Source organism: Artibeus jamaicensis, unplaced genomic scaffold, assembly GCF_021234435.1.
Source record: "Artibeus jamaicensis isolate MK-2021 breed Jamaican fruit bat unplaced genomic scaffold, CSHL_Jam_final contig_76, whole genome shotgun sequence".
Taxonomy (NCBI): Eukaryota; Metazoa; Chordata; class Mammalia; order Chiroptera; family Phyllostomidae; genus Artibeus; species Artibeus jamaicensis.
In genome coordinates, this window is record NW_026521954.1 from 3,693,153 (window position 1) to 3,803,182 (window position 110,030).

At 38.9% G+C, this 110,030-nt stretch overlaps 2 protein-coding genes across 14 annotated transcripts; both read left to right on the forward strand.

The window, feature by feature from the left end:
* Nucleotides 1–1,563: 1,563 nt before the first annotated feature.
* Nucleotides 1,564–67,724, forward strand: SMIM14 (small integral membrane protein 14). Of its 13 annotated transcripts, XM_053672331.1 has the most exons (10): nucleotides 1,571–1,827; nucleotides 2,381–2,515; nucleotides 9,021–9,172; nucleotides 11,034–11,091; nucleotides 26,754–26,844; nucleotides 30,191–30,311; nucleotides 30,803–30,912; nucleotides 56,415–56,463; nucleotides 61,775–61,917; nucleotides 64,574–67,724. In XM_053672331.1, the coding sequence occupies exons 7-10, from the start codon at nucleotides 30,838–30,840 to the stop codon at nucleotides 64,604–64,606; spliced, it is 300 nt and encodes a 99-aa protein (XP_053528306.1). In that variant the 5' UTR covers nucleotides 1,571–1,827; nucleotides 2,381–2,515; nucleotides 9,021–9,172; nucleotides 11,034–11,091; nucleotides 26,754–26,844; nucleotides 30,191–30,311; nucleotides 30,803–30,837; the 3' UTR covers nucleotides 64,607–67,724. The 13 variants fall into 13 exon arrangements, with proteins under 13 accessions (XP_036993919.2, XP_053528306.1, XP_053528307.1 ...); XM_053672332.1 differs by lacking the exon at nucleotides 30,191–30,311; XM_053672333.1 differs by lacking the exon at nucleotides 26,754–26,844.
* A 6,461-nt stretch (nucleotides 67,725–74,185) lies between these two features.
* Nucleotides 74,186–108,349, forward strand: UGDH (UDP-glucose 6-dehydrogenase). The gene is made up of 12 exons (XM_037138019.2): nucleotides 74,186–74,367; nucleotides 82,109–82,277; nucleotides 94,543–94,644; nucleotides 97,197–97,397; nucleotides 97,510–97,707; nucleotides 98,600–98,747; nucleotides 100,659–100,753; nucleotides 102,462–102,592; nucleotides 103,054–103,187; nucleotides 103,587–103,678; nucleotides 103,792–103,902; nucleotides 107,045–108,349. The coding sequence occupies exons 2-12, from the start codon at nucleotides 82,116–82,118 to the stop codon at nucleotides 107,153–107,155; spliced, it is 1,485 nt and encodes a 494-aa protein (XP_036993914.2). The 5' UTR covers nucleotides 74,186–74,367; nucleotides 82,109–82,115; the 3' UTR covers nucleotides 107,156–108,349.
* Nucleotides 108,350–110,030: the final 1,681 nt, after the last annotated feature.

Below are 110,030 nucleotides of genomic sequence, written 5' to 3' on the forward strand. Positions count from 1 at the left end.
AGCTGAGCTACCAGAGATCCTAACATTATAATTTCCCAGTAATCTACATTATAAAGCAAGTACTGCTAACTTTGCAATAACCTATACTAGTCTAGTCTTTTAAAAAATTTTTTAAATTTATTTTAGAGAGAGGGGAAGAAAGAGAGAGGGAACATTGATGTGTGAGAGAATCCACAACTGGTTGCCTCTGAAACAACTGGTTGCAGGGACCTGGCCTGCAACCCAGGCAGTGCCCTGACAAGGAATCAAACACAGTGACCCATCAGCTCACAGCTGGCAATCAATCCACTGAGCCACACCAGCCAGGGTCAAGTCTACTTAGGTACCATAGTGTTCTCTTAGACACAGCTGTGTTTTCAAACACATGGGTGCACCCAAGCATACCAGACTTTCTGTTCCACAGATTAAAGACCCTTTACCACTGGGTCAGCCCACCAACTTCATTAGGGCACTAGATTGCACCACCTCAAGCTCTTGCACCTCAAGAGCTCTGAATCTGAGTAAATAGAGCTCAAGATTGCAGATTAAAGGCCAAGAAGCTTGACTTTTAATTAACTAGAACACTTTGAATTTTACCAGAAACCTTTAATTTTTCTAGAAATCCTTACCTGTGTTCAACAGCCACTTAAAAAAACTCTTGCAGATACCAATTTTGTGAAAGTGACTCAGCTAGTTGGGATGATTAATAACATAGCTGAGGGAGAAGTCTGGGTAGGTGAAAAGTCTGGAGTCAGGGTAAGAAAGGCCGCTAACTTTCACTTCTCCTGCAGGGTAGATAAAGAGACATGTTTTGAAATCTTTGGAACTCCAATTTTACCACTGACCCTATTTTACTTAGTTTGCTAATTCATGTACCTTAACAGTAGAGTGGCCCTAAATTTTGCCAAATTGGGAAATTTCCTCTCCCCCAAACGTTTAACAGCAAGACTAAGGAGGCCAGAGTAGTAAGCACCAACTTGGTCTATAGAGAAGTGAGGTTCTTACCCCACAACCAGTATCCTTATTCCAGCACCTTAGTATTTAATCTAATGCTAAGATTAAAGTACTAAAATGCTTAGGTTGATTGCCTAACCACAGCTTTTTCTCTTTTACTCCCCCACTGTCTCCAGACCAGAAAGACATTTTTAATGACATCTTCCCCTTAATTTTGAGCTTAATTCTAGCCAGCTTCCTGGGTGTAAATATGTTAGGGTTAAGGGGATCGGTAAATGCCACTTTCGACGTAGTTTTGTACCTAAAACAAAATCCTCTATGCCCAATTTCACCTGGCCACGAGTGATCACAAACAATCCCAGCAATTGCAGCCCGTTTTAGCAGACGTCAACCTGTGCCCACCTCCACCTACTGCTATTCTAAAGATCCCAGTCGAGGACAGCCATTAGCTTAGGCAAGAGGGGACGCACACTACAGGAAACTGTTCAGCGCGGAGAAACAGTGGCTACGTGGAACCAAAGAACATCCGCGAGGCCTCGCCCCATTCAACCGGAACTGTAACCCCGCCCGGCCTCCGCCGCACAAATTCAGAGACGCCCGCCACCGTCCCCGCCTCCTCAGACGCACTGGGCAGGCGCGGAGTGTGCGCATGCGCGGCCGACAGACTGCTGGGGTCTCGAGTCTCTGCAATCTGTTGCGCCGCCGCCCGCGGAAGCGGGTAGATCCGGGTCTCGTGGTTTATAGTGACGTGGTCAGTCGCACCAAAACAGAAGAGGGGAGGAAGCCAGAGGCCAAGAGCAGCACCCGCAGCGTCCGGAAACTCCAGGCGGTCTTTCTGCCGACCCTGGGTCCCGGCCCACATCCTCCCCGCCCCGTTGGTTGTTGTCTGGGCGGGTGAGTGTCTCCCCTTCGGCCCACCTTCCCCTCACCCGGTTTTTCCTGGGGGGGTCCTTAGGCTCTCACGGACTGCGGTGACTGCGGCAGAGGGGCTGCTTCTTGGGCTCGGTGTTTTCCCGGGTCGGGCTGGCAATTCCGCACCGGGAGAAACTCGCTGCTGCCGAACCCGCGTCCCCTTGCGATAAGCGAGGAAGAAAAGCCTGCAATTTGGCTTTCTCTGCAGGAGAAACCAGAGTCGGGGCTTGGCAGGAAAGTGGACGGTGGCCCCGGGTGGTTTTATTTTTAGGGCAAGACAGTCAATTCGGGTGGAGGCGTATAATGGAGTAAAAGAAGAGTTACGTACTTTCCAGTACGTAACTGGAAAGAGAAATCCACCAATTCACACTATATCATATATCTCTGTTTTTTAGCCTTTGCCGGGTTTGAGGAAGACGCTGGGATGAGCCCTTGTTGAGATTTGATGAGAGAAAAGCCACCTGAAAGCGGGAGCTTTTCATTCTTTATTGTGTTTGCAAATTTAAAGGATTCCCTTTTTTTTCTTTTTGTTCAGTAAGTGGAACCGGAGCTGACAGTAAAGAGGCAGCACCCTTTATTGGAACAGATTATGTGCGATTAACTGGTTACCGGAGTAGCTGAAGTCCCATGTTGCCGTTTAAAGTCAAAGTTTTCCAAAGCGGCTCTTTCTGTGCGTGTAAGATTTTAGCCTAAATGATGTTTGTTAGGTGTAAAGAGTCAGTAGGATGTTTTCAGTTGTCCTAGTTTGCAAAATCGAAGATGTGGCCTCAGTAAGAGAAGATACTGGGTTTGCACCAAGAGAGTTAGATTTACGCACCCAAGAGTTAGATTGACGCACCCAATACCTGTGTTTGTTGAAGAGAGACCTTCCAGTTTTTATGCTGTGAGAAATCGTTGGCAGTTGTGCCTACGGTAACTTGGACGGCAGTAAAGTGCCTCAGCTGTTTCAGTCTCCAGAACCTTGGGAAGAGTACTCGCTGCCCAGTTTTGTGCAGGTGGCAGAAAACTTATGTTCACTTCAGGTGACTGGCCAAGCAGTGTAGTGTAGCCTGCTGCCAAGCCCCGCCACCCTCTGCACCCCTCGAGGGCTCGAGGGAGACCTAAACACCAGCTGTCCTTTTTGTCCTGACTTAGTTTTTAAAAAGAACATCCCCCGCTCCCCGCAGAACTCATAAATTGAGGTATTTCTTTGGTAAACTTTGAGAAGGAAAAACAGAAGTATGTGCTAATCGATTGCCCCTTATTAAATCCAGGAACAGTTCTTACGAGTTTAGATTACTACCTTAAAGGGTGTGTTCTGGTGAGGTAGGTATAACGTGAACCTCTTCTTAACAAATTTCTTCCTCCTGTGTGGGCAGTTGAGATCTTTTTCTTAATTCCACAGTTGGAATTCTGTTGATTGAGACAAATGAAATTGTTTTCTTGCAGTTCTTTTTTAAAACCTTTTATGCTAATGTTAACTGATTTTTTTGCTTATACAAAGTAATTTGTGATCATTGAAGCAGGCCACCACAAAAGAAGAAAAGTCATCCATATGCCTGCCATCCATAGATCACCAAAGTATTTGCAGTGGTTTATGTCCTTTCGGACTTCTTTTTTGGCATTTATATATTTTACACAAAAACACATGCTTTTCTGTAACCTGCTTTCTTAGATAAAAGATTTCCTCCCAAATATTTATGATGATATAAGATTTAAGAAATTAATATGCATTGTGTGGCAAAGTGAGGCTTTTCTTGTTCAATTCTGGGGAGAGCAGGCACAGAATAGCCTGGGTTGACAATATGGAAGTTTCAAAAAGGTTTTGCTAATTTAGTGATTTGATTCAGGTAGAGATTTAGTTCTGTTCCATAGCTACAGTATGCTTTCCAGTGCTGACAGTGCTTGCAGCAGTAAGATCCTGAAAGATTTTACTTTACGAGTCCCACTCAGTATGCTTTATTGACATTGAGTTGTGCTGTGTGCCATTCAGTCCAGTGCTTTATGGGTGGTGCCAAAAGAGAAGGAAATATCCCCTTCGCCTCAACGTCAAAGGATAAGTACTTGGTATGAGGTATTCTAAGTATGCCGATAACACATTTGGGTTCCTATTAGCCAAAAACTTATTTAAAACCTTTTAATCGCTGAATAAAACCTTTTATCTGTTTCTTGGATAAAATCAGTCCCAGGTGACTAGTTGTGTGACTTAATTCTCTTTCTTTGATTTGCCTTAAGTTACAGTGTTCAGTAAATATTCTAGGTCTGTCACCTTCCCATCTCTACTGCTGCCACCTCTGCTAACCATCATCCTCTCTCACTACGCCTGCTGCAGTAACCTGCTGGTTTACCTGTTTCCACTTTGGCTTTTTGTGGTTCATTCCTCGTATCACATCCTGCAAGATCCTTTAAAATCAGATTACGTTGCACCTTTGTTGAAAGCCTCCCATCACATTTAGAGTAAAATCCAAAATCTTTTCCGAGGCTTGCTAGGCACTGCATGTTTTGGCACTGGATCATTGTGGCAGAACCTGGCTGTATCAGTTTCATCTTTGGTTCCAGCCCCACTAGCATTGTCCCTGCAACTTGCCAGGCTTGCACCTGCCTTAGGACATTTGCGCTTGCTGCACCCTAAGGCTTCACTGCCCTTATCCCAGTGATTCCACGCTACTGATTCCCTGATGTAATTCACGCCTTAGTTCAGGTGTTATGTCTTCAGGGGGATTGCCTTGCATTGACCTCTCCTTTCTCTTGTTTTCCACATAATATGTGTCACTATTTGGAATTTTCATTTTTATTTATTTAGTTATTTTGATTTGGAGAGTAGAGTATTAAAGCTGGGGACAGTGAAATAAAGAAGAGCTTAGAATAGAAGAAGAGACAGGAGAGCCTTGGACTGCTTTGGCTCGCTGGAAGACAGAGAAGAGGGGGCCTTGGAGACAGGTTCAGGGGTAAGCCTGGGACCAGCTGCTGCACCCTTGTTAGCAAATGTCGTGAGGACCCTTAGAGTTTAGGAGATGTAAGCCTGAGAAGGAAGAGAGGCATGGACATGCTCCCAGAAGGGAGAGTGGTGTCCTGGGTCCTTCCTCTGAGGGTTTTAAAAGCTGGAAGTTGAGGGGAGGATTTAAGAGAGAGGAATTTCCTTATTTTTTATATTCTGTCTCCCATAGTAGAAATTAAACTCTGCAGATGGGGACCTTGTCTTTCCTTTTTACTGCATATTAGGTACTCAATAATTGTTGGTTGAAGGAATGAACTTGGTGAATATGTTTGTATTCCTATTGAATGTACTGTCTATTTTAGGCCAGTTCTTTATGGAAGAACCTTACTTTTCAGCTCCTTTTATAAGACAGTGCCTTGATTCTCTTCAATAATTCCTGATGTTTGGCCCACATACTTCTGTAGACCCACAGAATTATTTCTTGAGAGGAATGGGTCACAGAAATCTGCATTTTCAACAAGCACTTCAGGAGATTTTAATACACATCAAAGTTTAAGAATGTCTTTTAATATTTTAATAGCTTTTGCCTGGAAGAATGCTTCTTTATAGTAGTGATAATGATAGCTACGATTTTGAGGAACTCTGTCAGGTACTGAGTTAAAAACTTCTGTGTTTTTTCATTTTACTGTAGAGCAACTCAGATGTAGATATGCCTACTCCCCTTGTATAAAGGAGGGGACTGATACATAGTGAGTGGCAGAAAGTTTGTTTAGAACAAGCCTTTTTTAAAAAAAATTTTATTGATTTGGGGGAGAGAGATTGTTGTTCCACTTATTTATGCATTCATTGTTTGATTCTTGTGTGTGCCTTGACCAGGGATTGCACCATGACCTTGGTGTTTTCGGGATGTCACTCTAACCAGTTGAGCTACCCAGCCGGGCCCCAAGCCTGATTTCTTAATCACTGTACCCTATTGTCTTTGAACTGTAGTGTTTAGAACTATACACAGTACTTTGGTTTTCACAGGCCATGTTTTTTTTGTTAAGGGCCAGATAATGTTTTCTGTCCCATTTCTAATCCTATCCTTAAGAAGTTCATTGTTTTTGTTGGTCTTTTTGCTTGAAGTTGTAGAACTGAGAGATGATCTCAAGAAACATTCTTCAAGAACTTCTAGGTCTTTTTGCTTTGTTCTCTTGAGTAATCATCTTATGAGGCTTAGAGTAAATTTGGAGTATTTTCTCCTCCCTATGTATTACCTTGCATTCCACACACCAAAAGCCCATCTAATGCCTTCTGCCTGCTCGTACAGTTATTTGGATTTTTCCTACATTTTCTCCTTTGATTTAGGTGTGTTACTATTTGGACTACCATTGGATCATCATAAACTGGATAAATTTCTCACTGCCAAATCCCTTTCCAAATGAGTTTTTTAAAATGTTAAATTTAATTGTTGCATTGATATTTTGTGGGGAACTGAATTCAGAGAAATACTGTGTTTTCCTCTCTTCCTAGTCTTTAAGCATGGCTAACTGTTTTTCTTTGAAGGTTCAGGTCTCATATGACCTTTACTAGAGGTCTATACTAACCCACCTTAGGCTTCTGTAAACAGCCATTGAGACATCACTTTATCTTCCATATTTAATTGTCTGTGGCTGTCTGGCCTCTTCCATTGGGAGGCCCCATGAGGTTGGGGAGAACTGATTAGGCAGTCAGTAGGCTTGTTGATGGAATAAATACATGAAGAAAAATCTCAATTTTATTCTGTACCTGTAAAAAATCAGTATGTTGCTAAAATTTTTTTTGTAGTAATCTTTTCCATATAATTTAATAGGACTTAGAGCAGAAGGCTCAATGTAAGACACTAAATTATCTAAATGGATGATGATAGTGATACATCAGATATGGGTTAAAAAGATTTTGCAGAAAATTAAGCTCTCCTCCCAATGGCTCTTCATTATATTGTGGTTTATGTTAGGGTTCTTTAGATTGTAAAACTTCTTAGACAATTACTGCTATAGGTTTATAAGTAAAGGTGTTCCTTTGGTATGTTCAAGTGCATTTTCATGCTGTGGTCTACACAGCACAGACCAATGATGTGAATGTTTGTTTTTGTAGTTGGGGACATATCAGTAGAAACTGCAGTTAGGTAAAGAACAGTTTGGGCCTTTCAAACCATTTTGAAAGAGGGCTGAAAATTATTTGAGTTTGAAATTTAAAAACAATTACCTGCCTGAACATCAATAATAATGACACTTACTATTTTTAATTGAATTTATTGGGGGTTCATTGGTTAATAAAATTATTATAGGTTTAAGGTTTACAGTTCTACAATATATCATTTGTGCATCGTATTGTGTGTTCACTACCCCAAGTAGTGTCTCCATTACCATTTATCCCCCCTTTATCCTCTTCTACCTCCTGCTACCCCAGTTTCCCTCTGGTGATGACCAGCATTTACTATTTATGGGATGTATATGCCAGTCCCTTGATTTCCTTTGTATTATGTTTGCCTGACACATCAACCCTCTAAGTCAGATACTGTTTTCTCTAATTTACACTGGAGGAAACAGGCTCTGGGTGGTTGGGTAAGTTGCCCAAAGTTATTCAAGACTAGTTTTCTCTTCACCTAGAATATAAAGTACATGACCCCAGGCTCATGTACTTTATATTACAATGGCGTTGACCAGTCTTTTTGGCTTACACAGTTATGGAAGATGGATTAAATAAACAAACGTACTTGTTTTAGATGTCAGAATATGTTAGTAGAACTACTTTCATGAATTGTTTTGTTCTATTTAAACTTAGCTTGGCTATGCATTTCTAATAGCCCTTCCTCTACCTTTTTAAACACAAAATGTTTGTTATTGTAAAACTGTGAAGGATAGTAATATATAAAGCCAGCAACAATAAAATATACTCATTCAGAAGTCATCTCTGTACGTATTTCCTTCGGGTATTTTATTATGTATTTATTTATTTAAAAAACTTAAAAAAAATCTTTTTAGAGAGAGGGGAATGGAGGGAGAAAGAGAGGGAGAGAAACATGAATGTGTGGTTGCCTCCCACTAGGGACCTGGCCTGCAACCCAGGCATATGCCCTGACTGGGAATCAAACTGGCGATCCTTTGATTTACAGCCCACTCTCAATCCACTGAGCTACACCAGCCAGGGCTGGTATTTTATTTTTTAAACATTTGTCTTTTGGTGTAAATGAGATATAAAGCCACATAGGCTTGTATTCCACTTTTTTGTTTAACTATGGCCTTAGAAGCTTTCTAACTTGATTTTTGAAAAAAAGATTTTATTTATTTATTTTATAGAAAGGGGAAGAGACGGAGAGAAACATCAGTGTGTGGTTGCTTCTCACGCACCCGCTCCAGGGGACCTGTTCCACATCTCTGGCAGGTGCCCTGACTGGAAATTGAACCAGCAACCGTTTGGTTTGCAGGCTGGAATTCAGTCCAAAGCGCCACACCAGCCAGGGCTTAAATTTAATTTTTAGCTGGCCATGTTTTTATAAGATATTTTAAATAATCTAACCTATTTAACTTTGGACATTAATGTAGTTTCCAGTTTTCATCATTATACATACTGTGATGAACCATGGCTTTAAATAGTTAACCCAGGCTCTGACTAATTAGAGCAACTAGTCTACAAAATAAGTCATATTTAAGACATTTTAATGATTCAAAATGTAGTGATTTTAATAGTAATTCAACCTAGTATATACAGTATACATCTACCTAAAATACCTAGAAAATTTACATGAATTTTATTAATAGAAGTTGCCTCTGAGGAGAGGGTAGTACATTTCACTTTTGTGGTTTTATTTGTTTTTTAACCTTTATTTGAATTTTAAAACTATAAATGTGTATTGCTTTTAAAATTAAATTCAGCTCTTGGCACCCTTGCTGGGTATGTCAGTGGATTAGTGTGTCCTCCCTACACTCCAGTTTGTGTGCTTGATCCTGGGTCAAAGCACATACAAGAATGAACCAATGAATGCATAAATTAAGTGGGACAGCAAATCCATGAATTCACATCTCTCTCTCAAATCGATCAATTAAAAGATAAGTAAAATAAATAAATTCAACTTTATGGAAAAGTGTATATTTTACTAAACTAAAATGATTTTTAGGTGTACAGTAGTGTTATATTTTATTTATATAACATTTTCAACTTCAGTGCATTTGTTTGGAGAAAGTGACCTCTTATTGGTTATTTCCGTATCGAATTTTCATTTCCTTTTTAAACTTAGGTCAAAGCACTGATGTGAGTCTCAGCTTTCTAAAAATACAGAATGGAGCTGGTTTTTGCTTGACTGCACTCATTGATTGACAAGTGTTACAGGTGCAGCGCTTTCAAGATTTAACAGCTAAGAAAGGTACTTCAAATCAAGTTAGGGATTCAGTAAGTATCTTCATAGTGTATGTGCACCATACTTAGAGATCAATGTTCTGGCTGCTGTCTTGTTTTACCGTACAATATACTTTTTTTTTTTACAGTATACTTTTTAAACAAGTTATTTTTTTGGACATAGTATATATTTTGTTGTTTTGTTACTCTTAGCAAAAATAATGTAGAAGAAACTGACTTGCTTGAAATCTGTGGTGTTTATTCAAGTTTCCTTTTTTAATGACATTGCTTTCTTTATCACGGTGAGCCTAAGCATTTTTCCTGTTATGAATGGCATTTGTGCATCTGTGTGCAGATATATCATCTAGGCTGTAGTATGGTTGAGAGAGACTCTGAGTTAAGTACTTTGGGAGAGCAGCGGCCATGATTCCTTCTGCTCAAAGAGTCAAAAGTCGTATAAGCAAGCAAGTGAATGAGAATGATCCTGAAAAAAAAGTTCAGATTCCACTCTGATTTATCTGAATGATGTAAATCATTCATAAACTTGTAACATCACTTGAGATGTGCCTCAGTTTCAGAAGACACTACTACTTTGTAATACAGCTGTTGAAAACTGCTTTCTTAACAATTACAAGCAACTTACATCCGTTGTAATTTAGGGTCACATAGTATGGATAGTATGGAATTTTTATTTCATCTTCTGTTGAATTTTTCTGTTTTAAACTTATGAAATACAGCTTTTTCCCCCTGGAGTTTAAATGTTTTAATTCAGAGTATGAGTACTAAGTACCTTTTTTTTAATGAAATGCATATGTAATTTTCTTTTTTGACTACTAAGTGCTCAAGTAGAAATTTAGAAAACATTTTGTGAATGTGAAAATTTGGGTTATGATATTGAATATAATCAAAGATAATTCAGTTGAAAGGTTTCCCTTTATTTGCTTATTTATAATAAACTTTACACCTGCACCTTGAGAGAATCAATCAGATTGTGCAGGAGTAAGGACTAGCCAGGGAAGGAGAGGACATTCTTAGGTGAGGGACCAAGATTCAGAACAGAAGACTTCTTTTTTCCCTTTCTCTTTTATGCCCAAGAGTGTTAGCTGAGCCCCAGGGGAATACAAACACTCCAAAGCAGTATACAGAGAACTTGGGCTGAGGGTTGAAGATACATTTCAGATCTAGGGGCTTAGAATTGAGTCGGCCCAGAGCATTTTTACAGTTTATAAAGCACTCTTACAAATTTTCACTTGATCCTCTTAACAACCTTTTTAAATGAATAGTTTCAGTTACCACTCCTGTTTTATAGATAGAGAAACTGAAGTCATGGAAAGGCTAAGTAATTTATCCATTCTCAGTAGCAGTGCCATAACTTGAGTCATTAAGACACATTCTTTCTGCTGTCCCATGGTGTTTTAGCAAGTATTGCCCAAGTCGATTCCTAGAATATGATCACATACTGAGAAGAAAAAAAAGTCATTGAGGGAAGAAGGTAATGTCCAAGACATAGGAAAATAGGGTCATAGTAACCAGGAGTTTCCAGAAAAATGGTGACAACCCCTGGGTGGACATTTAATAGAGTCCTGTGCTGCAGAGTCTTGGAGAATAATTAAAGAGCTAAGTAAATTCTTGATGGCCTTGAAGAGTTAAGCTTCTTTTCTTTGAATTTGAACTTTTACCACAAAGGTTATCGAAGAAGTTGATTTGTCTGTGACATTTATTTTGGTTAATGATATTGGTATTTAATTGTTCTCATTATCATACAATTAATAATGAACTTGATTGCCAGCTCTTGCTCTGCAAGAGCAAAAACCAAAGGGGGCTGTGCCTCTCAGTTTTTCTGTATCCTCTTCAGAACTCTTCTGCCAGTTACTTGGTTAGTCCCCTAAGGACTTATTAGTTGTATCCTTTTCAGGAAAGGAGAAGCGAGAAAAGACACGGGTTTGAATCCCACCTCTGCTGCGTGACTTCGGGTAAGCCACTGAAGCTCTCTGGGCCTCAGTTCTTTCCTCCTTAAATGAGAAGGTGAGAACTGATGCATCCCCAAAGTTTTAAGAGTACCACTTGTGAAGTTGTCATTTGTTGAAGATGAATAAATGAGGGCAGCATTTTCTAATCTATATGTGATCTGTACAGTGATATCTTGCACAGACTTTTCTGTTCTTCTGTACTGACCTTGTTTCCTTGATACATCCCCATTCCACCCTATAGAAAGTAAACACTTTGTCATTTTTTTTAGCTTGCTATAATCTCTTTTGAATAGTGTGCCCTCTGAAAGAGTCTAAGTTTTTTGTTATCCTATAAAAATATTTTAAGAATTTCAGAGGTGATTTTACTGTATTTTACTCTTGTAAATGGCTACTTCTAGGTGGAACAATATATGGTCTCCTAATTGGATCAGTGTAGGGAATATTATATGAAATTTGTAACTATAATGGCTTGGCTATTAATTTGAAATTTTAAAAATGTTATGATAGAATTCAAAGAATTTGTAATCACATATAATTGTGATTTAGGGTATATATGGGATTTATTTCAAAAAGTAAGAATTTAAAAAATCTTTAACTTCTTTCATGTGTAGCTTTAGTACAGTTTTTAGCAAATGATTGATTGATTTGAATCTGTATTCTTGCCCACTTTCCATCAGAGATGAAAATGTAGTTTAAAAGAAAAGTATGTCATGAGTAGTAATAGGAAGTGAGTTGATAGTTTTCTGATTTCTGTACTGCTTTAAAGTTTCTTTATAAGGGTGAAACATGTAACTAGCATGGTTTGTCATATGTGACTGATGCGGAATGAGTCCTGGTCAGGAATTGACACTGCGACTTCCTGTCCAAGGTCTGTCTCATACCAGACGTGTTACCATGGTAAAAATGCTGGCTTATTTAACTCTATTTTAGTCATTTTAAAACAGGGATGATTTTTCTGCTTAGACTTTTTCAGAAGGGTGGTTATTAGGATGTGAAAGTAGTAAAGCTGCAGGCAAATATAAACTATTATAAGGTATGGCTGTGTTTGGTTGAAATTCATTTCAGATAAAAGAAAAAAGCAAATGAGTATGTTGCAAATAATTATATATGAGTGAATTTGAACACCTTATTACATTGAGATGTTGGGTGATCTGATAAAAGTAATCCCAACTATAGACATTAGTGTATAGTAAGTGATAGACATTTTGTTCTCTCTGTTTAATATTAAAGGTAGCCAGAGTTTTGTAATGTCTCTGCTCATCTGGTTGATCAGTTTTCCAGATTGGCCACTGGGTAAAAACTTGGGGTCAGAAAGTTATTTCTAGAAAAACATTATTTTTATTTTATTTATTTTTTTTAAACTAAAACATAGCATTTAATAAACATGCAGGTCCTCACATGATCACACATCTGAATTTTTTTCTTTTTTTTTTTATTGATTATGCCATTACATTTGCTCTATTCCCCCCTCCCTTCCCCTCCACCCTGCATACCCCTCCCCCACCATTTCCCCCTTTAGTTCATGAACATGTGTCTCAATTTCTTTAGATTCTGTATTTCCCCTACTATTCTTACCCTCCCCCTATGTATTTTCTATCTACTGTCTATGCTACTTATTTTCTGTACCTTCTCCCCCCTTCCCCTCCTCCCACTCCCCTATTGCTAACCCTCCCTGAGATCTTCATTTCTATGGTTCTGCTCCTGATCTAGCTATCCTCTTAGTTTGCTTTTGTTTTAGGTGTGGTTCTTAATAACTGTGAGTTTGCTGTCCTTTCACTGTTCATCTTTTTTATCTTCTTTTTCTTAGGTAAGTCCCTTTAACATTTCATATAATAAGGGCTTGGTGATGATGAACTCCTTGAATTTGGTCTTATCTGAGAAGCACTTTATCTGTCCTTCCATTCTAAATGAAAGTTTTGCTGGGTAGAGCAATCTTGGTTGTAGATCTTTGGATTTCATGACTTGGAATACCTCTTTCCAGCCCCTTCTTGCCTGTAAGGTCTCTTTTGAGAAATCAGCTGACAGTCTGATGGGAACTCCTTTGTAGGTGACTGTCCCCTTAGCTCTTGCTGCTTCTAAGATTCTCTCCTTCATTTTAATCTTGGCTAATGTAATTATGATGTGCCTTGGTGTGTTCCTTCTTGAGTCCAACTTCTTTGGGACTCTCTGAGCTTCCTGGATTTCTCAGAAGTCTATTTCCTTTGCCATCTTGGGGAAATTCTCCTTTATTATTTGTTCAAATAAGTTTTCAACTGGTGGTTGTGCCTTTCCCCCTTCTGGTACCCCTATAATTCGGATGTTGGAACGTTTAAAGATGTCCTGGAGGTTCCTAATCTTCTCCTCATTTTTCTGAATTCTTATTTCTTCATTCCTTTCTGTTTGATCATTTTTTTCTTCCTTCTGGTTCTCTCCCTTGATTTGAGTCCCAATTTTCTTTCCATTACTATTGGAATCTTTTGTATCCCCATTCATTTCAATTAATTTAGCTTCCATATGTTTCTCTAATTTGTGGCTAATGTCAACCAGTTCTGTAAGGATCCTTATAACCAGTGTTTTGAACTGTGCATCTGAAAGACTGGCTATTTCTTCATCACTTAGGTCTATTGGTTCTGGGGCTCTGAGTTGTCCTAGAGCCATTTTTGGTCTGTTCGCGCTGTTAAGTGAGCGGAGCGAAGCCTTAGTTGTTTACCAGGACGGGGCGACCCAGGTCGCTGGTTTGTGACGCTGTGTGTGGGGGCGGGGTCAGAGAGGGAGCAATGGCGTTCCTCTCCGCTAGCCCAGCGTTTCCAGTCACTCCGCAGGCCTGGGGTTTATCCGATCGGAATTGCGCGAGCCTGCTGCCCCGCACCGGCTTCCCTTCTCACTGGCTTCTACCCACGTAAATGCGCGCGACCGACCGACCGCCGCACCTCTTCCCTGTGCGCTCCGGCAGCCAGCTGGCTGGCCATCAGTGCCCTCGGTTGCCTGCGCGCGCCGCGCACCGCCCCGGGAATTTTTTCTTGCTAACCTGCTCCGCTGCTGGCCTCGCTCCTCGTACCGGTCCAGCCGAGTATCTAGTTGTCCTTTGGACTCCGTATTGTCGATTTTCCGTGTGGCTTGGTTGTGACTGCTGTTAAAAATAGTTGTTCTTAGATTTGGTTGTGCACAGAGGCGAGGTGGATCCTCCATCTACGTCTCCATCTTGGCCTAGAAAAACATTATTTTTAAAGGTGAATAATTACCTCTGTGATATAATTGGAATAAGGCTGAAAAATAGAGTAGCAAGCAAACTCAAGTGTAGGCTCTGTGAATGTCCTGGGGGACAGTTCTAGCATATGATTCACTTCCTTGGTTTTATAACTTTGGAGCTCTAATTAATAGAATTGATGCTTTTTAGATAAATGCTTCTGAGTTTCCCAATTCATTGGCCAGCATCTCTATTTTCTGTCTTGCAAAGACAAATTACATACATTCTAAATTGTTACTGTATTTTGCTCTTGCTATGGGTTTCTATTTTTATTTTTTAAATGGAAGTAATTTTGACATTGTTCTTGATTAGTGTAAAGATTTTGCAGGCTACTTGCAAAGAAAATTTCATCATAAATCAACTTCTTAAAATCTTAGTAGAGAGATTTTCATCTTCTGACCTTGAATCAGCCTTGGTTATCCCTGCTTTCTCAAGAAGAGCCCTGGGTTTTTCATGTTTTTATGGGGGGGGAGCAGTGAGTTTTTGTTTTAAGAAAAAAATGTATTTTAAAAATAACAGATGTATTTGAAATTTTTTATGCTGAAAGAGTAGTAAAAGGAACTCCTATGTACCCATCAGCAGGCTTCAGCAGTTACTCAACTGGTGGATCTTTCACTGTGTCTGGATCTCCACTTTTGCAGCATTGTTTCCAGCTGGATCCCAGGCATTAGCTCTCTTTAATATTGAAAATACTTACTGGGATTTTTCAAAGTTAAGGACTCTTTAGTTGTGATAATTGACATTGTAGTTATCTTTTTTTTTTTTTTTTTTTTTTTTTTAATCTTTAGAGGGGAAGGGAGGAGAGAGGAAGAGAAACATCAATGTATGGTTGCCTTTTGCCTTTTGTGCATCCCCTGCTGGGAGCTGGCCTGCAGGGAACTGGCCTGCAACCCAGGCATGTGCCCTGACTGGGAATCGAACCGCGATTGTCTGGTTCGTAGGCCCAACATTGTAGTTATCTTTTAAAAAATAAGTCATTGCTAAAGGTAATTTAATCCAATCACTGTTCAGAGTTCTTGGTTGTTCTGTAAATTATTCAGAGGCTATCAACATTTTTTTACCTTCTGGATTTGTATTGTCACAAACATTATAGTTTGTAATCTCAAATTCAATGTCTAACTTATTTAAGACTGTTTGCATATGCTCTGTGTTATTAAGATGTCTTTGCTAACTGTATTAGTGGAATGTGTTTTTTCCTTTGGTCTTTTGCTCTTATTTTGGGATTATTTTTTGTTCACACAGATTTAGGATACAAATTTGTTGATATTTTCCACTGTCTATATCCATAAGAAATTCTTCCACAAAGGTCGAGTAAATATTCACCTAAATTGTCTTCTAGAATTGCTGCTGGATCTTTTTCCTTTTCAATTGCTAGCATGTTTTCCTGGGACCATTTATTGAAATACTGATCCTTTTCTTCCTTATTTGTGTATCAAGTTTTGATATACAAATATAAATACATTTTAGGGTTGGCATGCTCAGAAAATTTGAGAAAGAAGAATTCATTTCTTTTTTTTTTTTTTTTTTTTTAGATTTTTAAAACAATTTTTTATCTTTAGAGAGGAAGGGGAAGGAGAGAAACATCAATGTATGGTTGCCTCTCGTGAGTCCCCCACTGGGAACTGGCCTGCAACCCAGGCATGTGCCCTGACTGGGAATCAAACCACAATCCTGTGGTTCGCAGGCCCGTGCTCAATCCACTGAGCTACACCAGCCAGGGAGAAGAATTCATTTCTTATTTACTGGGTTGTAATATTGATTATCTTTTCCCTCTTCTCTCTCCACCTGTTTTTTCTACTTGCCATCTGAGCTATAGTATGTATCCCAGTGTCTTTGATTTGTGGGTGTGCCCTGGAAAAACACCAGAAACAAAACTTAAGTCCTTGTCTTTTATCTTTTTTCCTTCTGTTTTATGCGTGTTTTTAAAAGAATTTAGCCTTGGCTGGTGTGACTCAGTGGATTGGGTGCTGGCCTGCAAACCGAAAGGTCACTGGTTTGATTCCCAGTCAGGGCAGATGCCTGGGTTGCGGGCCAGGTCCTCAGTTGGAGGCCTGCTGGAGGCAACTGATTGATGTATCTGTAATACATCAGTGTTTCTCTCCCTCTCTTCCTCCCTTCCCCTATCTCTAAAAATCAATAAATAGATAAATATAATGGATTTAAATATGTATTATCATTTGCCTTTATTTTAAACTCAATTGGACAAAACATTATACCAACATTAATAGTTGGTGATATGTACACAGTTGTTTCTGTAATTTGATTCTCTTAACTGTTAAAGCTGCCAGCAGGGGGAGAATAGGTACAGCTGCCAGCAGGGGAAGAGAAAGGTACACTTTGATAATTGATTTTGCAAAGAATGATTACCTCAGATTTAGGGTGAAGGCTGACTTTAGAAGTATCTATTATATGATCTGTTTATATTTGGTTGTTTCTTGATGATGTGATTTGGTTCATTTTGTAACACATTTAATTGTAGAGTTTAGATTTTTTTTATCATATATTAACTTGATCCAACAAATTCAGTGAGGACAGAGGGACAGATAGAGGGCTAAGACAATTTAGGATATTCCGTTCAAGGGAAAATTGATAATGTAATTACTTGTCCCTTCTGGTAGGGGGAAGAACAAGAAGCTTACTTTAAATGATGGCGGTTGTTATAAAAAGTTAATATTTTGGCCCTGGTTGGGAAGCTTAGTTGGTTGGAGCATCAGCCCTATATGCCAAGGTTGTGGGTTCAATCCCCAGTCAGAGCACATAAAATAATGAACCAGTGAATGCATAAATAAGTGGAACAACAAATCGATGTTTCTCTGTATCTTTCCCTTCCTCTCTCTCTCTCAAAAAAGTTAATATTTTATGAATAGTTTAGACACAAATGGTGTACAATGAAATATTTTTTATTAGTTCTGTGCCCTAGCCCCTTTGCAGAGGCAACCAGTTCTAAATTATTTTTAAATACTTAAATCCTTAATGTTTTAGACCATTTAGAAGCATCTGTCCATAGATAAAAATTTATCTTTCGGTTATTCATGTGTGGAGGTTTTGGCATCAACCTTTAGTATTTACTTTGGGTAGAATCTTTTGTATCCATATGTATGTAAATGTTTACAAAGGTGACACATTTACATACCTAGTGTAAATACAGGTTAGGGCAACAGGGGATTTACAGTTAGTATGGAAATAATATAATAAAAAATAATAACACAAAACTGAACTTTTGTGTGCTCAGAACTGTAAACCTACTTTTGCCCAACCCTGTATATTAATTTGATTCATAAAGTAAAATGTAGTATAGGCAAGTAGGAAAACAATGAGGAAAAGTACATCTGATCACCTTTAACAGAACCAATATAATCATTTTAATGTAGAGTAATTCTTCCGTAGGTTTAAATTTTGGGCGTATAGTAATTCTACATAATTTTTCCTCTTAACCACAGGAATTTCACATTGAGCATACTGGATCTTTGACTCATTGCTTGTGAGTGAAATGAATTTCTTAGTAATATTGCTTTTGGAAGCAGGAGCAGGGAACTAACCTTTATTGAAGAAGAGAGGAAACTGGAGATTGGCAAGAAAGTAGGGAGGTTAAGTAAGAGTTCATATTTTCAGTATTCAAAATAAAGGAGGAATGAAGTTGACAAGTCATATTTTGGGTTTTTAGAACTGATTGCTTTTCTTTTTTTCTTAGTAAGGAATGGATCTGAGGTATGTAAAGGATAAGCTGATGTTTTGTTATATTTTGATGGGGTTCCAGGGAGGATTTGTTTAAAAAGAAAGGAAAGGTGCGGGGAGGGGAGTAGAAGGGAGCTAAATGGAAAAAACACAGTAAAACATTTTAAAAAAAGAAAAAACAAAGGAGAGGACTTTTCCAAGTCATGCGTTCGGTTTATGTTGAGTCCACAGTGGAGCTGGGGCAGCAGGGGCCAGAGACTCACCGGTCATAAAATATAAAGGGATGGAGTGCTTGCATGGGAAGACAGAATGCCTAGCTCTTCCTCAAATAAAAATTAATTACTAAGCCTCTTAGTAGAATTACAGGGAGGACAGTCTCCAAGTGTTTCTGGAGAACAGCGGATGATTGTGGAATTAATGGTACATTACCCAATATTGCTAACTTACGTAAAATGTCAGTAATAATCTACTTCTTTTTATCATTTACAGGGACATTCCTGGAAGTAGTGTCAGTGTGCTTTGTCTCCTCTGGTCTGTGATAGTTTTGTAGGCTTTCCTTGTTTTTGATGGCCTTGATAGTTTTGAGGCCTATTAGCCAGATGGTTTGTAGAATTCCCCTCAGTTTGGGTTTGATGACTTTTCTCATGATTTGACTTTGTGTTAAGGTTTTTGGGAAGAGTACCACAGAAGCGAAGCGCCCTTCTTATCCCATCATGTCAAAGGGCACATGATGTCGACACAACATCACTAACTGTGTTTACCTCATTCTTTTGGTTAAGGCAGTGCTTGCTAGGTTTCTCTACTATAAAGCTGCCTTCTTTTTCTGTACTCTATCCTTTAAAGTGAGTTACTAAGTCTAGTCTGCATTCAGGGTTGGGGAGGGTTGAGCTTCACCTCCTAGAGGGAGGTAAACCTACTCATATTTGGAATGCTGTAAGGAGGATTTGCCCCTTTTCTTACCATGGGAGTATTTTAGCAAGCCACAAATAACATGCATTGATACGATCATTTTTATAGTTCTTGATTAAAAACTACATTTCAGAAGGGTTGTAGCATTAACTATAGAAAAAGTTATGCATGATGAAACCTTCCATTGTATTTTTGTGTTTTGTTTTTAGGTGAAGGTTCACATTTTAATTTGCATATATTAGATGACTTAATGTGATCTTTAAAAAAATGTTTGTTAATTAGCTATAGTTCCTCTTTTGGGAATTATTTTTTTCTTGGGCTTTACCTATTTAAAAAAATTTATAGGCTCTCAGCTATTTTAACTCTTTGATCTCTTAAACACCTAGGAGATTTATTTATGTTTTCTTACTAGTCCTTAATTTTTAATTATCTTCAGGGTTTTGTCTTTTGTTTTAACTTCTTTTTATTATTATTATTATTATTTATTTATCTTAGAGGGGAAGGAAAGGAGAGAGGGAGAGAAATATCTGTTTATGGTTGCCTCTCTTGCGTCCCCCGCTGGGAACTGGCCTGCAACCCAGGCATGTGCCCTGACTGGGAATCGAACCGCAATCCTTTGGTTTGCAGGCCCGTGCTCAATCCACTGAGCTACACCAGCCAGGGCAGGGTTTTGTCTTATTCAGATCTTATGACCATATCATTCTTAGTCCTGTTGTATTTAAATTTTTTTTCTTCTGTTACATTTGCCTAATGGAAGGAAATTTGCTAGCTATTGGTAAAGCAAGAAATAAATAAGGCCATCTTAGGTAAAAGTCATGTAATGGTAGTTCCATTCCAAATTAATGTGAGAACTGTTGTGGGTCAATCTATTATATGATTGGATTATTTGCTTTAAAAATTCATGACTCATTCTCCCAAGAATTTTGTGTTAAAATATATTTTTAAAATATTTACTATTTTGAAATGTGTTAAAAATTTGAAAATTTTATAATCTTGAAATCTATGTTGACTTTTATTTTGGGAGTTTTTGTTACCTCTAGGTACTTACAAAATATGCCTTTTTTAGAAAAGACATTTAGAATACAGTAGCTTCCTACACTGGCTGGAGTGGCTCAGTGGATTGACTGTGGGCCTGTGAACCCAGGGGTCACTGGTTCCCAGTTAGGGCCCATGCCTGGTTTGGGAGCTAGGTCCCTGGGGGGGGGGCACGCCAGGGACAACCACCCATTGATGTCTCTCTCCCTGTCTTTTTTCTTCCCTTCCCCTCTCTCTAAAAAATAAGTAAAAATGTAATAAAAATAGTATAATAGCTTCTTTAAAAGCATATGTCCCAAATCAAATATTTTCTTCTGTAAAAGAAACCAAAGTGAACTTTCTCTCACACACATAGACATATAAACACTTTTCCCCCTAAGTCTTTAATGGCTTCAAAGACATTTTTCCCCTTTATGTGAGTCCTTAACTCCAGTGGCAACAAAAAATAGGTCCAGCCCTGGCTGGTGTAGCTCAGTGGATTGAGCATGAGCCTGCGACCCAAACAACCGCAGTTCGATTCCCAGTCAGGGCACATGCCTGGGTTGCAGGTCAGTTCCCAGCAGGGAATGCACAAGAGGTCCCATACATTGATATTTCTCTCCCTTTCTCCTTCCCTTCCCCCTAAAGATAAATTTTTTTTAAAAAGGGTCCAAAATAAGAGTAGAAGTAAAATTGTCAAAAGAAAATTCAGGGTTTATCAGTAACCTTCAGTTCCTACAGCATGTCCCTAGAAGAAATCTATTTGTTAAAAAAAATTAAAGAAAATGAAAACACTTTCCAAATAATATTTTGTATTATCATTGATTATTATTTTCACTTGCTGTATTAGGATTTAAATTTATATTTCTGTGGTTTGCAATTTTATTGCTAGTAGTCTGAGAAGATAAGTAGAAAAATGTGTGAAAATAGATCCCTTATTATTCTGGTTTTGGTACCACTTGGAAGGAAGGGAAGTAAACCTATAAAAAAGTTCTCAATATTATTATAATGTATCAGTGGATTAATACTCAATAATATAAAGAGCTCTGAAAAATCAATAAAACAAAAAGTTTGACAAATAAGTGTAAATGTTAATAAACTTGAAAAGCTGAATAGTCTCATTAGAATTAGGAAATAAAGCCAATGAAATATATATTTTTGGTACTGACATCCTGGCAAAAAATGTTTTAAATTGAGCATATCCATATGTAATTGCACTATTAGTGATAGTAATAGTAATAGTATGTAAATACTATGTTATACAATTTGCAGTTTGTACTATGTGCTGTTGATAAAATTGGTAAAGGCTTCAGTGAATGCCTTTAGACCTAGAGATTTAATTTTTTTGTACACTGTCCCACAGAAATATGGGCGCAAAGACTTTTTAAAAAAGATTTTATTATTTATTTTTAGAGAGAGAGGAAGGGAGGGAGAAAGAGAAGGAACCTTGATTGGTGGCCTCTTGCAGGCCCCCATCTGGGGCCCTGGCCCTCAACCCAGGCCTGTGCCCTGACTGGAATTGACCTGGCGACCTTTTGGTTTGTAGGAGGACACCCAACCCACAGAGCTACCCCAGTCAGGGCTGGGCACAAAGACTTTTCTTACAGTATTATGTTAACAAAAAATTTGAAAGGCGCTTAGTAATTTCTACTAAGGGGATACTAAAATCAAATGTTCATAATTTTGGAGTATTAAAAAGAATGAGGTAGAGCCTTATGTATTGAAGGTCTCTGAGGCTTTTTTTGTTAGGGAAAAACAAGTTACAGACACGAATAATATAATGTCATGAAACCCACCAAAGTGATGCATGTGTATGTGTATATTTCTGAGGATGTAATTATGTATAAAAACACCTGGAATTTTTCATACCAGACTGTTAACTATGGTACCTTTGGGGAAAGGGGGGAAAATTGGGGAGAGAAGAATGGGAAGGTTGACATTTCTCATTTTACTGTGTACTTTTGGAGGTTATCACTGATAACTTTGCTGTTTTACTATTTCTTGCTAAGAGTGTTTGGCCTCATTCAGAACCACTTTGAAGAAGTTTATTTCCCAAGGAATCAATTCTATATATAAGCGTGTAGTTCCATGTTATAATTTTAGAAAACATGCTGTAACAAAACTGCAGTATCTACTTTTTCACCTTTTCCACAGTTTTAACCAGGCAATTAAATTTGACTTCTCAGCGACGATATAAGGTAAACTAAACCCACCCAGCATGAGCTGGAGTGTTTAAGGTTGTTAACAGCAGATAATAAATTGATTAACAGCCCTGGAAAATTCTCTTAGTACATGTAGAAACAGGATGACTCAACTGACTTAATACAGCTGAACTGTACCAGGAAAGGTGTGTTTGTTGGTTATGGATGGAGAGAATGACCCGGATTTGTGGGATACGGGGAATTGTGTTTGCCCTCCCAGCATAACTCCCAGAGTGCATTATTTTCCTACTTTTCTGTATTTAGCGTTGTGTAGGAGTGGCTGGTTTGAGAGATTTAGATGTGTGCACTGGTTTTGCATACACATGTATTCAGCATTTGACTTTATGCCACCTTAAACATTACCTATAAACTGTTGCTTAATTTAGGCCCAGAGTCAGATTGCTATCACAAAATTATAATAGGAAAATCCTGATATATAAATTAAATTCTGCTTACAGAGATTTTCAAGAAGTAAAATTATGTAGGAACTCCCCAGTTCCTATCACCTAACTTCAATTTTCATGAATTTTTTCAATGCATGGTTCATATGTTTATGATTTAGGGCTTTTGTAACCAATAGCAATAACACTGGTTGTCTTCAAGGGTCAAGCCCATGCCCTAGATATTATTTAACATTGTTCTCACACTAGGGATATATGTTGGGGAGGCAGATAACTCCTCTGAAACATGAAAGGCAAAAGCATTGTTTTAAATTACTTTCTGTCCGGGTCCTCTTCTAGGCTGCTTTACCAGACTTCTGATTGAGTAATTCACTTCTGTCCTGCCCAGGATAGAGCAGCTTCTTGCGTCTCTGGACACCAAGGGATTTAAATGTGGAGTGGGGTTGGTTCAGTTTTCTGCTCTAATGCTTAGCTGCTGTTGTGCATTGACACTTGTTCTGAGGTCCAGCCAAAGGAAAACTGTTTCCACTCAATTTTTTTTAAAAAAATCAAGTATTGGGTTGGCCAAAAAGTCTATTACATTTTTTTGTATGATGGCTTCAGTAGTGCTTAGTTGTCTTAGCTTCATTCAGAGCAATTTTCTTAGATTGTATTGTGACAGCTGCCATATCAGCCTGCATTTTTAAAAAGTGTCAAAATGGATGAATTTTTTTAGCCTTGGCTGGGATGGCTCAGTGGGTTGAGTTTTGGCCTGTGAACCAAAGGGTCACTGGTTCATTTCCCAGTCAGAGCACATGCCTGGGTTGCAGACCGGGTCCCCAATAGAAGGCATGAAAAGCAACCACACGTTGATGTTTCCCTCTCTACCTCCCTTTCCCTCTTTCTAAATTAAATAAAATCTTTTAAAAAAATAGGTGAATTTTTGTGCAGCCATTTTAATATTGAAGATGGAAGAAAATATGCAACATTTTGGCATACTATTGCTTTAATTAATTCATTTACTTGATCTTACTTATTTAATTAATTTATTATTGTGTGCTTGCAACCCAGGCACGCTCACTGGCTGGGAATCAAATTGGTGACCCTTTGGTTCACAGCCCGAGCTCAATCCACTGAGCTACACCAGCCAGGGAATATTATGTTTTATTATTTCAGGAAAGGTAAAAATGTAGCTGCAATGTGAAAAAAGATTTGTGCAGTGTATGTAGAAGGTGCTGTGATGGAATATGTCAAAAGTCACATGGGAAGGTTCTTGGCACTGTTGACAATTTGGAGAAATAACACTTTACTCTGGGGCTGCCTTATCTGTTGGAAGATGTTTAGCAGCACCCCTGGCCTCTACCCACTAGAAGTCAATTGGGGAGATAGCCAACATACTTGAAATACCCAAATCGATAAAGTTATTGGTGAAGGTGAAAAATGTGTCTTTTACTTTACAGAAAAAGGCAATGGACTTTTTGGCCAACCCAATACTTTTAAGTGGAAACTATTAACTAAAAACTGAATAATACTTAAAACAGCTCAAGTTTACATGAAGAAAGTTCCATAGAAGCGTAGCACTGTTTTGAATGTCCTGTTATGGTATATTTTCTCATTTTACTGGAGAGGCTCATTAAAACTGATGTAATTTTTAAAATTCTAGTTGATTTATGTTTTTCTTGGCATATATAGATCCATAGAGCAAAACCTTTGTAAAGTTAAATATTTATTCGTTGCTGTGCCTTACTCAGTGAGGGAGCTGTTTGCAGTGTGATGATGAGTAAGATAGGTTCCTGCACTTAAGCTTTTTTTTCCTAATGAGTTATAAAAACAAGTCTCCCTTTCTGTATAAAAGTCAGTTTGCTAGTAGAGTAAGTCCTCACTTAATGTCTAATAGGTTCTTGGAAACTGTGACTTTAAGTGAAACAATGAATAAAGAAACCAGTTCTGATAAAAGTAAGAGTTAAATTCCTATGGTATATTTCTTGTCACAAAAACATCATCAAACTGCTACATGAGTATAAAGACCCAAAACACTTCTAACATTAAACATCGAAATGTGAGCTATACAGACATTTAAGAAAGAAGAATAAAAGCAAGATAATTTTGTTTTTCAACCCACTTATTCCACTTCAGCATAGCAGGTGGCCTGAGCCTCTCCCAGCAGCTCGGGGTGCAAGGTTGGAACCCACCTGGACAGGTCACCCTTCCATCTCAGGGACATACACACACGCACATGCACACGCACACGCACGGGAGGAAATCAGAGTTACCCAGAGGAAGCCCATGCAGACATGGGGAGAATGTGTAGACTCCACACAGATGGTAGTCCCTGCTGGGAATCAAAATTGTTTTCTTTTCATCAACATTAGAACAAAACAGTGTTGTTGGTGGACCTGCTGAACTTTTTTAGCATTTCTGTGTTTAGAGGCTCCAGAACTGGTTAGGCATTTTAGTTTTTGAGTTTTATTTTTTAAAATTTTAGTAAAATGTCTTAATTTCAACTGACATTTTGTTGGCCCTGGGAGGCAGAAATAAGGAAGGAAGGGAGGGAGGGAGGGAGGGAGGGAGGGAAGGAAGGGAGGGAGGGAGGGAGGGAGGGAGGAAGGAAGGAAGGAAGGAAGGAAGGAAGGAAGGAAGGAAGGAAGGAAGGAAGGACAGAAGGACAGTGTTTGTAGGCGGGCCACTTGCTTTTTTCCACATCAGCACAGCCTGAGCCTTTTTTTCCCTTAAGGACATTGTGCAAAGACAATTGAGAAATAGGCTTTCAAGGGTGAACTTTATCTACATACAAGGGTGGATTATATTTACTTTCAGGGTGTTCTGTGTTAGATATGTGTAGTCAGTTCTCTAACAAGAAGCCTAATCAATTTTCAAAGTAAGGTGTGGAGAGAGAGTGGCTTCAGCCAAAACCAGGAAGTAGGCTTTGTATTTGGTGTTTCCTATTCCCGGAGAGTTAGGCTTTTCAGCTTAGGTTACCCGCAACTCCACTTACCCTTTCAGTCCCCACATCCCCTTAGTTCAGGCAACAGACCTTGGAAGTTCTTAGATGGGAAGTAGGTTGCCCTGACTCTTCTACAACTTGATTACACCTCAGTATAAGTTGGTATTTCCCCTAATCATCATAGAAATCTGCCTCATTCTTTTCCAGAGCTGCAACATATGTACTTATACTACATTTATTAAATGAGAACCACGTGGACGGTAACTATTTTTGGTTGTTGGGGTTTTTTTTCCTCCTATAAGAAATGTTGCAGTGAGCTCTGCCTGGTGTGGCTCAGTGCACTGAGTGCCAGCCTGAGAACCAAAGGGTCACCAGTTCAATTCCCAGTCAAGGCACATGCCTGGGTTATGGGCCAGTAGGGAGTGCGTGAGAGGTAACCACACATTGATACCTCTCTCCCTCTCTTTCTCCTCTCTGCTTCTCTCTCTAAAAAGAAATAAATACAAATCTTTTTAAAAAAACGTTGCAGTGAACATTCTTACACAAAAATTTTGCACGTTTGGATATGGATCCCAAATTAACTGAATAAATTAATTTTTACCAGTCTTCTGATAGATGAGAGAGATATTTTGATTTGCACTACTTCTGTTTTATATTTGCTTATTGGCTGTAAATTTTCCTGTGAACATGATCTTTGCTCATTTTTCTATTAGGTTGCCATTTTCATATTAATTTTTAGAGTTCACTATAAATTAAGTCCCTGTTTGAGTTCTTGTGTTACAAGGGTTTCCCCTAATTCTCTTGTCTTTTTATATTACAGTGTATTGTTGGTTTATAATTTATTGTAAAGAAATTTATTATTTTTAGCTGCCAAAGGTATTGATCCTCCTCTTTATTATTTTTTGGATATGTATTTTCTACATGTATCCCATTGTCTTGTTACAGTTATACATTTGTGACTTTTTAAAGCTAATTTTTCCTCTTTGTTAAAAGTCTTAATACATGAATACATACTCACTAGAGGAAATGTTTAAAAATTAACAAAATTAAAGTCTGTTTCTAAAATTACATTCTCTTCCTCACAGTTAACCACTTACTAAGTTCCAGTCCTTTATGTGTATAGCATACTTCAACTTAAAAAATAATAGATCATTGCCCTGCCATTTATTAATTTGTAGTTTAAAATCATATCTTTATTATTTAAAATTTTTATTTATTGGTTTTAGAGAGAGGGCAGGGAGAGAGAGGAAAAAAAGACATCCCATCAATTTATTGTTCTTATGCATTCATTGGTTGCTTCTTGTATGTGCCCTCAGTGGGGATCGAACCTGCAACTTTGGCATACCGGGACAATGCTCTAACCAGCTGAACTACCCACCCAGGGCTTTATCATATTCTAAATTCCAGGTGGGTCAGTTTGTGGACATCATTCTAATTCATTGCTATAGTTGACTGTTTGTATGTGTGACTTCACTTTTACTTATTTTTAATTTTTAAAAAAGATTATTTATTTATTTATCTTTAGAGGGGAAGGGAAGGAGAGAGGGAGAGAAATATCAGTGTATGGTTGCCTCTTGTGCGTCCCCTGCTGGGAACTGGCCTGTGACCCAGGCATGTGCCCTGACTGGGAATCGAACCGCGATCCTTTGGTTTGCAGGCCCATGCTCAATCTACTGAACTACACCATCCAGGGCTGTGTGACTTCATTTTAAAAAGTTATATCATTTATGGATCTAGAATTTCTTTTGGTGTAAAGAATGAGGGTAGGGAACCATCTGTTCCCAATACCATTCATGGAACAATTTGTCTTCCCCCCAATGATTTTATACGCTGTCATCAAACCAATGTATTTCTGTAATGGTATTATCTCTGACCTACTGAAAGAGCATTTGACTGAGCTCCTTGTATCAACTCTAGCTTCTTTTCTTACAGTTTTTCATGGTGCATCTAGGCCACAGATTGCAAACACAAGGCCTGTGGGCTAAATCCAGCCCTCCACCTTGTTTTATCCGGCCCGGCACCTTGTTTCTACCCGGTGGCAGTGCTGAGCTCCTTGACCCTAGTTAAGAAGTAGTTACACTTATATAGTCCTAAAATTTGGCCCTTTGAAGGCAACCACAAGTCTGATGTGGCCCCCGGTGAAAAAGAGTTTGACACCCCTGATCTAAGTGGTCTTTTTAAAGCACACCAGCTTGAAACCGTTTATGGGATTCACACTGCTTTTTGGGTGAAGACCTAATCTTGAACGTGGCCTAGAAGACCCTGTGTGGCTGGCCCCTTGACCTGTCTGGTCTTATACATCAGACCATTCTTCTTGCTGTTTGGATTCCAGCAGTCTGTGGCTTTCTTTCAGTTCCTTTGTCACGCCACACTCTTACTCACTACACTGCGTTTCCCTTTATGTCTACAATGCCCTGCAGACGCTGATCCCCACCCCTGCTACTCCACCTTGCCCTGTTGTATTCCAGGGCATCCCTCCATTTTCAACTGTGAGTTACGGTGTTTTTCGGACTATAAGACACATCCCCCCAATTTGGGGGGAAAATGGCGTGTCTTATAGTCCGAATGTAGCTTGCCTGGCTTGCTGTGGGGAGGGGGTGTTGGTGGAGTGGGGTCACAGACTATTAAATATTTTACCACTTTTTTTTTGCTTCAAAAATTTTTTAAAATTTTCCCCCTCTAAAACCTAGGTGAGTCTTACGGTCCGGTGCTTCTTACAGTCCTAAAAATACGGTAACTTGGAGTAAATTCTTCCCTGATTCCCTAAATAAGTTTAGAACCTATATATGCTTTCTAGGCACCATTTATCTTAAAAACAAACAAACAGGTTTACTGAGATATAAATCATACAATGCACCATTTAAAGTGTACAATGCAGTGATTTTTATTATATTCATGGAGTTGTCTGACCATCACCACAATCAATTTTAGAACATTTTCTTCACCCAAAAAGCAAGCCTATATCAATTAGCAGTCATTCCCCATCTTTCCCCAAGGCCCCCAGTTCTGGACAACAAGAGTGATTTTTTAATTGTGGTAAACTCTAAAACAAATTTTGCCACTTTAAACTATTTTTTTAAGTATACACTTTAGTGGCATTAATTATATTTACAGTGGTGTGCAACTGTCACCACTGTCTATATCTAAAACTTTTATACCCCAAACAGGAAGTCTGTACTTACTGAATAGTAATTTCCCACTTCTTCCCCAGCCCCTGTTGGCAACCACCATTCTATTTTCTGTCTGTATGAATTTGCCTACTGTGTAGATATTTCTTTTTTTAAAAAATTGAGTGATTTTAGAGAGAGTAAGGAAGGGGGAGAGAGAGACATTGACTCATTCTACTTAGCATAATGTTTTCAAGGTGCATCGTGTATCAGAACCTCATTCCTTTTTATGGCTGAATAATGTGACATTGTATGTATATACTGTTTATCAAAATGGATTTTGTTTATCCATTCACCTGTTGATGGATGTGTGGGTTGTTGCCACCTTTTGGCCATTACGAACATTTAGCATACAAGTGTCTGAGTCCCTATTTTTAAATCTTTAGGGTATATACCTATAAATGAGTTTGCTGGGCTATTGATAATTAATACATTTAACTTCTTGAATAACCATCAAGCTTTCCAAAGAGGCTATACTGTTTTAACATTCCCATCAGCAATATAGAAGGGTTCTAGTTTCTCCACATCACTTGTTTCCATTTTTTAAATTGTAGTCATTCGGACAGGTGTGAAGTGGTGCTTGATTGTGGTTTTGATTTCTGTTTCTCTAATGATGAATAACATTGAGCACTTTTTTCATCTGCTTATTGGCCATTTGTGTATCTTTGGAGAAATGTCTATTCAAGTCCTTTGCACATTTCAGATTTGGGTTGTTAATTGAGTTGTTACTGGGTTTTTGTTATTGAGTTAGAGGGGTTCTTTATATATTTTGGATGTTAAATTTTTTATCAGATGTATCACTGCAAATATTTTCTCTCATTCTGTGGGTTGTCTTTGCAGCTTTTTGGTTCATTTGTATTTTACAGCATTCACAAAGTTTGTATTCACAAACTTCATTCACAAACTTCATAAAGTTTGTATTTATGATTTTAAAAATATTTAGATTACTATTTGTCTTCACTGTTAGAATGAGAATACTGTTAAGGTAAGGACTATTACCTTACAGTGTTTGCTCACTTTTATATTTCTGATGATGCCTAGCACAGGTGCAAAATATATTTTTTAAAGATTTTATTTATTTATTTTTAGAGAGAGGAAGACAATGAAAGAAACATCAGTGTGTGGTTGCTTCTCGTGTGCCCCCTAGTGGGACATGTGCCCTGACTGGGAATTGAATCAGCAGCCCTTTGGTTCACAGGCTGGCACTCACTCCACTGAGCCACACCAGCCAGGACAACTTTTTTAAATGCATGAGTGAATCAAATTCCTTTCAGTTAATTTATGAATCACTCCATTGAGCTGTCCTATTCTGTCTTACATATCAATAGTACTCCATCTTGGCCTCTCACTTGTTACTCATATATTTAAAAATCTTCCCAGCTGTTTTCTAGCCATTGTCAGGTTAATTAATATTAATTCGTCCCCCCCCAAAAAAAAAAACTGAATATCAACTTACGTCACTTATTTTTTTTTCTTTCAGAGGGCTTTCTTGGTAGGATAAAGGCTGCAAAGTTGTATTAGTCACTTGGGTTGCTATAGCAAAATATGATAGACTGGGTGACTTGAACAACATTTATCTCTCACAGTCCTGGAGTCTGGGAGGTTCGTGACCAAGGTGCCAGCAGATTTATGGTGTGGTGAAGGACCCTCTCTCTGGTTTGCAGACTGATGCCTTCTTGCTGTATCTTCACATAGCGAAGAAGAGAGGTCATTTCTCTCATATCTCTTTTTTAAAGGCACTAATCATGAGGGCTCCAGTCTCATGACTTGATTACCTCTGAAAAGCCTTAGCTCCAACTACTGTCACATCGGGGATTAAGGCTTCAACCTGTGAATTTTGTGTGTGTGGGGGGGCGGACAGTGAATTCATAACAGTACATGGAGCTAAGAAAGTTAAAGAATTAAGTAATTAGGCAGAGTTGGTCTCTAGTGTCATCAGCTTCACAGGTACAGGCCACCATGTGTCTGCAGACCTTGGCATTTATAGGAATGCAGTTTGATGGCAGAAGGGGTAGACAGTCATTTGTATAGATTCATAACACTTAAAAAATTAGTAACAAATTCATTGTTATAGGTCATTAACAAATAACTAAATTAAAAGAACTATTACGAATTAATTGTGCAATATACAAAATTTTTATACCTCAAGAGAAACTCTGAATGGTAGTCTTATAATAAATTTTTTTCCTTCCTCCTAGATTTAAACAGCGAAGTTAAATCAAGCTGGGTAATCATGGCAGAAGGCGGATTCGATCCCTGTGAATGTGTTTGCTCTCATGAGCATGCGATGAGGAGGCTGATCAATCTGGTGAGATGAACAGGACGGTCCTGTTCCGAACTGAACTGCACTACTTCTGTGCTGGGTTTTTTTTTCAATTGTTATTGGAAGATTTTCATCAGATGGTCACTAAAATTACTTTGTAATTGAAATTCCACAGTGGTTTGAGTCAGAAAAGTTAAAAATGCTTGCCAGCAATTATTTTGTTAGAGATAATAACAAATTTCTATTTTTATTTGTTATATTCATGTTGATTAAATTCCCCATCATGGGTGGGAACACATTTGTGTACAGTCTTTTCTGTTCTGTAGTAATGCATGTAGTCCTTAGGCATATGGGGCTTGTTTGCCTGAGAAATTGCTGTGAAGTCAGTTTCTGTTATGATGTGGCTCAAATTCCCCTCATCCAAATGGCATGACAGTAAAAATCTCTATACAAAGAATTTAAAAAATCCAGTTATTTAATGGAGGTAGATTTCTGAACAACAGACTTTGGATAGTAGTAAGATTTGAATTACACGATTTGTAAGACTCTCCTAATCTCTGCACTTAAATATGGGGCTGTCTGTGCATTATACTTCATACTTTTTATGTACAAAAGGAGAAATTTGACCATTATGAACAACAAAGTGCAATACTATTATCTCATATATTATAGCAACATTTTGTTGTTGTTTTAGAATACTTTTATATGGGGTATATTATTATTGGCCCTTTAATAAAGGCAAATGCAAACATTTGTTCAAATATTTAAATTGTTGGTAATTAATAAAAAAGCTTTCTGCTGACTTGGTGTCTGTATGTAGTGATCAGAAGTGTATTTCTTGTACATGGTATTTACTTTAGAATCAGCGTATACTAGGACTTAATGATCCTTAAGAATGCCTTAGAGGGAAAGCAGTAAACTAAGAATTTATAAATTAAATCAGACTCTTGCGGGTACAGAAACATAATGGGAATGTCATATCTCTGATAACTGGATGTAAAAATAGATGGGTCTGAGGAAAGAATATTTTAAAAAGTATTGTGAAACACTTTAAAATATTTAAACAACTATTTAAAAGATAGTTAATATTTTTAAATATTTTAAAAACTATTTTCTCCTGCTTATTTATGAAGTTAAAGAGCTGATATTTTTTATATCTTAATTCAGTCAAACATACAGCAAAATTTACTCAAATTACTGTGATATTAGAAACAAAAAACAGACATTTAAGTGTGGTAAATTTTCCCAGATCAGCCTTTAGTAAGGGTTACCAACTCTTTTATTAGTATGGTATGTTTTATTTTTAACGTAGTAACATGCTTTTTTTCTATGAGCTCTGCTGCTTTGTTAGAGATGATTAAAATTAAGCTGTACTTTTTATGATTTTCTGTACATTTCAGTTCTCTTTAGTAGATTGTCAAGAAAGCCATGTGTTAATGGGTGCAGTAATTCATGCTTGATGGGACATTGTCTATAGCAGTCCTTATTTGAAGTACTTGGTTGTTACGTGGAAATAAATTAAGAACCCTTTAAAAATCCACAGTTTTTTAATCTATGCCAGATATTTCACAATAAATTACTGATGGATAATTCACTTATATATAAATAAATATGTTGGTAGCAGTATTGAAGATTCCAGAAGGGAGAGAAATTCATTTGATTTATTAAGGAAACTTGCTGATTAGGTTTAATATTTGTTTGAATTAAATTGTGCTTTATAGTTTCTTATTTTTCAACTCAGTTGACATATAATATTATATTAATTTCAGTTGTACACACCAGTGATTAGACATTATATTAACTAAGTGATCATCCCGATAAATCTCATCCTATCTGATACTATACAGTTATTAGAATATTAACTACTATATTCCCTATGCTGTACTTTACACCTCTATGACTAATATACAATGTAGGTTGTTGCCTTTCATGACTTTGAATACTTCTTTCCAGCCCCTTCTTGCCTGTAAGGTTTTTTTGGTTTTTTTTTTGAGAAATCACCTGATAGTCTTGTGGGAACTTCTTTGTAGGTAACTATCTCCATTTCTCTTGGTGCTTTCAAGATTCTCTCCTTGTCTTTCCTCTTGGGTAATGGAATTATGATGTGCCTTGGTGTGCATTCTTGGGTCCAACTTCTTTGGGACTCTGAGCTCTTGGACTTCCTGGAAGTCTATTTTCTTCACCAGATTAGGGAAGTTCTCCTTCATTTCATTTTCAAATAAGTTTTCAGTTTCTTGCTCTTCCTCTTCTCCTTCAGGCACCCCTATGATTTGGATGTTGGAACATATAAAGTTGTCCCAGAGGTTTCTAAACCTCTCCTCCTTTTTTTGAATTCTTGTTTCTTCGTTCTCCATTATCTCCTTTTTTTTGGATTCTTTTTTTCTTCCTGTATTTCAAATCGCTAATTTGATTCTCAAATCAAAATCTATAGTTGATTCCCTTTAATGTATTTTGTATTTGTTAGTGTGTCCTTTATTTGTTTTTTTAAAAAATATTTTTTTAATTAATTTTTTGGAGAGGGGGAGGGAGGGAGAAAGGGAGAAAAACATCAATGTGTAGTTGCCTCTCACACGCCCCCTACTGGGGACCAGGCCCACAACCCAGATATGCTCTGAGTGGCGATCGAACCAACGACCCCTTAATTCATATGCCAGCATCAATCCCCTGAGCCACACCAACCAGGACTGTATGCTTCATTTCTGACTGGTTCTTTTTTATGATCTCTATGTCCTTTATCATGCTTAGAACTTCATGTTGAAGTTCTAAGCTCCTTGAGCATCCTTTTATGTATCTAATGCTCCTTGAGCATTGTTTCGAACTCAGTATCGGTAGTTTGCTTGCCTTCAATTTAGTTATTTTTTTCTGGAGTTTTGTTCTGTTCTTTCATTTGGGATCTGTTTCTTTGTCTCTGCATTTTGGTTGCTTCCCTATGTTTGTTTCTATGTATTAGGTAGAGTTGCTATCTTCTGGACTGGTAAAGTGCCTTTGTGTAGTAGGTGTCCTGTAGAGCCCGGTGGTACAGCCTTCCCAGTTACCCTAGCTGGGCGCTCCAGACATGCCCCTGTGTGGCCTGTGCGCACTGTACTATTGTAGTTGAGCCTTGATTGCTCTTGACGTCACTGGGAGGAACTGACCCCCAGGCCAATCAGCTTGGAGGACTGGCTGCAACTGGAGTAAAGGAGCTGCTGTACAGGAGGTGACCCTATGGAGCAGGACTTGCTCCAGTGGGGCGTTGGTGCTTTATAATTTCTATATCATGCATATTTTTCTTCAGTTAAATTCATAATCAAGCAGCTTAATTGGACCATATGTATTCTTGATATTTAAGCTATTTCTAAACATTTGTACTAAAAAAGTGTCTTTTGAAATAGTGTCTCTAAATTCAGAAATTTATTAAAGTTTTATGTATAATACTTTTTACTACAGCATTTATTCATGCTAGTAAAAATTTATAAACAACCTAAATGCCTACCAGCAGGGTAGCAATTATGTCATGGCATTCATATGATAGAATCTTATACAGATGTTTGAAATAATTGTCCTTTAAGACTATTTAATAACATGGGGAAATACATACATAATATGAAGTTAAAAAAGGAATATATAAAAATGGCACTTAGTATGTTCTTGCTTTTGTACTGTACACATACACACACATAACTCATATATATGTGCACAAGAGAAAAGACTAGAAGAAAATACCATATTTTGCCACTTTTTTGCCCAAATTTTTGAGGGAAAAATAAGGATGCGCATTTTACATGGGTAGTACCTGAAGTAACTTGTATCTGTTCCTGTGTTTTGTAATTGTTGCATAAAGTTTCTTGTACCATAATATGTTAAAAATAAATGGCAATATTCCTTTATAATACAAAAAACAAGTATCTATATATAAAGAAATAAAACATTAAATTAAAAAATTAAAATAGAAGATTTTTTTAAAGTTTGGGCCAAAAACATCAGTGTGCATTAAACACGGCAAAATATAGTATATCAAAATGTTAATAGTGGTTGTCTGGATTGTGGAATTTGGGGTGAGAATTCTCTTGTTGATCCCTATATTTAATGTGGTAATATATCTTATAATCAGAGAAAGGTTATTTAATAAAAAGTATCAATTTTTTATTTTAAATGTAATCAGTAGTTTTTTACAATATACAGGTTTTTCTACCTGTCATGCATCCATTTGTTTTTCCTCTTTATACTTCAGAGGACCTTTTTTATCTCTACCTGTTACGTTGTTACACTGTGAAACGCTAAACTCACTTCCTATCCTATACTTTAAAAACAGTTTATCTGAGGGTATAATTTTTCTCTGTTAGTCATAACTATCAGAATTTAGATACCTGTGTGCTCAGGAAACCCTTAGATGTGATAATGTCCACTTTATAGTCTGATGACAGAACAGAGGTTTATTCTCATTTTCCTAAAAGTGGACTTAATTCATCCTTGTAATAAAGAAACATCTCATTAATTTCAAGTACTAATTTGGAATTTTTGTTATTTTTCTCATGTAATTGGGTTTCCTTATAAGTTAGAATATTATTGATTCCTAAGGATTTAAAATACTAATAGCAAGTAGAAACTTGGGTCAACATGAGGAATTTAATGAATATTTATAGTTAGATCATTAGTTATATGCCGGGCTACAGTTTAGTTTTGCCTATTCTATGGAAGTATATGGGCTTTACCAAGACATATATTCAGCTTAGGAACAGTTAAGATTTTGCTATTAGTTCTTTTCATTTTAAAGAAGTCATTCACAATTTAAAACTAACTTGTTTCCTGCTTAGTAGTGATATTAGTTAAGGTTCTTCATTATAAGGAATAGAAGTTCCGGCTGATTTCAACAGAAAAGAACATAGTAAAAGGATATTTTGTGGCTCACATGCGAGAACCCGGCATGGACATTGAATGAGATCAAAGGGAGGGCAAGTGCCCAAACAAAAGTCCAGTCATGATGCCGATGCTCCTCAATTCCAGACTTTTGTGCACTTGATGGTGATGCGCCATCTCCATTTGGGTTACTAGTCGACATCTTACACTTGAGTTGTGCACAATTGAACTTCTTTTCTTGCCACCTAGCCAATACTGTTCTGTCTTTTCTATTCACTCTATTATTCTAGTTGTCCAGGTAACAAATTTTGGGTAATTTTTTCCTCTGTTCTTTCAATCCCATAGTTAATGCAGAAAAAAATCCTTTTAGCTCAAAACATATCCTTAAAAACATATCCACAGTCCAGCCATTTCTCATACCTCCAATGCAACATCCTGGTCTAATCTATAATTATCTTTTGCCTGGGTTGTTGAATTAGCCTTCTATAGGTCTCCTCTTGCCATGTTCCACACCCCTCAAGTTTAGTCTCACTACAGCAGCTGAAGTGATCTATTTTTGATTAGCTAAGTAATAATCCTTTTTTTACCCAAAATCCTACAGTAGCTACCCATAACACTCAAAATGAAAACAAAATTTGCATGGTCTTAGATAGTTTGTCCCCCGCTACCCCACTCTTTGCCTGTGCTTCTTTTACCCTAACAGTTCTGGCCTTCTTGCTGTTCCCGGAAAATACAGATCATATACAAAAGATCAAGAGTCTAAAGACTAGACTTTTCAACAGCAAAACTGGAAGGCATTGGCACAATGACTTTAAATTTGTAAGGGAAATTATTACCAAGCCAGCATTTTAGATCCATCCAATCAAATAGGAGGTCTTCAATAATTGCTCTTCAAAAATTTATTTCATGTATCCTTTCTTAAATAATTGCTAAACAATGAACTATTTTCATCAAAACGAAGGCATAAATCAAGAAAGAGGACTAAGATTTGGAGTATTAAAAAAAACAGATTCAGGCCACAAGAGAGGCAAGAGTAACTTCTAGGGCAACAGTGAAGGGAGGTCCTGTGGTGATCGCTTTGCACCAGGACTACAAGGTCAGGATAATGGTGAGGGGAGGTCCCAGGTGATCCCTGTGCACCAGGACTACAAGATAGCTGGATTAGTTGGGAGGGTGTCACTCGGCTGTAGGAGAGGCTTTTTCAGAAAGATGAATTGGTACAATACCTAATGACTCTAGGTATCTTGTGATCTAGATAACTGAAAACAAGTTGTGAAAAGTCATATAGAACCAAGTGTATGAAAAAAACAAAAGAAAATCATTAGCTTTAAGGAAACACAGACATAGTACAGAAAAGAAGAAGCCCCTGACCAGTGTGGCTCAGTTGGTTGGAGCATCATCCTGTAAACAAAGGGTTGCAGGCTTGATTCATAGTCAGAGCACATGCCTAGGTGGTGGGTTCAGTCCTGATTGGAAGGCAGGGGGCCTGTATGAGAAGCAACCTGATCGATGTTTCTGTCTCACATCAGTGTTTCTGTCCTTCTCTGCCCCCCTCCCTTCCACTCTCTAAAATCAAAAAAGCAAAGGAAAAAGAAGCATATTGTACTATACTACATGGCTCAACTGTGAGGAGCATTTACATGGTCATAATAATGTTAGAACTGACTATTGAACTAAATAAGTTAATACTAGTTATTACTTTAACAATTACTCTATTATTTAATTATTAAGAGGTGGGAAGAGGATACATGTGCTGTGGGGTCAGGAAAAAAGAGAACTTGATTTTGATATTCTATACTGGTGAATCAGTGGAAGTAGATTAATAACTTAACACTGAAAAATCAAGATGTAGCAATAATACATATATATGCGCATATGTATAAAATCACCGAAGTAAATACTAAAATAAGCAACTTAAAGTTGAAAGTAGTCACCTCTGTGGAGGGGGAAATAAGAAGGGGAGAACAACTGCTTTTGGGGGGAACAACCTTAGAGAAGTGTTTAAATTGTGTACATGAACAACTAATAAAAACTAAAGCAACAAAAAGCAAAAGCCTTCCAAGTTAGGCAGTACTAAAAGGGAGTGTGACTCTTTTGGATAGCTGGATCTGCTGCATATTTTTCCCCCTTTATGGAATACGAGATGACTGGCCGAGAGGCCTTTGCTATGCTAAAACCAGGATTACTGCTTTCTAAGAACAGCAAAATATTGATGGGGAGGGCTCTTTCCCCAAACCTCTGCAGTGGATGTAAAGTAGGAAGGAAAGAATGCTTGTTCCAGGAATGAAATGTACTACATATAAAGCCTTAGAATGAAGCCTTCCCTGCTTTGAACATTAAGACGTTCTCTAAGCTGCCCGCATGCTTCCTCAATAAGGGAAGCGTAGACCCTACTTGTTTACCGGCCTCGTCCTTTATTAATAAATACGAACAGAAAACCAGGCAAAGTAGTTGAAGAAAGTAACTGGACTACCATGTGATTTGGCACAGCTACATTAGAAGAGAACACGAAGTAGGTCCATGTTAGAAGAGACAGATTGGAGTTTTTAAATGCTTGTGTATGAGGAAGATAGACACTGAGAACAAAATATCTTAGATAAATGATAAAGCAGTTGGGAAAGGCTGTCCCCCAAAAATGTGATATTCTAAATTTCAGACAAAATATAATTCAAAGCCAAAACAATTAAACGGAACACAGGAATTATATGGACCCTCCCCCTCAAAAAAAGAAAGAAAATCCATCAACAAGATATAAACCTTTATTTCCTAAACAATGGAGAATTGAAAACCTACTAGAAATAAAAGAAGAGAAGTGCTAGCAAAAGCCATACAGATGCCTTTGAAGGTTAGAGAGAGGGGTGTGTAGGTCCGTATATGTTTGCAAATGCATAGAAGAGGTTCCAAGGGTTATACCTCAGACTCAGGACAATAACATTGGGGAGAGTTTGAAGGGAGTCAAGGCACTATTCTAAGCCCATAGAAAGCATCCGATGTAGCTTTTCCTTTCACACATGAGGGAACTGAGATGACAGGGCGAGTCACCGTTCCAGGTGTTGGAGCTGACTAGAGGGTGGCAAGGGACCTTCAGCCCTGACAGTTTAGCTCCAGGCTCCGCCCTGTTTCTTTATGCTGTGTTCTGCTCCACTGCCAGTTACCTCCTTCAGGCACCTTAAAAAGCCCTGTATTGGAAATCTAGGGGGCAGTAGAGGGATAGGAAAAGCAGCAGGAGAGATTCTTCACTATATTTTTACATTTTAAAACTATGTGGATGCATTGTCTATTAACTTAAAAACAATTTTACATTCAATTAATTTAAAACATAAGCATCTTCAAAGGTATTAAAAGCAGTATGGTTATCTACAAAAATTTATAATTACAGACTTTTCCACAGGAGAACAAAGTTTTTTAATGTAGTGTTGCATGATTCTAAAAGAAAGTACTGTATTCTATGATGTTTAGCTTTTCAGTAATTCTAATAAGGTGTTATTCTTTTTTTTTCACCTTCTTTGAGTTCTAAACTGGTAGAATTTTTCCTCATCAAAATGCAAAATATGTTACATGTATATAAAATACATATATATAAATATATAAATAAATTTGTATGTCTCCTAAGACTTAGTGATACAGTAGCAATTCAAATTTGTTCCTACTGCCTCATCTGTATTTATGTATGTTTTTGAAATATTTACTGCTAAGCTGCAGCAGTACAAAGAATATAAATCTGATTTTTATTGTCTATTCCCAATATGGACTTTAATGTAAATGATTCTGTCTCTGACTGTATTATTATAGAAGTGTTTTAAAATGATACATGATAAACAATGTTTAAGTTCAAGGTTGTTGACACTGTCGTACAAAGAATGCCCATTTTGGGGTTCTCATGACAGCACATCTCCTTCCTATGATTTAATTACATTATTGAGTTACACAAGTGTTAGACTGTTCTAAACGAATAGACTTGTGTTTTGCCAGGTGTATATCTGTTTTTGTTTGTCTTAGGAATGTTCATAAACATAAAAATGGAGATATTATCTGACTTTTTTACAGATTTTTTGGTATCTTAGTCTGATACTCTAATTAGAGCTTTAAATGCTGCCTAACAAGGCTGAGAGAGGTAGATAGGAAAATACAGTAAGTTTTTACAATTTTTATTAGGTATCTGTATCATGTTACATATAATTCTGTGTTTTATTAAGTAAATATAGTAATGTGCCCAGTGGTAAATGAGGATATTTAGTGATGTTGTAGACTACTACTACATACGCAGAAAGATGACAACACAAAGCATAATAAGTATAAATCCTTCTCTATGTTGTCTAGTATTTTTGTGCCCCCTATGAAGATAGTATTTTTTAAAAAAAGAAGTATCTAGTTTCATTTTGTTTTGTTTCAAAGAACTTATTTCCTTAAAACTGCCATAAAAACTGCCAGGAGAGGGGGACCTTGTTTTCATCCCCATTGCAGCCATTTGCAGAATTATTCTGGCTTCACCCTTTTCTGCGCCCTTGCCATTCCCTTCTTCTCCTCTTGTTTTTCTTGACTGGCTGTCTCTTGGTATATAGTTTCTTCTACAATTATAGGAGTTTCAGAAAGAGAACAGATGGATTTAGAAATCTGAACTTGAATTAGGCTCTGTTTTTTCTATTCTATGTTGTAACCTAAGATTTGGAATGCAGATAATCCTTTTTTGTTTGTTTTTTTGAGCTCTGTATTTCAGTTCTAATCTAAACAGTGTAATGGAAACTTCTACATCTTTAATTTACTTAAATTTGATTCCATATTGAAGTACTGTACACATGTGATCTGAGAGATCCACCGTCAGGTTCCTCTATATGGCCTGAAGGCCCTGCAAATTGTGACTAATGTTTACTGTACTTAGATAAGTCATGTGAAGACCTATTGACTTTTACCTGGAAGAAAATCGTGGGCCTGATAAGTTTTCTTTTTCTGTTTCGAATTAATTTAATGTTTTTTATTATATTTTTTCATGAAAAGTTCTTAAGAAATCTTTCTACCCAGCAAATACCTGATATAGCAAATATATCTATTACTAGTATATATGCTATTTACTTATTTTAGTTTTTGTAAAATATAAGTATTGATATAAATACATGAAGGTGTTCTTTAAAAAAAAACAATTGAGCGTGGGTCTGTGAACTAAGGGATGGCAGTTCGATTCCCAATTAGGGCACATACCTGAGTTGCAGGCCAGTTCCCAGTGGGGGACACATGAGAGGCAACCATACATTGATATTTCTCTCCCTCTCTCCTTACCTCCCCCCTAAAGATAAATAAATAAAATGTTAAAAAAGAAAAAGAGAGAGAGCTCTTTATAAAAAAACAACCTATACAGTAAAAGTAAGACTAAACTTCTGTGTCACTTCTCCAAATCTGGCTTATTCCTTACTTCTCTACATGAACTTGGTATACATCTTCCCAGATTTTTTAAACAAGTATATATTTAGATACTGTGGTGTGTGTGTGTATAATATACCATGTGTAATAACAATATGCAATAATAATATTTAGCATTTTCCATGTGCTACAAAGCTTTTATTTTAAGGATTTTTATTTATTTACTTTTAGAGAGAGGGGAGGGAGAGAGAAGAAGTGGGAGAGAAACATCAGTAGGTGGTGGAAACATCAATCACTTGCCCCTCACATGCGTCCTGACTGGGGATTGCACCCTCAGTCTAGACCTGTGCCCCAACTGGGAATGACCAGCGATCTCTCACTTTACAGGACGAAACCCACCAACTGAGCCACACCAGGCAGGGCACTACAAGGCCTATTTAATCATATGATCACCTTTTGGACTTTATTTCAGTCAATAAAGAAAATTGTATTGGACTTCTTTCAAATTTTAATTTTTTTTTTAGAGATATTTATTTTCAAAGAGAGGGAGATAGAGAGGAAGAGAAAACATCTATTGGAAGAGATAACATCAATCATTTGCCTCACACATGCCCCCAACCGGGGACCTGGCCCACAATCCAGGAATGTGTGCTGACAGGGAATCGAACTGGTAACCTTTTGGATCCCAGGCTAGCAATTAATCCACTGAGCCATACCAGCCAGGGTAAATCTTAATGTTTTTTTCTCACTATCATCCGGGCACTTGAAGACTTGATAGTCCTCCCTGTGGTTGACTTTGTTTTACTTAAAAGATAAAAAAAATAACTATTGCGCGTCCTCATAAAATTCAAGCAGTATTAAATATAGAAAGGGAAAAGCAAAATCTCTCTCTGTGTTCCCCAACTCCTTATTGCCACTTTACTCAATACAAACTATTAACAGTTTCTACTAACATTTGTTTCAGTTATTATGGATGTGTAAAAAATTAGCCCCAAACTAAATGACATGAAACTACCTTTTATTAAGCTGACAAACTATTTGTCTGTAGTTCATATGGAGCACAGTAGAGGTAGCCTGTCTGCTGTATAGTGTCCAGATTCTTAGCTGGAAGACTCAGGCTGGGAGCAGGAAACATCTGGAGGCTTTTGCTCACTGTCTGCCAGTTGATGCTGATGGGTGGCTGATACCCTATCTAGTACTGTCAGCAAGAACACTGACATATGGTTTTTAAGTGGCTGCTTGACTTCATTACAGCTTTGTGGCTTGGTTCCAAGGGGGAACATCCATCCCAAGAGAGGATGGGGGGGAGGAAGGAGAGAACCAGGCAACAGCTGGATACTTTTTATGATGTAGCCTAAGAAGTTGCATACATACCACACTTCTGCCAAACTCTTGGTTATAGCAGTCACAAGCCTGTTCTCAGGTTTAAGAGCATGGGGAAAGACTTCATTTCTTAATAGGGAATGGCAAGATTTTGGAAGACTGTGAATGGTAATAGTGCTCTGGCTCTTTTTTGAAGAGAGAGGGTAAGAGAATATCCTTTTATTTTATTTAATTTTAAAAGATTCTATTTATTTATTTATTTGTTTGTTTATTTATTTATTTTAGAGAGATGGGAATAGAGGGAGAAACTGAGGGAGAGAAACATTGATAAGAGATATATTAATTGGTTGGAGGGACTTGACCCACAACCCAGGCATGTGCCCTGACTGGGAATCTAACTGGAAACTTTTTGGTTTGTAGGCTGGTGCTCAATCCACTGAGCCACACCAGTCAGGGCTGGGTCATCTTTTAGAAAAGCATTAATCCCACTCCACCCCAGAAGTCCCCACTTCTTAATATCATCACATTGAGGGTAAGATTTCAACACACAGATTTTGAGGAGACCACACAGTCAGTCCAGGACAGCAAATAAAAGTCAGCCTGTATTTTGGAATTTGCCTCATGTGTCAGTCTTTTTTAAATCTTCTTTTAATAACACACATAATAAGTGGATATGTAAATTACAATCATATGAAGTAATAGAGAAATATAGGGCAAAATGTCAAAGTCCCTTTTCCTATTGCCTCCACTCCACTCACTCACCCATCCCCCTGCAGGACTAGTGCTATATGCACAGCCGGAGGTTTCATTAAGTTTGTGGACTTCGCAGTCACGTATCTGCACATTTATGTATCTTTATATATCATAAGGATAGATTGTACCATAAGGGCATAGCATATAAATTGTACTATTGTCTTAGCAATAGCCATAAGATTTGTGATGATATTTAGTTCAATAAATTAATTAAATTCTAATTCATATGGTATTTTTTAGGACTGCGGAATGTATATATTGTATGGGCAAATCAGCTTTTCAAATATTCAGACTTGCCTTTACCTGATATCTGAATTATTGAGGCTTAAATATGCATGGGTTATTTGGTCCTTCAAATTATTTTTGTTTATGTTGTAGGAAAATATGTAGAGATGCCACTTGGTCATGAAGGGCTCAGTGTAATCAGAAATACTACATTCCAGCTGGTCTTCCAGTTGAAAAACTGAACTTTTACAGGGATATGATTTTGCAGAAATACTTAAATTGAATGTACTTTGTTTATAATATGTCATTTCTTTAAAATTACCCTCCTGCAATTTGGGACTGTGTATCTAAATTTAAAATGTGCATACCTTTATTCTAGCAGTTTTTCTTTTCCTTATCCTAAATAGATTAATGAGAGTTCTGGCCAAGATTAAGGTGTACGTAGAAATGCTTTGCTTCCTTGCACAACCAAAAGAAGGAAAACAGCCATTTTAAAAACAATAAACAACCAGAACCTCTAGAAAAATCAAACTGCATGGAACTCTGATAACCAAGGAGTTAAACATTCATCCAGACCAGTAGGAGGGGCGGAGATGGGCAGCCAGATGGGGAGGACCTGTGGCAAGGCAGTGGACCCTGTAGGCTGGGCCGGGGGTGGCTGACTAGGAAACTAAAGACTCAAAACCTCTAGCTGTAAAATCCTGTGGGGGTTTCGAGGGTAGGAGAAACTCCCAGTCTCACAGGAAAGTTCCCACCACCTACCCACCTGGGAATCAGCACCTGAAAGGGCACAATCTGCTTGTGGGAAGTGACAGAAAGAAGGGGCTAGAGTGGAGAAAGTGAGCGCACTGTCCCCTCTGACCCCTCCTTCCCTCCTTCACAGATAGTACCACAAAGAGGGTTGCTCCACCCTGGTGTGAATACTTAAGGCTCTGCTTTTTACAGCATAACAGGTGTGCCAAGACAAAGAAATGTGGACCTAATGAAAGAACAGATCAAAATTCTAGAAAAAGAGCCAAGTGACAAGGAGATAGACAACCTATCATATGCAGAGTTCAAAGCACTGATAATCAGAATGCTCACAGAATTGATTGAGCTTGGTGGCAGAATGAAGGTAGAGATGAAGGCTATACAAAGTGATACAACAGAAAATGTATAGGGAACCAAAGCGAAGGGAAGGAAACCAGGACTTAGATCCAACAATTTGGAGCAGAAGGGAGAAATAAACATTCAACCAGAACAGAATGAAGAAGTAAGAATTCAAAAAAAAATGAGGAGAGGCTTAGGAACCTCCAGGCCAACTTTAAACATTCCAATATCTGAATCATAGGGGTTCCAGAAGGAGAAGAGGAAGAGCAAGAAATTGAAAACTGATTTGAACAAATGAAGGAGAACTTTCCCCATCTAGCAAAGGAGATAGATTTCCATGAGGTTCAAGAAGCTCAGAGAGTCCCAAATAAGTTGGACCCAAGGAAGCACACATGAAGGCACACCATAATTACATTACCCAAGATTAAAATGAAGAAGAGAATTCTAGAATCAACAAGAGATAAGGGGCAGGCACCTACAAAGGAGTTTCCATCATACTGTCAGCTGATTTCTCAAAACAGACCTTACAGGCAAGAAGGGGCATGAAAGGCAAGGACCTACATCCAAGATTACTCTATCCAGCAAAACTTTAATTTAGAATGGAAGAGCAGATAAAGCACTTCTCAGATAAGGTCAAGTTCAAGGAGTTCATCATCACCAAATCCTTATTATATGAAATATTAAAGGGACTAATCTAAGAAAAAGAAAATAAAAAATATGAAGAGTAAAAAGACAGCAAACACAATTATTAACAACCACACCCAAAACAAAAACAAACTAAGCAAACAACTAGAACAGGAACAGAACCACAGTAATGGAGATCAAAGGGAGGGTTAGCAACAGGGGAGTGGGAGGAGAGAGGGGGGAAAAGGTACAGAGAATAAGTAGCAAAGATGGTAGGTAGGAAATAGCCAGGAGGAGGGCAAGAATAGTGTGGAAAATGTAGAAGCTAAAGAATGTATGACACATGGACATGAAGTAAAGGGGGGAATGTGGGTGGGAGAGGGTGTGCAGGGTGGAGGGTAATGAAGGAGGAGAATGGGACAACTGTAATAGCATAATCAATAAAAATATTTAAAAATAATAAAACAAGCAATCATACCAGGAAAGAAAAAGATCGGAACTATGAACATTAAAATGACAACAAACACAACTATCAACAACTACACCTAAAAAAACCCAACTAAGCAAACTACTAGAGCAGAAATGGAGATCACGCGGAGGATAATTAGCAGGGAGGGGGAGGGTGGAGAATGGGGGCAAAGGTACAGGGAATAAGAAGCATAAATGGTAGGTACAAAATAAATAGGGGGATGTTAAGAATAGTATGGGGAATGGAGAATCCAAAGAACTTACATGTATGACCCATGGACATGAACTAAGGTGGGCAAATGATGGTGGGAGGGGCATACAGGGCAGAGTGGGATGAAGGGGAGAAAAAAATGGGACAACTGTAATAGCATAATCAATAAAATATATTAAAAAAACAAAAAGATTAGCCCTGGCTGGTGTAGCTCAGTGGATTGAGTTTGGCCTGCAAACCAAAGGATTGTGGTTCAGTTCCCAGTCAGGGCACATGCCTGGGTTGCAGGCCAGTGCCCTGACCATACATTGATATTTCTCTCCTCTTCTTCCCTTCCCCTCTAAAGATATATAAATAAAATCTTTAAAAAAAATAAACAGATTAAAGGCAAATATATCTTAAAAGCAAGAGAAAGGCAGTTACCTACAAGGGAGCTCCCATAAGACTGACAGATGATTTCTCATAAGTAACTTTGCAGGCCAGAAGGGAAAAATATATTCAAACTGATGAAAAGCGAGAACCTACCACCAGGATTAATGTACCCAGCAAAGCTATCATTTAGAATGGAAGGGCAGATAAAGAGCTTCACAGACAAGAAATAGCTGATGGATTTCATCACCACCAAACCAGTATGCTATGAAATATTAAAGGGTCTTCTTTAAGAAAAAGGAAAAGATAAAAAATATGAACAATAAAATGGCAGTACGTCCATATCAAGAATTGAATTCAAAAAAACAAAATAAACTACAGACCCATAGATACAGAGAACATTTTGATGGTTGCCAGCTGGGAGGATGGGTGGAAAAGGTGAAGGGATTAAGAAGTTCATATTGGTAGTGTCAGAATAGTTATGGGGGTGTAAAATAAGGCATAGGGAATACAGTTAATAATACTGCAGTAACTATGGTGTAAGATGGGTGTGAGAATTATTGGAATGATTACTTAGTAAGTTATATAATGTCTAATCACTGCAGCTAATACAATATTTTATGCCAAGTGTAATTGAAAAATTAAAAAATGATTAAAAATAAAAGTGAAGAGACAAATTGTATAAAAATCCATTGTTAACAGGAAAATCTGCTTGTTAATAGGAAAATAACTTAAACATATGAGTCTTAAAGGCAAAGAATAAAATTTTGAGATGCAAAATATTTGGAAGCCCTGGAAGCCAGGCATGTGCCCTGGCTGGTGTGGCTCAGTGGATTGAACAGCCTCCTGCGAACTGAAAGGTCACTGGTTGGATTCCCTGTTGGGGCACATGCCTGGCTTGCAGGCCAGATCCCTTGTTGGGGGCGTGCAAGAGACAACCACACACTGATGTTTCTCTCCCTTTCCTTCTCCTTCCCTTCTTTCTAAAAATCAATTAATTAATTAATTAAAAATATTCGGAAGCCATTGTATTAGAGAAAAATGCCACAATATAAATAATATTCAAGTCCAAAACAGAAAAGACTTTAAGGTTTTTCTTTTAAGTAGAAAGACCAAAGTAAAGATTAAGGCTTCAGGAGGGTATAAATCCTGCTCGTTTGGAAGTACTCAAGTTCTGCTGATGTACTTTCTTCTTTTTTTTAAAATATATTTTATTGATTATGCCATTACAGTTCTCCTATTCCCCTCCCTTCATTCCCCTCCACACCCCTCCCCCACCATTCACCCCCTTTCGTTTATGTCCATGTGTCACAAGTACTTTAAATTCTATATTTCCCATACTAGTCCTCCTACCTGTCTATTTTCTACCTACCGTCTATAGTACTCATTCTCTTACCTTCTCCCCCCTTCTTCTCCTCCCATTCCCCTGTTGCTAACCCTCCATGTGATCTCTATTTCTGTGGTTCCGCTCCTGATCTAGCTGTCCTCTTAGTTTGCTTTTGTTTTAGGTGTGGTTGTTAATAATTGTGAGTTTGCTGTCATTTTACTGTACATGTTTTTTATCTTCTTTTTCTTAGGTAAGCCCCTTTAACATTTCATAAAATAAGGGCTTGATGATGATAAACTTCTTGAACTTGACCTTATCTGAGAAGCACTTTATCTGCCCTTCCATTGTAAATGAAAGCTTTGCTGGATTGAGTAATCTTGGATGTAGGTCCTTGCCTTTCATGATTTGGAATACTTCTTTCCAGCCCCTTCTTGCCTGTAAGGTCTCTTTTGAGAAATCCACTGACAGTGTGATGGGAACTCCTTTGTAGGTGATTGCCCCTTATCTCTTGCTGTTCCTAGGATTCTCTCCTTCATTTTAATCTTGGCTAATGTAAATATGATGTGCCTTGGTGTGTTCCTCCTTGGGTCCAACTTCTTTGGGACTCTCTGAGCTTCCTGGATTTCCTGGAAGTCTATTGCCTTTGTCAGACTGGGGAAGTTCTCCTTTATTATTTGTTCAAATAAGTGTTCCACTTGTTGCTCTTCCTCTTCCCCTTCTGGTACCCCTATAATTCGGATGTTGGAATGTTTAAAGATGTCCTGGAGGTTCCTAAGCCTCTCCTCATTTTTTTGAATTCTTGTTTCTTCATCCTTTTCTGTTTGGTCATTTCTTTCTTTCTTCTGGTCCACTCCCTTGATTTGAGTCCCAGTTTCCTTTCCATCACTATTGGTTTCCTGTGCAGTTCCCTTCATTTCAATTAGTTTAGCCTTCATATGTTCCTCTAATTTGTGACTAAAATCAACCAGTTCTATGAGCATCCTGATCACCAGTGTTTTGAACTGTGCATCTGATAGGTTGCTTATCTCTTGGTCGCTTAGAAGTATTGGCTCTTGGGCTTTGAGCTGTTCTTGAGCCATAATGTTTTGGTCAAGTCACACCTGTTACATATGAGGGGCAGAACTTCAGGTGTTCACTAGGGCGGGGCAACCCAGGTTGCTGGATTGTGATGCTTGCTTGCTGTAAGTGCAGGCGGGGTCAGAGAGGGGCAATGGCCTTTGTTCAGCTCTCTCTCAGATTTCTGTCCCCTCTGCCGCTTCCCACAAGCACCCACAAGGGCCCAATTTGGCCCTTCTGATGCTGTTTCCCCGGGTGTGTGGGCTTGTGCACCCTCCAGGACTCTGTGGGTCTCTCCAATGAACTCTCTGGGAGCCTCTCCCAGCACCTCGGCCTCAAAAGTCTTTCCAGTTGGTGCTTTCAGGCTCTAATTCTTGTCACTGGGGCCCTAGCCTGAGCAGTCTGTCTCACTGTTTGCTTCTTCAGTTGGTTTATCTGCGTGGGAATGTGTGATCTTGGTCAGCCAGCCACCTTGTGCCATTACTGGGTCCGCATGTTGCCGCCCCACACCTGGGATCCGCCAACTGCTGCCTGCATTCCTGGGTCAGTCAGGCCACTTTGGCCTGCCTGACTCCACTCCACCAGCCGCTGACTCTGCCTCTCTTATTGGTCTGGCTCAATGTTTTGTTGTTGTCAGACTTCCATACAGTTCAATTTTCTGTGTTTTGGCTGCGTTTTTGTTACTAAAACTTTGTTGTCTTTAAACTTGGTTGTGCGAGGAGGCACAATGTTTCCACCCACGCCTCCATCTTGGCCGGAAGTCCTAATGCACTTTCTTAATTAAGCACGTAATAGTAGCTGTGATATTGCTGTGATCTGAAAACATCATATAAAGAACTCATCCTGAAAACTGAGTTCTTCTTTATATATCGTATATTTAATTTTATATATATTTAACTATGTTATTTAATCCACACAATGATCTTAAGGTTCATAATAGGTTGTATTTATCTTTTAGAGTTTGAGATTCTGCTTTATAGATAAAGAATTTGAACTCAGGTACTTCTTACTTTAAAGCTTCTCTGTTTAATGACTGTTCTCTACCACACTGTTTACCAGTCTATGGGCAGCTTGTATTCATGGGAAAGAAGGGTAGCTCCAGTATACGTGAGGTTCTTGAGTGGATATAGAAAAATAGTAAGTAGGTTCTGTTGAGGTACTGTCTGATTAGCTCAGGCTTCTATGGAAAAGTACCACAGAGTGGGTAGCTTAAATTGCAAACATTTATTTCTCCCAGTTCCCAAGGCTGGAAAGTCCACAGTCAAGGTGCCTGCAGATTTGGTGTTTGGTGATAGCTCTCTTCTTGACTTGCAGTCAGCTGCCTTTTTGCTGTATCCTCACAGGACACAGAGGGAAGAAGGTTACCTGTGGTCACTGTCACTTCAGTCTGAATTTGCTTCAGTTCAATTGTATAGTACATCAACTCACTGGAATATTCTTTAACCATAATTGTGGTTGAGAGAATGTTTCATGCTAGTGATATGTTACCCAAAATTATGATACAAAATTTGAACATTGTAAAGTAGATTGGAATTGTGTTAAGAATTTATACTTGAGAGTTAGTACTGGATATGTTAGTTGACCTCCCCCAAATTCAAGTTTCTTCATCTGTAAAATAGGAATAATAGCACCTGCCTCCTGCCAGTGGTTGTGAGGGTTAAATAAGGTAAGTTATTAAAGTTCTTAGTACAGGACCTACCACATACAAGTACCCAATAAATATTTGTTGTTATAATACTTGTACTTATGTGAAATTATGCATGTTTTAACCCTGGAATAGAATATATAATAATGATAATTGTATTAGGACAGTGAGTTAACCCACATTGATTTCTAAGTATTCTGTAGTGTTATTTTTATTATAATGTAATATAAACATTTAAGTTATAGTCACTTAAAATTAATATATGTAAATTTTAACATATTGCTAAAATGTATTTGTATTTAAATATGTCTCAAATACTATATAATGAGAATGTATTCCTGTTCCACATTGATAAAACATATAGATGTCTATTATATATTGGTATGTGTTTGAGTTGGAGTCAGTTAGAAGAGTGACATTAACAGCCAACTATGATGATTTGAACACATACTAAGATCATTTGGTTCTGAAGTTGACTAAATACAACAGCTGAATATTGGGTTGGCCAAAAAAGTTCATTTGATTTTATCTGTAGGTTAGCCCTAGCAGCACTTAGTTGTCTTTAACTTCATTCGAAACAATTTTGTTAGATTGTACTGTGGCAGCTGCCATATCATTGTGCATTTAAAAAAAAAACACATCAAAATTGGTAAATTTTTGTGCAGCCATTTTAAAATTGAAAGTGGAAAAAAGAGGCATCATTTTTGGTATGTTATGCTTTTTTATTTCAAGAAAGGTAAAAATCCTACTGAAATGCAAAAAAAAAAAAGATTTGTGCAGTGTATAGAGAAGGTACTGTGACTGATCAAACTTGTCAAAAGTGGTTTGCAGAGTTTTGTGCTGGAGATTTCTCTTTGGATAATGCTCCATGGTCAGTAGATCGGTTGAAGTTGCTATTGATGAAATCAAGACATTAATTGAGAACAATCAATGTTATAACACGTGGGAGTTAGCTGACATACTCAAAATACCCAAATCAATATTGTCTTGTTCATACCATATCTCTAGTACCTGGAAATACATAGTAGGCATTCAATATGTAAATATTTTAAATCAGTAAGTGAATAAACGACAATGAGTCTCTCCCATTTCTAACTGAACACTTTCATATAGCTACACAAAAATACTTGTTTTTTTCTCTTATACCTTCAGTATTTCCTTGGTGTCTTTAATGTGTGCCATTATTAGCAGTGATCAGTGATTGAAGGACCAGATAGAAAATACTTCGGGCTTGGAGTCTGTGTGGCAATGAACTACTCAACTCAACTGTTGTAGTGAAAGCAGCCATAGACAATATATAAATGCATAGGTATGGCTATATTTCAGTAAAACTATAAAAATTTGTCTGCAGCCTACAGATTGTAATTGGTGACCCCTGCTGTAGACCACAAACCCACTCCAAGGGTGTGGGGTGAAACCCAGACCCGGATAGCCATGGAGGAGGAAGAAAAAGCACAGTGAGCATCTGGTAGACTCATGCTGGCAAGGAGGATGGGACTGGCGGAGGCATCAGGAAGGAGCCTGGAGCTCCTCGGATGTAGATTGTGAGGAAATAGATGTCTAAAGATTTGGGGGCTTTTTAAATGCAGATCATGTTATTTATAGATATTTTTGAGCTACAAATAGCAAGTCAGATCTCAAGACAGGACAGCAGTTCTGATAGATCTATAGTCAAAAGCCAGGGCTGGCATTTGAATTACAAACATACAATGAACTGATAATTTGTTGGTCATTTAGGTCATAGGTACAGACTTGGGGATATGCTATGTCATTGCTAAAGATTTAAACCCTGCATAATCAATTCAGTAGAAAAGTTATTTTGACTCCTTATTTGATCTATCTAAGTAATTAGATAGATATTCAATCCAAGGACCTTTTTACCTAATCTTTTTCTTTTATATTCTCTACAATGCTACTTGGATGTGAAGGAGTAATTGGAAAAGATAATATATGCCTGCAAAAATACAAGGACGTCTCTGAAGGGATTGACACATATGGAACAACAACAAACCTGGGCAGAGGGGAGGCTGAAGGACAGCACAGGAGATGCACCTTGCACAGACTATCCTTTTGTACTTTTGAATTTTGGACTGTGTATACATATCACTTAGTGGGAAAAGGCAGATAAACTTTAACAAAATATATTCAAATTAAGAGGTGCATTTGGTCTGTTTTGTGACCAAGGGTCTGTAAGTCTTTTTCAACTTCTATAGAATGTGTATATTTTTACATATTATTAACTATAGTCAGCATGCTATGCATTACATCTCCATGACTTACTTCATTTTATAAATGAAAATTTGTACCTTTGTACCCCCTTCACCATTTTTCCCACTCTGCCCCTAACCCCCATACCCCCTACCTTCCCACCTCAGGCAAGCACCAATCTGTTCTCTTCCATGAGCTCAGGTTTTTGTATTTCGATTCTACATCTATAAGTCAGATTATGCAGCATGTGTGATTTGTTCATTTAGTATAATGCCTTCGAGGCCCATCTAATGTTGATGCTAATGGCAAGATTTCATTCTTTTTATGGCTGAGTAATATTCCATTATACACTTGTGTATGTATGATATCTTTATCCATTCATCTTTCATTGGACACCTAGGTTGTTTCCATATATTGGCTATTGTAAATAAGGCTGCAATGACATAACCCTGCAATGGGGTGCATGTGCTTTTTCGAATTAGTGTGTTTGTTTTCTTTGGATAAATACCCACAAGTGGAATTGCTGAATCATAGAATAGTTCTATTTTAATTATTTTAGTAACCTCCATTCTGTTTTCCATACTGGCTGCACCAGTTTACAGTCCCACCAACAGTGTGCAAAGCTTCCCTTTTTTCCATCTTAGCCAACACTTGTAATTTTTTGTTTTTTTTTTATAATACCCATAGAATATACAATTTTGAGAGTTTTGGGATTGATTCCTTTCATAGTTACAAGGCATTAAGATATATAGCATATTTTTATATTAATTAAAAGCTGTTTTCACATTCTGATTCAATAGGATTGTATTTAGTGGTATGCACCAAAACAAGGTAGATCATCTTAGAGAACAATTCACAAAATGATTTACTTAGCTGTTAATTTCAAAATTAGATGAGGTCATAATTAGTGTGGCACAGTAATAGTAGCTAACATTTCTCGAGTTGTTGCTACAGTTCACATGCATTACCTATTTTAATCCTCACAAGCACTCAGATACAGGTAATATTATCCTCATCCTACCAGATGAGGAAGCTAAAGCTTAGAGGTGTTAAAGAACTTGCCCAAGGTCTTGAAACTTTAGGAAGTTGCAGAACCAGACTTTAAAGCAAGATCTGTCTTCCCCCAGAGCCCATGCTTAACCAGCTAAAGCAAGATTGCTCTGTAGTTGCTTCCCCAAACAGCTACAAGTTAGGAGTTACTGCTTTAGTGGAGAGAGGGTGTCAGGATAAAGTAATGAGGCCAAAGTGAAAATTTGCATGCTTTTCATTCTCTGTATTGTGCAGTCATCTCTAAATTAAGACTTATGAAATTATCATTTCTAAACATCCAAAAAGGTCTCAGCATTGGCTGAACATACATAAAAGAGTGATGTATGTTTATCGATAGACAGTTTTTTAAAATTTTCTTTTTAAAATGATAATCACATGGTTCCAAAATTAGATTATATAAACAAATAGACATTGAAAACTTGAACTCCCAGTCTCTTCCAGAGCCTACTCTGCTTCTCCATTCCACCCTGAACCCCTATGTTATTTGTTTTTGTTTCTTGTTTATCCAACTACTGTTTACACAGAAGTGAACAAAAAGAAAAAATATGTTTCTCTCTTTCAAAGGTGTAGTTTCTACAAATAGAATCTTTTTATCTCTCTCTGCTTCAGTTTTTAAATATATTTTATTGATTATGCTATTACAGTTGTCCCATTTCTCCTCTTTCATTACCCTCCACCCTGCACACCCTCTCCCACCCACATTCCTCCCTTTACTTCATGTCCATGTGTCATAAGTTCTTTAGCTTCTACATTTCCCACACTATTTTTGGCCTCCCCCTTGTCTATTTTCTACCTACCATCTATGCTACTTATTCTTTATACCTTTTCCCCCCTCTCTCTCCACCCACTCCCCTTTTGCTAACTCTCCATGTCATCTCCATTTCTGTGGTTCTGTTCATGTTCTAGTTGTTTGCTTAGTTTGTTTTTGTTTGGGGTGTGGTTGTTAATAATTGTGAGTTTGCTGTCATTTTACTGTACATGTTTTTTATCTTCTTTTTCTTAGATAAGTCCCTTTAACATTTCATAAAATAAGGGCTTAGTGATGATGAACTCCTTGAACTTGACCTTATCTGAGAAGCACTTTATCTGCCCTTCCATTGTAAATGAAAGCTTTGCTGGATTGAGTAATCTTGGATGTAGGTCCTTGCCTTTCATGACTTGGAATACTTCTTTCCAGCCCCTTCTTGCCTGTAAGGTCTCTTTTGAGAAATCCACTGACAGTGTGATGGGAACTCCTTTGTAGGTGATTGCCCCTTATCTCTTGTTGCTTCTAGAATTCTCTCCTTCATTTTAATCTTGGCTAATGTAAATATGATGTGCCTTGGTGTGTTCCTCCTTGGGTCCAACTTCTTTGGGACTCTCTGAGCTTCCTGGATTTCCTGGAAGTTTACTCCCTTTGCCACACTGGGGAAGTTCTCCTTTATTATTTGTTCAAATAAGTGTTCCACTTGTTGCTCTTCCTCTTCCCCCTCTGGTACCCCTGTAATTCGGATGTTGGAATGTTTAAAGATGTCCTGGAGGTTCCTAAGCCTCTCCTCAGTTTTTTGAATTCTTGCTTCTTCATTCTTTTCTGTTTGGTCATTTCTTTCTTCCTTCTGGTCTACTCCACTGATTTGAGTCCCAGTTTTCCTTCTCATCACTATTTGTTCCCTTCACATTTTCCTTTATTTTATATAGGGTAGTTTTCATTTTTTCATCTAATTTGCAACCAAATTCAGCCAGTTCTGTGAGCATCCTGATCACCAGTGTTTTGAACTGTGCATCTGATAGATTGGCTATCTCTTCTTCGCTTAGTTGTATTTGCTGTGGAGCTTTGATCTGTTCTGTTTGGGCCATTTTTTTTTTGTCTTGCTGTGCCTGTTGTGTAGTGAGGGGTGGAGCCTTAGGTGTTCACAGGAGTGGGGCAACCCAGTTGCAAGATTGTGATGCTGTATGTGGGGGTGGGGTCTGAGAGGGAACAATGGCGCTTGCCCCACTCTCTGCTGAATTTCAGTCCTTTCCGCTGCTTCTTCCAAGCAAACTGGGCCTTTCTGTTGTTGATTCCTGGTGGGTGGTCTTGGGTACGTTCTAGGACCCTCTGGGTCTCTTCAATGAACTCTCCTGTGAGGCTGGGAGTCTTTCCCTGTGCCTCAACCCCCACCGGTGTTTTTAGTCAGTGTTTTGAGTCTTTATTTCCCGGTGCTGGGGCCTGGGTTGTGTGGTCTGTCTTGCTCCCCAGTTTTGCCTGGTTTGTCTGCACGTGAATGTGGGACCACCTGGTCAGCCAGTTGCCTTGCGTGCAGTGCCTTGCTTTACAATCGTCGCCTCACTGGGTCTACCTGTTGCCCCCCTGAGCCCAGGTTCGCCGGCTGCTGCCTGTGTGCCCAGGGTCTGCCGCTGCTGTCTTGTGCTCTCGGTGCCACTGCGCTTTGTGCTGCCACCTCTCTCCGCCAGGCTGCTGGACTCTGTCCCTCCTACTGGTCTGGATGATTGTGTCTTTTATCTCATTGGTTGTCCGACTTCCATACAGTTCAATTTTCTGTCAGTTCTGGTTGTTATTTTGTTTCTAAATTGTTGTTGTCCTTATTTTGGTTATATGAGGAGGCACAGTGTGTCTGCCTACGCTTCCATCTTGGCCGGAAGTCAGACGCTTCAGTTTTCAATGAGAAAAAAAAATTCTCATTACTCTCTTCCTAGTAGCTCTTCTGTATAGTTTAGTACTTTTCTTTTGGGAAGTCTAATAAAGTGGGAGCAGGAGTTTCTGTTAGAGGAAATTTTTAAAACAATTTTCTTAATTTAAATAGGTGAATTCCAGTAGATCACAGTATATTTGAAAATTATTTTAAGTAGGAAAAAATCCCCACAAAATAAACATTCCCTCAATGTTTTCTATGTTTTTATCTGATTTTGAAGGTTCGATATACACTGTGGTAGCATTCATTAAAAAACAAAACATGATCTTTCTGATGAATAGTATTCATTTTTGTAGAGTCCAATGGCTAACTTTCCTTTCTTCTTATTCATTGTAGTTGAGGCAGTCCCAGTCCTACTGCACAGACACAGAATGTCTTCAGGAATGTAAGTAACGATGGGAGGCTTGGCACTGAGGGCAGATTTAGAGGCTAGCCCTGACTGGAGTGGCTCAGTGGGTTCGGCGTCGTTACTGCAGGCCAAAAGGTTGCTGGTTTGAGCCCCAGTTAGGGCACATGCCTGGGTTGCTGGCCAGGTCCCTGGTTGGGGGCATGCGAAGTTTCTCTCCCTCCCTCTCTCCTTCTCTTCTCTTTAACAATAAATCAATTAAAATCTTAAAAGAATTATAGGCCAGATAACTGTGAATATTTCTCAGAAATCATTCTTAGAGTTTGCTGTTGAAGGAAATGGTCCTCAGTGATGCATTTCCTGCTTAGATATTTAATTATTAACTGAAAAAGTGGGGTTTTTTTTCTCTCAAAAACAAACTCTGTTTATTGAAGTTAATTATAAAAATCAGAGAGAAAAAAAAAAAAGAAAAGGAAAAACTTCCAGAATACTATAAGATAACCACTGTTGACTAACTTGGTATAATAAACACATCCAGAACTTTTTCTTGGCAAATATGCGCACTTTTGGCTGGTTGAGCTGGAACGTTGAGGCTGCCAGCACAAACCCCTTGCTCTTTACTTGGCATCTGTTTTCATCCATTGGCAGCTTTGAGAACTGAGTAAAGGAAGAAGGCATTCTTTCCCAAGGTTTGGAAGCTCTGGGAACCTGTGGAGTCATTCCTCTGGCTCTGACATTAGCATTCTCAAGAATGGGCAGTAGGGAGGTTGCTTTCTGTGTGGCTTTATGCTCAGTGGTGATAGTAAAGTGAGAATCAGAGCAGGAAGACTTGGCCATTATTTTAGGCATCTTTTTTCAGGATAGGAATAACTGGAGGGATACTTTGGAGGAACTAAATAGCATTGGAGCCATTCCAATGATATACTGTAACTCAGCTGTTAAAGAATGGAAGTTTGACATTCACAGGATATTATAGTGAGCCTGGCACAATCGAATTTCATAGACACACAAATTGGATCGCTTTGTGTGTTGTTTTTCACTTCAGCATGATGAATATATCAGTGTACATTTATCTTAAAATATTTACTCACTACATAATAATCTGTTATGGGGATGCACCAGTATTTAAATGATTCCCTTTTGTTGGACCCTTAGGTTCATGATACATTTTTTTGCTCTTAAAGCAATACTTAAATAAACATCCTTTGTATGTAAATTTTAGGGCCTTTGACATAATGCTGAATTGCACTTATTTATAGGCTAGGTGGCTTATATTTAACGTCTCTGAAGCTGAGCTCCACTTTAATATGAAACTAAAATCACAGTGAGGGACCATTACAAAAGGGCTTGTTATTGCATTATTAATTGTTATTGCAGTGTGAACTGGGTGTCCAGTAAAATTCTATAACAGAGAAATGGGAGCTGGTACTGTGCCTTGTCCAAAGTAGGCATTTTGTTGAAACATAGTCCGTTGGTACAACAGGGTAATTACGGATTATTTTATGCCTCTGGACAAGAAGGTGATGGCACTGTGCAGATGTTGTATGAAGCTGTCAGGATGATGGATGGTGGTTCCCCACTTTATGTTGCTTGTTCAGTAGCATTTATTAGTCTCTAATGTGTCCTCTGATAAGCAACTCAATTTTTTGAGTTGGCAGGTAAAGCTAAAATGTGTTCACGCAGTTGAAAATAATCTTAGTGAACTTACAGGAAAACTAGTATTTATTATATTGTGGTACTTGTGACCCTTTATCCAGCTCCACCTATAAACGGATATGCTTTTCATTTCTGAGTGAAATTTCACTTCCTTAATTTAAATATAAAGGTGAGCTTTAGATCTTGAATATTAATTTAGTCATGTTGTTACAGAACAATCCCACAGGGAGCGGGGATGAACGATGTACTATTATTACCAAATGGACCCCGGCTTCTCCTGGGGTTCCCCTGTGCTAGGTTCATCTTGCCCACCACCAGGGAATTACAGCTCTCAATGTCAGAGATTGGTGAAAAGGGAATTATTTATTCAAAAGTTATACAGACTTAAGAGTAATGACTTAATATGTTCATTACGATCCCAATATCCCTTGAAACACCCAGAAACACACACAGTCCTTCCTCCCTGCCTTTTCCCAGTAAGGGGTACTGTATCTTGGGAAAAAAAATAGAAGTCTGTGGCTCAGGTAGCCCCTGGTTCTTCCCAGTTATCTGTGCTGGGCTGGCAGGCCTCCCTTGGTTCCCAGCACCGTCAGTTGTGTCACTGCCAAGATTTGAAGTTAGTTACAAAACTGTTGCTATGCAGAACAACTCTCAATGGCCCTGCTCCATGCATCCCATCCTCCAGTTCAGACTTGTGGGGGTGAGGACATCATATATATATATATATTAATATTTCCTAAGAATATCATACACACACGCATGTGTATTTAATACTTCCTGGACCCAATTACAAATTCCTATTTGGGGGCCTCCTGGCTGCACCCTGTTACAATATTAGCCAGTTTTTCCCACCAGTTCTTCTAGGATTTGTTGGAAATGCTTTCTGAGAGCCATAGTTTTCAATGGTTTAAGCAGTTGTTTCCTCTGGATAATAGCATCACTTTTCTATATATTCTAAATTTTCTCTAGTGATTTCATGCCGTTTTCATAAAATATTAATCAGAGTTTCCCATGACTGCCTCTTCTGGTTCAGTAATTTGCTAAAATGGCTCACAGAATAGGGGAAGACAATGAACTCACTATCACTGGTTTATTATAATGGGTACAATTCAGGAGCAGCCATGCATAGGGCAAGGTAGTGGGAAGAGGGGTAGAGCTCCTCTGTTGTCTTTTGATGTGTCCTTCTCCCAGCACATTGATGTGTTCACCAGCTAGGAAACTCTCTGAATCCCCAGAGATTTAGACATTTTTTGGAGTTTCCATTATGTAGGCATGGATGATTAAATCATTGGCTGTAGGGGATTAACTAGATCTCCGGCCCTTCTCCTATCCCTGGAAGTCAGGAAATGGAGCTGAAAGTTACAACCCTTTAATCACATGGTCATACTCTGGCAACCAGCCCCAACTTAAAGCTCTGTAAGAGTCACCTGATTAGCATAAACTCAGGTTTGGTTGAAAGACATTTATTCTGAATAACAAAAGACCCTGTCACTCAGGGAATTCCAAGGGTTTTGGAGCTTTGTTCCAGGAACCAGGATGAAAACCAGGTATATATATATTTCTTATTCTGTCACAGCATCACAGTACCCATTGGGCTTGCCATGGTGTGTTGCCTATTTGAGATGAACAGGAATTTCATTACTTCATGTCATTGCAGAATCTAGTTGCAATCTGTTAACACACCTAGTTGCATCGTTCTTTATTTTGAGCTAAATTCCACTTCACTGTGATGTATACCCACAGTTTTGCTCTCTAGAAAAGTATAGAACAAGTGTGCTCACTCTTCTGAAAGACTGCCTTTTAGATAGAATTGTATGGAAACCAGCTCTATCACTAATGTCTTTTTAAGTAAATCAGCTTGCAGATGGGTAGGTGTACTGAGGATAATGTAATTACTGTACACCAGTGATTTCCAACCTTTTCATCTTATGGCACACATAAACTGATTACTAAAAATCTTCAGCACACCAAAATATGTATTTTTTTGCTGATCTGACAAAAAATTAGGTATGATTTTGATTCATTTACACTGAACAGCTGTTATTTTGGCTGTTGCCATTTTTTAATTTGACGCCTAAGAGAAAAGTGGTCAGTGTCCCAGACTAAATAGTCATGTATTGCATGTTTTTCTTTTATTATATTTTATTGATTATGCTATTACAGTTGTCCTGATTTTTACCCCTTTGCCTTCCTCCACTCAGCACCCTTGACTCCCTTAGGAAATCCCCCACCATTGTTCATGTCCATGGGTCATGTGTAGGTTCTTTAGCTACTCCATTTGCTGTACTGTACTTTACATCCCCATGGCTATTCTGTAACTACCTATTGTACTTAATCCCCTCAACTCTTCACCTGTTCTGCCCCTCCCCCTCCCACCCAGCAACCTTCCAGTAACTAACTACTTTTCTCTTGCTTCAAAGAATCTCTTTATCTTTAACCTTTGGCATTTTATTATGATACGTCTTGCAGTGGGCCTCTCTGTGTCCATTGTGTTTGGGACTCTTTGTGCTTCCTGGACTTGCATGTCTATTTTCTTTACCAAATTAGGGAAGTTTTCATTATTCTTTCAGATAGATTTCCAGTTTCTTGCTCTTTCTCTTCTCCTTCTGGTACCTCTATGGGGTGAATGTTGGACTACTTGATGTTGCCTCTTGAGCACCCCCTACTGGGGACTTGGCCCACAACCAAGGCATGTGCCCTGACTGGGAATCGAACCAGTGACCCTTTGGTTCAAAGGCATTCAATCAATCCACTGAGCCATACCAGCCAGGGCTTGATAGCCTATTTTAATAACCATCTAAAGATACTATGCTTAGAAAATCAATCTTCCGTAATTTTCATTTCTGACAATTGAGTTTTCTAATATAGTTTAGTTTAAAAATCTGTTTCATTTATTAGTTTTTTAAGCTCATGCCATGGGATAGGCACTGTGCTAGTTACTTGTTATTCTGAGTTAAATAAGATATGGCTGGCTCGAAGAGCAGGGAAAAACTGATACCTACCTACACATACCTGACTGACTTCTCTTAATAGATGCATAGACTTTGAAACATCTGGATCTGAATCCAACTTCCTTTTGCAAAAAAGATGGCCAAATTAATATCTCCTTGTTTGAGAATATCATTAAAGGGGTCTTTATCTGTATAGTGTACAACTCAGATGTTCCTTTTTTCTTAGGCTTTTTTTTTTCTTGCTGTTTCTATAATTAAATGGCAAAATTCTTTTTCCCTCCTAAAGTAGGTCGTTTTTACTGTATATCAGGTAATTTTAACCAGCGTTCTGTAGACCTCACTATTTCTGGATTGGTGGCTTTGTGGGTCCATGAATGTTCCACAATTATATCAAAATTGTTGAATGTATATACATGGATTCTTATGGTTAAGAGTCCCCTTAATTTTTATCAAATTCTCAAAGGATTCTGTTATCCCAAAATATTAAGAACAACACTATTAAAATCTTCATTTAATAGGCTTTGGCTTTTGATCATTTTATACCATTTACTATTTAGATTTTCTCACAGTGGGAAAGGGAAATTGAAAATGTTGTACTTCATAACTGTACATCTCTAGTAATACAACTTTTTCGCTTTAATAGTTTTTGAAGTTGAAATTTAAACCGAATTTTTTTACATTTATCTAACATATTAAAATCATGCTACAGTTTTTGTTGCAAATACATTTGCTTTTGCCTTTAGTACCGGGACCCTCTGGTGATAATGGCATCAGTATTACCATGATCATGATGGCCTGGATGGTTGTTGCAGTCATCTTGTTTCTACTGAGACCTCCTAATCTGAGAGGATCCAATCTAACTGGAAAGCCAACCAGTCCTCATAATGTAAGTGCTGTGGAATAGGAACCCTTTGTGGGGTGTGGCCTGGGAAGGGGAAGGAGTCTGTTTTTGGCAGAAATACCTGAATTAGAAAAAGGAAGATTTAATTCATGGAGTGAGTTTTTCCTTTGTCATGTCATCCTAGTAAATTTTGCAACCCCAAATGGCTTAGTGTTTGTGGCTTTTACATACAGAGATAAACATAGTAGCCCTCAAATAATTTTAAAATGAATTCCAGTCTCTACTCCCATGAGACATAAAAAATGATCCAGTTTATAATTTATAGCAACATTTCTCAAATCTCAGTCTGTATTCCCCAGTTCTGTCCACCTCTCAGTTGATCCCTTGCCTCTCATGCTTCCAGCTCCCTAAATTCTCTTACTAGCTACAGTTCAAATGTTTTTACTTGCATTTCATCTTCTTCCCTTGGTCCTAGCTATAAAATGTACTAGAGGCACTGAGCCTATCCGGCTAAATCCTGTTTTCCTATCAATTTCTCCCAAACTAATTTTCCCAGTTCTGCCATCACTGTCAATCAACTGAGTTGGCAAAAGCAGAGGTAGAAATCACCCGTTTTGGTAAATTTTGATAATCATTACAGCCATTATTAGCATCTTCTAAATGAAAACCATGAGGTGACTCAACATGGAGTTTTTGGTACTATCTTTAATAGAAACTCCATTAAAGGGTTCTTTTTCATCATTTTCAGAACCAGCATATATATATGTAATATGTATATGTATGTGTGTGTGTAATTTTAAAAATTTCATTTGGATATTGTCTCTTTAAAAGTATTTCTATAGCCCTGGCTGGTGTAGCTCAGTGGATTGAGCATGGGCTGCAAACCAAAGGGTCACCAGTTTGATTCCCAGTCAGGGCACATGCCTGGGTTGTGGGCCAGGTCCCCTGTGGGATCCATATGAGAGGCAACCACACATTGATGTTTCTCCCCTCCTTTCCCCTCTCCCTAAAAATAAACAAACAAACAAACAAATAAAAGACTTCCTTAAAAAAAAGTAATTCCATTGGATTCATTCATTGAACACCAGATTATCCCACTAATTCCCTTCTTCAGCCTTCACCATGTGGAATTCTTAAAACTGCTTTTCCCTCAATCTTGTGTTGTTAATATAAGAAAGAAGTTCAGTTAAACAATTCCTTTTTTTTTTTTGGAAAAGTACTTCATTCTTTTATTTTTTTAGCTTTATTGACATATGATTGCATAGAACATTGTGTAAGTTTAACGTGTATAAAGTGTTGATTTGATTCAGTTAAACAATTCTTATGTAAGAGAAAGCAAATGTGCAATGTGAATTTGTCCTTGCTTTGGTTTTTAGAACTTAGATATGCAGCATGCTGACTTTAAGAAAGAAGGCTTCATTAGCAGTATATTAAAAGGCCTTAAATTTATTTTTTTTAGATTTTTATTTTATTTTCAGAAAGAAGGGAAGGCAAGAGAGTAGGAGAGAAACATTGATGTGAGAGAAAAACCTCTATTGGTTACAAGCCTAACTGGTTTGATGTTTCAAAAAGAGAAACATCAGTTGGTTGCCTCTCGTATGCCCCCACCTGGGGACCTAGCCTGCAACCCAGGCATCTGCCCTGACTGGGATTCAAACTGGCCACCCTTTGATTCACAGGCCAGTGCACAGGCCACTGAGCCACACCAGCCAGGGCTATTTTTTTTCTTGGAGAAGAGATTATCCATTAAACAGCTTGTATATTGTCTAAATAAAGTGCTTTTTTCTTACTTTCTATATACAGTCTTATTTCCTATCAAAGAGCCATCTCCTTATGGTTTAGAGCTAAAGAAATCCAACTTAATTTAATAAGCTAATTTAGAAGCCATTAAAAGTGTCAAATGCAAGATTATAATCCCCTGAATCTTATTTCATTATTAGGAATAGTGGCTTCACTGCCCTAAGAATAAGCAAGAAACATATTGCCTAATTCCAAATAGAAACATTGATCACCTTCTACCAGGGCCTCATACACCATGTCAGAGTCAATAAATGGAACCTTCCTGAAGATTCTCCAAGTGCCGATCTCTCCTTTACAGTTTAGATGCTTTGTATTGAAAGTAACAAAATCAACTCAACCTGGTTTAAATAAGTGCCTTATTGGTTTACACATGAGAAAATCCAGAGCTAGGGTCACTGTTCAGAACGTTTCAGAGTCAACAAGGACACAGTTTCTTTCACCACACCATCAGCTTCATTCCATGATGGGCTCCCCTTGTAGCCACTAGATGGCCGCCAACAGCATCTGGAGCAACACGAGTCCTCATTGGCATCCCGCAGTGAGAAACAAGTCTCCAGCCTCACTTCGTACTGTTCCCAATCCATCACCTTAACAAGAGGGATGAGACTACCTTTATTGGTTTTAAATATCACCTCTGGAGCTGTTAGGGAGAGCTATTTTATCCAAAATATGTCACTGTTACTCAATTTTCCTTTCTTCCATACTGCAGGGAAGAATGAGACAAACACTGGTGAATCCACGTTAAGCTAGTGTTCCCTTGTGAAAAAAACATGAAAAGTTCAAATAAGGATATGATTTGGGACGAGAGGGTAGGGGTATTGCTACTCAGTTCTTACTATATGCGTTAGATTGGTTGCACTGGTGTTTAAGAATTCAACTCCATGATTTCTTTCTAATACAGGGACAAGATCCACCAGCCCCTCCTGTGGACTAATTTTGTGATATGTGAAGTGAAAATAGTTAACACCTTGCACGACCAAATGAACGAAGATGACCAGAGTACTCTTAACCCCATTAGAACTATTCTTTCTTTTCCATCTGCAATATAGGATGGTACTGTTTCCATGAGCTTTTAGAATTTTGACTTGCAAGCTTATTTTTTTGCTTCCTGTGTTATTACCATTCCCATTCACAGTATATTTGAGATAATGATTGTATTTTAAAAAGTTACATGGGTTATTTTGGTTATCATAAACTCAAACATTCCACTTATTTTATTTGTAATGGTGAGCACAGTTTTGGTGATGATTTCTGGCCTGATTGAAGGAATTTGTGATCTCTGCATTTAAATATTTGAAATAGTTTTGATAGGCTTTGAAGTTCATTTTTCCATAACGTATTTATAAAGTTATTTAGGGTTGTCTGAAATTGTATGAAAGAAAACTAGAACCAGACTATTTCTACTTACCTTGGTAGTTTATTTGTGCTCAGCAGTTCTTGGGACTGTGGCAACCTTTGGAATATTTTACAAGTTACACCCAAATCTGTATCATCCACTATAAGTGGCTTATGTGACCAGAAAAGGAGAAGAAATGAAATAATTGTTTACTAAGGTTTTTATTCCCATAAAATGTCTAATATTAAGAAAACTTTAAATAAAAATGATTTAAATATGGTGGATGACTTATAGTCCATTATGTAATATTTGAAACCATTGTATACTAAATAGCGTTATGAGATTCACGAAAGGAGTTCATTTTTCTTACCTTTGCTAGGTATAATCTATACAGTAATAATTTAATCAGTAATTTATTTTTAAAATGGGTGCCTCTCAGAAAGCTTCCTTTCTGTCTAAGTAATTCCCTGTTAAAACTTGTAAGGCTAGCTATGGATTGGGGGTCTGTTTGCTTACTGACCTTTGAATGCTACTTACTAATTTACTCTTTTTTTTTGAAGAAAAGTATTGGAGTATTTACTTCAAAGTAAATGCTTTGTATTGGAGTATTATTATTCTTCTGACTTTAAAAAATATTTAATGGATTCTTGGTTTACCCCAAAAGGAGGGAAATGAGAAATAATCAAGGATCTTTTTCTTACCCTATATGTTTCCTTCTTGTTTGGTAGCAGGTGGATTGGGTTGTGGAGGAGCATCAATGTAGGTGAAATTCTGAACTGTATAGAAAGTGAAATTTTGCATTGTTTTGGTCAGTTTGAAAGCAAATGAATACAAATGGCATTTTAAAAAGTCTACATAACCTATGTGGTATAGATTTTTTTCCTAGCAAGCAATTGCAGATGATTTATGAGGGCTAGAAGATATTTTTCTATCAGTATAAGAATTTTTTTCCCCTATCCCTGTCTAGCTTTTCACTGTATCCATCTGAGAAATTACCTGTACAAATTGAATAAACTTCCCTATATCATTATACTGCTTAATAGAGTCTCTGATACAGTTGTGTGATGCTCTTAGGATATTTTCCCCCTTTATCATCATTGTATTCTGGGTCATAAACCTTGTAAGAGTTTCATTTCATTATATAATCCCATATCGACTGCTTGCATTCCTCCTGTGCATCTTGGCTTTGTGCTCAACTTCTCGAAAAAAAAATAGAATCTATTCTTAATTATTTGTGCTAATCAGGGTATTATAACACAGGTAAATCAAATCCCAGATAAATAAATACCATAAGGTTTTTCCTCTTGCTGTGGCCTACTGGAAGCCTGCCCAGCTCTATAGCTTTTAAGATACTTACAGCAGAAAGGGTAGGAATGGCATAAGGTGGAGCTAAATGCCTGTAAACATTCCTATTTCTGCCCTTGCCCCCTGAACTTTAAATACTTGCGCATATATCCCGAAGTCTGTCCTCTAAACTGCTAGAAGGGCAGTCTCTGGCGGAGATCCTGATACATTCACTGAATCAGCCGCTCACAAGTAATTGAGATCTGGCTTTGGTGGAAGACGAGCCTGTGACAGGGAAACAGTGTGCAGTGTTAGAAAGATACCTGGAAATCCGGATTTCTGTTCCTGGTTCCTCATTTCTGTCACACACATTTAATTGACATTACATTTAGAAGATTAACCTTTTCCTATGTGGATCATCTATTTAACTAATAACAAGTTTTTAGTGGATTATTTAATACTGGGTTTGTTTGGATTATTTTTGCTTGTAAAATTTCTTTGCAGCCCTGAAAAGGATAGTGTACAGCTGCATATAAAATACTCCTGTTAACCTTATTGGTAATTTATATTCTTCTTAATTTCGTAAGCTTCTACCTGTGGCCTTTTTACTGAGTACACTCTTATTCATTACTTGTAAACATTAACCTGAACTATGGCTACAATCATTTTTAAGTAATGTGGGAAAAAAAGGAAGATAAATCTTCACACTTTAATCACCATGGGCTCTTAAACATTCCACAAATGCTATTAAGAATTTACTTTGTTTTACAGTCATTTAATGTTCTTTTATGCAAAATAGTGGTTTTTTTGCCTTTCATATGGAAAAGGTTAACATTGGAACTGTGTATAGTAAAAGATTTTACTATGTATCTATCTAGGCACTAGCCCATGATCAGCAAGTCATATTTTAAACAACTTGGAGATTTTCTGAAATAACTATTAAGTTCAGCAATTCTGTAGTTACTTTTAGTGTCTTTGTGGTATGTGATGTGATAGTGTTTATGGAATTACCAAATTCTTACATTTTCAAAGGAACCTTGGAAATATATCACTCTGAATGAAAGTCTGTCTAAAATTTGACCAGCTTGGTTTAAGATACAAAACAACAACTTGAAGGAGAAATAGGAGTTTACAGTTAATGGGTGAAATTTTTGTTGTTCAAATAGTAGGTTTAGTTTTAACATCATAATATTTCTGAATGAAAAAATCATGTATTTGTTATCATGTCTGATTACTTTGTTAAAAGGAAAAGTGGTCACGTGCTATACTAAATGTTAATTGCTGTTTTCAAATGGTTAATCATGCCAAACAAATCATGTCTGTGCCATCCAGGGTTTATTGTCATCTTTTACTGAGTACTTGGATTGGGATAAAGGGCTTGTACTATGCACTTTTTATTAATGAATAAATAGAAACTGTTAGTAACACTCAATGTTTTCTGTTTGGCTTTTCTGGGAAGAGAAGCAAGTATCTTGCTTAGTAAAATGTTAACATCTTTATCAAACAGCTTCTTTGTAAGACACTTTACCCTTCCCTGAAGATTTTCCTAAGAGAGAATATTTATAAGAAAAATATTTATATAATAGTTGTATGTGTCTTTACAATTAATCCAGCAAGTATAATTTTGTGGTTACAACATACAGAACAGATGTAACTCTACTGTCAGAGTCTATACCCCCCATAGACGGGTTAAGATTCTTAGCCTTCATTTTTATCTAACAACCTTAAAGACTACATTTTACTGTTTTGTCTCACGTTGCACTGTTACCATTTACTTTCCCAGTTTCACTAGCAACAGCCTATTTGAAACTGCAGTCTGAAGCTTCAAGCATGAGTCTGTTAGTCATTGCTGCATCAGAAAACACAAGGCTTAAGAAAATAAATCTTGGGCTAAGTAATGTTGAAAATTATAGACTGGGTGATGAACACACAACATAATATGTAGATGATGTATTACAGAATTGTACCCCTGAAACCTATATAATTTTATTAACCAATGTCCCCTAATAAATTCAATTAAAAAAAGAAAATTATAGTTTCTCCATTGAAGAATAGATTGGGCTGATAATTTTCTCCCTCCACAACATCCAAGGTATTTGCCACTGTCACAATACCTTAAGAACTTAAGTCACACAGTTGTAAACCGATAATGCTACAGAATGGACCTGGGGGCTATGGGGTCCCTCTGTCACTGTGGATTCTTAGTCCACCGCCATGGAATTGGAATTATTGTTTTCAATACCAGAGTTTGGTGAAAAGGAAAGGAACTATTTATTTAAAAGTTATATAGAGTAATGACAATGTCTTCTTTAAAATTACAACGTCCCTTTAAACACCCACAAACACACACAGTTTTTTCTTTCTCCTTTGCACTGGCAGGCTAGTTTTGGGTACCTTATCTCAGGAAAAAAAAATAGAAGTCTGCAGCTCATTTCTCCCAGTTCCTCTCAGTGATCCGTGCTTGGCTGGCAAGTCTCTTGCAGTTCCAGAGACACATCAGCTGTGTCTCTGGAATCTCCACTTCTTAATGCAAGACCAAGTGGCACCTTCTCAAGGCCCACCGGCAAGAGCCCTTTTACTCCTTTCCTTCCTGCACTGTCTCTTCTGCATTTTTCCAAGCTGCTAAGAGAGAGCTCTGCATGGATGCTATATCTTGCTTTCCATGCTTTCTGAGCTGTGTGGTTCCAACCCACATGGCTGCTGCACCTGTTACAGAACACAGGTGGCCAAGGACGGTATACTGTTAAAAAAGGACCCTTTACTGGGTTCGATTGTCCGTTGCCAATAGGAAAGACATCTTTCAATGCCAGAGATTTGTGGAAAGGAAAGGAAATGTTTATTTAATGCTATACAGACTTAATGTAGTGACCTAATGTCTTCATTTAAAATACCAAAGTCTTTAGGGTACTCACAGATGCACACAGTGCTTCGTTATCCCCCTGCCCTAATTGGAGGTACCGTAACTCAGGAAAAGAAGCAAACGTCCGTGTTTCAGGCTGCTGGCATTGTCAGCTGTGTCACTGTCCAGGCAGGATCTCTAATTAATCCAAAGCCATGTGGCACCTTCTCATGGTCTACTGGCAAGAGTTCTTTGTACCCATTTTCCAGGCAAAGTCTCTCCTGCTTTCCAGGCCACGTGGCCAAAGGGAGCACCCCAAAGTTGTGTAGTCCTCTTCTACCAAAGCAATTACCTCTGAATTGCTCTCCCCACATTAACTCTTTTTATTCCAAAACCACATGGTTCTTTCCTCCACCAGAGCTCCGGGGAAGGTGGGGTCACCACTTTGCCAAAGCCGAGTAGCAGTTCTCTGCTAAAGCCGCATGGTGGTTCCCCCTACTAAAACTGCAGGGGGCCCCACTCTGGTGACGCCTCGTGGCTCACCCTCCAATGGCTGCAATGTCTGGCTTTAAATCCCTGGCCAGTCTTCCTCTGTACCCCCATTTCTGACTCCTCCTTCGATCGGTTATACCTGCCAGCATTCTTGTATTATTCCAACTTTACCAGGCTGCCATCATGAGTCTGGGCAGGTAGGGCCCCATGTCATGGAGCCAATCTCCAAGCTCCCACGCAGGCACTGTAACTCGGGACCTGCCCCCCAGTTACATATTGTGGGGCAGTGACTTCCATCCCCATGGCTCCATGCATGGGCCACAGCTATTTAACGTATCTAAGCGACCAGCCAAAGGCTATAGGTATGTTAAATGACCATGCCATGGATTAGCTGCAAGGCTGTGGCTGTACAAAACAGCCCTGCATGTTCCTGCTCCATGTGTCCCTTCTCCCAACTCACACCTGTGGGGGAAGGGGTGAGGACATCTTATATGTCTCTCCAATATTTCCTAGACACCCTGAGTTCTGGACCCCATTCCAAATTTCTTTTGCCCTCCCCCCCCACTTGGCTGCACCCTGTATCATGCCTGAGTTTAAATCCCAGCATGAATCTTTCTCTGAAAACCCATTTCCGACTCTACCCACAATTGGCTATACCTACCTAGCAGAACTCCTATGTTTTTTCAGCCTTTGTGGGCTGCCATAGTTAGTACAGACAGGCGTGGCCCCATGGTGTGGAGTGGACCATCTCCAAGCTATCATGCAGGTGCTGTAACCAGGGGGAGGTGCCTCCCAGTTCCATTATGGGTCGAAATCACTCCTTGCTCCCTGGATTAAAGCATGGCTATAGCTACTTAACATCTATGAAGCTAGCCAGCAGTTATAGATGTAAAATAAACACTTTTGCATATCAAGTATGAAGCTGGCCAACTGTTGATATGCAAAACAACTCTCAGTGGCCCTGCTCCATGCTTCCCATCTCCCCCCACCACCCCATTCAAACTTGTGGGGGGGAGAATATCCTATATATTTCCTGGACACCCCGAGTTCTGGACCCCACTGCAAATCTCTCTTTTTGAGGGGGGATCCCTGGCTGCACCCTGTTACACTTTACTGAATAATCTTGTAAATGTTATCCAGTATCCCTTAAAAAATTGAGTAGTATTGCATAATACTCAAGTTGCTTTTAAAAGAATCAAGGTCATAATTTATCTGGCATCTTCTGTTTGGAATTCAGAACATTCCAACATAGGCCAAAATGTTTTCTGCTTCTAACTCTCAATTTCAGTTTTAACAAAAATAAGTATAAAATGAGGAAAGATAGATTTGAGTTGTCTTGGTTTATCACTACAGGGGATATCCCCCCAAACTAGAATTCAGTTTATCCTTTTGTTTGGCACACAGGGTAATTTTACCCCTGGGGAATAGATACATACAGTGAGGTTTTGTTTGGGTGAAAGGTAAGCCTTTCTTTTGAAAAAAGGATTGTTCTCAGGCAGATCACTTTTGGGAAGGGGACCCATAGAAGTTAAGGAGCTGGAAACTGGTTCCCTTAAATATATCTTCACAAATTATTGTCAGAATCCAGAACGGTGTGGCAGGGAAGGGCAGGGGGTGGGGGCCAGCATTACCAAAGTCTTACTGCTTTTATTACCCTATTATATCTCAAATTGGTTCACCCCTCTTCATTTCCATGGCTACTGTCTTGGACATGCTAGTTCTAATTCTGGGTAGAATTACCTATGAATTGCTCTCCCCACATTTACTCTTTTTATTCCTCTAACCACCCTCTTCATTTCCCCTAGTTCACAGGTGGCAAACACAAGGCTCGTGGGCCAAATCCGGCTTTCCACCTTGCTCTACTGGGCAGCAGCACGGAGCTCCTTGCTCCTCATTAAGTAGTTGCACATATACAGTCCTAAAGTTACATTAGGCCCTTCCCTTTGAAGGCAACTGTGAGGCTGATGTGGCCCCCCATGAAAATGAATGTGCCTAGTTAATGCTTGTGTTTTACCTTTAGGAGCTCAATTACTACAACTTGAGGAAGTGTTCCTGACCTGTGTTAAATACTCCTATTGTGTATTTTCATTAGGACTATGCAATTTTACATTTATCTGTGTGATTGATATTTCCCCACAGAGTAAAATTTAGGAGGGCAGGAACTGTATATCATTCTTTATTCACAATTCCTAGTGACTAGCACAATACTATCATGTAGTTAACACTCAGGAGATAATGAATGGTTTTAAATTATAAGAGGAAACTTTACAAATTGAAACCCTACATACAAATCGACATATTAAGCAGGTAACAGTAGAACTGCTCTGATTTGGAGAAGGGAGAGATGCAGGAGACATAGAATCCTGCCTGTTTGAACTTCCCACTTAATTTTCTTGCCTCACAGACTGACACACCACCAGAGAAACATCAAGTTCTCACACTTTATTCAAAGGACTGCTTTACACATCTAAAATTTGAAGACTCCCAAAGTTTTTTCACGTTTATATCTATTGGTATTTACCCTATTAGAAATGAAAATTGGTAAATTATGAAAACTACATGAATTCCTTAAAAGTGACTAATCTATTAAATATTAACATAAATAACACATTTTTAAAAGAGATTTTATTTATTTTTAGAGGGAGGGAGAAAAGGAGAGAAACATCAATGTGTGGTTGCCTCTCATGCACCCCCTACTGGGAACCTGGCCTGTAACCCAGGCAGTGCCCTGAGTGGGAATTGAACCAGCAACCCTTTGGTTCGTAGGCTAGCACTCAACCCACTGAGCCATACCAACCAGGGCTAAATAACACACATTCTAATTAAAATTACTGTAGCCCCAAATAAAAAATCTATAAGAAGATTGGTATTGCTTGACATTTTGGAAATATAAAAATCTGCATTCAATCTGTTACAATGTCAACAAGTCTCTGGGAAATTCTGCTGTACATCTGTGACAAAATGAGAGGGAATAAAACAAGTAACATTAGTTTTACCATGAAGATGTTTTGACCTCCTGGATCCCTTGAAAGGGTCTCAAAAATTGTTAGTGCATTTTGGTATTGGCCATCCTAGATCTAAAGGTCCACTGTAGCTAATAACTGCCATTCTGACTTGACTCCTGAGACCTTACTGTTGTGAAGATTATGATTATTATCAAAATACAAAGAATGTGAATTATAGGTAGAAAAATATTTTTAAAGGGTGAGAATAAAAGTGGTTTTTTATTATAAGCCCAATTGTAATAGGTAACTTAAACCTATGTATATGCCAAGTTCAAAATGATACCTCTATTATAGTGTTAGTTAGATACATTGCAACTATGTATGTGTTCATTTCTCCTCCTGGCCTGTGAGCTTGGAAGAAGACCCAATTGTCTTGATTCATTTTGCATATGTGGTCTCTAAGATAATGTCTAACACTAAATATTTGATGGAGGAATGAACTTAACTGCATAAAATGTACAACACCTACATATACTATCACACTTTCTAAAATTCACAGCAAATTATTGTATGTAGTCAACATTCATCAGCTTTTTGAAGTTCATCATCATGATCGAAGAAAACCATCATCTATGTGGTATTTTAAAGTGTCTTTATAAATTCATCACTTTCCCCATGACATATTTAAAAATACTTTTAAGTACAAGTCAGGTCGTCTGATGTAATTCTTAATTTAATGAGGGAAACCAAATGACTGCTTTATTTGCAGCTTAAATGATCTTGGGGTGGGAAAAGAGAAACAACTGCCCTCCATATTAGAAGTGGGCAGACTCCAGATGTTAATACTACCTTCTCTCGTACATGTTGCATAGTCTACTACATATCACGCAGACACCCCAGATCCTGAATTTGGAAGGAGCATCATCTCCGGAAAATATCTCTGAGGGCGTGGGTGTCCCGCTTCTCCAGAGATCAGGCGGGGCCCCTAACTGGTCCACTCACGTAAAGACTCAGCATCCTCCAGACGTAAGGCACCTCCTTCCCAGAAGCCGCGGGTGGGACGGGGTCTGACTCAATGTTAGGCCGCAAGCCCGTGGGGTGCGGCGGACCCACGGGCCTGGCGCGCGTGGGAGGGAAGTAAGTCGCCGGCCAATTCAGATCCGTAGAGTCTAGCGGGACAGACTCTAAAGGGCCAGCCTCCCGGGTGCTGGGGAGAACGGGAGTAGGGGCCAGGACCTTCCGGTCCCCTGGGGCCGCGGCCGGACCAGTATCCCCGCATCCTCTGAGTATGGCTGACCTGGAGCCTACGCGGCAGCACCTCAGCGCGGTCCCTTACCCAGGAACAGGGTATAGGGAGGGAAGTAGGGCCTAAGGGTAAGTCCAAAGTCTCTGACTGCAGCAGTTGTGACAGGCCCGGGACCCAACCCCACAGCCTAAAGCGGACCAGCTGCGCACGCAGCTCTCTTCTGCGTGTCTCGGGGCAGGGGCGGGGCCGCTGATCTGGCCAGAGTGGATTCGCCCAGGCTCGGCTAGGGGCGTGGCCTGTCCATTCGTGCTGTGCTGGCCCCGTCCCGCCCCTAGGACGCTGCTGGAAATAGGGGCGGGGCCCTGGCACAGAGCGGCGGCAGGAGCTGGGCGTAGTAAGGGGGATGAAGTCTCCTCCTTCTCCCGCCGAAGGCCTTAAATACTGGCCCGGGACTCTGGGTACGGTGAGAGGGAATCTGGAGGAGTGGTAGCTGTGGGGCACTAAGGGAGGAGCCGTCGGAGCCCTCGGAATAGGAACGGAAGCTTGGAAGTGGGTAAGCGTCTTTCCCCGGCAGGCCCGGCCGCCAGTCGGGATGCTCAGGGTCCTGGCGGTGTGTGGAGGGAGCGGAGCTGGGGTGTTCACGCTGCTCCAGGTTGCTCCTTGCGCTCATTCGCAGGCTTCCAGTCTTAACGATCCCCGTGTCTTCTTCTAGGCTCTGGCGGGAATCTGTGTTTGGGACTGCCGCCTGGGGATGGTGTACCTTGGGATTTTTATTCCAGACTCACGAGTCTTCCAGCTGCATCTTTCTGCTTTTCCTCACTTTCTGACTTGAAGCACATGAGATTTCCCCTGCTCTTCAAAAAAGCCTAACGTCCACCGAAGGAAGCGGTCCTCTGCATAGGGACCCCATTTTGGTCTCAGTCATAGTCTTTTGTTTGTGTAAAGTCTTCTCACCTGGGGGCTGCTGCTTTCCTCGCTTCATTGGCTGCCCTTCTTAAGAAACTAGTGAGAAAACAAAGCCAGAAAGCCCTTTTGATTTGAGGGCGAAATCCGAGGACATTATGTATGGCCTGTACTGGAATGCGTTGTTGGCCAACACACCATATAATTGCTTTATTTCACCTCAGGGAAGGCGTTTTTTGGGTGCTTTTTAGGAGATCCTGTGTGTATGAGATCTCGATAAATGATACCTCTTACATAGGAAGATAATTGAGTAGTGTTGAGAATACTATATAGAATATATATAGAAAAGAGGGATTCACTGGTAGGGAGCTTTTTATGGTTACACAGAGGAATGGCTGTCCATTGACTGCCCTCGAAGACACAGTGAGTCTTTGAGTTTCTTCAAATTCCGTAAGAAATAGAGAACAGTAGTCTGGTCTGTTTCTTCAGGGGGGTCCTGGAAATGAAAGAGATTACTGTCTGCTCTGAGTTGTGCTTGTTAGCACCCAGCATCTAGTTCAAGGTAAGTGGTAGACAACCCTGATTGAAAGGATCACATTTCCCTTCCCGTTGCTGCACGTCTTCCTCTAACATAAGATCTTCCTATAACTATAGGAGCATATTCCATCCTTCCTCTTGCTATTTCCACAGCTTTGTATGATACCCTTTAGACACAATGTTAACATTCTGTCACAGACTAAGTATTTTTGGGGGGTTAGGCATCTGTTAGTATGTAATTTTTGAAAATGACTAAGATGGTTTGTGAAATTGATATATCCAGCTATAGTTAATCCTTTGCTTTAGCTACTGCAGAGTGTACTGATGGAGGATGGAAGTGAAGGAATTATATTTAGTTTAGATTGCAGTTACCCACATAGTCTAGGTAGAAATTTTGGTCTCAATTTATAAACTCTTAAATGAAGAGTAGTTTTGGAATGGCCTGGTTTGTTGTGACTTTCCTAAAATGTGGAGGTAAAAACTCATTTTAAACTGACTTAGAAAGCAAACATCCCCATTTCCCTAACAGCACAGTACAGAGCATCAGAGGGTACATAAAAATAGAATAGAATGTGGAATTACAAAGTCATAAGCATGTAATTCTGTAAAATAAACACTATTACACTTAAGCACATCATATGACATTTTGGGTGAAATGTTCAAATTAAACTATAAATTATTACACTCATATTATTACCCTAGCAGCCACATTCAAGCAGGCATTACTTTTGCTGGATCCTGTATGTAGGTTCTACAGTACAGGTTCACCTGCTATCAACAATTTGCTCAGCTGTTATTTGTAAGGCAAGCTGAATACAGCCTGGCTATCAGGTGGATAAGAAGTAACTGGAAACACATGCCAAAGTTCTACCTAGAGAAGACGATAGGATTCTGGGCAATCTGTGCAAAAATACTATGATCAGCCATCTGAGCTAAAGATCGAATAGTCTTCCTTTAAAAAACATAGAGGGATTATAAGCCTTCTGGCCAAGTTGGAGGAGTAGGTAGATATACTTTGCCCCCTCCCACAACAAAAAGGGCAACAACAAATTTAAAAAAACCAACCAGAGCTGCCAGAAAATTGAATTTGATGGAAGTCTGACAACCAAGGAGTTAAAAAAAAAAACAACATTCATTCAGACTGGAAGGAAGGATGGAGACAGGCAATGGGGCAGAGAGGATGCGCAGCAAGGCTGGGGCTGGTGGACTGGGTGGGTGAGGTGGAGGCTGGTAGACAGGCTGTAAAAACCTTTAGGGATAGTGGTGGCAGAAGAAACTCCCAGCCTCACAGGAGAGTTTGCTGGAGAAAGCCACAGGGTTCTAGAACATACACAAGCCCACCCCCTGTGGAATCAGCACCAGAAGTGGCCAATTTGCTTGTGGGTGGCAAGGGGAGTGACTGAAAGCCCAGAGCTGAGCAAGTGGCAATGTTTACTTTTGGACCTCTCCCCAGCATACAGCGCCAAAATGCAGCCCGAGGTGGGTTGCCCCACCCTGGTGAATACCTAAGGCTCCATGCCTTACTATGTAACAGGCCTACTGAGACTAAAAATAAAGAAAAGTGGTCCAAATGAAAGAATAGATCAAAGCTCCAATAATAGTACTAAGCGATGGAGAGCCAACCTATCAGATGCAGAGTTCAAAATACTGGTAATCAGGATGCTCACAGAAATGGTTGAGTATGGTCACAAAATAGAGGAAGACGTTAGGTTGTGCAGAGTGATAAAGGAAAATGTACAGGCAACCAACAGTGAAGGGAAGGAAACTGGGACTGAAATCAATGATTTGGACCAGAAAGAAGAAATAAACATTCAACCAGAACAGAATGAAGAAAGAAGAATTTAAAAAAAAATGAGAGGCTTAGGACATCTGGGACAACTTCAAAGGTTCCAACATCTGAGTCATAGGGGTGCCAGAAGGAGAAGAGGAAGAGCAAGAAATTGAAAAATTATTTGAACAAAAATAATGAAGGAGAATGTCCCCAATCTGATGAAGGAAATAGACTTCCAGGAAGTCCAGGAACCTCAGAGAGTCCCAAAGAAGTTGGACCCAAGGGAGCACACACCAAGGCACATCATAATTACATTATACGAGATGAAGATGAAAGACAAGGAGAAAATCTTAAAAGCAGCAAGAGAAAAGAAGACAATTGCCTACAAAGGAGTTCCCGTAAGACTGTCAGCTGATTTCTCAAAAGAAATCTTGCAGGCAAGAAGAGGATAGAAAGAAGTATTTGAAATCATGAAAGTCAAGGACCTACCTCCAAGATTACACTATCCAGCAAAGTTATCATTTAGAATGGAAGGGCAGATAAAGTGCTTCCCAGATAAGGTTAAGTTAAAGGAGTTCATCATCACCAAGCCTTTATTATATGAAATGTTAAAGGGACTTAGCTAAGAAAAAGAAGGAAATAAAAAATATGAACAGTAAAATGACAAAGTCACAACTATCAACAACCAAACCTAAGAAAACAAAAATGATCTAAGAAACAACTAGAGCAGGAACAGATTCACAGAAATGGAGATCACATGGAGAGTTATCAGTGGCGAGGGGAAGAATGGGGGAAAAGGTACAGGGAGTAAGAAACATAAATGATAGGTACAAAATAGACAGGGGGAGGTTAAGAAATATATGGGAAATGGAGAAGTCAGAACTTCTATGTATGGTCCATGGACATGAGCTAAGGGTGGATGAAATGATGGTGGGAGGGGTGGTGCAGGGAAGGGGTAATAAAGGGGAGGACAAAATGGGACAACTGTAATACCATAATCAATAAAATATATTTAAAAATAAAAATGAAAAGATAGGCCCTTATGGAAAGTTTCTCATTCATTCAATTAATATATTTGAGAGCCTGGCGTTCTAGGTGTTGAGGTGAACAGAAGCAGATAAGGACTGTTAGCCTGGGAGCACCATATTAAACTACGAACTTCTTGAGCCCAAGTTGCCTCGTGTACACATTCATTCCATTTTTTAAAAATTATTATTTTTTACTTTTAATTACCATTTATTTAATGCTGAATTTACTCCCTGACTGTAAGTTTTTGTTTCTTCACTTTCTGCTGGGATATCTTTTTTTCTGTGCACCCTCCTCTTCTGGTTTAGGAACAATCTGCTCTTTTTCAATAAGGAGCATCACAGTGAGGCAGGGAGAGCTCAGTGCGGGTTAGTCCGCCCATGAGCTCCGTTAGTTCTGCACCATGTCTTGGGAGCGTTGTTCACCCGGATGTGTTCAATGACCAAAGTATCAACATCTAAACCCTTAAGTTCAGCATTACTCTCTGCATTTTTAAGCATGTGCAGCAAGGATTCAGCACTCTTTTTGGGCAACTGACCCTGTGTGCAGCCCCACTGTTTGGCCTGGGTACACCTACCAGCTCCACAATTGTAACAACAGACTGGCACACATTGCTTCTGTAAGTGACATCCTCAGATACTTGGTGACTTTTTTGATATGCATACCCTTATGGCCTGGGCAGTTTCACATGTGTTCTTGAAGTGAACATGAAGATTTGAACTTCTTGATTTGCATAATTTTATGGAGTGTTCTGGGTCAAGTGAATAGTGAACCATTTTCAGAGGTCACAGTTAACTTGCAGGAAGAGCTTAATCCATGTTTATTATAAGAATGTTAGGGGACTTCCGCCAAGATGGAGAAGTAGGTGGAGGGTCCACCTCGCCTCTGTGCACAACCAAATCTAAGAACAACTATTTTTAACAGCAGTCACAACCAAGCCACACGGAAAATCGACAATACGGAGTCCAAAGGACAACTAGATACTCGGCTGGACCGGTACGAGGAGCCAGGCCAGCAGCGGAGCAGGTTAGCAAGAAAAAATTCCCGGGCGGTGCGCGGTTTTGCGCAGGGAACCGAGGGCACGATTGCGAGCGAGCTGGCTGCCGGAGCGCACAAAGAAGGGGCGCGGTGGGTCGCTCAGTCGCGCGCATTTACGTGCGGAGAAGCCAGTGAGAAGGGAAGCCAGCGCAATACCGATCGGATAAACCCCATGCGTGCGGAGTGACTGGAAACGCTGGGCTAGCGGAGGGGACCGCCATTGCTCCCCTCTCTGACCCCGCCCCCACACACAGCGTCACAAACCAGCGACCTGGGTCGCCCCGTCCTGGTAAACAACTAAGCTTCGCTCCGCTCACTTAACAGGCGCGAACAGACCAAAAATGGCTCTAGGACAACTCAGAGCCCCAGAACCGATAGATCTAAGCGATGAAGAAATAGCCAGTCTTTCAGATGCACAGTTCAAAACACTGGTTATAAAGATCCTTACAGAACTGGTTGACTTTAGCCACAAATTAGAGAAACATATGGAAGCTAAATTAATTGAAATGAATGGGGATACAAAAGATTCCAATAGTAATGGGAAAGAAAATTGGGACTCAAATCAAGGGGAGAGAACCAGAAAGAAGAAAAAAAATGGTCAAACAGAAAGGAATGAAGAAATAAGAATTCAGAAAAATGAGGAGAAGATTAGGAACCTCCAGGACATCTTTAAACGTTCCAACATCCGAATTATGGGGTACCAGAAGGGGGGAAAGGCACAACCACCAGTTGAAAACTTATTTGAACAAATAATAAAGGAGAATTTCCCCAAGATGGCAAAGGAAATAGACTTCTGAGAAAATCCAGGAAGCTCAGAGAGTCCCAAAGAAGTTGGACTCAAGAAGGAACACACCAAGGCACATCATAATTACATTAGCCAAGATTAAAATGAAGGAGAGAATCTTAGAAGCAGCAAGAGCTAAGGGGACAGTCACCTACAAAGGAGTTCCCATCAGACTGTCAGCTGATTTCTCAAAAGAGACCTTACAGGCAAGAAGGGGCTGGAAAGAGGTATTCCAAGTTATGAAATCCAAAGACCTACATCCAAGATTGCTCTATCCAGCAAAACTTTCATTTAGAATGGAAGGACAGATAAAGTGCTTCTCAGATAAGACCAAATTCAAGGAGTTCATCATCACCAAACCCTTATTATATGAAATGTTAAAGGGACTTACCTAAGAAAAAGAAGATAAAAAAGACGAACAGTGAAAGGACAGCAAACTCACAGTTATTAAGAACCACACCTAAAACAAAAGCAAACTAAGAGGATAGCTAGATCAGGAGCAGAACCATAGAAATGAAGATCTCAGGGAGGGGGTTAGCAATAGGGGGAGTGGGAGGAAGGGGGAGAAGGTACAGAAAATAAGTAGCATAGATAGTAGATAGAAAATACATAGGGGGAGGGTAAGAATAGTAGGGGGAAATACAGAATCTAAAGAAATTGAGACACATGTTCATGAACTAAAGGGGGAAATGGTGGGGGAGGGGTATGCAGGGTGGAGGGGAAGGGAGGGGGGAATAGAGCAAATGTAATGGCATAATCAATAAAAAAATTATATTAAAAAAAAAGAATGTTAGCATGCGGGGGGTGGGGCTGGGATGGGAGAAATAGACAAAAAAACTGTACTTGAAAAATAACTAAATAAAATTTTTTTAAAAACTCAAAAAAAAAAAAAAGAATGTTAGCAGAATCTGCTGTTTTGTTTGAGATTGAGGGCACAGACTGCCTTATTAACCTCTTAGGTGTGTGGTAACCTCCCCAAATCCTCTGGTCCAAAAATGCTTTGAGATTTCACTTTTTAGGTATTCTGGATTTATTAGCTTTAATTAGAGAAATTGGCGAGCTGTCCAGTAAGGGTATTATAGTCTAGTAGTTCTTCAGATTCATTATAGTTTAGGACTTGATCTTCAGCCTTACACGTCTTGAAAGTAGGTTTCTTCTCCCCCATGAGCCCATAATTAATGAGGCTTTAGATGTTAACTTTGGTAAGTAAGCTCATAAGAGACTGATGAATACAGTAGAATGGAATTTTGCTATTACAGTGGAGACATTTTCCAGTATTTGGAATACTTTTAATTAAATCAAAAATCAACCTTCCAGATCAGCCTTCTCTAATCTATGTAGGAATATGCTAACAAATTCTTAATTTCTTTTTTACCATTTTCTTAATTTCTTGATTACCATTTTCCTTTTCTTTGGAATCCTTGAATTACATGATGTCTAAGGTCTTGGCAGAGACCTTAGACATCTAAGAATTTGACCACTTCAACAGTTTTTGTTCTCATTATAATGAATAAATTGACATTTTTATGTATAAATCAGTCCTTTGTAATTTTGATTAGTGTGAATTAGTTTACCTAATGGTATTTGAAAACCTATCAAAATCTGTGTAATAGCTTTGGTAATGATAGAAATTACTTTCTTCTAACCATCTCATGGTTTCTGATTAAATTTGAAGTTGAGTTTAAGAACATTGTCAATTGCCTAAAAGTAAACTGCTGAAGCCAAATTAGGTAGGGAATATAATCTAGGAGGTCAATTCTGGACTATAGAAGTAATCTTAATATCTGCTGTGTTAGTCTAAACCTCTTTCAAGGCTGACCTTTGTACACCAGCATTTATTTAAGCAAGAATTGCACTGGTATTTCACCCTTGAACTTTCTCTCAGCAATCAAAGTTGTCCTAGTGTATTAGAGGTGTAAGTAAGGTTTTATTTTTCTTCTTGACGTTCTAAATATTGGGTTATTATAATCTTTGTGGTTCTTCTCCAGTAACAGCTGTTATTGTAATTTTTTCCATATGCTTCATATTAGTGCATCCAAGAACAGGTTTGGTCATCCAAATGGAATGGTTTTTTTTTAACCACTATTTTCATAATTCTTAATGAATGTGAATCTTAATGAGTAGGAAATCTTTCCAAACATGCCACCTTGACAGTTCTTAAAAAGTGTGATGGAAGAGCAATGTGATTTTAAATTTTCTGTTGTCAATAGAACAGTCTTACTGTTTCCCTTCTAGTACAATCATGTTCAAAATTAAGAAGATCTGTTGTATCGGTGCGGGCTATGTTGGAGGACCCACGTGTAGTGTCATAGCTCAGATGTGCCCCGAGATCAGGGTGACGGTTGTTGATGTCAATGAATCAAGAATCAATGCGTGGAACTCTCCTTCGCTTCCTATATATGAGGTAAACCACACTTTGTTCTTATGCTCTTTGTTTTCTTACTCTTTTTGTGAATTAATTTACTATTCTAAAAATCTATGACTGCAACGGATAAGGAATTAAATGAAAAAATTTAGATACACAGTGTTATGGACATTATAATTACAATGATGTCAAGTATGACCAGGGAAAATGACTAGAAAGAAGTATGTTAGAATATTATTAATGGTTGTATTAGTGCAGTGAGATTATGGGTAATTTTTTCTCTTCTCTTTAAATTCTGTCAGTTAGTATGGTTACCATGTTATAACAGTAAAATTAAAAAGTGGTATTCTGTAAAAATAAAATTGTGGTTGTTTATAATATTAAGATATGTAAGCCTGTTATATTTTTTGAATTATTGTACTTACATCAGGTAAACCTAGGATGGATAAAAGGCTACTTTCATATTTAGTGTTTAGTAACACAAATTTGTTTAATTAGAATTTCAAAATTTCTGTGAATTTAGGGAGTGCATAGTTAGGAAAATACTCTTGTACCTATTTTATTAAGCTTAGTTCTATTTTTTTATTATTTCACTGTAAAATGCATTCATGATACTATGCTTTTGAAGCCTAAAAAAGAAACATTTAAAAATGTTATGGTATTTTCTATTATATATACAAGGTCTATATATATTAGCCCTGGCTGGCATAGCTCAGTGGATTGAACGTGGGCCTGTCAACCAAAGGGCTGCTGGTTTGATTCCCAGTCAGGGCACATGCCTGGGTTGTGGGCCAGGTCCCCAATGTGGGTGTGCAAAAGGCAACCAATACATATCGATATTGCTCTCCCTCTCTTTCTTTTTCCCTTCTTGTTCCTCTGAAAATAAATAAATAAAATCTTTTAAAAAAATATGGGTATCCTGAACTAGAAAAAAAGTATATATTATCTGTAATATATCAGAATTAGACATTTTATTTTGGAAAAAAGAAAAAATCAGTTGTCTGGGCATGTCCCCTGGCCAGGTTTTTAATCAATCAGATTCTTTTTATTGGTATTACTATTTCCATTATTTTCATATCTGAAATTCTTCTTCCTAAGACTTCAGTGCTTTACATTTAAAACAGTGTGTTGTGGTAGATCCAGGATTGTGGTAGAGCAGGTAGAAGCTACACAGACCTTTTCCCAGGTTCAAAGTACAGTGAATTACAACTAAATTATAGAACAACCAACTGAAGACCAGCTGAACGTGAGTCTTATGACAAATTATTTACAGAGGAAGCTACATGAAGATTGGTGGGAAGGGTAAAGATGTGAAAAGGGCTGGCCCTACACTCACATGTGGTGGTTGAGAATCTGGGGGGAAAGCTCACCAGCAGAGTTCCCCCAGAGGGGCAAAGGGTCTGAACTCCACTCTGGACTTCCCAGCCCAGAGCACCAGAGCCAGGAGGAGGAGCCCAAATAACATCTGGCTGTGAAAATTGATGGAAATTCCATCAACCAGAGAGAGATGAGAGTCTGCTAGAAACCCAGGCACCCTCTTACAGGGTTAGCAAACAAAATCTCATTAGCAGTCACTCATCCTGGGCTATGGCGTAGGGAAGGCAGCTCAGAATAGGTTGGAGTCATACAGGGAGAGACTGGGTTGTGTAGTTTCAGGGAGGGGGCTAAAGGGACAGTCTTCAGGGTCCCTGTTCTGGTCCCTTTTCTCACACTGCCCATAGATGCCATTTTTCTTGGGTTGAGCTGATGTGGACCCCGGCTTGTGGGGTCCGACACATTGTGAATGAGGCACGAGAAATTCACACGGACTACTGAGTCCTATGGAGGAAAAGAGATGACATAGCTTTCCTCTCAAGGGGAGAAAAAGCCACGTCCTCCACCGTGACAGGCCTTTATTTCTTTTTCCTGGGCACATTACATGATGGCCCTCATTTACTATGCATAGGTTCACTTTAGGTGGTTACCTTTTACACAAAACAAAGAAGCCAATGCTGCTAATCACATCACATAAGAAGGATATTTGCAAATGAAAAGGGAAAAGTGGTTGAACCGGTTACACTAATCCTTGGTAGGTTTAGCATGGATTTTAGGAAGTTACTTTTGCCTCAATTCAGGATGAGGGAGTTTTAGCAAAAGCAAGTCTCAAAGCAGCCTAAATACATTGCAGGCCTTATTCCCCACAGGAGAACCTATCCGTGGGTGTGGGTCCTGTGCATTGGACCTTGCTTTCCACTGGGAGCTAGGCCCACACCACACAGAATGGTTTCCTACATTGAACATTCACCTCCATATAGCATCTGCCTGGGGGAAAACATTAGCCCCACCCTCCTAATTCACTGTGGTCTTGCTCTTTTAAGCTCAGGGCCTTGTGGAGGAGTTGGCTGTCTGTGGTCAGCCTGGGCCTGCAGTGCAGACTTTCTTAAGGGAAGCTCTCAAGGAGGTCAGGGTGAACTTGGGGAGTGGCAGAGACTGAGTTTTGTGACTCTTAAGACAAGGGACATTTCGCCCCCACATTCTTGACCTGCACCACTGTTCTTGTGTAGAGTCCTTCCTTCCATACAGCAAAATCTTGGACTGTTTTAGCCTGATGAATTCTGCCAGCCTCACCCTAACAACTCCCCAAGACCCTTCCCCACCACAAAGGTATGCAGGCCCCAAGTGGGTGGTGGCTGGCCTAAGTGTACACAGAGACTTTTGCTGAGTGTCCTCAGACCCAGCATGGTGCCCAGTTTGAATCTGTATCAACCCTTGAACACTACTCACCCCTACCTGGTGACTCATTAATAACTTATCTCATGCAACTGGACTACCACCGGAGGTTCTTTTAGTGACTCATTCTAACAGCCAGCAGTAGAGGGGGATCTTGGGGTGCCTTGGGCCTTTTGCTGATCTGTCCCCAGGTTCAGTGCTGCAGGTCCCAAGTGGGTGGTGAAAGCTGGCCTTGGTACTCAACTTGGCCCCTCCCACACATACTAAAGTCCAACAGAGGCAGTTTGGGTTGCTTCGTAGCTCTAAACAAGTAACCCAGGGCCAGTTACAAGGAGTAGCTGGCATTGATCTGTACTAGAACCCCTCCCCAGAGGTCCCAGAACAAACATACCAGGTAATGGGCATTAGGCCACATCAGAGCATAACCCAGTTAGCTCCCGGGCATAGCCAAAGGGAGATCTCATCAGGCACCAGACCCTGTTGGGGCAAATTCTCCTTTGTGGGGTCAGCCCCTGCATAACTGTTTGTACACTTTTGCTGAGTGGTCAGGGTTAATCCTCATAGTCAGCCAGCCTGAGGATCAACCCCTCCCACAGACGGGACAACAGCAATCAAAACTCAATTATAGTAGGGAGTGCTTACATAACTTACCCAAGGGACATTCTTGGAGCACGTAGTTCAGGTGATCAGGGAGACTGTACCACTGAGACCTATAGGACACCTACTACATAAACCACTGTACCTAGACTGGGAGACATTGCAGAACTACATAATACACAGAAACAAATACAAAGAACCGGCCAAAATGGGGAGACAAAGATAAATGCATCAAATGAAAGAACAGGAGGCATTTCCAGAAAAAGAACTAAGTGAAATGGAGGCAGACAATCTACCAGATACAGAGTTCAAAACAATGTTATGCTCGAGGAACTTAGGGGAAGAGTGAGTGGACACAGTGAGAACTTATAAAAAGAGACAGTTAGCATTAAAAACCACATAAAATCATAAAAAATCCAATCAGAAATGAAGAGTATAATAACTAAAATGAAGAATACACTAGAGGAATTAACAGTAGATTAGATGAAGCAGAGGATCAAAACAGTGATTTGGAAGACAAGGTAGCAGTAAACACCCATACAGCTGCAAAAATAAAAAAGAATTTTAGAAATGGGGATAGCCCTGGCTGGTGTGGCCCAGTGGATTGAGCACTGGCCCGTAGCCTGGAAGGTCATAGGTTCAATTCCTGGTCAGGGCAATGCCTGGGTGGTAGGCCAGGTTCCCCTGCTGGGGGAATGTGAGAGGCAACCAATGTATCTCTTATACATTGATGTTTGTCTACCAGAAATAAATTTTAAAAAATTAGGGGGGAGAGGAATGTAAGGGGACTAAATGGTAATGGGAAAAAATATACTGAAGATAAAAAAGTCGGAAAACAAATTTTTAAAAAATGGGGTTAGAAACATCAATGTGTGGTTGCCTCTCGTGTCCTCTACTGGGGACCTGGCCTGCAACCCAGGCATGTGCCCTGACCGGGAATCGAACCAGTGACCCTGTGCTTCACAGGCCCATGCTCAATCCACTGAGCTACTGAATCAGTGGAATCACTGAGCTACACCAGCCAGGGCATGTTATAATTCTTTTTTTTAATGTTTTTTTAATAAATAAAATAAATATTTTATTTATTTATCTTTAGAGGGGAAGGAAAGGAGAGAAGGAGAGAAATATCAGTGTATGGTTGCCTCTCTTGTGTCCCGTGCTGGGAACTGGCCTGCAACCCAGGCATGTGCCCTGATTGGGAATCAACCACAATCATTTGGTTCGCAGGCCAGCGCTCAATCCACTGAGCTACACCAGCCAGGGCAGGAATTGGCATGAAATATTCAAAATGATCAAAAGCAAGGGACTACAACCAAGACTACTATACCCAGCAAGGCTTTCATTAAAGAAAAGAGAGAGAGAGAAATAAAGATCTTCACTGATAAGAAAAAGCTAAAGGAATTTATTGCCACCAAATCAATATTACAAGAAATGTTAAAGGGACTTGTTAAAAAAAAAAACAAACCTTTTAAAGACTATTTATATACTTTTAGAGAAAGGGGAAGGGAAGGAGAAAAAGGGAGAGAAAGAATCATCAATATACAAGAGATAGATTGGTTGCCTCTTGCACACCCCAAACTGGCTACCTGGCCTGCAATCCAATAATGTGCCCTCAGTGGGAAGAACTGGTGACCTTTTTGTTCGCAGGTCGGCACTCAAAACACCTGAGCCACAGCAGCCAGAGCTAAAGGGACTTATTTAAGAACAAGAAAGAAAATACTTATAAAGAATATAATGGCAATAAATATGTAGCTATCAGTAGTCACCTTAAATGTAAATGAATTAAACATTCCAATCAAAAGAGATATGGTAGCTGAGTAGATGAGAAAACAAGACCTGTATATATGCTTTCTATAAATAGACCCACCTCAGAATGAAAGACACAAACAGACTGAAAGTGAAGATTTGGAAAAAGATATTTCATGCAAAGGGAAATGAAAAAAAGCTGGGGAGCAATGCTTGTGTCAGACAAAATAGACTTTAAAACTTAATACTGTAATAAGAGACATAGAAAGAAAACAAACCCTCCCACTACTCTAATACATAACATTGCTTCCACCAAGTGACGAGGTAGTACTTCCTTTGGAATAACAAAATTTTAGCAACAAAAAGGCAGCCAAACCACAGAAAATCGAACTACACGGAAGTCTGACAACTAACCCTTCAGCCAAACCAGTAAGAGGGGCAGAGCCAGCAGCAGAGCAGGGTCAGGCAGGAAAGATCCACCGGACTGACCTGGGCACACAACCCAGGTGCGCCACTAGCTGTGGGCAGATCCCAGGTGTGGAGAAGCAGGCAGACCCACTGAGGGTGCAAGGTGGTGGACCCACTGAGGGCTGATTGAGGTCACACATTCTCCCGCAGATAAACTGGTGAAGGAGCAAGCAGTGAGATGGACTGCGCAGGCCCCAGTGAGGAAGCAGCAGAGAGAACCGCCATTGTCCCTCTCTGACCCCGCCCCCACATACTGTGTCACAAACCAGCGACCTGGGTGGCCCCGCCCTGGTGAAAACTAAGGTTCCGCTCCTCACACGTAACAGGCACGAACAGATCAAAATATGGCTCAAGAACAACTCAGAGCCACAGAGCTCATAAATCTAAGCGATGAAGAAATAGCCAAACTTTCAGATGCACAGTTCAAAACACTGGTGATAAGGATGCTCACAGAACTGGTTGATTTTAGTCACAAATTAGAGGAACATATGAAGGCTAAACTAAATGAAATGAATGGCAATGCACAGGAAACCAATAGTAATGGAAAGGAAACTGGGACTCAAATCAAGGGAGTGGACCAGAAGGAAGAAAGAAACAATCAAACAGAAAAGAATGAAGAAATAAAAATTCAGAAAAAATGAGAGGCTTAGGAACCTCCAGGACATCTTTAAATGTTCCAACATCTGAATTATAGGGGTACCAGAGGTGAAGAGGAATAGGAATAAGTGCAAAACTTATTTGAACAAATAATAAAGGAGAACTTCCCCGTTCTGGCAAAGGAAATAGACTTCCAGGAAATTCAGGAAGCTCAGAGTCTCCCAAAGAAGTTGGGCCCAAGAAGGAACACACCAAAGCACATCATCATTACATTATCCAAGATTAAAATGAAGGAGAGAATCCTAGAAGCAGCAAGAGATAAGAGGACAGTCACCTACAAAGGAGTTCCCATCAGACTGTCAGCTGATTTCTCAAAAGAGACCTTACAGGCAAGAAGGGGCTGGAAAGAAGTATTCCAAGTCATGAAATCCAAAGACCTACATCCAAGACTGATCTATCCAGCAAAGCTTTCATTTAGAATGGAAGGGCAGATAAAGTGCTTCTCAGATAAGATCAAATTCAAGGAGTTCATCATCACCAAGCCCTTATTATGTGAAATGTTAAAGGGACTTACCTAAGAAAAAGAAGATAAAAAAGATGAACAGTGAAAGGACAGCAAACTCACAGTTAGTAACAACCACACCTAAAACAAAAGCAAACTAAGAGGACAGCTAGATCAGGAGCAGAACCATAGAAATGAAGATCACATGGAGGGTTAGCAACAGGGGAGTGGGAGAAGGAGAAGGGTGGAGATGGTACAGAAAATAAGTAGCATATATGGTAGGTAGAAAATAGATAGGGGGAGGGCAAGAATAGTATGGGAAATATAGAATCTAAAGAACTCGAGACACGTGTTCATGAACTAAAGGGGGGAATGGTGGGGGAGGGGGTGTGCAGGGTGGAGGGGAATAAAGGGGGGATATAGAACAACTGCAATGGCATAATTAATAAAATATATTTTGGAAAAAAATCTTGATGGACATAAAGGGAGAGATTGACAGTAATACAGTCATGATGGGGGGTGGTTAATAAGACATTTATTTTTAGAGAGGAGGAAACATGGGAGAAAGGGAGAGAAACACCAATTGGTTGCCTCTCATACACGCCCCAACTGGGGACATGAGCCCAACCTAGGCATGAACCTTGAGTAGGGATTGAACCAGTGACCTTTTGCTTTGTAGGATGATGCCTAACCAACTGAGCCACACTGGCCAGGGCCATGATAGAGTATTTTAACACTCCATTGACATCAGTGGATACCACTTTCAGAAAGAAAATCTGGATACACCTTAAATGACACACTAGACCTGATGTATTTCATTGATATTTTCAGATCATTATATCCCAAAGCAGCAAAATATGCATTCTTTTCAGGTGCACATGTAATATTTTCTAGAATAGACCCCATACTAGGACACAAAACATTTTCAGGAAACCCAGAGAGTCCCAGAGAAGTTGGACCCAAAGAGGAACACACCAAGACACATCATCATTAAGTCACCCAAGATTAAGATAAAGAGCGAATCCTAAAAGCAGAAGAGGAAAGACGACAGTTATCTACAAAGGAGTTCCTATTAGACTATCAGCTGATTTCTCAAAACAAACTGCACACAAGAAGGGGCTGGAAGGAAGTATTTGAAGTCATGAGAGGCAAGGTCCTACATCCAAGATTATCCAGCAAAGCTATCATTTAGAATGGAAGGGCAGGTAACACGCTTCCAGATAAGGTCATGGTAAAGGAGTTCATCATTACCAAGCCTTCATTATATGAACGCTAAAGGCACTTAGTCTAAGAAAAAGAAGATAAAAAATATGAACAGTAAAATGACAAGAAAGTCACAACTATCAACAAATGAACCTAAAAGAAAAGAAAAACAACAAAAACAAAAACTAAGTAAACAACTTGAACAGGAACCGAATCAGAAGAATGGACACCACATGGAGGGATTTCAGTGGGGAAGGGGAAGGGAGGAATGGGGGGGGGTGAGATACAGGGGAGAAGAAGCATAATTGATAGGTATAAAATGGACAGGGAGAGGTAAAAAATGGTATAGGAAACAGAGAACTCAAAAAAATGTGCAACCCACAGATACGAACTAAGAGAAGGGGAATGCTGGACATTTGTGGGGTGCAGGGCAGAGGGGGGATAAAAGGGGAAATTTTAGGAAAACTAATAGTATATTCAATAAAATATACGTAAACAAGTTTCAGTAAATTTAAGAAAATTAAAATCATATCAAGCATCTTCTGCAACCACAGTGGTTATAATGACTGTTGTCAATAAATCAGCTAACAAGTGTTGGTGAAGATGTGAAGGGAACCTTTGCACACTCTTAATGAGAATGCAGATTAGTGCAACCACTTTGGAAAAGAGAATAGAGGTTCCTCATAAAAATTAAAAACAGAATTGCTTTACAATTCATTAATTTCTCTTCTGGGTAAGTATATGAAGGAACCCAAAATACTAATTTAAAAGAATATATGCACCCCCCATGATCATTGCAATGTTATTTACAACAGCCAAGATGGAGAAGCAGTCCAAGTGCTGGTCCATAGATGAATGGATAAAAAAGCTATGCTACATATATGTATGTATATTACAAGTGACATTACTTGCCATAAAAAAGAATGAAATTTTATCATTCGCAACAGTATGGTTGGATCTAGAGGTTATTCTGTTAAGCGAAATAAGTCAGAGAAAGATAAAAACCATATGATTTCAATTATATGGGGAATTTAAAGAACAAAATAAATGAATACACAAAATAGAAACAGACTCATACAGGGAACAGACTGATTGTTGTCAGAGAGCAGAGGGCTTGGGGGAGTGGGTGGAAAAGGTGAAGGGATTAAAAAGTGCAAATTGGCAGTTACAAAGTAGTCCCAGGAATGTAAAGTACAAGCATAAGGAATATAGTCAGTAATATTGTACTAACTATGTTTGGTGCCAGGTGGGTACTGAAAGTATTGGGATACGGGAGCACTTTGTAAAGTATGTCATTGTTTACTATTGCTGTACACCTGAAACTCATACAGAATTGGTCTTGACAGCCTCTTCTTGGAGACTGGAGGAAAGCAAACAAGAATGAAAAGAGATATAGACAGTTTTGTTAGTGGAGACAGGATATAAAGGTGATTGACATGTTGGTAATCTTAACTGTCTGGAACTGAGAGATAAAATATTCTGATGAAGATAAAAAGGATAGTGTTGGGTCAAGGACTTGTGAATAGTAAAGGTTTAGAGCAGTACACATGACCTGCTCTGTACTGCTTTTTGACTTATGAATAGGGTAACGTCCAGATAAACCCATTGTAAGTTGGACCTGTTGTAAGTCAAAAATGCATCTAATACACCTAATCATCTGGAGAAGGGTCAAGTCAGGGAAGAAGTATAAAGGACCCATGGTCAAGGACATTGAGGGGAGGATTGAGTGTTTTATAAACATGATATCCAAAAAACGCCGTCAACACATTATATTGTAGAGTATCTCTCATCATCACTGCTGCTGGCCAGAATCATTTGAGGAAGTATGGTACTGTGTACTGCTACCCTGGGAAAGGGTCAATGTTCAAAATTTGAAATACAGTTTCTACTGAATGCATATCGTTTTTGCATCATTGTTAAGTCAAAAAATTCTAAGTGGAACCATTGTAAACTGTCTGTAGTCTCAGAACAGAGGATAAGTAAAAAAGATTTATGAGGCCACATTAAAAACCCTCCTAAGTATACCTAAGGTGCATGAGTTTATGTTTACTGTGGTTCTTTCTAATCTTGTAGGTTTATGTTTAATGGGTGAAAACTATATTAATAAAAAAGTAGTCATTATTTATTCCATGAGAAAGAAATATGGTAGTGAGGTAGTTAAGTTTTTACTCAGAAGATAGTATAGTAGATACTGTTAATATTTAGCAGTTAAAATATTTTGTTTGTGTTACCATATTTATTAAATCGTCGTTGCTAATTTGCTTTCCTTTTTCTGAGTAAAGTTAAAGATAATTTTACCTTGTGACAGGTCTTCAGTTCTTCCATAAAAAGTATCATATAGCCCTGGCTGGTGTGGCTCAGTGAATTGAGTGCCGCCCTGGGAACCAAAGAGTTGCTGGTTCTATTTCCAGTCAGGGCACATGCCTGGGTTGCGGGCCCGGTCCCCAGATGGGAATGCGTAAGAAGCAACCACACATTGATGTTTTTCTCCCTTTCTTTCTCCCTCCCTTCCACTCTCTCTAAGAATAAATAAATAAATAAATTTTAAAAGTATCATATAAATTCTAAATACTAATTATGATAATTACATAATGAATCTTGTAAGAGGTAGAACCTATATTGTTAATTGCTCCTGCACAATTTTTAGAGATTACAAATATTCCATTGGTTTTAGTAGAATAATGTAGTTGTTAATTTTGAGGTCTTATTGAAGCTTAGTATAAATTCTGCATTGCTCTGAGTTTAGGTTACTTTAATTTAAATACAGTATTAGAAGATTATGTATAGGACTAAATTAAATTTCCTCTGCAAAATCCCCAAACCCCATAACACTGTAGTCTCATTTTTTATAACCCAGTCAAAAGATGTTTTGACTGGGTTATAAAAAGGAAATGGTTTCTATGACTGATGACATTATATTCATGGTTTTAGTGGTTCATATATTTTGCTGGTCCTGGTAAATATTTTAGTCAAAGTAATGGAAATTGAATTTATATTTTATACTTCCCCTGATTGCTTATGTTCAGAGACCTCAGAATCACAAGGAAAAGTGAATTGCCTCTGGATATAATTCTAAACCTGTAGCCCCTGAAGTGGCTTTTCACTTTGCTATATACATGGATAGTTATGTGAACAACCATAAGATTGTGGGCATTGTTTGAACTTCTCCCCCAAGAAAAGTGAGTTACAGTGATTTAGGTTTTTGTTTTTGTTTTGTTTTTCTTTTCATCATGGAAAATTTCAAATGTAATAAAAGCACAGAGATTAGGAGAATGAATCCCCATGGGCCCCTCATCTGTTTCAACAGTTTACCAACCTGGGTCAGTCCCCCTCCCACTGCAACCATCCTGATCACTTATGATTTCATCCGTGAGCCTCACATTATGTGTCTCTAAAAATAATCATTGTTTTTAAACCTAAGCACATCACCATTATCCCTGCTAAAATTTTAAACAGTTTCTTAATATCAGAATTCTGATATGTGTCCTCCCTCCAATAGTTCATTTGTATCAGGATCCAAGTAAGATCCATGTATCACAACAGATTTATATCATTTAAGTATCTTTTAAGGCCAGAATATTTTAGTCTTTCTCCATTTCTTTCTTTAGTTTGTTGAAGAAACCAAAGTTGTTCATCCTGCAGAAATTTTCAGTCTGGATTTTGCTGATTGGACTGGTCTTATCAGTTTAGGCCTGATTTTTTTTTTGAGGGTGGAGAGGCACAGGAATACCTGTTAGATGGTGTTAACACAGCTTAATATTCTTAACATTAGTATCTCTCCTGATAAATTGTATGGGAAAAGTAACAGTTTTCATTAGAAGTGCCTCTTGCCCTGGCTGGTTAGAGAGCAGTCCAGATATGCCAAGGTTGTGGTTTCAACAGCCCAAGTCCAAGGTTGTGGTTTCAACCTCCTGAGTCAGGGCACATGCAAGAACCAACCAAGGAATGCATAAATAAGTGGAACAACAAATCAGTGTTTCTCTCTCTCTAAAAATCAATTTCTTAACAAAGTGTTTCTTACAATAGGACTTAGAAAAAATATGTTTATGTATGTATAAATATTGACTGTTTCACAACAAGTTGTTTGGCCTAAATTCTTGGGGGCTAAAGAATAATGTGAAATCAAATGTTCGCTTGAAATCACGAAGACATTGGGTTTGCTGATAATTGTGCTGATACTCAAGTTAACTATTATCTCTTATGAAACAGGCAGGCCCACAGTAAACAATGACAAAGCATTAAAATGACCTACTGCTTCAATTGTGGTACATTTAATCTCTTTATTTCGTAATGTTATATAATGTACACTTATGGCCTTTGGTGTTTGATCTTTGATTTTTCTACAAAGATATTTGAGAGGAAATCTAGACCTTTAACTTCTAATATAAACTTCTGCTTTCTCACATGTAATGCTGTACTGTTAGGTTATCTCATCGGACTGGTAAACAGTACGTACAGTTCCTTTTCTTTTTTTCTTTTTAGCCAGGACTAAAAGAAGTGGTAGAAGCCTGTCGAGGAAAAAATCTATTCTTTTCTACCAATATTGATGATGCCATTAAAGAAGCCGATCTCGTATTTATTTCTGTAAGTATTTTCCTTTGCTGTGTGAGTTTTCATGTATTCTTGTCTAGACAGAAGTTTCATTCTATTCCGATAGTAAATCCATTGTATTGAGCCACAGCATTACTTAGAGTAGCATTGTCTAGTTGAATTTTGGTTGTCAGTGACTTTGTCTAACACTTCACCAAACCCTATAATCATTCGGTCAAATATGTCATTTCACATCATTAAACAAGTACATTCAGAGAAAGTTCTGGTCTGAGATCTGGAATAGGAGGTGCTGGTAATCTGTGAGCACATGTAGTACTGGTGTATTTATTTCATCATTTCTTTTTTCTTCTGGTTGATAGAGGTCAAGTAAAGAGAGGTGGGTAAAGTTTGTTTGCACACTTACAGGCATCGCCTATGTAGTTGAATTATGTTCCAAAACTCATTTTAGATTAATTGCGTACAATTTGGCATCTGCTGGTTAGATTGTCAGGCTACTCTGCAGACACCTTGAGCTCACAATACGGTTAAACTGTTATACCTTTGTAATGAAAAAAAAAATGCAGTGCTTGGAGGTGAACTCTGGTAATACAATATTTGAACCAAGGTGACTTATTTCTTGCTGTCCTGGTAACTGTCTACTCACATATTCTGTGTGTGAGGGTATAGTTATTGTAGCTGAGCTAGGATGTATATGACTTAAGACCTAATTTAGACCTTTAGTGCCTGAGAAATAAATGGGAAAGCCAGTTGTGTGAGCTTTGACCCGTCCCATGAGATAAAGGAAGCAATAATATCCTTAGGTCCACCTCCCCTGTACGCATGTTGTTAATGACTTTAAGTTATTCAAAAGGGGTTGTTTTCTGACTGGTGAACTTTGAACTGCAGAAGAATGTAGTAATGAAGCCAGTCTCTCTTTTTGGCTTTTTTGATTACTTCAGAGAAATTGGGGCAGCCTGTGTGATGCATCTACCCATCCTCTACTAAAGCCTGCAGAAGATTAGGGGAGAGGCAGAGAAAATATTTTGCAGTAACTAGATACTTGGTGTTAACTTGGACTCTTAGAATAAGGTATTCCTGGTTATCTTAGTTTGGATAACCAGAGCCTGGAATGGCAACAAGAGAATTTTCTGTAAAAATATTTTAAAAAATAATTCATTCTCAAGCAGTAGAGTCCACTGTAGGGTGGTCTGACAGCTGATTTTACATATGCCTCTCAGCTGGTCTAACCTGCGCGGCCCTGAATTTTTCTGGTTACTTTATATGCCTGTTAGGGTACTTATTGCTATGTAACACATCCAGTTCCCATTATCCTCTGGGTCAGTTTTTTCAGTTTGCTTGTTGTATACTTTTCATTATGGAAAATATCAAACTTGTACAAAAGATGAAGAGAGTAATAATGATGAAGCCTATTTATAGTGCTCATTCTCCATTGTCAAGTTATAATGGCTGATCAAGTTTCATTTACTACTTCTTTCCCACCCCAGATTATTTTTCAGGAAATTCCAGATAGGAGTAGTTTTCTGCCAGTCGGTTTTCAGTTGTTACCGTCAGAGCTCCTTCACCAGAGGAAGCCGTGTTATCACCTCGAACCTCTGACGCACCTCACCTTGTCCTTGCCCTCATTGCCCCTGTGTACTCCACTGCACCCTGACCTCCATGACTAAGTCTTTTCCTAAGTTGCTTCACACATGCAAACAACTCTTTCTTCACACTGCAACTCAATCTTCAAGTTTTTATTTATTTTGGCCTGATTTTTTTCATTTTGTTCTTCAGTAGTTATAAGCTTTTCAAGAGAGGAGAATTGGTGCTACTTACTACTGGTTCAAAAATTGCTTGCATACAGAGTTTTAAACTTCTCAGAGTACTTTCATTTTTATTAGAGGATTATAAAACTCACATGTTAGATTTTAGAGAATATGTTATCCTCATTTTCCAACGAGGTCATTGAGGCAAAACAGAGGCCCTTCCTCAAGGTTGTATAATATAGCTAAGCCAAAGCTAAATGCCTAGGTTCGGGATTCATGATTCAGTTTTCTGTCTGTTTGATAGTTTTTGTCTACATAGTAGTATATATCCTGAAGATGCTACATAATTCTTAGCTTTAAGGAGCCAAGGAAATATTTATGAATGATACTGCAAACATTTTTCAAAGCTATTAATATAGGTCTATAATGGAGAGTGAAAAGGAGTTTAAAGAACATGATAATACATACAATGCAGAGAGGAAAGAAGAAAACATTTACATTTCATCTCAGATTGTGAACTCCTTTAGAATAAGAACTGTTTCATTCATTTTTATAGCTCCAGGGCTTAGCTTGGATCTTGCCTGCCCTAGTATCCGACACATGTATAGTGATTCTCAACCAAAATTCAGTGAGTGAATTCTCCAGATGCTTTGAGCTATTCCTTCTGGTGATTGTATTTACAAAATGTACTGTTCTTTTAGGAACTAATGGAAGATTAGTCAGCTGTACTGATGATCGTTAACTTCCCACTTGACTAGCTAAGTGATGGTCCAGGGCCTCTCCTGAAATCATTGAGTGTCTCAAAGATAATCTGTTCTTAATCCCGGATACTTCCACCAGGTGAACACTCCAACAAAAACCTACGGAATGGGGAAAGGCCGGGCAGCAGATCTGAAGTATATTGAAGCTTGTGCCAGACGCATTGTACAAAACTCACAGGGCTATAAAATTGTGACTGAGAAAAGCACGGTTCCCGTGAGGGCAGCAGAAAGCATTCGTCAAATATTTGATGCAAACACAAAACCCAACTTGAATTTACAGGTATTTAAAAAAAGGAAGCATTAGGTTCTGGTTCTTCTTATGTAAATATTGATGTCTTGAAGTTGTCCATAATTAATTCTAGTTTAAAAGTCTCTTTGCATTGGGGTTCTAGGTTCTGTCCAACCCTGAGTTCTTGGCGGAAGGAACAGCTATCAAGGACCTAAAGAACCCAGACAGAGTACTGATTGGAGGGGATGAGACCCCAGAGGGCCAGAGAGCTGTGCAGGCGCTGTGTGCTGTGTATGAGCACTGGGTGCCCAAAGAAAAGATCCTCACCACTAACACTTGGTCTTCTGAACTTTCCAAGCTGGTTGGTACATAGCATTCAACTCTCCATTAAGTTTAAAGCCAAGGATTTGTTTCTCTTAAACCTGTTAAGTTACGCAGCTTTTTTTTTTTTTTTTTAAGATTTTTATTTATTTATCTTTAGAGGGGAAGGGAAGGAGAGAGAGGGAGAGAAACATCAATGTATGGTTGCCTCTCATGTGTCCCCTGCTGGGAACTGGCCTGCAACCCAGGCATGTGCCCTGACTGGGAATCGAACCACAATCCTTTGGTTCGCAGGACCATGCTCAGTCCACTGAGCTACACCAGCCAGGGCTACTTTCTTAATATTAACAAAGGGTATGCTTGGAAGATAATATTCTTATACATTATGAAATAGTTATAAACATTTTCCACAAGGGGGATCAAATATTAATGTATAAAATACAATGGAAAATTCTTTTTTAAAAAAGATTTTATTTTTAGAGAAAGGGGAAGAGGGAGAGTTTGTGAAATACCAATGTGTGGTTGCTTCTTGTGCGCCCCCTACTGGGGGCCTGGCCCACAACCCAAGCATGTGCCCTGACTGGGAATCAAACCAGTGACCCTTTGGTTCACAGGCTGGCACTCAATCCACTGAGCAACACCAATCAGGGCTGGAAGTCTAAAAGTTTAATAAAATGTAAAAAAAAAAAAAGAGGGTAGAATAAAAAAGTAATTTTTAAAGTAATTCTCTCCCTTCTTTTACCCTCTTTCATAATCACCTTTAGTTTCTAACTATTTTCCCTTATCAATCTATCTATTGCCTCCTCAAATCAAGCCCATCAGTAACTTAAATCTCCCTCAGTAATTTGCATCAACTTGATAAAATATAATCCAGATATATAAAATTGCTGTTTTAGCTTATCATAGTTTTTCTTTTCTTTTCATTTTTTAAGGCAGCGAATGCTTTTCTTGCCCAGAGAATCAGCAGCATTAACTCTATAAGTGCCCTCTGCGAAGCAACAGGAGCTGATGTAGAAGAGGTGGCAACGGCCATTGGAATGGACCAGAGGATTGGAAATAAGTTTCTGAAAGCCAGTGTTGGTAAACTGAAAACTTTTAGTACATACAGTGGCATCATTTAGCTAGGTCTCTAAATATAAGGTAGTCTTTGTTTGACTTAATGCACTTAGAATAATTATTGTATTATACATGTAGCTTTCATCTTATCAGGTTCTTTTTAAATGAAGTACCGGTTACTTACATTGTTTAATAATTACTGTGTGATTAGTGGGATAAGCACAGTTCAGTGTTTTAGGAGGAATAAATTAGTATTTAGTAAGAACAAGTTTGAGAGACCACATAATAAATAACTTAAGTAATACTCAAAGCAAGTAGTAAAAAATTTGCGGTCATTTGCTTTTCTCACTAATAAACTTTTGGAAGTGTGGCCTTGCTGATCTTCATTGTTTGCAGATTCCATATATGTGAGTTAGCTTAGTTACTAAAGTTACTTTGCAGCCCTAAAATCCGTATTCCTGGTGTTTTTGTGGTGCTTTGCAGACATGAGCAGAGTAGCAGAAAATTTGAGTCAGCTGACACATGCACTTGCAGCTGAAGCTGAGTAAGGCCATTAATGCTCTTGCTTTCCTGTTTTACCTTCACACTGCAAACATGTGCTCTCCTCTGTGGTCTGTTGAGTACCAAGATTTTTTCACTTTTATGCTCTTTGTTGGTGGTTTCACTGTTTAAAATGATTTCCAAGTATATTGCTGCAGTGCTGTCTAGTGTTCTGAAGTGCTAGAGTGCTGTGGTGTGCCTCCAAGGAGATGTGTTTACGCTTCATTCTTCCATGAGTGGTAGTGCTGATGTCTGCGAGTTCAATGTTAATGAATCGACAATATGTATTAAATAAGGGGTCTCTGAACAGAAACACATAAAGCAAGATTATTTGATTGGCTGATGAAAATGTGACCAGAAACCCACAGGAACCTAACCCTGTATTTCACCTGGCAGCCGTGCTTCAGTATTTGCCAATTAGGCAGCTTTATAGAATATAACTACCAGGTAAAATGAGATCTGACTGTGTTTTGGGATTTAAGTTAATAAGGTTGATGTAAAAGTAAATGGAGCCTTTTATAGATTGGGCCATTACCAGCCCTTCCTATTTTTCTAGGACGTGATGGAATTTCCACTACTGGTTTCCCTGGCCTTTTCTATCTTTTTGATATTTTCTTCTAGCTACCACTTAATAAAAATAGCTCCTGTTTGCTGGAAGGCACAGTGTGCACCAGGTTCTGAACCAGCACTTCGTGTATTTCATTATCAATGCTCACAGCGATGTTTGAGGTCCAGGGACATTTTTGCAACGTGCTCGAAGTCATACAGCTGATGACAGTGTCATACAGCTGGGTGTTTCTGACTCCAGAGCCCATGCCAACCCTCTCTGTAGGATTGCACTTGAACAGGGGTGGGCAAAATACGGCCCTGTGACCAAATCCTGCCCACAGCTTGTTTTTGTAAATAAAGTTTTATGGGAACATAGCCATGCCATTCGATTACATATTGGCATAGCAGACAAGGTTGCCAAGTGGTTAAGGATATGGACTGCTGTTTACATATTGGCTATGATATTTTTTGAGCTACAAAGGCAGAGCTGAAGAGTTATGCCAGAGACTACATGGCCCACAATGATGAGAATATTTACTTTCTGGCTCATAAAAGCTTGCTGGCCATGTGCTACAGTTAGGTATGTAAGGCAGTGATGTCTGATGACTGAGGGAAGAAAATAGAAAATACAGCAATAATAAAACTTTAGCTACAAAATTATTTGGATTTTATATATAGAATTGATTAGTTGCTTGCAAATTTCACACAATTTATAAATCCACTAATTTTCCAGTGTTTGAATTTTAGTATTAAAAATCCTAGCGTAGAGCCTCTGATTTAGTGTGACCGAAATTTGTCACGATTCTTCAGTGAAAATGTTGTCATTTTCCTTTTTTCTCTCTTTAGGATTTGGTGGGAGCTGCTTTCAAAAAGATGTTCTGAATTTGGTTTATCTCTGTGAAGCTCTGAATTTGCCTGAAGTAGCTCATTATTGGCAGCAGGTATTAATCGTCATATTCAACAACTTATGATTAATTTAAAACATGTCACCCTGGATATGTGAAATGTTTTTGATAGGATTTATTTATTCCAGGAACTCACCTAATATTTAATTTTTTAATTTTAGATTTATTAATTGGGTTTCTGTGTTTTTTGTCTTTTGCTAATCAGCTGTGGTGAAAGTTTCTGATAAACCATTATCTCTTCTAATTTTGTAACTAAATTTGCTGCCAGAGTAAAGCAAGAACTTACTCTAAATTATAAGTCTTTATCTTGAAAGGCATAAAATCAGAATAAAGGGAGAACCTGTATTATAATGATTTCGAGTGGTTTACATATGCTGGTATTTGCATTGTCCCTTTGAGATTCTCAGAGCTACCCTGACTGGATGTGGCTCAGTTGGTTGGAGTGATGTCCTGTAGCCAAATGTTTTGGGGTATGATTCCCTGTCAGGGCACATGCCTGGGTTGAGGGTTTGATCCAGGCACGTACAATCCCCCATCTGGGTGGTACCTTACCCATTGATGTTTCTCTCTCATGTCGTTGTTTCTCTCCCTTCCTCTCTCTCCTCCTCCCTGGTTAGAAGCAATGAAGGAATGTTCTTGGGTAAGGATTAAAAAAAAAGAGAGAGGGAGAAAGATTTAGAGAGTTCAAATTAGAGACCTCAAATTAGAAATAGAGTTAACATTTATTAAGTGCTTACTGTGTGCCAGGCTCTCTTTTAAGTACTTTGCTTAGTCATTATAGTCCCCATCACTAAAATCACTTCTTGTTTATAATGAGGAACTTGAAACTTAGAAAGTTAAGTAATTTATCCAAGATACCAGCCAGTACACATACCCCTCCCAAATATTAACCCTCCAAGTTTGTAGTTTTTCAAATTTCAGTGCTGGGTGGGAGTATAAGGAAATGCACATTTTTGAACATGGAAATGTATACTCAACGCAGCATGATGGCTTTGTTTTTCCCCATTGTGTGGGAAAGATGCAGATAAAGGCTTGCTTTTCCAACATTTGGGGCTCATTTCCCAAGTTCTCAGGATTTAAATACAGCTTCTAGAAGCTTAGAGCCTTAAAAAAAAAAAACCCACACACGCTAAAGCAGTCTCTTTCCTTATATTCATCTGGTCACCAATATGAAGTCTTGTTTATAAACTCACAGGAGAGTAACAGATAGGTGATCAGAGACTTTTCCCCACAATATTTAGTTAAAAATGGCCAAATGTTCACGGTGTCTTGGTTCATCTGGAGGCAGCTGTGACTCTATTCTGTTTGTCCTCTGTCCACATTCTGCTCACACTCAGTGTGGTGAGGGGTGGAGGAAGCACATGGGAGCGCTCTCTTTGGGGTTTGATTGCTTACAGTCTTGCTGCCCCAGGGTCCGGAGCAGTCAGCTAAGGAGAACCCTGCTCTCTGTGTGCTTTACTCAGGCTGGCCCTCAAATGGGCTGACACTTAGCTGTGTATCCATCTTCATACCCATCCCAGTCTGATGCCTGGAAAGATAATCCAAATGCAAATTAAAGATTTTAGTATGCCTTTAAGGAGAGGGGAGTGGGTTTTCTTCTGTTTGCTTTTTAATCTGTAGGTACTAAAGAGGTTAGTTAACCTTTGTCTCCTGTTAATTTGTCAGGCTTGGATCCACACAGCAGTACTCCCCATTAAAGCAGTGTATGGCACAAATCATTGCATAACTGTTCATGTAATTTCAGGTCATAGATATAAATGACTACCAGAGAAGGAGGTTTGCTTCCCGGATCATCGATGGTCTGTTTAATACAGTGACGGATAAGAAGATAGCTATTTTGGGGTTTGCATTCAAAAAGGACACTGGCGATACGAGGTATCAGTTCTCTGACATATTTCAACCCCTTTGAGAGACTGTTAACTCCCTATCTTATTCAGATGTTTGATTGGTGGATGAATGCCTGAAATACCTGTATGTATATAGTGTAAAGAATAAAAATAGTGTGGATTTCAGTGGATTCAGCTACACCAGCGGGCTGCGAACCAAAGGGTCGCTGGTTCGATTCCTAGTCAGGACACATGCCTGGGTTGCAGGCCAAGTCCCCTGGTAGGGGGCACATGAGAGGCAACCACTCACAGATGTTTCTCTCCCTTTCTTTCTCTTTCCCTTCCCCTCTCTCTAAAAATAAATAAATAAAGCCTTTAAAAAATAATGAAAATAAAGTGAACATCCATAGCCTCACAAGATATAGAATCTTACCTATGTATTAAACCTCTAAAGCATTAGAATATATGCCATTTAAAAAGCTTAGGAATACTGATTTTGTTTTTCTTCAGAGAGTCTTCTAGTATATATATTAGCAAATATTTGATGGATGAGGGTGCACACCTCCACATATATGATCCGAAAGTACCAAGGGAACAAATCGTTGTGGATCTGTCTCATCCGGGCGTCTCGGAGGATGACCAAGGTAAGGCGTCGGGTCCCACGAACCACTCTGAGTGTGAGCCTCAGGGCTCGTCTGTTCACGGGGACCTTTGCTGCGTTTCTATCATTTATATGGTTGGTAGGCCCCATTTCCATTTCGTGTCTAGCGAAACCCTTAGGTATTTGTTTCGTCAACTCCGATTTGAAGCGAGGAGCTGTGGGTTAACTGTCATGATTTTCCCTTCAGATTCCAAAGAGGCTTAGAGGTTCCCAGGAGATACTTCCGGGCATGGGGGGCTTCCATGCCCCCAGCGTCCCCCTCACACTTCCACCAGACCCCTCCTCCTCTTTCAGACCCTCATCTCCCCCGGCAGCCCTCGCGTTAGTGCACAATTTCCAACAACTCCTTTCCTGTTGCCATTTTTTTTTGCTGTTGTTACAGTGTCCAGACTTGTGACCATTTCCAAGGATCCATATGAAGCATGTGATGGTGCCCATGCTGTGGTCATTTGCACCGAGTGGGACATGTTTAAGGTGAGGTGACAGAAGTGGTGTTAAGGGCAGTTTTAGAGGCGTTCTGTTAAAGTCAGGGCTCAGTATGTGCTGGGGTGTGAATTCTCATTGTTCCTTTGGTTCTGGCTTCCTAGGAATTAGATTATGAACGTATTCACAAGAAAATGCTGAAGCCAGCCTTCATCTTTGACGGGCGGCGTGTCCTAGATGGGCTCCACAACGAATTACAAACCATTGGCTTCCAAGTAAGCACGACCAGGGGACTCGTTTTATTTGTGTGCTCACACATGTGCTTTTTAATGGCATTGCGTTGTAGAATTTGAATATTTTCGAATTTAGCAGTAACACAACTCTGGGACAAAAGGAGTGTGGATCAGTTCTCTGGGAAGTCTCTGGCATTATTGTAACTGTTCCACTCTGTCCTTCATTTTACAAGCATTCGGTCTTGGTGTCCCTTATTACATAGTATGTAGGAAGTCATTAGTTGCCTGTTTTATAGGGACAAACTATGTCCTGCTTGACCTCGTATCATAAAGATCAAGAAAATATACACACAAAAAGTTCTTCCTGGAACCTCCGAAGCTGCTCTACTGAACTGTCTATGCCACACTGACGCCTTGGGGGCCAGGTCTCTATCCCTATGCAGTGATGTCTTAAAAACTGCAAAATGCAGTATGGTCGTCACATGTTGGATTAGGATCCTATGCCTTTTGAATTCTGAAACTGTCCGAGTGCAGTGAGAGGTCCGAAGGAAGAGTGTGGGAGCTTCAGTGGCACTGGCCCAGAATTTGCCCATCAATTGTGGAATGCTTAGAGACCTGATAGAAACCTCTGTCCAGAATCAGACACTTACATGTTACATCTATTTCAGTACTACTGGGGGTCCCAAAAGTATTAATAAGAAGGAGCTACTTTCTGTTTCCTCACAGCAGTGTGTATGGGGTGGGAGGCTCAGGCGGAGGAGGTCAGGAAGGATAAAGAAATGTGCCAGGCCCTGGCTGGGGTAGCTCAGTGGACTGAGTGCTGGCTTGCAAACCAAAATGTTGCTGGTTCAATTCCCAGTCAGGGCACATGCCTGGGTTGCAGGCCAGGTCCCCAGTGCAGGGGCACATGAGAGGCCACCACACACTGATGTTTCTGTCCCTCTCTCTCTCCCTCCCTTCCCCTCTAAGAAAGAAATGAATAAAATCGTTAAAGAAAAGAGAAAATAATTGTGCCAGGAAATGGCTGTCAGCATAGCCCCTGGCATAGCACAAGGGGACAGTGTTCAGAGCGGGCCGTGTGTATCTGCTCAGCACCAGCTGTCTTGGGCGCACTGATCAGGGCTCATCTTCTGTTCCAAATATCTGATCTGGTTCTCTTAACCTGCCAGCAAGTTGTTGAAGATCTTATTTAGAATTGACTGTTCATTTCTCATTTGTGAAAGATTCACTTGCAGCAAGATCCAATGGCGTCCTTGTCTGCTAACACTTCATCACAGACCTTGGGGATTCTCCTGTCCCCCGCCTCCTTTCCAAGTAACAACACGACTTTCCAGTCATGACATAGCTCAGCAATGTCAGTTTTTAAGGATGACTTGCAAGGCATAGATAAGTTTTCTCGAATTCCTGATTTACTCCTGTAAGGAAGAAGATATGTAAAGAGATGCATATTTCAAATGAGCTTTGGTTGTTGTAAGTTAACTTTCCCTAGAAAGCATTAAGAAAAATAATTAGGAATGGAAACACTAAATAGAGATATTTTTGTAAGTCACTGAATAGGACCATTCATACAAAGCAGAAATCCTTTCTTTGTGTTATGAGTCAGAATTAAATATTTTAAAGTCAAAAGACATAAAAAATTGTGTAGTATATTTATCTCTGCAGTAGAGAGGAGATAGACTTATGACTAGTAAAGAAGCGGTCTTTAAAGTTAAGACTGGTGATTTTAGATATATGGAAAGAGTTTAAAATGTAATGTGCACAATGAAATTAGACTCCCTTCACCCAAGGCCAGCTGGTGTGCCAAACGCTGTGCTGAGTGCTTTATCTGATACAGTCCGCACCACAGCCTGTGAGGTAGGTGGTGGCAATACCATTTATAACCAAGGGAAAGAGACCTAGAGAGTTCAGGTAACAAAGCAATTATCAGTCAGGATTCCAATGGCACCTTTCAAATCTAAAGCCTGAGCTCCTAAAATCTGTGCTCTCAGAACCTATGCAACTTCATTAGAATAAGGGAAATGGACATGAAAATAGAGTATGAGAGAGAACGTGAATTAACTGGAATCTGTTGTCTTAATGGCTTTCACATATGCTACTAAAACAGTGGCATAGAATTCTCTGTCCTGTTTGAGGGCAGAGTCTGGTGTTGGGACTGCCAGGAGTGAGAGTGTCTAGATGTGCATATGAAAAGTAGAATGGACTTCTTGCCAAGATGGAGGTGTAGATAGACACACTGTGGCTCCTCGCACAACCAAAAGAAGGACAACAACAAATTTAAAAACAAAAAATAACCACAACTGCCAGAAAATCAAACTGTATGGGAATCTGACAAGCAAGGAGTTAAAGAAGAAACATTCATCCAGACCCGTGGCAGGGGTGAAGATGGGCAGCTAAGGCGGAGAGGACTTGTGGCAAGGCAGGAGGCTGGAGGACTAGGCAAGGTGGTGGCTGATGGACTGGGTGGTCCCACATTTGTGTGCAGATAAACCAGCAGGAACAATTGGGGAGCAAGACAGACCACGCAACCCAGGGCTCCAGTGGGGAAATAAAGCCTCAGACCTCTGACTGAAAACACCTGTGGGGGTTGCTGTGGCCGCGGAAGAAACTCCCGGCCTCACAGGAGAGTTGTTTGGACAGACCCCTAGGAACAGGAGCAGATTCACAGAAATGGAGATCACATGAAGGGTTATCAGTGGGGATGGGGTGGTGGGAGAGAGGGGAAAAAGGTACAGGGAATAAAGAGCATAAATGGTAGGTGCAAAATAGACAGGGGGAGGTTAAGAACAGGATGGGAAATGGAGAAGCCAAAGAACTTGTATGTATGATCCATGGGTGTGAACTAAGGAGGGAGGGAGGTGCTAATAGGAGGGGGTACAGGGCAGAAGGCAATAAAGGGGAGAGAAAAATGGGACAACTGTAACAGCATCATCACTAAAATATATCTTTAAAATCATAATAAAGATTAAATAAATAAAACTATTACAATAACTCCCTTAAAACAGTAGAATGTACATGGATTCTAGAAACATTAAAAATAGGGGAAGATACAAAGATCTTTCATAGCAGCTCCGAAAAATTGGAAAATATTTTCTGCTTTCCTCTTTAGTTACACTTCATGATAGAGTTTTTACATTTATGTATTATACTGGTTAATCGTTTTCTTTCTAAAATCTTTTTTTTCTAGATTGAAACAATTGGCAAAAAGGTGTCTTCAAAGAGAATTCCATATGCTCCTTCTAGTGCAATTCCAAAGTTTAGTCTTCAGGATCCACCTAACAAGAAACTCAAAGTATAAACATGTCATTTTGATTTGTAATTTTTTTGGTACTTCAGGATAGCAAGTATCTATTTGCTATTTAATGGTAAATGAACCAAGTTTTTAAGGAAACAAAACTATTTTTTTTAATAATCAATTTATACTAGTTCTGGGAATCTGCATACCTAGTAATTATGAATCTATAATATTTTTTACATATTTTTATAATATTGTTACCTCAGTGATTGGATGAGTGGCAAGAAATCAATCATGTTGATTTCAATGGTGTCAATTTTTGTAAAACAAAACCTTCAAACACTTTTTACCTTAGAAAATACGTATCTGTAGGCTGCACTTTAATATCACATTGTAAAAAGAAAGGCACTTTTCAGTGTTTGTCAGTTCGATTAGTTGTCATTGAATATGTATTTTAAATCATAAAATTGCTTGCTAAGTACTGGGCAAACCCTGTTCACCTTTCAGAAAGTGTCCTGGGGATTTTAGAGGTTCCTGGCTCACCTGGGTGAGGTGTCTTCCAGAGCATTTCTTGTCACCGCGAATTTAGGAGGGGGATGCGATGGACAGAATGGGGCCTTTCGTGTTTTTTCTTTTTAATGTTTTAATATTTTTTCCTGTGCTTCCATGTAAGAAGTACCCTTTCGTTTTAATAAACTGTGTTATTGGGTTTTTTTAGCCTAAAAAGGTCATCACTAATTCATTTCCAATCAATTCAAATAAGATTAAAGGCATTTTTTTTTTAAAACAGGAGGGAACATCAGTACTGGGGTCCATTTCATTTCACTTCTCAAGAGTTTTTCCTCACTGATCATTATTTTTTAGTCCAAGAGCCAAAAATATTTATCTTGAACTTGCATTTTTATTTTTATTATTTGTTGCAAGTTTTCCCCTTTTTCTTTAAATAAGAAAGCCAAAACTTAAAGACAGGTTTTACAAATCATGTATAATTCTATAATAAGAATTTTTGTATTTGCATCTTTTTTCTTATGTCTCTTTCTGACTTACATTTGATTTCTGTTCTATTATTACTGAAATGTATCAGCTCTCCATTCGATGTTTATGTTCTGCTAAGAGTATACAAACTGTGTTAAACAGATACAGGCCTTACCTTTAGGAATTAGTGCGGTTCAGGAAGAACAGTGACAAGTATAAAGATAAGGACAGAAACATCTGTACAGATATCAAATACACAAATAAAATATTCTGCAAAAACAACTGTGTGGGTGTATTTTTGTCACAGTGCAAGTAACTAATGAGTCATGACAGTCTGGCATTAAGCAGGAAAAAGTCACTTATTTTTTGAGAAAAGGGCATTACATACATTACATGTTCAGATGATGCGAGAAAGGGAGAGAATTTAGCAAGTAGACTAGGGGTCAGCAGACCATAGCTCATAAGCCACGTCTGGCCAGCTGCCTCTGAGATGAGCATTTTTTATATAATTACATTTTATTTATTTTTAAAGATTTTATTTTTTTAGAGGGGAGGGAACAGCATAACCCACGGGAGGGAGGGGGAAAAAGAGGGTGAGAAACGTGGATGTATGAGGGATGCAGCAATAGGTTGTCTTTAGCCCCAAACCCAGGCATGTGCCCTGACTGGGAATCGAACCAGTGATCCTTAGGTTCACGGGTTGTCTTCAATCCACTGAGCCACACCAGTCAGGGCTATAATTACATTATAAGTGGTTATAGTTAAGTCCCCAATTTTGCCCCTTAGCCTGAAAAGCCTAAAATATTTATTATCTGGTCCTTCAAGAAAAAATTTTTAGACCCCTGAAAGAGGCAAACACCCGAGTGTTTCAATGCAAGATGAGCTCTTACTCATAAGATTGGAAAGTGAGGATGAGCTAATAGAATTGGTAAGTGGAGGAAAATGGACAAAAGACAGCTGAGAGCCATGCAGACTTGATGTTTGTGGTAGGGAGGAAAAAAACCAAAGTAACTGGGGAGATAACTTGACACAGCAATCTGAGAACTTTGTGTGGAACATTGCAAGAATGTGGTTAGGCCAGGCAGATCAGTTGATTAGAGTGCATCTCAGCACACCAGCGTTCAACCCCTAGTCAGGGCACATACACAAATCAACCAATGAATGCATAAATGGAACTACACATCACTTTCTCTCCTCCTTCCTAAGATCAACTAAAAAAAAAAAATGTGGCTAGCCTTTTTTTCTTCTCCTACTAAGACAATTAAGACTTTTAAAAAAAATTACCAGTTTCTATTTTTCTTAGGTACTCTTTTTTTTTGGTGGGGGCCAAATGTATATTGGTGAGAATTTTAACATAACTAAAACTGAAAATTGTACGTGGAAATGGTTTTTAAAAATCATATCGATACAGAAGGATATATAAAAAACTAAGCCCTCTCTCCCACAATGTGCTCTCCAGAAGTCATCTGTTCCTCCACTTGACTTCCAGCTTTAAATTTTGAATGCTGCGTTACCTACTAGCATGTGGTATCTTGGCTAAGCTACCTGAAAACCTAATTTTCCTCATCTGTAAAATAAGAGAAAATTCACCTCTAACTCAAAAACTTTTGTGAAAAGGATTACATGAAATAAATGTTTACACAAAGAGCTCATTGGCACAGTGGCTGGCACGTGATGGGCAGTCCTGTTAGACACCATAAGCTGGTCCCACTGAACCAAAGCCACGTTTGGGTTCTGGAATCACTAGGAACAGTAATTAACACTGAGCATTACAGGACAGGTGCTATGCTAAGCCTGTTGGGTGTATTTCCTCATCTATTCCTCACATAATTCCTTTGAGATAAATCCTCAATCGTGATGACATTTCTTAATGTAATAATTAAGATGCTTTTAGCTTCAAGTAAGAGAGACTCCTATTTAAACTGGATTCATTAATAAGACATTATCTCACCAAATAGGAGGA

Coding starts and splice junctions, on each gene's coding strand:
- SMIM14 (XM_037138023.2), top strand. CDS start 2,473: ATGTTGCCGTTTAAAGTCAAAGTTTTCCAAAGCGGCTCTTTCT. Junction 2,516..30,802: donor TTTCCAAAGCGGCTCTTTCT/GTGCGTGTAAGA, acceptor CCTTCCTCCTAG/ATTTAAACAGCGAAGTTAAA. Junction 56,464..61,774: donor CACAGAATGTCTTCAGGAAT/GTAAGTAACGAT, acceptor TTTTGCCTTTAG/TACCGGGACCCTCTGGTGAT.
- UGDH (XM_037138019.2), top strand. CDS start 82,116: ATGTTCAAAATTAAGAAGATCTGTTGTATCGGTGCGGGCTATGTTGGA. Junction 102,593..103,053: donor AAGGACACTGGCGATACGAG/GTATCAGTTCTC, acceptor GTTTTTCTTCAG/AGAGTCTTCTAGTATATATA. Junction 103,903..107,044: donor TACAAACCATTGGCTTCCAA/GTAAGCACGACC, acceptor TTTTTTTTCTAG/ATTGAAACAATTGGCAAAAA.